The sequence below is a fragment of the Mycena indigotica genome, assembly GCF_014461135.1.
Source record: "Mycena indigotica strain 171206Taipei chromosome Unknown Mind.scaff0013, whole genome shotgun sequence".
Lineage (NCBI taxonomy): Eukaryota > Fungi > Basidiomycota > Agaricomycetes > Agaricales > Mycenaceae > Mycena > Mycena indigotica.
Genome location: NW_023503012.1, coordinates 1,400,580 through 1,541,650, shown reverse-complemented (window position 1 = coordinate 1,541,650; position 141,071 = coordinate 1,400,580). Strand labels below are relative to the sequence as shown.

The following is a 141,071-nucleotide window of genomic DNA, read 5'->3' as shown; positions in this document are numbered from 1 at the left end:
ATAGCCTTTCCATTGAATTAAGTACCTCAGGCGGTGTCGTCCTTGTTTGCGCACGAGGGAGATAGCCTCTACTTTGTAGTGGGGCTTGCCGTCCCGCATCTCGGCTGGGGGCGGCGGTGCGGCCCGCTGGTGATCCGCGACGGGGGCGTTCCAGGGTCGTAATAGCGCGGTGTGGAAAACGGGGCTCACGCGCCAAGTTGGGGGCAGTATCAGTTCGTAGGATGTTTTACCGACTTTGCGCTTGACTTCGAACGGCCCGAATCTCTTGTCGTCTAGTTTTTTTGAGGGCCGATCGCTGGTGAGGTTCGTACCCTGGAGGTATACTTTGTCCCCTTCGGCGTAGTTCGGGTCCGGGGAGTGCTTCCGATCGTAATACTTCTTCATAGTTGCTTGCGCTTCTTTCATGGCTTCGGCCGCGTCGGCCCGAGCTTCCTTCATTCGCTTGGCAAACACTGTGGCGGCTTCAGTCGGGACATCTTGTGGAGCTTCGGACCCCTTTCTCGGGTGAAATCCCAGCGTGAGGAAGAAGGGCGAGAACCCTGTCGAGGAGTTTACTTTATCGTTGAAAGCAAATTCCGCTAGGGAGAGCCAATCAGACCAGTCACTCTGCTGGAAGTTGCAGAATGTTCGGAGGTATTGCTCGACCTCCATATTCGCACGCTCTGTTTGCCCGTCCGTCTGCGGGTGGTAAGCCGATGAAGATCGGACCTTGATACCCAGCAATTTGCTCAAGTCGCTCATGAAATGCCCAATGAATTGTTGTCCCCGGTCGCTAGTCACTTCCTCTGGGAATCCGTAGTCCTTCCAGACATTATCACGATATAGCCGGGCGACTCCTTCCCCGGAGATGTTTCCCGTGCACGGGAGCACGCGGATCCCTTTACCCAGTCTGTCGACGATCACGAGAATTGCGTTATACCCGGAGGACTTGGGTAATTGAACGATCAGATCGATTGATATGCGCTGCCATACCCGAGTCGGCACGCTGTTCGGGACCAGGGTCCCTGCGGGGCGTCTCGGGAATATCTTTGTTCGTTGGCACAACAGACAGGCCCGTACGTAGGCCTGGCAATCGGTCTGAATCGACGGCCACCAATAGTTGCGGGTCGTAAGCTCGAGGGTTCGATGCCATCCCGGATGTCCCACAATAGGAATGTCGTGGTGCTGTCGTAGAACCCGATGCCGCAGTCCCATGGCTGGAGGCACGTACACGAGTCCGTTCCGAGTCTTGAAACCGTCGTGCTGTTCCCAGCCTTCCAGTTCTCCCTCTTCCCAGAGTTTGAGGACCTTTTCTTCCGTGGCCGGTTCGGCCCGCCGGATCGAGTCCATTAACCCGTCGCCCACCGTATGCTCCAATGTGAGCATCACGCGAATCGCGTGTTCCTTGAATAGGCCCGCCGGTAGTAGTACAATGTCCCGGTTATCCTCTTTCCCGTTGTGATAACGCGTCGGCCCGCCCGTTTGTCTTCCCCGGCTTATGTAACAAGGAAAAGTGATACTCGCTCAGTTCGAGCGACCATCGTGCTTGTTGCCGGTTCAGCTTCTTAGCAGTCATGAAGTACTTCAGGTTCTTGTGGTCGGTCCAGATCTCGAACGGCTTTTCTCCCCCGCTTTGGAGATAATGTCGCCATTCGGTGAGGGCCCGCATAATGGCGAGCATTTCTTTATCGTGGATGTCGTAGTTGCGCTCGGTGTCGTTCATGGCCCGAGAGAGAAACGCGATCGGTACCCATTTCCCCTCTTGTTCTTGCGAAAGGACGGCCCCGGTGGCGAAGTCAGAGGAGTCCGCTTCGACCCGCCATGCTCCGTGATCCGTAGGGAAGTGTAGAACTGGTTCGTCAGTGACCCGGTCTATCAACGTCTGAAAAGCCTCCTCCTCTTCCGGTCCCCATTTCCATGGGCTGTCTTTTCGGGTCAGTCTAGTGAGTGGCTTGGCGTAGGCGCCGAAGTCCTTGATGAATCGTCAGTAGAAGTTGAGGAACCCCAGGAAGCTTTGCACCTCCCGCAGGTTACGAGGTCGGGGCCATTCGCACACGCCAGCGACCTTGATTGGGTCCATGCGGAGTTGCCCATTCCCGACGATCACGCCGAGGTATTCGACTTCGTTTCGCTCGAAGTCGCACTTGTCTGGTTTCAGATATAGTTGGTTGTCCTTCAGGATCCGCAGAACCTCTTTCACCGTCGCGCGATGTTCGGAGAGGTCGCTGGAGTATATGAGGATGTCGTCCAGGTACACGATCACGCGACCCTGGGAAATCAAGTTGGAAAACAATTCGTTCATCATGGATTGGAACGTGGCCGGTGAGTTGGTGAGGCCGAAAAACATCACAAGGGGTTCAAATAGGCCCCGGTTGGTAACGAACGCAGCCTTCTCTTTGTCGCCTTCCTTTATGCGTATATTGTTGTACCCCCAACGCATGTCGAGCTTGGTGAACCACCGAGCGTTACGTAACTTATGCATGATGTCTGATATGAGTGGTATCGGGTAACGGTTTTTGATAGTGATCTCGTTCAGCTTCCGGTAGTCCTGCACGGGCTGTAATTTCCCATCCTTCTTCTTGACGAAGAAGAACGGGGATGCGTATGGAGATTTCGAGGGCCGGATCCGCCCGGTTGCCAAGTGTTCCTTAATGAATGCGTCGAGCTCTTTCTGTTCTTCCCCTGATAGGGGAATGCAGCGTCCTTTGACGGGTTCGGCGTCCGGGTGCAGTTCGATGGCATGGTCCCACTTCCTCCGTTCTGGTAGTTTGTCGAAGTCCTGTTTTTCGAAGACTTCCTTGAACTCCTCAAGGTAGGCAGGTACGCTCTCCTCGATGGTTCGGGGCTTCTCGGCGGCGTAGGCGGCGGCGGCCAGCTTGGTGGCCACGCTCTGCATGGCCCGGATGTGAACGGGCATGTTTGACCCCTCCTCGTATATCCGGGTAACGAAGAGGCGATCCCCTTTGCCCAGGGGTTCGTTGTCCTCTTCGTCCCATTGTTCCAACAGTCGGGCCCGCTTGCACTTGGGCGGGCATCGGGTAAAGGCGATCACACCTTCACGGCAATCGATTACGGGGTTGTGCTTCTTGAGCCAATGATGCCCGATGATCACGTCACTGTTCCCGGTGTCCGTGATGGCAAACGTGAGAAGCTCGGAGTGGTCTTGGATGGTGACCCGTAAGCGGGTGACGTGGGTGATCGCCCCGTCGGCGTTGATCGTCCCGTCGCCATTGTATACTGGGACTGGGTGTGGCAGGGCCTCGAGTTCCAGTTGAGAGTCCTCCGCAAACCGCTTGTGCATGAACTCGGAGGTGGCTCCACTGTCAAGGAGGGCGTCGACTGAGTATCCTTGGAGGTCGTTGACCCCTTGGAGGGTGACGGCCACTCGGGTGGCCGTGGTGCCTTCGCTTTTCCGAAAGGGGGGGGCATCTTGTAGCTGTCGCAAAGCTTCAGCTACGTCGGGGGCGTACCCTGTTCGTATGAACTCTTCTACTTTGGGCCCGTTCTCGGCTCGCTGGGCCGGATGTATCCACTGTTGTAGCTTCGAGCAGGCCTTTTCGGGCTGGTCTCGAATCTGCGCGACAAGCCTTTCGGCACTGGCCGCGGCCAATTCTTCCAAGCGGGCCTCGGGGGTATCTCGTACGGCTTTGTACGGGCCCTTCTTGCGGGTGGAAACGGCGGGTTGCGGGGTTCTTTGTTCGGGGTTGGTTTCTACGTCTGGTCCCACGTATCTCTGAGTTGGCAACACGGAATATCGATTATGCGGGTTGTAACTAGAGACACTTGTGGTATACGTTGGCGAGGGCGTAGACTTCACTCGCGACGATCGCCAAAATCCGCCTTATCCGTGTTATCTTTGATAAACTCCGAGAAGATAGCGCTGATCTGGGTGGCCGATGCGGCCCGGTTCAGGCACATCCGGCTGATGTGTCCTTCTTGGCCGCAGTTATAGCAACGAGTGCTGCGGGCCGTAGCGGGGGCCTGGGCCCGGTCGATCTCCATAGGTGCGGGCCCTGTCGCGGGTCCGGCGACCGTGGTTGCCCCGTTTCCTCGGGGTGCGGCCACGGTCGGTCCGGTGGCGCTAATTGCCGCATTTCGGGCCCAACCGTTGAACGGGTTGCGGTTGCTAAACCCGCTCTTGGCCGGGGCAGGCGCCGTCGGGGGCGTTTTGGCCCGCGGGTGGTTGACTTTGTGGCTTTCGTCGAAATTACGATAGCAGCAGAGTGCGCCGTCTTGCTTGATGGCCTCCGCCTTCCAGGCCTCGTAGGTATCGGGGAGTGTATCCTTTCGGTAGACTGCGTTCGTAACTAGGGTGGAGCACGGGTCCGGGTCCGGGTCTCAGAAGGCTGACCCTGACCCTGACCCTGACTAACCCTGACCCTTCCGGGTACGGGTCCAACCGGGTCCGGGTTGACCCACGGGTTGCAAACATGGAAGCAGAAGATGTATTTAGGACAATAATTTTGACATAATATACATTTTGCTATATGATATTGGCTCAGATATAGTATATGTAACCTTTTCCTCAAGATTTTGAGCATATTCAATCTGATTTACTTCTATGTCACATGTCACATGAGTGACATGAGTGACATATGATTTTTTTTGTCTTCCAAAAACTGACAAAAATCATGTTTAGATAGGGAATTGTCCTATCACAACAGCTTATTGGACCCTCCGGGTTGACCCTGAAAGGGTCCGGGTTTGGCCGGGTTCAGAAATAGATGTACCCTGACCCTGACCCTGACAGACCCTACTCTGAAACCCTGCGGGTTGACCTTGACCCGTGCTCTACCCTATTCGTAACGCCCCGCAGCATACAGTTCTTGGCGACGCGAATGAGGTTGACGTCGTCGTAGTGCGCGACTTTGTTGAGGGAGTCGAGTACTGTGAAATAGCTAGTCGCGTCCATGTCTTTGGTCTGGACGAAGGTCTCCATCTTCTGCTGTGCGATTTCAGCGTGGGCCTCCCCTCGGAAGGCCGCGATGAAGGCTTTCTCGAAGCCTTCGTACGTAGTATAGGCTTCGGCGGTGCGGAGTTTCATGGCTTGGAGACGTTCTCCTTCCACGTGACCGCGTTTCCTCCTTTAATGTAGGAGAGAGCGTACAAAATCTTTCGTACATCGTCATTGTAGACCAACCAGCAATCGGCCAGGAAGGCGTCTACTTCGCTGGCGTTCCCCGTGAACTCCTTAGGGGGAGAGACGGTTACTCGTGTATTTCCTCCGTGGGGCCGATGGGCCAAGTCTTCTCTGGCTTGGCGGAGCAGATCGTAGCTCTGCATAACTCCCTGCTGTACAGCTGTGTACTCCCCGTTTACTCGGGACAGCTCGGCCTCGATGACCACTTGTCGATTTGCCAGGGCGGTGTTTTCCGCCTTGAGTTGCTCCATCTCCTGATTCGTTCGGAACAGATGGACGAACAGGAACTCCTGTTGTTCGTTATGGCCCAAGGCCATGAATCGGGCACGCTCGTCCCCTTGGTTCGCGGGGGTGCCCATCGTACTGTCGTGCTCGGTAGACATTTGTCGCGCTTCTTGTGTTCGTGGGGAGGCTAATATTCTGTCAACGTCGGGCTCGGGCCGTATCGGGGCGTCGGGGGGTCCGACTTCGAGAGGGTCTGAGGAGCACAAAAGATGGGTGTTCGCCCGGAGAATAGATGATATTAGCCTAGCGACTACATCTTGTAAGTACGGTTTTTATACACCATGGTATTAGGGATGGATCGGATGGGCGCCAGGTCCCAGGGCGGATTAGATGGGCGCTGCGTAGGGCCACAGGGGTGAAGGGAAGGGGCTGGAAGAATGAGGGAGCGTCGAGGAGTATGGCGGTATGCGGGCCCATGCGGCCTCGTGGCCCGGCGGCCCGTCCCGAACCGTGACACGTCCATGCGCACGTCAGCATCCGAAGCAGCTCCGGTAGACATAGCGGGCATAAGGATAACAAGAGCAGAGGAGGAGGGGTCAAGTGGCAGGGGCGGTGACGAGGGGGGGGTACGGACTCATACTCCAAACCTGAGTCAGCACCGAACCTGGCAATCTTGACCACTTAATCCCGTAGAGAGTTTCTTCTGCTGTAAGGGCAACCCTGGAGACTCCGACGAAAAGCCTAGCAGGGGAGGATCCAAAGCGTGAATAAAAGCTACGGAAATACACAGAGGGACCGACCTAGCAGGGGAGGATCCAAAGAGAAGAAACTCTAAGGGTCCACCTGCTTGGGCGCCAACTATATACTGGTCGTCCGTAACTGCCGACGTAGAGTGCAGAGGGCCTGAACGGCGTCGCAGGCTCTGTCCCAAGGCGATTGTTGGGAGGGTCTTGATGGATCGGTGATTGTGCGGGCAAAGGAGGCCGAGGACAAGGGTCGGGGTAGGTCGGAGCATCCGAGGGGGCGCCAGTCGAATGCACCTTGGATGCACTCGGACGGTCTGAAGGAGGCTGAAGTGGGGGTTCCCCTGACAAGGTGCTGGTGCCAGTGGTCCCCATAAAGCACTATTACTGAGTTTTGAGTCCCCCACCCGCCGTTTGTCCAGAACAGGTTTCATATACAAATCCGCATCATCTAGAGGTGGAAAGTTTGAACTGCCTATGAGTGTAATAAGTGCAATTTGAGCGGTTGCATATGTCAACTTGAGAAGCTCTATCATTACTCCGGTCACTAGTATATAATAGTGCACCTGAGCGGAGGGCTCCTTAGCTTGTTCTCTAAGGATTCCCCCTCTGCTCAGGTGAGTCTGTAGCGTCCCTTCCTGTTGTAGTAGTTTCACTAAGGATTCCCCCCTGCTCAGGACTCTGATTTCAAGCCTTGCGAGGTTGCCCTTACACCTCCCTCCATTAAGATTCTTCATGAGAAATATCATCCAGATCCAATGCAAGAGTCAGAAAGACGATCTAAAGCACTTGTAATATCTGAGGGAATATACAACTCCTCATCCTGCAGCTCCACAGGGGGGGGCAGCAACTGCTTGTGCAGACACAAAAGCTTTAACTGTTGGCATAATTGTAGTCTGAGCTTTCCGCCATGCAGCAATACAGCTAGCCAATAATTTTTACAACCTGTTATTTCTTTTCGACAGGCAGCCAAGTCATGCTCTGTTTGATCAACAATAAGGACAGAGAGTTGACGTCTGCCAAAAGTCAGCCTGATATACAAGAAAACCAATATAACTCACTAAAAATCTTGAATCTTTAATGTTTCATCCATAAAATTAACTATCTTCCCTTTTGAGATTCCGCCGGCCCCAGTTGCACTGCTGGCCCCACTAACACCGCTGCTCCTGCTCCTGTGCCTGTGACCACGACTCCTACGGATCTGGCTCCAGCTCTAGCTCCAGCCCCAGCCCCAGCCCCAGCCCAGCGCTTCCCACTGCACCTACTCATAGGAGCAAGTGTTACACCCGATGAAGACAGGACTCATTGTAAACACCAGAAGGTTGAGGCAAGGTAAGCCATGAATTACTATACATGTTTATGGTCTGATTGCCTTTTAACTTGAACTTGAAGTGCATGCAAGTCCCCATGCCAGAAAAGCCACAAAATTTGGAGGGCCTATCAACAACAACAACAAGTAAGGCTGAGACTGCACCTGCCAAACATGTCTGTCCAGGCTATTACTACGACGAGGTTTCATCTTCAGAGTAGGGGTATGTTTTTTCTTATAATGAACAGATGAACACATATATAGCATGTGTCAAGCAATTTCCCCAAGTAGGTCTTTAGATTATGCTTCAAACAGAATAACTAATCAATGCTTTAGTCTCTTTATCAAATTCTCAGTAAATAGTTTAACCTTTCAAGTGAGTAGTGTTTAATATCCTTGTTAAATTAAATTAATTACTTCTTCAGTTCTGAGTCAGCTATGATATATGTCAGTGTAAGTTAATCTGCTTATCATCCGTTAAACTACTAAATTAATAAATAGGTTTATCGGATGTCCCTAGTAGTGATAGTAGTAGTCAATACATGGTTGTAGAGTTGTTTTAACCAATAAACAAATTAACCATCATCATGACCAGGAGTCAATTAGACCTGGTAGGGTTACTGACAAGAAAGACACCACATACATATTATTTGCAGTAGATGTTTACCTTATGGCTCTGTTTAATTCCTTTTGCAGGGGGGTATCAAACCGGTTTGTGAGTTTTGTGCTGAGAGGGGTGTTTTCAAACTGGTTTGTATGTTTCAAATACCTCCCTAAGACTCTAAGAGTGTCAATGACAGTTAACATTTGTGGACTTAACGTTTCAGCTGACAATGTTTTATAAGGTGTCATAGGTACTCAGAGCAATAGGAACAAGGTGCTTTAAGTATGGTAAGCACAGATGGGTGATGGGTATGAAGAGGAGAATTTTTCTTGCAATAGCAGCTATCAGTTCATGCTAGTGTCACAAAGTTACACATTAGTTATCAAAATCACATGATAAATAACAGGTATAAAACCTATACTTCTGGCCTCAGGGTGTTTAAAAACATGTGTTTAAAACACTGTTTATAGACTTAGTTTATAGCACCCCCGTAAAAAACAGAGCCCTAATCCCCCTCCCCGGGCCGGAAATGTCAGAACCCACTGTTCTGGGTTGTCCACTGCGGCAAGGGTTAGCAATGGCACTGGCATTAGTGTGTGTTCCCACGGAAAAGCTACAACCTTGGTGACCCCAGAATCGACGGCTAGAGAGTGGCACAGATATACCCTTAGGCATGTGGAACTCTATCCGTATCCGAATCCTGGTGGCTGTGTACCCATATCCATGGATACGGATATGGATATGGATATACACATATGCTTAAGGCTAATTATATATACAGGGCAAGCTATGGCAAGCACTGTATGCATAGTGAGCCGTAGTGGTAAGATTTGGGCTATTATAGCCTAGGAGTTGCTTGATAGGATGTACCCTAAAACCCTAGCTGTTCCTAGGCACTAGGAGCTCCTAGGCTGTGCCATCCTAGCTTTTGCTAGCCTAGCATCACATAGTCACACCTGTCACACTTTTTTAAAAATAAGTTTTAATTATTATCTATTGTGGAATGACTGATCTTATATAATATTATTGATGTGAATTTTTTTGATTGCCATCAGTAGTTCTGATAGATATGTGCAGCTACATCATTTTTGTCCTAATTAGGACAAATATTGATACAGGCCTTCCCCACTATATACTGGGTCATCAGCCTGAAGAAAAGGAGTTAGCAGTATATATAGTATTTTCTTCATCACATCAATCAATTTGATGGAGTTATTAATTATTCTGAGAGTATTTCTTGAGTATTTCATAGCCTATCCTGCTAGCAATTCCTAGGTCTAGTAATTCCTTGGTTTTTAGGGTATATACTATCAAGCAATCTCTAGGCCTGTAGGCTAAATGCTACAGCTACGGGTGGCATAGTACTCTTTCATACAGCATAAAATGTATGCAATGCCTAGGCTCTGGTTCAATTCTGGGCAAGGCTTTGAGGTGGCTCGCAGTAATGCATTTCTTTTTTTTATTAAAGCCTATAATTTATTTATCTTGATATTGTATTACCTTTATATGATTAACATCCCATTTGACTTTTATATTGATTCTCCATATTACCTAAAGTTTTATCCCCAACTAAACAAAAAGGGCAAAGAGTGACAGAACTTGTTGTTTTATATAAAGGCTTGAAATGTATTGAATTGATCACATGATAAAAAAGCTAGGATCAGGATTGATTTGATAGGTAGGAGTTATCTAGAGTCAGTCTGACCACTTGAAGTTCTTAACAGGGTATAGCCTCAATAGTAAGTTTGCAATGAGCTACCACATGGCTGTGGTTTCTCTGTACTTGGTTATATAATTACTTGGTTGAAGAGAGATTTATATATAATGCTGAGTAATTACATTAAGTACTTTGGTAAAATTTTCATAAATTCGGATAGAGAAACTATGGAGAGAATGTCAAATTAAAGAGCCATCAGAGCTACCCATCTGTTCTGTTCTGGGCACATGTTCTTAGGCAGAAGCCTTGCACAGCCCAACCCGAAGCCTGACAGTATAAGTGCTGCATAAGGTTCAAACAAGGGTAGTTTTGGTGCAAAAATGTGATTTCACTGCCAAATTTGGGTCAAATCTGGATCTATCATGCATTTAAACTTCGAGAACGAGCCTGGCGTTACATGTTGCATAACGCATGAAGTACAACCAGATGGATGGCCCGTTATGTGTTATGTTGTAGTTATATAGAGTACAGTAGCACTGTACTGGCGAGTCGCGAAAACCGGGTGTTTGTCATGGCGGAATGTGAGACCTCAACAGTCGCCCAGCCTAGCTAGGCCTGGTTGCTCTGAGTCTGAAGTCACCGTGACGAGATTTGTATCGTGACCAATACGTAATCAACGTGACAGTGCTGACACCGCAACGCGCGTAAACGTCACGGTCACACTCGATCCTTACCGTCATCCTTCTTCTTCTTCTTGACGCACCATGGAACTCTTGCGAACTCAGGCTCTCCCGTCCCACTTCATCCCACCGGCACCTCTGCCTGAACCCAAACCCAAGCCTAACTCCCCCATCAACCGCGTCCCCTTTGAAATCCTCGGCGAAATCGTGCGGCTTCTTCCGACTTCGGCGCGTCGCAGGCGGGCTGGAACGAGAATATGGAGCTCGCCAACCTGCGCAAGGCAGATTTGTGCACGATCGATCGCAACAGTTTGCTCTCACTGGCACGCCGTCGTGATGCACACACCCGCGCTCTGGGCCGAAATTGAGATCCACGCGCAGTACGGGCCGCTCCGACCTACAGCCTGTGTAGCGGCGGTCAAGCGTGTGCTGGAGCCGAAGATTATACTCGACCTTAACGCGGCGCAACCTACAGTGTTGACCGTCGTTACGGACCTTCTTCATGATTATTATGGGCAAATAGCCACTCTGGACCTCTCAATCGACAGTAACCGGCTTGTGGCCTTGACGGAGATGCGCGGGAGGCTTACCGCGCTGGCAGCCCTTACGCTCTATGTCCTTACGCTCTATGTCTCCAGACATTCAGGAAAGCGACCACCCAACGTGATCCCGCCCCCATCCGACATCATGATCTTCCGCGATGCGCCAACTTGAAATCCGAGTCTGCAACACGTCACGCTCAGCTCCGTTGCGGAGCAGTTTACCCCGGTCCTCCCGCTGGCGCAGCTCCCATCGCTCGCCATTCTGGACAACGGCACAGTCAGGATGCGGCAGTGGACTCGTCTTCCGGAACACGCTGATGGTTGCACGCACGGACGTGAAGACGACAGGCGCGCGCGAGGAGCTGGCGCGCGCGGCGGTGCGGATGGGCGGCAGAGACAGATGCGGCTTTACTGGTACTGGATCTTGATCCCAGTGCAGTGGGCACTGGACGGAACACTGAACGTCGCGGGGTTCATTTTGCCCGTGGTCAGCCCCGAACTTTGGTTGAAACTGTGGAGATGATCTACCAGGTATACTGTATTTTTCTTGCTGGTAGTCCCAGGTGTTAAATAGGTGCGTCAGCTCCGGGAAAAGATGGAAGCTCATTTATATTGACCTGTTAAATAGGTCTACAATGTATGAGTAAGTATTAAAGTGGAAATGAGGCAACGAGGGGAACGTACGCGTCAGCTCCGGGAAAAGATGGAAGCTGACGTAAGTAGTGACAGTAACGAATGATATCGAGCGCGTCGTCAGGCGTCGTTGGGATAATGGGATGAACAAGAAGGAGAAGAAAAGGAATGTATTATAAGTATGGTAAATATAGCTAACACTCCCCCTCATTCCGTTATCCCAAATGAGTGAGAGAGACGGAATGTCTTGACGGAGTCCAAAGCCTTGGTGAAGACGTCCGCGAGGTTGTCTTCCGAGGGGATCCAGATGAGCAAGACAGTCCCGTCGGCGACATTATACCGAATGAAGTGGTATGGCAGCGCGATGTGCTTGGTGCGAGCATGGAACGAGTCGTTCTTGGCCATTCGGATTGCGGATTGGTTGTCGACACGGAGGATGGTCGGTTGAGTAGGCTTTCCGAATAGTTCGCCGGTGAACTGGCGGATCCAGATTGCCTCCTTGGCGGTGCGCGTGAGGGCGATGTATTCAGCCTCAGCGCTGGACAGTGCGATGGTCGTCTGCTTCTTAGCACTCCAGGAGATTGCTCCCCCATAAAGTGTGAAGACGTAGCCAGACATCGAGCGCCAGTTGAGCACCTCAGAACCCCAGCTAGAGTCTGAGTAACCGACAAGTCCTTCGTTCGTGCCACCGAAAGTCAGCCGGACGTCAACAGTGCCTTTGAGGTACCGTACGATCCGTTTGGCGGCTTCCCAGTGAGCACGACCAGGGTTGGCCAGGAACTGCGAGAGAACGGCAACTGAGTAAGCGATCTCGGGTCGGGTTCCATTCGCAATCCAGAGAAGTAGCCCGATGACTGCACGGTAGGGGTACACGCGCATGGCAGACTTCTCCTCCTCTGTGGTTGGGCACATGTCGTGACCAAGTCGAGCTCCAAGCGCCATCGGATTTGGTGCCGCTTTGGCTGTCTGTTGGCCAGCGAGAGCGACGACGTTGTGAATGTACGCCGCTTGCCCAAGTGAGATGGTACCGGCGGCGCGATCCTGTTGGATAGTCGTACCCAGATAGAGAGTCGCTTCGCCGTTGACCTTGAGTGGGAATTTTGCGTGGAGTCGCTCCTCTAGCTGGAGAAGAGCGTTGAGGTTGTTGCCGATACAGATGGGGTCGTCGACGTGGAGTCCGATGAAGGTGTGTTCGGTATCGGTTTTGCGAAAGAAGACACCGTGGTCAGCTTCGCTACGACGAAAGCCAAGGTCGTTGGTGAGAAAGGTGCTGACAGTGAGATACCAGATGCGTCCAGCTTCTGGCAGTCCGTAGAGAGCTTTGTGCAGCTTCCAGATATGGGAACGACGAGGCGTCTTTTGTGGATCCATGCCTTCAGGTTGTTCGACGTAAATCGGCTTGGGGAGGACACCATTGAGGTAGGCGCCCTTGAAATCGCATTGGCGGACGTGCCAGCGATAGTGAGCAGCGGTGGCGAGGAGGATGTTGCGGGATGTGGATTTGAGGACGGGTGCGAAGGTCTCGACCTGGACACCAAGGGCGTTCTGAAGGTCGCCACGAACACAGATGCGAGCCTTGTATTCACGGATGTTGCCAATGTCGTCGTGTCGGTGTTGCATAACCCACATGAGCGGTAGAATTGGCTCGTTGCCAGCCTCAGTCCGGGGAACGACCGTGAAGGTCTGATGTGCCTCGAGCGTCCCGATTTCCTTCCCAAAAGCAGCTTCCCAGTATGGGGCATTGGGTCCTCGTAGCGCTTGGCTCATTGAGCGTGGGACGACCGACATAGCAAATGCCGTCTTAGCACTGCCTTTTGGTGCGTCCGGAAGTTGAAGTCCAGCCGGATATCGCCCAGTTTTCCCTCGACCTGCTGCTGTCCCTTCTCCAGATACTAGTCGTTGGACGTAGTTCGACGGTTTGCGGTTGCGTTGTCCGCGTCGCTCCCCCACAGTGCTTGCGGTGTCCGACGTAGCTTCGTCAGGGTCACCGGGGGCAATGTCCTTTGCGGAAAACGTGAGGTCATCTCGGGGAGGTGGAGAAGGCGGGCTTGGTGAGGTGGAGCGAGGGGTGGAAGGAGGAGAGGAGAGTGGAGATGAGAAGGCAGAGTTAGGTGCCTTAGGGGTAGGCTGGGCCTTAGGGGTAGGCGACTTCGACTTGGGGTTAGGCTTGGCCTTGGGGGCTGGTTGCGCTTTCGGAACCGGTTTCTGCTCCCCCACAGGTGCAACTAGGACCTGTTCCTCTTCCTCCCTGAAGACGGTGCCATCATCAAAGCGAACATTTCGTTCGACGGTAATACTCTGTGTCTTCGGCCAGTAGACTTTGTGGCCGTCTGGCGTCTCGGTGCTCGGTCCCACCCATTTCGCCTCAACACCTCTTGCGTCTAACTTCGACCCGTCCTTGACCAGAACCCAGACCCTGCAACCGAAAACACGGGCGCGACTGAGGTCGGGTTTGTTGCCAGTCATAACCTCATGAGGTGACTTGGGGGCGGTACGCTTCGTTGGCAAGCGGTTGCGGAGCCAGATAACGTATAGGACGGCAAGACCCCAAAATGATTGTGGAAGTCCCGAGGAGAGGAGAAGGGCGCGCATTTGACCGGCGATAGTGCCGTTGAGTCGCTCTGCTGCGCCGTTGAGTTGGGGCGTATTGTGAGGGGTGAGTTGGCGTTTTGTACCCTTGGACGAAAGGTGCTTGTCGAAGAGGCCGCCGGTGTACTCCTTGCCACGGTCGGTATTCAGGAGCTTGATGTCCACGTCATGTTGCGTTTTTAGAGTCGCCTCGAAGTCACGGTAGTGACCGAGCGTCTCGGATTCGGTTTTCGTCTTTTGGAGGTAGACGAAAGCGCAGTCGGAGTGGTTGTCCAAGAACGTGCCGTAGTAGTTGTAGCCACCGCGTGCGGTAACGCGCGCTGGTCCCCAGAGATCGCCCGAAACGAAATCTCCCGGTTTCTGTGAGCGAGGGTCGCGATGCTTTTTAGAAATGCGAAGACCTTTGAGTTTGGCGCGGATGCATACCTCGCATTGGACGATGGGTGTGGATAGGTCGACGTCAAAACCGAGTGCGGAGCCATTTCGTGCCATAGTCTCGATCGTGCTGTGGGCTATATGACCCAAGCGTTCGTGCGCCTCCTTCCGTGTAAGGGGTTTGCGTGTTGCTGCCCCAGCTGCCCGAGCGTTTGCTGGTCGCCAGGTGAGGAGAGGGTAGACGCCGTCGCGCTCCTGAACACGGAGGATAGTCTTGCCCGTTTTCGAATCGGTTAGGACACCATAACCAGTCTCCGCGTTGCTGAAGACTAGACCGTGTTTGCGCAGACGTGTGAGGGAGATGAGACCGGTCTTACACGACTTGAGGTAGTACGTGTTGGAGAGGGAGAATTGCTTGGTCGAGTCGCCTTGGTGACATTCCCAGAGGGTAGTCCCAATTTGGGTAGCGTACTCGATACCAGAGGCGGTCTCGATGGCGAACGGGGGACATGGTCGGATATCGGAGAAGTTGGCGATGTTGCCGTCGTAGTGCTGAGACGCACCGGTGTCGAGCAAACGGACTGTCTGTTGTGGAGTGGCGCTAAGAGCGCTGTTGGATATAGACGCAGCAATATATGCGTGTGCCTCACTCGCATTGTCGTCATCGTCGGCAGCGGCGGCCTTCGCTTTCCCTTTCCCCTTCTTGTTGCTGCCGCTGGCTCTGGGCGGAAGCGGGACACCCTCCATTTTGCCTCCCGGTTTGCGACACTCGTCCGTCGGGTGAGGAAGACCGCAGTTGTCGCACTTCTGCCTCTTCGGCTTTGCTCCCCCTTTCAGTTTGCTCCCCTCCGCTAGCTTGAACTTGTCAAACTTGGCCGCCATTGCCTTTGCCTCCTCCCGTTTCCGTTTCGCCTGGCCGTTATCGAACTCGATTGCCTCCTTGAGCGAAGCCCGGAGGACTGCGAAGTTGAGCGGAACACCCACCGTGACGGCGGTGGTGACCGTGGTGAGGATGGTGGACCGGTACTGTTCAGGCATGGCGCGGGTGAGGAAGGCGGCGTATACGTCGTCAGAGAGGATGCCACCCGCGGAGATGTACTCGTTGCGCTTCTTGATGAAGCGGTCGATGACAGCCAGAACATCCTCGCCCTCCTCCCCAGTGCATTCGATACGGAGAAGGTCCCCGAGAAGGTCGACCATACCAAGAGTGCTCTTGCCGTCGAATTTTTGACAGAGAGCGGTCCAGAGGAGGTGGACAGGCCGGATGTTGAGCAAGTCCTGGTGGACATCGTCAGGGAAGGAGCTGGTGAGGGTAGAGGCAATGGCGGACTGCTTCTGCAGGTACTCGTCCATCGCGTCTTCGTACTTGTCGACGGCGGCTGCGTAATCGGCCGGAGTGTCGGCGTCCGGATCACCGGGATCGGCCGGTTTAGGCCGGGGAGGCTCCTTTGGCTCTTTTGCTCGCCCTGTGAGGTGTTTGCGGAACCCAGGCTGGGCTATGAGAGCCTCCCACATTTTCTCCTTGTAGGATACCCAGTTGGAGCCACCCTGCAGCAGTTTGGGCGTCGTGAATCGGCCGAGGGACGTGCCAGCAGCGAAGAGGTCGGATGACATGGTGTGGGAGCAGTCAGACTCTTAATCTGTTAAATAGGTGCGTCAGCTCCGGGAAAAGATGGAAGCTCATTTATATTGACCTGTTAAATAGGTCTACAATGTATGAGTAAGTATTAAAGTGGAAATGAGGCAACGAGGGGAACGTACGCGTCAGCTCCGGGAAAAGATGGAAGCTGACGTAAGTAGTGACAGTAACGAATGATATCGAGCGCGTCGTCAGGCGTCGTTGGGATAATGGGATGAACAAGAAGGAGAAGAAAAGGAATGTATTATAAGTATGGTAAATATAGCTAACACCAGGTTAACTACATTGCAGCATTAGCACATAAGCAGTTGGATGCCCAAACACGTGTTGACACAACATCCTCTTGTTTAGAAGCATGGACCTTCGTGAATTCTCGACTCCGAGTCCTTGCCCGCCTGTTGAAATTACTGTTTTAGGACCGTGTGGTACGGCAAACACGATATTATCAAATAGAATCACAACTATTTTCATGGATTTCGGCACTTGCACCGTCCATCCAAGCTTTTCAAGTCGCCACTGTGCTCGTGTTTCGAATTTTCGTCATCGGCGGTAGTAAGACTAGGATTTTTATGAACTCAACAAGGTCCGCTGCCTCGAGTGCGGCCAGCAGGGTCGGTGGGAGTGGCGTCGGCGCTAAGGAAGCCACCTGCAAAGTAACAGCAGCGACACAGGCGTGCCTCGCGCCAGCACCGCCTTCCAACACGCGGCGCGGAGGTGGCGGGGGCACCACGCGCACAGCGCCGAATAAAGCCGACGCCTCCCGGCAATCACGCCACGAGGCGGCGCCATCGGGATCACGGAACACGCCATCCGGACGCCCGTAACCTTCTTGCCTTATCGGGGGCGGCGACCCGCTGGCTTGGTGCAAGCATACTGCATGCGGCCGCCGGCTGTCACAGCGCGGGGTCATGCGCGAGATGAATTGGAGATGGATGTCGTAGCGACATTCAGCGGCTTGCGGAGGTAGATGAATGTGCTCGGGTTCTTTGCTCCCGCGGATGCGGACCCAGGGCGAGGGCGGAAGGGAATCAGCCTCGAGGCCGATATATCAGACAAGCAGCGTCGAGGATACGTTGGCATTGCATCGGATAAGGGCATGGAGGAATCATAATCAAATGGGCGCCAACCCTCTGCCCATGCCGAGCATTAACTGGTGGAGTGTTCATAGCCTGGGCCATATGCATCGACGCTCGGCAGCCGCATCCACAACAACGAGGCGTGCCGCGAGTCATGCGCCGGGGCAAACCGCCACAGCAGGCCGAAATCGACTGCGCATGTGCTCTTGCATGGATGTCCCTATGCCTGGCTTGACGACCAGCAGGAAGTGATCCGCGCTGTTATCTCGCTTAGATGCCGGTGTTCCCACTCCTCCGACTCGGGCCGGCATCCGAGTCCCGGTATGCTTACTTATATGCAACGCCAAGATCCGGCGCAAGTTGCGCAACTCATAAATTACTGTGGCAGCTCGCGCGCAAAGCAATGAGATGGCAATGCCAATTTTGTTGGGCATTTCCCTTTTCACCGGCGGTTCTCTGAGATCCGGAGAACTTGAAGCTTGAAAAGCTGTGAAGCCGGTCCGGGGAACATGCGGGGAACGTCAATGTAGCTTTCGTGGAGTTCCCGGGTGCTGAAAACGTAGATTAGTGTGTCAAAATCACAGCTGGTGTTGAGACAACTGCGCCGGCGATGGTGGATTGCTTGCCGAAATAGCAAGAGAGATGGTCGACAAACTGCAATATTAAAAGTCAAAATCCTAGCTGCGAGGGCGTAGCTCCAAGTGCGCGCCTCAGCGCAAGTACTGCTTTTTCATAACTGGGACTTCATCCTCTACGCACTAGTGGCCCGAGATATGAAATCCCTGTGTTTTATCTCGTCATCAATCAGCCCAATGTCTCATTTGCCAAGTTGCACGCTGCCCAGGGCTCATGTTCGCCGAATGGCCGGATGCATGACGATTCGGGTAGATAGGAAGACCTCGCTTGAGATGTGAGCAAGTCGACTCTCGGATGGAAGCGATAGCCTGGTCCGCAAATCGTTCAGGTTCCGCAATCCTGTCACTTCTGTGACGAAGCGCGTCAATCATCTGTTAGGCGCCGAGATGGGGAGACTTACATATCGTCCTTTCTTCCGCATGGCGCCGCTAAGACGAGGATTGTGGGTATGGCCAGCTGGGATGAATCCCGCCGCTCATCCTTCTTCGGAATGACCCACTGTCCAAATTTGCACTTCCAGCGACCAGGAACGGCAGTTCTTCGGTTGAGAATCGACCAGGCCTGAGGGAACCGCTTAGTCCGTCGTAAAACTCAGGCAATATCCAACTTGAAGTTACCTGGCCTAGAATGTTGCCGTCATTTGCAGCTCATAAAGAGACTGCCGCTTTTGGAAGTTACAAGCATCCGGACGTACAGAAGTAGGTATCCCCGCGTTAAGGCCAGAGTGCCTTGTGGCGCCTTCGTTTAGCTCTTCGCTCGGTGGGAGAAGGTTGCCAGCGATCTTCTGTGGGTGGGAACGGCTTGATGAGTGTGGGTGCGGGCTGACTCAGATGTGACTCACACAGGGAATATCCGGCTCACCGCTAATGCATGCCGTCCGTCGCTGCAGGACTTGGAATTAGAGTTTCACCGGAGGTTCCGATGAGCATGGACCCAGTTAACGTCGTGGATCTGTTAACGACTAGTGTAAACTTCGAACAATGTGCCCTCGACCGAGATATTGACCGGACGCACGATTCGACGAGCAAGAAGGTCGCCAGATGATGCTAGCAGAACGATGACCGAGAATCCGACAGATAGAAGTTGTATGCCTACCCACCCGATACGTCGAACAATGCCAGTTAGTTTGCGCGCAACAGACGCTGATGTAGTCGACCATGATCCCATATTCACACCTCGTAATAGATGGAACGGCGCGGCCGCCAGCGAGGACGCAAATAATCCATGGGAGGTCTGGGTGTAAGTTGCATTATTACAGCCGTGGACACTTGATGATGATGATCACTCGCCCATTTTGGAGAACAATGCGTGATTTGAGCGCGTTGCGTGGAAACTAGGCACGAAGAAGTAGCTCTAGACGGGCCAGTTTGCGAAAGGACGAGCGCCGTGCGAGCCCGTTGATGACAGGACAATGGGGCGGGAGCGCGGGAGAATGCCAAAGCGTGATTGTGAGCAAGGGTGAGCGATATCGACTGGAAGTAGCCTGTAATGTGTATCTTGTGCTTGCCGCGGCTTCCCTGGTTGTCGTGTCTGTCAAATACTAGTCCATTGCTGAGAAGATGACTCCATGAAATGTGAAGTAAACTTCAGTGCGGCGAGTATCAAGTCTTGATGTTACGGTTACATTTAGAAATGGGACATGAGCGCAGCATACACAATAAAAAAGAAGGCTACCCATAATTCGGGTTATACTGACACAGATTCAAATTGTTGCAACGCTAACTCGGAAATGATATCGAGGTCAAGAGGAAATTTCGTTTGAACCGGAAAGCAAGGCTGTGGGTGCGCTTGGGTGGGGGTGGATCGTATTCAAGTTGGAACTGCGATGCAGTAGTCAATGGGCAGTCGCAGAGGCCTGTTGAGCGACGAGCATAAGTACTCACCCAACTGAGCGGATAGATGAGCAGGAAGCGCCTACGCCGTCAGCAGACGGCCTCGTACGGATTACCACGGCCCATCCAGTCCCAGAGCACAGATTCACTAGTCCATGATGAGGAACGAGTCCGAACGGCGGCGCGAGCGCAAGTACACAAGTCATCAGGATTGTAGTCTGTGCCGTCCAGCATCCGGAGGGAAATCGACGGGCCAAATGTCTTCTGAGTTCTCCGGAAAGGGTTCTGGTTCGGCAGCTCCGTGGTTGTGACCTTTTTGCAGTGGTGGAAAGAAAATGAGGTCATAAGCGCGCGTGACTGATGTGACGCACAGCCTCGGCGCCTTGACAACAACAACCATGAAATCAGCCTTCCAGAGACTTTTTTTCCCTTTGATATCCACCCCGAGCGTTGATCATATAAGAGGCGCAATCTTGACTGGGTTCGAATGCGGAATACATCCTATCTTTTGGATTCATGATACCGTCGGTCAACACGAGACGTTTCAAGTTCCTTCCCATGACGAATCTTCAGCGCAGCCACGGAGAGGTACGCTCACAAAGATTACTTTGATGTCTTCTTCACTAATACAGTATCAGTAATCGCAGACTTAACACTGGCACTGAATCTGTTCTCTGTCGAATGGCCAGACTGACGTCCCTCCCTCGGACATCGAAAAGTGTCGCCGGAGGACGTGCAAATTAATATGGTCCCCCTTAATCTTGAACTCTATTTTCTGTCGGCTGACGCTCAAGAAGCTCCGCCGGTCCAGATTCAACAACTGTGCCGGTGGCCCAAGCAAGCGCTTAGCGATGGGTCGATCAGTTGCTTAGTCGGCGTCGGCCGTCGCCTCCTCTTCAGCCACAGGGAAAGCCTCCCCAGGTACGTCCGATCCGTCAGACAGTCTCAGGCTGGCTAATGATTATCCATATGCATAGGTCTTGCTCTCATGCATCACGGTATTGCGGACTCGAACAAAGCAAGCCCCGACCAAATCACCATGAGGCTCGCAACCGCAAGCCCAATATGGAAATTAACAAGAGGAACTCATCCCCTCGGACTCGGATTTTCTCGGCTCAACCAGAAAATGATGTGGATGTGGACAACGTGATAATATGAAGGGGCGACACTGGCGATGGCGCATATCCGACGAGCGCTACCCACAGTGAGTCAGTCAAATCTGTGGAAAAAGCCCAATCTCCTCCTCTTTCATTAATTGCTCCACACCCCAGCGCTAATGCTTCGTAGATTCCCGCTGTCCGTCACTCTTTCGAATCACGGAAAAATTGAGTGTGCGTTTCTCAGATGACTGATTACTGAATGGAACACAACGGCAACGTAGATTTAGCTCTCATACTTTCGGGTGCACCATATGGACACGAGGCTCGCAAGTGCCGAAAAAGGAATTGATCATGGCAGGCTTGATGAAGGTGCGGTATTTCGATCGGCGACCTAGGCCTGAGCCTTGTCTAACTTCCACCTATGGACTACCTCAGACCACGACTCTTTGCTACGAAAACAGGAAAACGTTGGCCAAGCGGCGGGCTCTGGCTGGCCGATAACTTCTGTGCATGCTATTACTCTTGTCTGTCTTCCGAGGCGATCCCCATCAGAAACGCTTTGGCTTCGAGATACCCGAGCTTGCTTTGTGGGTCCCATCACCCTCACTCTCAGTGGCGGCGCCGCATCAGATGCTATTGCCCGTCGGATTCCGGAGATCAAGCGAAGCTGACAGGTCACTCCCATCGACATGTGGACAAGAAGGGGCAGGATGGACCCCAGTTTCCGGTGCGACTCTGAACCTTAACGCAGCCGTCGCCGCCCGTTCGGCGCCTTTTGGTCGACCAGCGGGGATTTGCGAGGTGCAACTGCTAGTCAGGCTTCTGATTCTCTCATCGATGACCGTCGCCGCATAATGAGTTGTTGTATCCGCACCTTTGGTGCTCGAAGGCACCCTAACCCCAAGATGGAAGATCAGGTGCGAGCGTTTGGACCCCTGATCAGATAAGTGATCCTATCAAGTATTCTTCTTGGGGGCCGACACCGCCCATGGCCATAGCTTTGGACACTGCAACGGCCGACTGCGTGCCTGCCCGCTCCTCGAAGCCTCCCTCGAACATCGGTGGCGCGACTTCCACTGGGCAGTATAAGTCGCCGGAATCATTGAACCCTCAAAGGACTTCAGTTCTTACATTCTCGAGATGTCGCGCTAAACTCTGGCCTCCAACTCTAAGAAGTGACCGTCTCCATTCTGGCCCACTAACTCGGTTTAGCACTCGGCATTCGGGCCGGCCGGCAGTTTCCTGTTATGGCAGTCGTTTCGTTGGTTCCATTGAACGACTACGGTGCCGCCTGCCAGCAATACGAGGCACAGCTCGTACACAATATCATTGCGCTGCTGGTAGCTTGGTATCGCATCTCCTATGGGTCCTTACAGTGGCGTCCATGAATGTGGATGAAGACCATGTTTGAAGACGTCGCTGCATTTGATTTTAACTCTTAAAACATGGTCACCCTTCCACTCGCCACACTCCGCCCATGGCGAGTCTGAACCAGATCCATCGATCCTGGAGTTTCATGGCCAACTACTACAAGATATTTCAATATACTAAGCACGTTACTAGTAATTATAAATGCCATTCCGCGTTTTTATTTCCATTTTTTATGTTGACCACTCCGAGTTCTCCGAGCTGCGCAGGATAGCAGCGCCACGGTGGGTCCCAGCGTCTACACTCCTCGAGGCGCCTGCGGGAATAGAAACACGATCGAGCGCTGTGTCGATCGCGATGACAGTTGGGCGTCTGAGGCTTATCTATAATCTAATCGCACCTAGATGGAGGAGGAATTCAAGAGGAATTGGATATTTCTCCACATCGTCCAGGCGACGGTCCGGGATCGTGAGATGTATTTGATTCCGCTGGTTGAGTCGATGTCCTCGTCCGTTGGAATGTGAAATAGGATGCGATATGCGTCCATGGGATGGTATGGAGGGGGCCGAGGTCTGCATGGGAATCCGGCAGCCAGCGACGGAGCCATCGGCCGGGACATGACGCTGGTGAAGGCGCTGCTCGGGCCTTACCCATAACCCGCGCTTGGACCATCGCATGTTGCTGGAGGATTTCCCCCCGCGGTCCTCCGAGATTCATTTACCTGGGGGCTACATACACAAGGTCCGAAAGGCAGAGGGCAAGGCAGATTCGCAAGCTCGCGTAGATGGTAAGCCAGCTGCCAGAAAGGCCTGCCCACTGTCCTGGGTCGGCGGTGCTTAATCGGGAAGGCTGAAGGCGATGAAAAATGATGGCATGATCGATTGGTCCGGACGATTCCACGCTGTCACAGGAATCGAGAGGGAGGAAAAAGACGGCCATGGAGTGAAAGATATAGTGGCGGAGGGGAGGTACTGTAGAGGAGAGGAGAGAATATCGGTAAGAAATGAATATTTGGCGATGCTGTGGCTACAGACTCATATGACCGAATACCCGACGCACGATCGGTCCGAAGTCCCACGGGGGCAAAACGGCAAAAGACAATAAAGCAACTGCTAGATCTAAGATTCGCGATGAGGATCTGGAAAGCTTTTCGAGACAGAACAATGAGCGTGTATAAAACCTAGCGACGTGCTTACCCCGGTGCCCTCTGGCTAATTGTCGTTATTGTCTCGAACGTCGCAGCGCTCCATCGGCCCATCGCAACGGGAAGCTAGCGCGAATCGCAGAAAAGTAGAGGGTCAGACAAGGCGCGCGAAAACTCTCTCTCTTGTCTCCCCTTTTGTTCTACGCTCGCTGCGCCCTCTGTCTTTCACGACCCTGCGATAACTCTCTCTCCCTGCCTTCGTTCACGACGCCCGACGCCGACGCCAGACGCCCAACTCGCCTTCGTTCCACTCGCCCCAAGTTATTACCTCTTCCATCATCATGCCTGCCCTTCGCACCCGCGACACCCGATCCAGTATGTGACACGTCACTCTGCCTATTTTCTCCTCCTGACGGCGATGACGCTCCAGATGCCCTTGAGCTTGTCCTCGACCCATCCTCGTCGACGAGCAAGCCACCACCACTCTCCATTAGCATCATCTCCCCTACACCACGCACACCCGCCTTCTCCTTCCCCGTGACCCACAATCTGTCCGACAGCCCCTTCAGTAGCCCCAGCAACTCGCCATTCGAGCCTGACCTCCGCAGTCTCGACTTGAGCAATCTGGATGGAAGTGGGAGTGATGACGAGCCACCAGCGCCGCCACCTGCGCCAATGGCCACGTTTACTTCCACCTTCTCCGCGCTCCCACCGCCGGCCCCACTTCCTCTCAGCTCTTTCACCCGCACCCTTTCCCCACTCCCTTTGACCATCCCTCCCCCCTCGACCTCCGCATCCAAGCGCAAGGGCTCAGCGTCAGCAGCCTCCCCCGGCGAGCGCAGGCCTAAGAAGGGCGACGACGACTATGTCAAGCGACCAGAGAACGCCTTCATTCTCTTCCGTCGTCAAGCGTGTGCAGAGCGAGATGCAGTCTCTGCTCCAGCCTCGCTAGTCGATGCCCCTTCATCTTCTGCAGCGGGGAAGAAGGCACGACAGGCCGACCTGAGCAAGACCATATCTGCTCAGTGGCGAGCTTTGCCAGCTGAGGAACGGGCCAAGTGGGAGGCGCTTGCGAAGGAGAAGAAGCGGGAGCACGCGGAGAAGTACCCCGGCTACGTCTACCGCCCACAGAGAAAGGGCTCAGCGCCAACTGTACCTCCAGAGGGCACTTTCGTCAATACCATGCCCACCAGTCCTGCTGTCAAGCGACGCAAGATGTCGGCTACCACGACGACAACGACAACAACGACAACGGACATGCCTCAGCCCGTCGAGTTTGTCCTCCCAGCTCCAAGACCGCGGTCCCAAAGCCACGACCCTGGCGCCAGGAGGTCGCCTATGCCGTACCAGAGTGTGCAAATACCCAACGTGTACTCGTCGAACCAGCCTTCTCTTTTCGTCCCGCCAGTTTCGCCAGACGACCAAAACATGTCGTTGCTACCGATGATTGCCCAGTCTTCGCAGTCAAGGTCCGACAGCGGTTTCGACTACCTTCCTTCCTTTGGAAGCGCTTTGGAGTTTGAGGCGAGTTATCAGGTGCGTTCTATGGATTGTAGTCGTGCTCATATCTCACTCAAGGCAAATCAGGCCTCGGATTTCTTAAAAGCCATGTTCCCGCCCTCTTCCGCATCTTTGTCGATGCCGCCTTTGTCGCTATCTTCATCGTCTTCCGGGGAGTCACCTGCAAGCTCGACACCGAGCTCGCCATATACGCCTGCTGCCTCAGTGGTGTCGCATTACGTCTCATCAGCTCAGACCGCCACACCGACCCCAGGAGCTTTGCTTGACGCCGCTTACTCCAACGACATCAACTACTCCAGCGAGTCGTCAGCATTGTCCCAGCCTTGGACTACTTCGGATCCGTGGACCGCCTATGGCGGTTTCTCTGCTTCTGCCAACGCAGGGAACGAGGCGATGGACTTCGACTTTGACTTCGACCTTGCGAACATACCCAGCGTTGGCGGTGCATGGGCGACTGCGGCCCCAGACAACGGTGCTGTGGAAGGTGGCGAACCGTTACCGGTTGCGTCTTTTGGGATGGGAGAAGGAGTAAAGGGGTTCGACATGAGTATGTCGATGGACTTTGGGATGCACTTGCCTTTGGGCGATGATGCGTCGTTCGAGGGATGGAATGGAAGTGGGTGGACGAGCACAACAGAGAACTTATGAGCGAGAACGAGGATGACCCAGCTGCGGCGATTGCGCCTTGGCTGATGACCATTACACGACCTGGACGACGACGAATATGACCACGAGGATATTTCCCCTCCCCGACCACACTTTTTTCACCAACCACGAATCCACATACTGTCCTCGTTGGTCCTCGTCGTCGCTTTATGACCTTACTGCTCGCCGCGACCAGCGATGCAGCTTACCTTCTTGCGCTAGCCGCGCTGTCCTGTCTCTTCTCGCCTAGCGCGTTCTCTGTTCCCTTTCTGCGGACACCCACATTCCCTTTCGTTGCTCGACGCATCGGCATCCACTCCTTTCCCTACTCATATCTTTATCCCCTCATAATACCCCTCCTCAATCGACATGGCCTTATTCCCTGTATATAGACGGACTACGTCCCACTCCTCCATCTTCACTCTTCTCCGCATTGTACTATAAACACCCTCATCCGCATTTCCTGCTGTACTCTCTTGCTACCTGCTACATGCGCGAGCCGCTACCGCTTCGACCCCCACCCTCGATACCTACCTACCTACCCCACCGTTGACGCTTTTCACGTTTCTCTTTCGGATACGATTCACTCGCCACTTATCGTTAACCGTTAAGTAAATTAATGACCCGTGTTGTTTATTTGTTGTCTGTTGTAGGAGTAGCTGTAGTGTAGGACTTGTGAACGGGAGAATCTACGGATTAACTTGCCTTGGCTGGTGCGCGCGCGTGCCCTTCGGGAAACTTCGGGGAGGGAGGGGCCTGAGAGAAAAAGGCATTCAGCCTTCCTTATGCGGATAAGTGCAAAGAGCAGAATGATGGGGAGAAGGACCGTTCATTGCAGAGAAGCAGCGATCCTATGATATGATGTATGATAAGGAGGAGAACAATAAGCTGTGGCCCACGAAGGCGACGATGGTTTTTTCGAAGGAAGGAAGAAGCGGGGGTGCACGAGGGGGCAAAGAAACGTCGGTATACGCAATGCATTACTGTACGATGTTTTTGGGGTCACGTTCGCGTTAGGGTGGGGGAGCGGGAGGCAGGGAAGCGAAACGCGGCCCGGCCCGCGAGGCAGCGGGTCCTTGAGGGTCGCTTCCCCGCCCCCCGCTAGCCGTTGTGGACGGAGGCAAATGCAATGGAAGGAATATAGAGGGACATGATGTATAATGGCCATGGAAAATAAAGCGACAATAATACCGTCCGCGATCGGCGGCCGTCGGGAGAGCGGGAGAGCAGGCGCGTGATGCAGCTCGGGATCAGTGCCCTGGGAACGTTTTCATTTTACGCTGGTCATACGATTAGATGGACCCTCTGCGAAGATGGAAAGATAAGTTGCGGCCATGGCGATTTCAAGGATTACCTGCAGGGACCATCGACGCCGTACCGTGACCACGCCCGCGGCCAGAGTTAAGAACGCCGATGTGCGCCGAGGCCGGCCGCTGGTGCGCAGTGTGGTCATGGTCGGCAAGAGCTTCGAGATGGAGTGTTTGTGGCGCTGGGCTGGACTTCGGTGGCCGGGATAAAATGAACCCAATCATGGAAGGGAGGCTCGGAGTGAATGATTTATTCGCCGAGCTGTCGTGCACTAGGTACAGCGCGAAAGTATAGTCAAAGTCAAAGCGGGATCCGTCAAGAGCTAATTGTTCTGCGATCGTGTCGGTGCGTGAGCGACATGGACACAGACACGCACCGAAGGAGGTGCGGGCTTCCCCCAGCGAGTCAAGCGCGTCGATCCTCCCACAGATGTCGCGTATGGGACTCGAGACGTCACTGGTCGGAGAGGTATCATTTTTTTCTCGCTTCGCCGCGTCCGCTTTTCTCCGGCGGCTGACTGTCCAGTCGGAGCGAGGCGACAAAGAACTGCGGAAGAGGAACACGGGCCACACGGAGGTAAGGCAAGCGAAATGAGCAGTCTGTTCCAGAAGTAACGACTCAAGTAAGCATGCGATTGTGTAGAATCAGATGGTGGAAATGAAATCATACGCGCGTACTGGGAATCTAAGCGAGGAAATTAACTGTATTGTGGGCATGTGTATTCGTCCACTGTCGGGTATGTCGGATGAATGTCGGCCGAGATGCGATAAGATTGGTCGCGGCCCCGTCAGGCACTCAGGCTGTCCCATGTCCGGCGGAAATAAAGAAACTCGAAGCTGCGAGTGGCCGAATTGCTTCATGACTGAGCTCCGTGACTGAACGTACTGAACGCGAGCAAAATTAACAACAGGTCCGAGTGATGTTTCTGATTTCATTAAAATATTGCTGTCAGCGCTGGTTACGATTATAATTTTCATATATGCCAGTGAACATACCATTTCCATGTTCATTTGGAGATGGACCTACTGGCCCACAAGCTGACGGGGCAGGACTCTTGGCGCAGAACCTGGAATCAATATAGTCAGAAATGAATTCGAACAGACTTCTCGAGACTTACGGTGTACTGTACCGTATAATTTGCAACCTTCCAAGTGTCCTAGTGTGCCAGGTTCCTCAGGCCACGCAGGACCATTTGCCTGGCCCTCGTAGTTTATGTCCTATCCCGCCAACGACGGAGAAAACCGGGATGCGATGAATGACGGTATGTGAGAGTTACCGCATATGGCGTGTGGACGAGCAAAGTATTCTCCGGTCGAGTCATTCCGGGACACAGATTTCCACGAGCAGTTCCCACTAGCGATCGTTATTCCCACCCGCCGAAGCCTTGACGGGAGTTAAAAACTAGGCACCGTGTCGCAGAACGGTGATAAGGCGGCGATGCTGTGTATTGCGTATTGTCTGCCGGTACCAAAAGAGGATGCGCCCTTATGAGCATGTCGGGGCGCGAAGTCTTTGAAGATTCCGCTTTTGGCTGAGCCAGAGAGCTCAATATGAGTTCCCTGGCACTGTCGGCCTGAGTCACAGAAGCTGGAGCGGTATGAGCGCAGACCTTGGGATAGTCTTACGAGCAAATCAGCGTGGGTGCGTATGCGGCCACTAAGGCATTCGGCCATGAATGCTGACGTGGAGGTGCATGTCACAGGTGCATGTCACCACAGTCACAGGTGACAAGTGACAGTCACCACAGTCACAGGTGACAAGTGACAGTCACCGCTCCGCTAAGCGCTTCATTAGCTATTTCTTAAATGATTTAAGGCGGGCCAACAAGCAGATAGTGTTGACTAGGGCCAGGCCCAAGCCCTGAAGCCCGGCCCGGCCAAGCCCTCGGAAGCCCGGCCCAGGCCTTGCCAGGCCCTTGAAGCAGCGTAGCACAAACTGACGAATAATACATCAGGAAAACTAGACACAGCTGGGGCTACACCCCAGCTGTGAAAAAATCCCACTAAATACAGAATAGCACACAGGTGGTCTACTATTGTCTCCATAGATTGCAACCCAAGGAAGGGAATTTTATGTACTTATTTAACAATTTGCCAGAAAATTAAAATACTCAGTACACACTTAGATATTAGCATAGTAAATAACCCATACTGTACTATTTCAATCAATTTGGCATGTCACTGTCACACCCAATTTTCGGAAACAGAATGATTTTTTTTTCTTGATTTTCAGATTTTTTGCATGGCTTTTTGATTCATCAAAAAGCAGTGATCCGGCCGAATTGAACGAAATAGTACAGTATGATGTGTCCATGCTACTGGGGGCAGGATCATAATGTCATGTACAGCTTTATATCCCAAGGAGGATTGGTCACATTTTACAGCTTTTCTTACCAATTCAGGGCTTTAACAGCAGTGATCCCAAAAATAGAAGTGTGGAGCAAATAAATTGCTAATGCCAGTGCCAAACATGTGCATACATTCACACAACATCTGCTTAATATAAGAGTAACATCAGTTGAATATTGAGCCTTCAATACATGGTGACCAGTGACTATTGAAGCTGAATCAGTAAGAGTGACTTGAAATACAGTATACTGATACTTACACTGATTATTGCAAACAAGTAGCAATTGGACCTGAATGTGCTCATTTTCAGATCTGAAACTACCCTGAAATGGGGCTCATGGCGATCTTGTTATTTCATTCAAGAGGAATATTATTTCATTTTAAAGCATTAAATCATGGTGTTTATCATTGATAAGATATCATCTTAAAGTAAATGTAGCTTTAGGTCTATTATCATTTGTAGCAAGTCTGAAGCAACTATTATTGATGCTTAATTTATCCTCAGAAACAATATTTTCTGCGGGATTCAGACTTGAAATTTCAGAGTCTAGTCAGTCTGAATGACATGAGAAAATGTGACACGGCATGCACTGATGCGGTGGTGGTGACAATCACCGCCATTCTCAGAGGTGTATTAGCACAAACTAAATGTAAGGGGAGCATGTGATGTGACAACTGTGACTGATCACGTGACTTGTCCGTGCGCAGATAGCCCTGTACTTAAGTAGTTGGCCGTGGGGCTGTTCCCCCGGCTTTGGTATCAACTAGGCACCTGGACCCTCATCCCCTGATACTAAAGTCAGTTTGTGAATCTATTCCACTGTGATGATTCAAAAAATATCAGCATAGTAACATTTGTGGTAAAACTCATAGTTTTTTGGAAATAATTTTTTTGTTTTCCAAAGAATCTTCAAGTTTTTTAGCCCAGAAAATGACAAATTGAAATTTTTATATATAATCAAGATTATCAGCACTTGGTTTCATTTGAGGGAGATTAATTTGATGAGACAAATTTGAGAACAGGTTCAAATATTTTACAGTGAGAATGAATGGTTTTCACCAACCAGTTATAGCTGTACAGCTGGAAACCCACAATTTTTCAAAGAAAAGCCTTGGTATCCTCAAAAAATTATTTCTGAAATTCAGAGGCTAGTTCAAAATTTCTGAAGACCATTTTTTTGCGGCTGCTGAATCTGACTATAGTCAGAAATTGACACTTTGAGATAAATTTTTGGAGTCAGATTTCGATCATGAGGTAACATCACAGAGCAACCTCAGACCTCAGAGCTGACAGCTCAAACCTCAATCTTGCACTGCAACCTCAATACACAAAGCACACCCCTCAAATACAAGCATCACAAACCTCAAAACCTCATGAATATGCCTCATTCCTTAGCTCAAGTAGCACTGAATGCAAGCTCATATTTTCCAATGAAAAAAAATATAACATCATTTTTCATTGTTTAATAGTGAAATGAGGTTTTCTGCCATTCATGAGGTTGTTGGTAGGTGGTTTGTACCAGTTTTGAGATTACTGGACTGTCTTTTTCCTAAAAATGAGACTTGTGTTGTAATGTTTTATAGCTTAGTGTTTGTAGATATAAGGATGAAATTAGTGCTGTGTTGCCTATGGATTGAGGTTTGACCTAGGTGGGTTAGGGTTGGTGATTGGTGGTCTCTGAGTGGGATATAGATGATCTGTGGTTTGAGGTTGGAGTGTTTTGACAGGGATTATCATCAGACAATAATATATCATGATCTGACAACAGTCTGTTCAACATCTGATCAATGACATTTATACATAGAAGAGCGCCTATTTTAGCTAGTTTTAGTGATAATTACCTTTAGAAACTAAACAGAGCCTATATTAACTAAGCAATTATTTTCAGCATTGGCAGTTGATACTTGTAAATTGATGTAATAGTATGTTTGAAGAGGACAATACTACTATATGACTGCTAAATTGATTAAAATGCTATGCTATAGCATAGTGAAATAAGGACACATTTCTTGACTGATTATTTGAAGATTTGCATAGTAAAACTAATTTGATTGGAATAACAGATATGATATATGTTGTATTTTGATATATTCAAAAAGTATGAGGGTAAAGAACTTGTACATATGCTAGTGCATATAACCAAAGAGCAACAACATCATCAAGGACAGCAGAACCCATATAAGGAGAGAGTAGTTCCACAAGATGGTCAAGCTCATCTTCAGAAAATACTCCTTCAGGAGGATCAACAATTACCCTGAAAATACTGAGCCTTGTCAATGGCACCCCGGCGGGTTACCACTGATAACTCACAGTGTTTTGTGGGCTAAACAGGTGCAATTACCTCACTGAGGTTAGGCAGGGGCCCAACTTCTCCAACCCAAGAGGAATCCTGTTCTGTGGCAGAGTTGTTAGCTTGTCTGGACTGTAATATATTCTCCTGGGTAAGCCCATCCCAGTCAATTCCATGAACTTCCAGCTCTTCCTGAGTTAAGTTCTCTTCTGCTTCTGGCAAGGTACCACCTCGAACACCATTCACAAACATGTCAAAGACAAACATATCTGTTGGCGAACGATTTGGCCCCCCGAATTTGGATGCCGTGTTGATTCCAACTTTCAGCAAAGAAGGCCAGTTGTGAGTTGATGGTGCCCAGAAATAGAAATTGGAGAAGCCAGAGATGGACAACATTGTTGATATCCAAGCCATGGTGTAGCTCCAACTCAGTGAAGTTGTTTGCCCAGGTAGATGTAACCTGAACAGTAACATCCACCCAGAGCCTTTCAATCCAGATATTGTGCACACTTCTGAAAAGGGAATTAGTGGATTATATTAAAAGAATAGGGCCTATTCTTTACCTTGCCCAGATATATGACCCTCGTCGGAGACCTCGTTGTTGCTCCATGTAAGCAGCAACATAGATATTTTCAGTTCCATGATCACCCCACAATCTTGAGGGTAGACCATATAGGCCAATTGCTTCCAGGAATAGATTCAGAACTGTCAGTGCCCTGTTATTATTGCTTGCACGAAGGGCTGTGACCAGCTGTGAATATCCATCAATGAAGCCATGAATAACAATTCTCCATCTGATAAGGCCTTGATAATATGTAAGTGCTTAGATATAGGCTCTAAATATGTTGCCCATCATGATGCCATAATGAGTTTGGACCCAGAACATGATATACTCGTCAGCGTATCCAAATTCTCTCAAAAATCCGTCGAATGGGATCAATGCGAGAAGTAGAGCATGCCAAACATGCTCTGTAGGAACCTGGTGACCCAGACGGCGGAGCATCCCATTCAACATGCTTAACCCTGCCCGCTGAAAATGTGAGCACAGGCGGAGCAAGAGCTCATCAAGCTCATTATCCGCAAGTGTTGAGACTGGACCGGTATATGATAAAGTGGGAAGGGGAACATCTGACATGTCAGGAAGAGGAAGATCAGGATCGAGGATGTTGTCATCTTGATGTGATGCTGGGAAGGGATCCTGTTGAGGCTCTGCAATTCCATAGTCCAAGAGAGCATTCTGAACAGTTGTGCGGCTGACCCCAAGAAAGTGACTGATTCCAGTGGTTGATCTATGTCCATAGGCCCATCGTAAAAAGTCGGGATCGATAACAATATGAGGCCGTCCTCTGCCCTCAGACACATGCTGCACAAGGACTGGATGCCCTTGATAAGATGTGTCCACAGCAATTTGATATTGATGTCGAATATGTTGTTGCATGGAGGCAAGACTGGTCTGTAGTATTGACCACTCTTCCTCTGGAAAAATATATGAATGCTGAATATATGATACAAACCACATTTAAACATCAAGTGTGAAACTAACCTCATGGGCTATTTGGCGGAATTCATCCAAATCATTGCCAAGCCGTTCAATGACAACTCCATCCGTGTGTTCCCCGTTTAATCGCCCAATTTCCTCTGAAAAACGATGATAGTGTGTTCGAAAGGCATTTAAAAGAGAACTCTGCGTGAAGAAGGACTGGGGTGGATCGTCCTTGTCGCCGTTCATGGCAGGAGGAAGCTGTCACGTCACATCCACGTGTTACATGACACCATTCTTTTCTTTTTTGTGAAGTGGCGTCATATTTTACCCTACCCACATCCTGGGCGGTGATAAGCCGCAGTCTGGGACAGACCAGGAAACGACTATTTTTGTCGATTTTGTTGCTCAGCGCACGTCTCAGAGTTGACATGAGTCCCGAATGGTCAACTAGGGAGTTACCTGCACAAGAACCTATCAAAATCCAGTCGAATCCTATCGAATCGCTCATGGTGATTCCAAAATCTTGACTAGGAAAAGTTCGCAGAGCCCGTTTCTCGCTAGAATCCATCCAATTCTATGCAAAATACCCAAAGGGAGTGTATTCTAAAAGGCATATTCGGTTTGGCGCTCAGTGGAGACTTGAGATCGACAACTCCTAGACTAGGGCCACCCCTATCTCTGTTGGTATCGATGACTGACATCATTGGAACGTGGTTTCGGATCATGCTGGAGGATCGGGAGTGCCAAGGGACGGTTGAACGGCGAAAACCTACTCAATTGATTGGGGCCTGGACCTGTGATCAACGGCGACTCTAAAACACTGTCGAGGAACTGATCATCTGAACATTGGAAATGCGCCAGGAGAGTTGGGACAACTACCGCTGAGGCCATACGCACAAGATACGAGTTATGGGTGTCAATCGAAAGCTGGGAAGCAGAGCTATCCACTTATCCTACTCAAGATCGAGGGATTCTTCACAAGCAAAACTAGATGGTCGCGAACACGGAAGATTTACACAGGTCATTGACTCCAATACACGCGATACCAGTCATCTGGACCTGGATTTTCGACTCTAGGCCGTATGGCGAAACGATACCTATACAATTATGCACATGGACGACTTTTCTTACTCGAGATTTTCCTTGATTCTATCAATTTCGTTTTAGTATTTATATCACTGTCTTGTATTTGGGGGATTCACGGATTGCCCCGCTCTACTAGGTGCATCTGGGGATCTAGCTCGTCAAATCTATCTTGCTAGCTCTTTCAAATAGTATTATCGCGTCGGAAGGATTATTGGTTGAGGGTTTCGGTTGCTGAATACAAGAGTTCCGGTTGCTGTTTATTGGGTTTCGGTTGCTGGTCGAGAGTTTAAGGCAGTTAGTTCCTGACTCGAGACAACTCAGAGGGTTTAAGGCAGTTAGTCCTGATCCAACGAGTATAAACTCTCCGGGCATCGTATTGGCGCTTCTCTATTGCTGAGTTTCGTCGATAGTACGCTTTGGGGCACAACAAATCAACGTTTTTCGCAAGAAACTCGTATCAACCCTACAACCTTACACATTTGTGCCAAGGCTCTGTTCACAGGGGTCTGTTCTCGCACAAGGAGTCGACGATATTTTGGGTTTTGTGACTTTTCCTACTCGACATTATACAACTTTCTCTCTATCTCAAGTGGAGTTTTGGTTGTTTTTGTTGGTTTGGTTAGTTAGAGGCTCATTTGCTTTGTCCCCACTCCGCACTCATCAGCGGCTCATAAGATGGGGCCTCAATGCGGCTCTAGATGCCAGAGACAGCCTCACTTTGCGGTCGCTCGTCCGCGATGACACTGATGCTGAAGCAAAAAGTCGTGGATGAGCTGGCAAGGATGGCCTGGCTCGCGCCTTTGACGCGACCACCAATGTCTATCGGGGCACGAACAACGCCCAAACATCACTCTATCCCCTCGCTCTGGGTCCCCAGCCGCTCTCAGTGTTGTCCCTTGCTGCTATTACGGTGGCATATTGGGCGATTATCCTACACTTTGGGCCTCTCAATCTTATGGTTGGGGTTACTCTTATCTATGCTCTCGCTCGCTCATCTTCTCTTAGATCCAACTCCTCACGCACACATCCGCAAACTGGTACACAAGAGAAGTTTGGGAGCAGTCTATCATGAAGATCAACCGACATGTGCATTCCCCTCGTGGAATCTATTCAATCTAATCATCTCCCAGACACAGGGGCTCAAAGTCGGGCTTGGCTTGGTGTTTTCCAACCGCGTATTGGCTTTCCTAAGCCACGACAACGTATTTCAGGTATGGATTTTGCAATTTCACAGCATTGATTCGGACATTCACCAACTTTTCTAGCCAAACTGGATGCTGGCAACTGTTGAAATCAAACTACCCCCCAGTATTCTCAGTTCGCCAATGCCATTCCTTCAAAACCTTGCGAATTGGATCCATGACACATTTCTGCAGGCCGGAGCCAGAACGGGTGGGAAGCTGGCAAGTGACGCAATTCGCGATGCGCAGGACATCTTCTCTGGCATCGGCGCTTATACTATCCAGGAGCTGCTTTTCTTGGCCGGTGAGTTGTCAGCTACTCACATACAATCGCATAATTGACATGATTGTTTAGGGATTCCGCCCTTCCTTTCTGCTCAAGAGGTGTTCACATGTCCGTCACGTATAGCACGCCTGGTCGCGGCGTTTTGGACCTTCTTAGAGAATGGCGAGACTCACATTGAGTATGTTTTTATGATTTATCTTGTCATCAACTTAATATATCTAGTAAACTGCTTCGAGCGGCAATGCTTGAGGGTGTCTTGGCTCCAACGCGAGAACAGCGACTTGAGTATGCGTTCTGGCTCTATGTCTGGGCAAAGAATACTGTTCAGATGTCTCGCCGAATGAAAGAGGCAATTCCGCAGTATCATGTACGCTCTCTATCTCTCAGTTAGCAGTTAGCGATCCCTCACATGCTCAACCGCAGGAAGTGCTCAAGCGCTATGATGATTGTGGCCCCACTCAATGCAGTGCCATCGTCGACCTTCTAGATCCATTCGAGCCTTCACTCATCCAGGCCGCGCTCGAGCAGCTCAACCTCAGGCAACTAGTGTTTGGCCCATCTGTATGGTGAAATAAGGGCTACAAATGCCTAGCACCGAGCGAAGATGATCCCCTCACAGCAATGTTTCGCGTTCATGGCTTGTCTTCAGCCACACTCACCTGCCTTGAACTGACAAGCAGGACTAGGTCTTCTTAATGCGGTAACACGGCTTCAAGATTTTGAGCCGCTCTTCATTGAGTCCAAGGCTCTCAAAGCTGCAATGGTTCCGAATCAGGCCTACTCGACTGGAAAAAGCGGCAAAATCTGGACCCTCTCAACGTGTTCCCTCCAGCACTCCAGTGTGTTATCTTCCTAAACTTGTATATTCTTCTAAATAGGCCCTTAGAACGCACAAGGTCTACCAGCTCAGTGACGCAGAGCGGTCGAATGACTTGTTTGCGACACGTGTTTCAGAGACACGGCAGGTAGCTATTAGGCCATTGGAGTATTGTGGCAATGGCCATCGCGTTCATATTGGTGGAGGGAAATTCCGGTAGGCTGGCTTCTAGTGAGAGTGATAATGTCCCTGATATTATCATAGACTTGCGGTATGCTGGCGCGATCCACGTATTTCAGCATACTGTTGCCGCAATACATAGTGCCCGAGATCGAAACCCTGGTTCGTCGACATTGATGATATCGACGATTGGATCATCATTCGAGACAGAAGCATGATTAAAGAGTGTTGGACAAATAGTGAAGCCTCCGTTGACATGTGTGACCACTGTGCCGGAAGATGATCCAAGCGTACTTACCGGTCCAAGTGGTAAGAGAGAGATGGGAGAATCAAAGGAGTGTGCTCAAACGCGTAAGGAATGTGGGGGGGGCAGGAAAGGCATCTCATAGATGCAGCACTGGTATTTAAGCCAGCCAGCGCCTGGCCCTGGACAATTGTCTGACTGCTGTCGGACAAGCGTTGACCATGGTCTGCGGGGCCTGTCACCGCCAATCAATTTTGCCAAATGTTCGTCCAAAGTTGGGTATTTCGGTCGAAAATATTTTAGGACCAATCTGATTGTGAGGTAATATCACAGTCAACACCACAAACCTCAAAGCTCACCAGTGTGACACTCTGCGCTCAATCTACCAGATTCTATTCTCACAAATATACATCACTAAACACTACCAAGAGTTGGGCATAGCACCATTCTTACACGTTGGACCACCAAATGCAAACACATATTTTACAATGAAAAAAAAGGTCATAAAAAAAGGTCATATGAAAAGGTGCCCAACAAAATTGGCGTAGTTTGCGCGCGAGCTGTCGACACTGATTCCCGCGTTGCGCCGGATCTTGGCGTTGCATGTTGTCTGTTCATATCATAAACAGACCGGGACGCGGATGCCGGCCCGAGTCGGAGGGGTGGGAAGACCGAGGAAGGTCACGGGCGTCCGGATGGCGCGTTCCGTGATCCCGATGGCGCCGCCGCGTGGCGTGATTGCCGGGCGGCGTCGGCTTTCTTCGGTGCCGTGCGCGTGGTGCCCCCGCCACCTCCGCGCCGCGTGTTGGAAGGCGGTGCTGGCGCGAGGCACGCCTGTGTCGCTGCTGTTACTTTGCAGGTGGCTTCCTTAGCGCCGACGCCGCTCCCACCGACCCTGCGGGCGACACTCGAGGCAGCGGAGCTACCGTGACTGTTCTCACGACCGCCGATGGCGAAAACACGCCTCCAGTCACAATTAGAAGAGCATGAAGGGAGATCTAGCGGCGATTCCATTTGAATATGTGCTTTGCCGTGCACCACACTGACACTGGACAAAAACGGTAATTTCAAGAGGCGGCCAACGATTCACGAATCGACAGTCGACGAAGGCAGCATGGCCTGGCGGCGGCTACGCTTCCAAACAAGAGGACGTGGTATGAACACATGTTGCGCATCTCAACAGCACTGCGCCTCTGCACATTCTCGTGCGCAGATGTATCTCTAGCAAGGCTCTGTCGACTCCGACGCAGACAAGCCCCCCGCGGGCCCGGGCGCACTGCTGATAATGCGCCCCGCAATCGCTATCGTCGGTGTTCCACCCCCCCGGGCCACGCAGAAGCGACTGGGCGCCAACGCCACCGCGGCGACGCCCTCCGTCTCGTGCATGCGCATCAGCGCCGGCTGTGGCAGGCCTGGACGGCTGTTCGTCTGCTGGTTCGAAAAGTGCGCGACCCAGTCAAAAGCGGGCGCTCGGGCGGGGATGACGTGCTCTTCGGGCTCGGATTTTATGGCGACCGGGGCGGGTGCGCTGGACGAGGCCGGGGTGGGGCAGTCGCCCGCTGCGGGGTCGACCGAGGCCGCATTTGTCGCTGGGAAGGGGGACCAAGAAGCGTTGCTGGGATACGAGTTTGTGCTGGAGGTATACGAGCCTGTCGCAGGTGGCAAGAAATAGCTTGACTGATTGGCAGGCGGGAGCTCCAGAGATGGGCCACTCGATGGATACAACTCAGCACCCTGTCCCTGCAATGTGGATTCTAGTCCAAGTCAGCGACAACAGCGTGAAAAAGAGATGAAACCGTAAACACACCGTCGGCAACCGACTCAGGGCCGAAAGACCACAGCGCCAGCCCTTCCTCCTCCTCCTCGACAGAGTCGACACCACTCTCCGAGGCCTCCATCCCCGGCATGGTAATCGGGATACCGCTGAACGTCATCAGCGCGCGGCACCCCGGCGCCATGCACTGCAGCAGCCAGCGCCGGTGCGGCGCCGGGAACCATACGCGCAGGAGGAATTGACATCTGCCTGGCAGACACGGCGCGCGGTGTGGCGCACGCGGGAGCGACAGCGGCTTGTGTGCGTAGGGATGGTAATATGGCGGCTTTTGTTTGCGGCGGCGGCGGCTCTTTGGCACGTCTTCAATCGCAAGTCCCCGACGCGGCGCACTGTCGTTGACCAGCTGGTGATAAGGCGTGTATGGCAAAGGCGGCGGGACGAAGCCACTCAACCACGCATAGGCCAGCGGGCGGACGGCGGACATGAGCGCAGGAAGCAAGAAGCGCCGTGCAGCCCTCGTCGTCATCCACCCGCGAAAAAAAAAACGTGAAAGGCAAGACGCGGAGCGCTTCCGGCCCAGAAGCCAGTCCATGACACATACATATCTGCGCGCATCTGATCCCAGACGCTGATGGACGTCCTTTTCGGTGGGCGGCCTGCTATATACGTAGGCCGCTTCTGGCCGCCCGTGGTGAACTCGGGCGCCATGATGATGGTGAGACGGAGAAAAGATCGTCAAGGCGATGCGTGACGTCACCTTGACGACGTCACGCGCTGCCAAATTTTGAAGCTTCGTAAGAATCACCCCGAGGAATGGGAACAAAACTGGAGGATTTTTTTAAATTTTAATTAAGGTAATAATGACCCCAAAAAGGGACACCTTTATTTGTTGGGGAAAATGGATTTAAAAAGACCCAATAAGTAGAACAGCAATCTTATCAGAAAAAAAGAATCAACATTGTTATACAAAAAAGCCTCTTATGCCCAGATATCTTCCATTTTTCCCACATATGCACCCTTTTTCTCCTACAATCTGAGAAACATTTTTCTGGTCAGATTTCCTTCCTATCTAGTTGACATTATTTAAACCTTTTTTTCTAATCAATAAAGGTCACCATTTTTTCAACCATTATTACCTTCATTAAAATTTAAAAAAAATCCTCCCGTTTTCTTCTCAGTTGTCAGGGTGAATTTGTCCTGGCATGAGCTGTGCGTCTGTGGGTGAAAATAGGTGTGCCCGGCGCTGAGTATCGTGTGTGCTGCATTCCCGCCTGGATTTATGATAAGTATTTTGGAAATGCCTCAGCTACTTATCTATCTTCAAAGACTAAGATTCTTCTTAGTACTATAGCCTTCTGTCCTGGTGAAACATAACACATAACGCGAGACCTGTTTCAGGTGTTGCTACTACCTAACAAGGGTCCCGACGCAGACACCTGCGGCTGCCGTTACACATTCAGGTCCGATTGCCATCAAATCCCGGCCTGAAAAGGCGATTTTTCGTTCTGGCTGACACCGGACTTGCCTTTTACCGCGGACGATTAATCAAAATAGTACAGTATGCACCAAACTGAATAGTACTAGTGCATAGCAACAGATATACTCCACATATACTCAATATACAGTGGACTGTGGTGTGATCATGATGTGTGATTACTTGAATCACATTCATAATTCAAGTTTACATGGATGACTAGTAACTACAGTACTACTTAGTACTACAAAATGGTGCTTTGGCAGGTTGCTCGGGTTCAAGCATTCTTAAAGGCATTCAACCAAACTTGAATATCCAGATTCCAATATAGTACCACAACAATATAGAATACGCCTTGGAAATGATTCAAAGACCTTGGAAAAATTGCTTTATGATGTCCGGGCCTGCACCCAGGGCACAAGGTTAGCTTGTTCATTTTTGACAGATATTACTTTACATAATTCTGAGGGGAGCTGTCAGGGTAGACAAGATCTCTGTATAAAATAGTATTCTTATGGCATCCTATAGTATGATAAATTCCCATGATATAATACACACCAATATCTATTATATCTCTTTATATCTCTAAGCTTCAGACTATGGGGTGATGGATGTGGTAAGTGGAAGCAGCTTCGGCGGTGGACATGATGGTGACATAGTGGTTAGCAGCAAGTAGTGGGTGTGTAGCAGGCAGTGTGCAAGGTCGGCAAGTTGGGCAGCCTGTAGTTTAGCCTGACAAACTCCCCTGCGACGTTCCAAACAATGATGAATGACATTTTTTCAGGACCTTATTCTTTCCTGAGACATCATAATCTACCTTGACAGCATCATGATTGCCCATTCCGACCTCTGGAAACACTAGCAGATTGTTCAGGAGGTCTTCTGGCAACTTCAAGAAAACAAGTTGTACCCTTGGGCAGTGTTGTTGATAAGGGGGTTAATAAGGGTATCCTCACAAGCTAAGGGGTTAATAACAGAATGGGGGTTAATAAGGGGTATGAAATTAAGGGTCTTAATAAGAGTATTTCCTTTTTGAGAAGTAGTTGATATTAGTGTTTTAAGTGCTATATAACAGTATTAAACCTATGCTAGGGCTATATAATCCTCTTATCATAAGACCAATAAGCATTGGTGAGTATTTCCTCTACGATTGCATATCTATCTCAGACTGGAGGTTAATTATAACCCCTATTGCTGGGACAAAGACAATTGTCAGTCTCTCTAATAGGACCAAAAATATGAATAAAATAAGTATAGACTATATAGTAGAAATTTAATAGATTTTTAATCAAAGTGTTAAGGTTATTAAGGGTCTTATCATGATTCACCTTCATGATAAGGGCTTATCATTATCATATCACAAAGGGTTAATATCAATAACCCTTAACACTTATCAACAACACTGTCCTTGGGCAGAGAAGTGTGACTTTATAAAAAATTATCAATCAAGTACCTCAAAGTCATCATATTTGAGAATCACGTCAAAATAGACCCTGTCAAGGTTACAGGTGTTTTTGCTTGGCCAACTCCGGAAACCAAGAAGGATATCCAGCAGTTCCTTGGGTTCGCTAATTTCTACTATAGGTTCATTTGGGACTTCTCAGTCCTTGCACAACCAATTCCAGACAATACAGGGCCTTTCTGACTTAAAGCGAACAGCTCTTGAAACTCGGGCAAGTGATTATGTAACAATTTCCAATTGCAGACATGTGTCACACATTTCATGTAGTCATATGTCACGTAGCACTATCACTGTGCAAGTTTCTTGTTCCCAGAATTATTACCAATTATCCACAGCATGTAGTGACTGAGAACTTACACCTGATATAACTTGTGTGCTGCACAAGGTCCTTAAGACCTACAAGGCAATAATTAGGCTGTATCAAAATAGTACTTCTTTGCAGAACCTTACTAATTATCTGGCATAGTGTCCAACTTGCTCTTTTTCTTTTTAGGGCTGTGCTTCAAGAGCGGGTGCCTATAGACAGAAGTATAGGCCTAGTAATAGGAGAACATGTGGGACAGATAAATCCGCTTCATACTTATTATTGTTCTTAATTAGTGCTAACCAGCCGTTTTTTGACCTATCTTCGATGACAAATGTGTGCTTGGTGGTTGTTATCCTCTGCCCTCTTAGAGCTCTGACAATAGTGTGCCACACCTGTAGTTTGTGCTGCCACCCTCTATACCCAAGATTTTACATAGAATATAGCTATACCAAAAAAGAAGTTAAAAACCTCAAATATGATAGACATAATAATATATTAATCAAGATAAAAATATTTTTCTTCAGGCCGATGATTTAGTATGTAGTTAGGGTGACTGTGTCCCACTACAAAGAGAGATTAATGTTATTTTCTTCAGATTGATCTAAACCTATAGCCTCATTATAACTACTGATAGCAATAAGAAATCGTTCTATATTAATCAATTTCCTAGAATGCAGTCAACCCTGACTTGATATCATTATATTTTATCATACGGAAATAATTTCTGGGATACTATATCCTATGTAAAAGAACCTTGGACTCCAGCCTATATTCTATGCTAGATTCTAGGTATACTAACTGGTGCCGCCCTCAGTGCCTTAGTGCAGAGGCCTGTCGTCAACTTGATATATTAAGGGTGATACATATCACATGAGATGCTTGCATCCACCTTAAAACCTCTAAGTATAATACCTGGTCCGGTCTTACATTGGATGCTATGGGAGAAGGTATAGTAAAATCAACTCTGTCAAAGTATCCATAACTTTTACTGAAGTCAAGTAAAGTTCAGGAACTGCCCAGCAGAGGGTTAATTAGCGCCTCAGTCAGCGCTAAGGATTAGTTTGGCTTGACGCTCAGGGGGCTACCTTCAGACCTTGAATTAATTAGAAAGTTGCCTACTCCAATTTAGATTAATATTGATAACTAGGCAGTACTATTAACATTCTATCAACTTATTTTTAAGTTTTGCACTAGGCAAAAAGAGATGTTTAGTGGGACTGAATCTCCCTCTCGCTGAGGTGAGTGAGTAGAAGGAAACCCTTAGATATAAAGCTCACACCAGTTACAATATTATATTCCCCTTTCGCTTGTATTCTGATACCAATATGCAGCTACACTTTCAGTCTGCCTGCTAGGCGGCCCCCACCTGTTTAACCTCCTTCGCTTATTTGGCCACCTTTGCTTGTTTAGCCTCTACTGCTTATTTAGGCTCTGCTACTTATTTAACCTCTGTTACTTGTTAGGCCACTATTGTTTGTTGGGCCATTACTACTTTTAAATATTATATCTATTTAAAGTGGGCAGTAGGTAATAAGTAATGGAGTTAGCTAGAGGCTTAGTAGGGCGATTAGAGGTGTAGGGGCAGCTGTAGGTGCAAGTAAAGGGTGGTAGCTTGAGTTGGGGGGTACAATTATACCCAGAGTGTTTGCTAGTAATAAGGATTGAGAATAGCCTGCAGACATAATAGAAAATTAAGAAATAGAGAGATGAAGTACTAGTAATAGTTAAAGCAGGTACCATTGAAGTATATGGAATATTTGGGGATTGCATTACCTCCTTCGATCTGTCTTTGATCTGATCCATTATACATCATCTGAATCTAAGTAACCGTGCTTAAAAAAGCTTAGTTAGAAGCTATGCCACCTCCTGTTTAGCATAACGTAAGCATACCACACTTTGTTCTGGTTACCTAGAGCAGAGCACATCTTGACTATTTAATCTATGGTAAGTGATGCAAAGTTGCAAACCCAAACTAATATATTTTACTCAGACCCGTTTGCTAGTGGCTGAAATAGCTATATCCATCTTCCTCCTTATTGGACCAGAATAGGAAACTTCACTCCTGGCTGGGAATTTAAGTTTACTAAGTTTATAATGCACAACTCACCTATGGTAGATACTGACCCATTTCGATCAATTCAGCGGGCCTGTGACCCGTGACTGTTTGGCTGAAATGTCCAATTCCGGCCGCAGGCCGAATTTCGCGTGACCTACTACCCGATTAGGAAGTCCGGCGCGCCGCAGGCGCCGAAAATTTAAAAATCCTCCCGATTGGGACAGTTTGGGACCAAAAGATTTGGCTGTGACCTGTGACCCGCCGAAATATTTCGGCCAAAAAATCTGATGTGACCGTGACCCGCCTAATTGAATGAAATAGGTCAGTAGTAGGCTGCTCTATTTAGGCTTTTTGCACTTGAGTAGGGTGGAGCACGGGTCCGGGTCCGGGTCTCAGAAGGCTGACCCTGACCCTGACCCTGACTAACCCTGACCCTTCCGGGTACGGGTCCAACCGGGTCCGGGTTGACCCACGGGTTGCAGACATGGAAGCAGAAGATGTATTTAGGACAATAATTTTGACATAATATACATTTTGCTATATGATATTGACTCAGATATAGTATATGTAACCTTTTCCTCAAGATTTTGAGCATATTCAATCTGATTTACTTCTATGTCACATGTCACATGAGTGACATATGATTTTTTTTGTCTCCCAAAAACTAACAAAAATCATGTTTAGATAGGGAATTGTCCCATCACAACAGCTTATTGGACCCTCCGGGTTGACCCTGAAAGGGTCCGGGTTTGGCCGGGTTCAGAAATAGATGTACCCTGACCCTGACCCTGACAGACCCTACCCTGAAACCCTGCGGGTTGACCCTGACCCGTGCTCTACCCTACACTTGAGCAGGTTTAATTTCCCCACCTTCTACTAGTGCTCTTAAGGCCTTTAATCAAGCTTATGCTATTATCTAATGGTTTAGTCTTAGTCTTTCAGTAGGGTAGGTTGGGTAATTTTCCCATAGACCCTGTACTGATTATGTGTGTTAGTTATCAACTTTGGCAGAGTTATAGAAGTCAGCCTGAGGCCTCCTGGACAATTACTATTTAAGACCTCTGAATGCTTTACAGTGCTCATCTATAAAGGGGTTAAGCAGGAATTTTGTGCAATTCTAGGTTTAGAGGTAAAAGGGCTATCCTTTGCAATTTGCATTTTTTAAGTTCAAGGGACAGGTATTGTATTTGGTCTAGTTTGAAAAACTCTTGCCTACAAATTTTAGGTGGAAGCTTGTTTATCCTATGCCTTAATTACTATTTGCAGATATCATCTCATCTCTAGTCCTCTGTGGAATCCTGTATGCTGAAGGTTATCTGATACATCCAGACCCCATGCTGTAAGTTCATTCTTTTCTTTGACTTGGTCAATGGTTGATCCACCATACAGTTTCAAACTTAAATCGCTGTATTGTACTGTGCATTATCTTACATAGCAGATATTATAATTTGTGGCAGACTTTAGCCCGTGGCTTAATCAACATGTTGATCAGTAACAGTCAATACCAAGTTATAGGGAATCTATGCTAGCTACTATAAATCATGATCTCATTGTTGTGTCTTTCTTATTATTACTGTCAGGCTAGGCTCAGACTATACTTGAGCCCTAGCTGATTCTACCTAGTTAAGTTAGGCTTAGATTGGAACAGTCTAAACATATTATCACTCAATTAGTTATTAGTAGTTGATACTAATAATAATAATAATAATGTAAAACAAATAAAGTGTTGAGGGCAAGCCTGGAGGCCTAGAAATCAGGGGTCTAGCAGGGGAGTCCAAGAATCCAAAGAGAAGAAACTCTCAGGGTTCATATGCTAGGTAGGTCTAGAGGTGGAGCCACCTCTAACAGAAAGCAAAGTGAGCCTGGCCCTGTAAGTGAATAAAGTGGGCAATAAAAGGTGAATAAAAGTGCCCAAAACAAGTCCACTGCTACTTAGCAAAGGTAAATAAATGCCCCTAGAGGTGTGACTGATTCAAGACCCTCTGTGAGTGAATAAAGGCGAAAAAATTATAAACTTGGAGAGTATATCAGTAGCATAACCTATAGAAGTAAATAAAGGTGAACTGAATTTGGACTTGGAAGTATCTTAAATTTAATCAATTTCATATAGGACCCTATAGCCTGATTGATATACTATATAGTATTATAGGATTGTTACTTATAGGGTTCTGTAGAGTGTCAATAAGGCTAGTAGGGTTACATACAAGTCTTTGTTGCTGTCCTTCTCTGCTGTTTTAACTATTTTTCTTCGGGCATTTGACTCATCGTTACACAGTTTCGAGAGTGGTGGAATAAAGAAGGCGGTGGATGGTAACATTCGTTTGGTAGCAGTTAATGGCCATAGCGAGGTGTGTTCCATCTTTTTTCCTGTCTTTTTGATCTGATTTTGCGTGCCTGCAGTCCAACCTTTCTGTTAGATTCCGTTACCTCAACCAACACTGTCCTTTGCGTTGTATTTACAGCGCGTTGTATTTACGGCGCGCAGAACGTTTCCCTCACCTTTAGCCTCTCCTTGTCAACTTCCACCAGCCTCGTCTCTCGTCTCAGTCCTGTGGTAAAGCCACCCTTCTAGCACAATAACAAGACACCTCCACATGGATATGAGTGTTGAAATAGTTCACTGCGCGTCACTTACATATTTCTAGCTAGATATTTTTTATCATCAGAAATGTTTCTATTGCAAGTGTTGTTTGTACCTTGTTGAAGTTAAAGCAGGCTTAACATGATAACTCGAAATATTAAGGCTGATACTGATTCTTATACAAACTATTAAAAGGTGCATGTATCTGTATTTAAACACCTGAGAAACATGTCTCTATGTACTGCATCTATTAAATAATAGGCCTTTAGTTTTCTTGAGGGCATTAGTCTGGCTGGGGCAAGTAATAGGGCGCTCGTAGTACGCATGCAAAACTCTAAGGCCTTGTCTTCTTATGTGAGTATGCAAGCTAAACAGAGCCCTGGCACAAATGAGTCAGGTTGTAGGGTAGATAAAAGTCTTCTTCTAAAAACAATTTTGCGTACCTCAAAGTATAATATTAATAAAAGTCTGCCACAGAAAATACCAATATGATGTCTGGAGAGTTTAAATTATATTTAGCATGTTCTTTAGTCAACAGGCGCAGAAACCTTCCTTATTATGTTTTACAATTTTTTCAATACGAAAATTATCTAATGGTAGCTTGTATTAACTCAATAATGAAGATATTTCACCTCTGCACCTCTAGTTACCTTGGATTGCCTTTAGCTACCTCCATTCAACTGGATCCACCTTTTGGGGGTAGGTAAAGTAAGCTAAATGCTCTAGGGAGGTTTTTCCAAGTAGACCTGTAATTTAGAGAGATTGTGTCAGGGGAACCCCTGCTTCGGCCTCCTTCGGACCGTCCGAGGGCATCCGAGGCACATCCGACCGGCACCCCCTCGGACGCTCCGACCCACCCCGACCATTGTCCATGGCCTCCTTTGCCCGCACAATCACCGATCCGTCAAGACCCTCCCAACGACCACCTTGGGACAGAGCCTGCGACGCCGCTCAGGCCTTCTGCGCTCTATGTCGGCAGTTACGGACGACCAGTATATAGTTGGCGCCCTAGCAGGCGGACCCTTAGAGTTTCTTCTCTTTGAATCCTCCCCTGCTAGGCTTTCGTCGGAGTCTCCAGGGTTGCCCTTACAGATTGTGTCCAAGTGTTACCAAAGTTTAGCAATAGGTCAAGTTGAACTATACTGTTGATGTAGATTTCAGTCTGTTTGAAGTGGAAACTATTGGAAAAATTATATTTATTTGACTTTTCATTTGTCCTTGGATAAGTATAAAAATAAAATAGCTGTTGAAATGTTTGTACCATCTATATTTACAAATGGAAAGAGTTGGAGCCCTAGTATTGCTCTGGGCTGATCTCAAGTAGATTCCAACAGGTTACAAGATCATTGAGACGTAAATTACTATACCAATAAGTATCCAATACCTTAACTAGATAAACTAATCTTATATAAGCGGTCTTTGGAGTCGTAGCGTCCTGTCTGCATCAGGATGACGGTTCCCGGTAGGCTTGGAGGTAGAGGCAGATCAATCCAACAAGATTTCCATCTCTTTCGTCGATTGCCATCATAATTGTTATTGACCCCATCTTGGGGCAATCTTCTGGTGTTCGCGGTGTTCACTATATGTGCCCGTGGTTGGTCATGACGCGTAGCCGTGCGTGTAGCTCGGGCTGTAGCTCGACGTCGGGTACTGGGCCGCGTTCGCGTACATCGGTGCGGGTGCGTACGAGGACGGCGCGTACATCAGCGGGGTCGCGGCGCCGGCGCCGGAGAGTGAGAGGTCGGGGTACGCCCCGCCGGAGTAGCGCGGGCGCATGTTGGACGGCAGCGGGCCGGTGTGCGGGAGGGTGGTCGGGGTTGATGAGCGTGATGGCGCGTAGGTCGGGGCCGGGGCCGGCGCGGATGCTGCCGGGACGTACTGGCACATCGTGCCCTTGCGCGTGCACCGCGCGCAGGCGACGGACGGCGCGTGCGGCGAGGGCTCGCAGCGGATGTTGTTCTGCCGGCACGAGAGGCAGACGAGCTTGCAATTGGCAGCGCGGGGGGCGGCGTAGGACATTGTTGTTGTTGTTATTCGAGTGGGGGCGGGGGGTGGAAGTGGTAAGAACTGTAGATCTGCAGAAGAGGCGACGACGATCCCAGCCTTATACGCACGACAACTAAGCGCCGGACCGAGTTCGCCCGAGTCATCGTGACGTCGCTGGCGGGGAGTCACGGCAGCACCGCAGCCGAGTGCACTCGTCCTCGGAGAGCAGTGCGCAGGCTCTCTTGTCCTGTGCGCTTCCCAAACGGCACGGCCACGTGGCGTGATGGTGAAACCAACCTGATTCGGCACGCGTGACGCGGCCGTCATGATGAGTCATCGTGATGCCGTCGTACGCGTATGTATTCGGAGTGATTCGACGCGGCCGGGCCCGAGTCGAGGCGCGATCTGCACAGCGGTGATAGACGGATGATACAGCTCGTCTGCCCTTTCAATCTTGACGCAGCTTCGAGTTGTCACTGATAGGCACTGACCCAGCGTAAGTTGGCGTTTTGGCGTTTTGGCATTCTGGCAAATTGGCATTGGCAGCGCGTCGACGTCCGCTCGTCGATCGGACATCCCGCAGCAGTGGCCCCACACGGCGGACACGCCGGCGGGTATTCGAATAGGCTGGTCAGAAGATAACGCAAAAAAAAACCACTTCACCTATGTGTCAGCAAGGCTTCGAGCCATGTCGAACGCAAGCGACATAAAGCGGGCCGTAGAAACTTGAAGGTCCTGAGGAGAGAGAGGTCGTTGGGCGCATTGAATGCGCGAGGCAGAAAGATATTGCATTGGGCGATTGATAGCGCACACCCACATGGAACGCAAATAGGTCCACACGGTTCAGTGAAACGGACACGGGGAAACGGAGGTGTGGCCTTTCGTTTGGAACAGGAAGAACAACGGCTGTTCTCGAATAATAGAGGCTGCGACTCGTGTCCAGCGAGAATGACGACAGAAAACCGGAAGCAGACTGAGTTGTGGGGAAAGGGTATGTATTGCTTTAGAGTGGTAGGAAAAACGGGTCTAAAATAACGGGAAATGGCAAGAAAAGTGGTAAGCTATAACACGTATCGTTGATTTTGTGCCACGAATCAGCTTCTACTTCCAACTACTGTCGTCGTCGGCGGGTCGTGGGCTCAGAATGTCTCCTCCTCGTCAGCCGCTGCGTCCTGTTCGGGGACCTCGAAGCCGTCCTCGGTGGCGTAAAGCACCTTCTGGATCTCGCGCAGCGTGTCATCGTCCTGGCCCTCCTGCTCGAGCGCCTCCACACGCTGCTGCACCATAATCTCGATTTCTCGCAGCTGGATTGAGAAATGAGTCGCTATACGTCACTAGATAGCACTGGCCACGCACCTTCTCGAAGTAAAAGTCGCGCTCCTTCTCGAGCCCCTCAATGTGGGTCGTGAGCTCGCTGACCTGGTTATTGAGCGCGATGATCGTCGCATTGTTCGGTGTCCCCGAGCGATGTCCGCTAACCGGCGTCCGCGCATTGGCCCGCGACGCGCCCGCCCCAGCCGTGCTCTTCCCCGTGCCCATGCTCTTCGGTGCCACCGGCGCCAACGTCGCCGGTTCTGCCGCCGCGCCCTTCCGTCTGCCCACCGCATCGTACTCCCCCGCCCGGGTAGTTCGCCTCCCAAAAGCGCTTGATCCACTGCAGGAACTCGAGGTTGTCCTGCATCTTGCACTTGACGAGCTTCTCCACGGGTATCGGCTTATCGATCTTCTTCGCCTTGAAGACGCCCTGCATGATCTTGTAGTTCGCGAGCGACTCGTACTCCTGGCGCGCGGCCATCTTCACGCGCGCCATCGGCACGTCGAGGTAGATGCTGTCGAGGATCTGGAGGTACGCCCCGCCCGTCCCGCACTGCTCCACCTTCGTGTAGTTCAGCCCGAGCAGGTCGTTCACCCACTGGATCAGCTCTGTTCGCGAGGCTCCGGCCATCGGGCGCTTGTCTGTCTTCTCTTTTCGCGGCGGGGAGGGAGGGAGAAAGACGGTGGGTGGTGGCAAAAGAAGAAAAGCGAATGATCCGTCATGACTCAGCTCACGCGTGTCACATTCGCGCTGTCACGGCATGCCGTCATCACGCCTTGCCAGCGGGTCAACCGCCGCGCTCTTCCGAGACCGACATGCTTAGACTTGAACGGATATTGGATGCCAAACCCAGCTGGTGAGGGCTTGTCACCTCATATTAACTACTACTGTAAGTACCATTTTGGTCAATTTGCAATGTCACATCTTTAAACAAATTGAAATTTTCATTTTTTCATTGCATGGAGACTATATTCATTTGCTCCACATTTCCATTTTTGGGACCACTGCTGTTAAGGCCCCAAATTGGTAACAAAAGCTGTAAAATGTGACCAATCCTAATTGGGATACAAAGCTGTACATGATATGTTGAACCCAGTACCATAAAACATTATATCTAGAGTAATTTACTATGGTAACATACTAAGTACTCTCAATTGGCCCACAAATCAACAAATAAATATATAAAATTTACTGACTTGAGTTGCAATCTACGTAGATAGTAGTTGACTAGACATTTAAGAGGGTTATTATGCACCTGTGTGCTATTCTGTAATTAGTGGGATATTTCTTTAATTTAAAAATTCAATTTATCAATCACTGGTGACCATTCTTAGGTCAGGCATGACTTATCCATAGAGTTAAAGAGCTGAAAGTGAGTCTATAAACAGATATATATATATATATATACTAGACAGGACTGGGGCTACGCCCCAGCTTTGAATATTACTTGAATAAATTGAATTTTTAAATTAAAGAAATATCCCACTAATTACAGAATAGCACACAGGTGCATAATAACCCTCTTAAATGTCTAGTCAACTACTATCTACGTAGATTGCAACTCAAGTCAGTAAATTTTATATATTTATTTGTTGATTTGTGGGCCAATTGAGAGTACTTAGTATGTTACCATAGTAAATTACTCTAGATATAATGTTTTATGGTACTGGGTTCAACATATCATGTACAGCTTTGTATCCCAATTAGGATTGGTCACATTTTACAGCTTTTGTTACCAATTTGGGGCCTTAACAGCAGTGGTCCCAAAAATGGAAATGTGGAGCAAATGAATTGCTAAGGCCAGTGCCAAACATGTGCATATATTCACACGACATCTGCTTAATATAAGAGTAATGTATTTATGCAAAGTTTGTCCAAAATGCCAATTTCTGTACTGCTTTTGATCCCATCATTGGTCACAAAACCCCCGTTGCGTCCTCCCTGGCGCCGGCACCCCCAAACCAGTCAGCAGGGCAGTTTAACAGCAACAGCAATGAGAAGGACTATAACATGCAATACCAGCGCAAGCTCGTTGTGAAAGGAAAAGCAAAAGCTAAGGAGGGTAGTGATAAGGACGGAGGAGATCAGGAAGATAATAAGGAAGAAGATACAGGGTTTGAGTATCAAGTTATGGAGGAGCAGGAGAAGAAACGGGCGGCAACCATGCGCAAAATGCGCAAGGGCAAGGGGAAGGTAACATTGCTTATAATAGCATAGGGCATTTGCTAATACGGCAATAGTAGCACAAGGGCCTGGAGGAGAAGGCAAAAGACATAAAAAAGGCTAAGGCTCAGTAGAAAGAGAAGGTGGTATGTGTCTTGTCTGTCTCTCTAGGTTGCAATCTAAACTATGATAGGAAGGTGTTCATTTTAAGGATAGCGCATTAGCGCCCGAGGATGAGTTCCTTCTTGAAGGTGCCAAGGTCAATCCTCTCTACTGGGTGCTAAAGTTAGGCGGGTTGAGACAGATAAAGGGTCATTCGTCCAAACGCGACTGCTTAGAATCTACTATTAAGGACTTGGTTATGATGACAGGAGAGCATGGCAAAAACTTCTATCGCTGGCGTAAGCAGTTTGTCTTAGCATATATGGTGCTGAAGCATCTTGTCAACCCAAGACACAGATGAGTATATATGATTAGGAGTTGAATAGGCAGTAAAAGACGGTGCTGTGGGTATTGAAAACTTGTTAAATAAAATATATATATTATAAGTAGCCTTAAACCCAGCAGAGTTAGAGACTGAAGTTGCAGCAACATCGAGGGTGTGATAGCAGGCCAAGTAATTAAAAGATAGCCTTAGGAAGAGGTAGGATATATAACTACTTTAATTACAGGTAGGCAAAATTTATCTATCTGGATTATTTTTTAAGATGCTATATTACAAGTTGGTGTTTTATTAGGATGATAAAATCTGGGTTTAATATTAATGTAAAAAGGTCTGCATAGCAGTTTAACCACACATAGCTTATTAGAGTTACTTAGTTACCGATAATATAAGTGTTAGAATGAAAGTCCCTCTGCGTCAGAAAAGAATTAGTATAAATTTGTTCTACTATAAGTAATTTAGATCACTAGTCAGATTAAAGGGCTTTTAAATTACTTGTAGATAAACATATTAGAGTAAGCAGAGGCAAATAATAAGAAGGTTTGATTAATAACCACTCCTTATGTGCCTAGTAACATCATGTCACAGCTTTGTTGATCCGCTAAGACATGTATATAAACAAAATCATATTATGATAAGATAATATTGGCGATGAGAAGTGATAAGCAGGGTTAAAAGAGGGTCCTCGACCTTTCTGATGCTAGTTAAATAATAATTAAAGGGCAATTCTTTAAAGTCTGCAAAAAAAAATACTTACAAGCCAGACAACTATTCCTATTCTAAAAGAAAGGTGTATTTAACTAGAGATACTAGATTATGATAACATAAGTTTTAGACAAGAAAGCTTTAAAACAGAAAGTTGCAATCTAACAGTGTGTTTTACATTTTATTTTAAGTACTAGAAAAGAATTGTTAAAAGAATATCCCTTTGGGCCCCTTAGAGACAATTCCGATTCTAGTCTTGATTCTGGTCTAGCCCTCCATCTTGCCTGCACAATTACCAATTTGTTAACGCTCTCTCAATGGTCACCCTAAGACCTTATCTATAATACCACCTAGGTCTTCTATGTCTGACAGCGGCAGCTACAGATAAGTAGTATATAGTCGCTATCTAGCAGGCAGACCCTTAGAGTTTCTTCTCTATTAGATCCTTCCCTGCTAGGACCTTATAAAAATTGGTAAGAACTCTTAGTCATATAATCTATTCTGCTGTAATTAAGATCACTAGTCAGATGAGGTAGTTTCTAAAAACAAAATTACTTATAAATAAATATTTTTAAATGTAGGCCGTAAGGTATATAGAGGTGAACTTAGGCAATAGGCTTTTCCTCCAGAGACTAATTACTGAGCCCTACATTATGGTGTTCTACTATATGTGTAACAGTATTACCTTAGGATAACTCTTTCCCTTTCTCTCTCTGCAGAGCAACTTCCCTTACTCCCTCTTTCTCTTGTCTTATATCTCTTTACTCCTTATTCATTAAGGATCATGCTGTCCTGCTACCTTACTCACGTCCATTAGGAGCATGACATTGTTAAGTATCTTTTTAGAAAGTCTTAGCTTGTGTACTACTAAAAGAAATAGAAATAAATAAAAATAAATAAATTTGGTCAGGTGTGACCTAGCATCTAGTGTTCCCATTTTTTGCTAATACCCTTTTTAGCTAAGCTAATGAGAAATAACTCTGCCAATGCCCTCTAGCTTGAATTCTAATTACTAAAGATCTACTTCTTGCAGGCATTATTAAGAAATTAAAACAAATGAGCTATTAAGTGCTGTGCAGACTAGAGGACTAGAGACAAAGGTGAAGTTAAAAATAAAAGTAAAGTTATAAACCAGATCACTATAAAAGAATATTTAGGTGACTGTCAGGGGATGAGGGTCCAGGTGCCTAGTTGATACCAAAGCCGGGGGGGACAGCAGCCAACTACTTAAGTACAGGGCTATCTGCGCACGGATCAGTCACGTGATCGGTCACAGCCGTCACATCACATGCTCCCCTTACAGTGACTAGGGCTTTTAGTCAAGTTTTAACTATAAGAGAAGATAAGGGCAAAGTTGAGATAATGCTGAGAGATGAAAACCAGCAATAGTAATTTATAAATTAAAGTACATAGTAATATATCAAAGTATTTATAGTAGGAGAAGTAACTGAAAGGAAATAAGAGATATTAATATTAGAATAAGGATAAGTTTAGTAGTACAGTTGCGGACAATCAAAGTTGATAAGTGAATAAACTTTTAATTGTGAGCCAACCATTACTGCTATGGGAATTCTAAGCTCAGATTCAGGGGGTCTGAAAACCCCTATATAGTATTTTCACCTAATTTTCCCACGTCATATAAGGGTCGCAAAATTTTTAAGCCATAAACAAAAAACATTTATTCAACCATAAGAGTGTAAAAAGAAAATTAAGCTATGCTTGCCTTCTCTAGTTCTGCTAGAATATTACTATTACATGACCTGTACGCTGTCAGGGGAAACCCTGATGCCGTCACTTGATCCCATCAAGCGCCGCGTCTCCGCTCGCGTCTCCGCGTCTCCGCTCGTGTCTCCGCGTCTCCGCACCCTGACGCTCTCCCTCCACTGCCCGCACCACATCCCACATCCAGTGATCCCCAGTCTTCGACTTCCCTGGCCACCCCTTTCCGGGAGTCTCTCCGCCAGCAGAGTCACCATCAGGGATCACTAATGCCATCGGAGACCCCTCCGGATGTGGACGCACCACTTCCCTCCGAGACCTTGAGCCTATGGCCTTCTAGCCTCTCTGGGCTGTCACTTATCAAGGTCTCCCTACGATCTCTACCTGCTGGACCTCTTGGGTGTCCCCAACCCATGTCAGCGTTCGGGCTTATGTTCGGATGGCTGAGCCTTGCCATGGCTCCGCTCTCCACTCCGCCACCACGGCCCCCGTCATCGGGCCTTCCCCTGGGTGAGGCCTACTGCCGTTAAGGCTCGTGCCTACTGCAGCGCCCCAGGCTGCACGCCCTCACACCTCCACCTCTCTGGAGACGTCCGGGGACGTCTCCGAGTGACCCCCTGTCGCTACCCTCCAGTGGTCATGGCTGGCCGCCATTCCCATTGGTCCTCTTCGACACTCCCGGCCCTTGGGCTAGACCAGACTCCTTCCCTTTCCGCTCCACGCCTTCCCTCTCCGTTTCCGGCCGTCACGTCACGGTCACACACCCGGAGTCGATTCCGATTCCGATTCCGATTCCGGTTGTCACGGTCACGGTCACAAGCGGAGACGCCCAGAGGCAGCCTGGACCTCCCGAAGCCCTTCTTAGGCCTTCTAGGGATGCCTGGGCCCCTCCCTTGGCATCACGGTCCCAAACCTGCCTCTCCGGAGCTTCAAGGGCTACTCGACACTCACCTAGGGTCCATTAGCGATGCCTGACTTCTCCCATCCGTCATCCGTCACTATGCAGTCACTCTATCATTACTCCGGTCACTGGTATATAGTAGTGCACCTGGGCAGAGGGCTCCTTGGCTTGTTCTCTAAGGATTCCCCCTCTGCTCAGGTGAGTCTGTAGCGTCCCTTCCTGTTGTAGTAGTTCACTAAGGATTCCCCCTCTGCTCAGGACTCTGATTTCGAGCCTCACGAGGTTGCCCTTACATTCATGTTCAGCTACAAACACATGATTAGCATGAATGGGATAACAACTTTGTCATGACTTTACAAAAACTTCCTAATAAATGTTACCAGCTCACTTGTATGGAGAAGTCGACCTTATCTAGTGAAGTCAGGTTTAAGTAGGGTCTGAGTCAGGGTCAGGGTCTGAGTCAAGTTAAGCAGACCCAGATGGAAGGTATAATTAGGAAGTTCTTAAACAATAGTATGCTGAACAGGATCATTCCGCAGCTTTGGAACTTCCCTCCTGCAGCCGAAAATAGCAGATCAGCCAGGGCAATTTAGTGTCTGGCCTGTTAGGTCAGTGATTGCCTAAGGGCCTTAGGTTTTGATGAGAAATAGGCCCTCAGGGCACTATCCAGAGGCGAGCTCGAGCTTGATGATGGGGGAAGACCGGGTGCAGCTTCGAGTAGCACGGAGCGAGGTTGAGCTTGTAGACACCTTTGCTGATCTCCGCGACTATCTTGAACGGTCCAAAGCGGCGGTGGGAGAACTTTTCCGAGGGGCGAGTCGTCCTGATGTCAGAGGTGTCCAGCCAAACATGGTCGCCAACCTTAAACTCCGGAGACGGAGTGCGTCTGCGGTCGTAGTAGCGTTTGTACTCCTCTTTGGCCTTTGTGAGCGCAGCCTTGGCTTCGGCAACACCAGTGGGGATCCGGTCGTGGAACTCGTTCACTGACTCCATGGCAGAGCGGACTCCGGGTTCGAAGCCCATGCGCGGGAGTCCATCATGAACAGGACTTGTTGCGTGGAGGAGTGAACATGGTTGTTGTAGGCGAACTCCGCGGCCGGAAGAAGCTCGTCCCAGTCGTCCTGCTGATAGTTGGTGAAGATCCGCAAGTATTGCTCCAACTCCTGGTTGACGCGCTCTGTCTGACCGTCTGTCTGCGGGTGGTACGCGGTGGACGTGGCAGGCTTGATGCCGATTAGGCGCCAGAGTTCTCGGGTGAAGTCCGCGATGAACTGCGAGCCGCGGTCGGAGATGTACTTCTCCGGAGTCCCATGGTGTCGCCAGACGTCCCTGGTAGTAGAGGCGGGCTGCCCCCACTGCATCGACCGTCGTATGACACTCCGAGAACTGGGCGCACTTTCTGAGGGTGTCAACGACGACCACGATCGCATCGTACCCATGGGCTTTGGGGAGCTCTACAATGAAGTCAACGGAAACGGTATGCCAGCGTTCTGGGGGCGTTTCCGTGGGGTGCAGCTCTCCGTGGGGCAGTCTCCGGAGTGCCTTGGTGCGACAGCACAAGTCACAGGTTGCAACATACCGGCTGATATGGCAAGACATTTGGGGCCACCAGTAGTTCCGGGAGACCAACTCCAAGGTCTTGAAGTGACCTGCGTGTCCAGCGACTCGAGTGTCATGGCAGAGCTCGATGATGCGTCTCCGGAGGTCCTTGTCCTTTGGTACAACAATCTTCCCTCGGAAATGGAGAAGACCGCCGGAGATGGCCCACTCATCAGAACGTGAGGAGCATGTCAGCGGATGAGGGTCCAGGTGCCTAGTTGATATCAAAGCCGGGGGAACAGCCCCACAGCCAACTACTTAAGTACAGGGCTATCTGCGCACGGACCAGTCACGTGATAAGTCACAGCTGTCACATCACATGCTCCCCTTACAGTTTTGTGGTAAAAAAACTTCATTCGACTGACCCCCCCGGCTAAAATGAATTGAGTTATTTTGTTGCAGTTGCGGTACCTGCCGTTGGATCTCAAGGCAACAATATCTGTGACAACGGTGAGCTTGTACCACTTTAAATACGACTTACATTTCAGAAGCTCGTGACAAACGATGGCCACGACACGTTCAACGTTGGTGGAACCACAATCCCCGTCTCCAGCAGCGTGAGTTTGGCAACGACGACAAATTCTGGCCATCATGCCCTTCAGCGCGAAGGACAGCGAGAACAATATCCAGCCACTCACCAGTGCTGTCTCAGACAACCGTCGAATTTCAGGTGTGTTCCGCCAGAGTGGGTAATATTGTTGTTGCCCCGCTCAATGGCCCGCTTGGTGTTGGCCAGGTCAGTCTCGTCGCTGTGTTGATCGTCAAGTTTTCGTTATGATGCCTCCTCCAGTGAATTGGACAATGAGGCCTAAGTTGCGCTGGGGCGGAGATAGCACATCGCCGGTTGGTGTTGTGGAGACAGCGTTGTTGCACGAGTTTTTGGCTGCCACTGCCAGTGACAGTGACTCGGAGAGTTGTAGCGCTCAGCGTTGGCTGGGCCGAGCTCGCTGCTGGTGTGGGGATTCTGGTGCTTGATCACTGGCATAAAGCTGTTCTGGAGAGAATTGAGCAGCAAGGCCGGCGAGAAACTCAGAATTGGTTCCAGGACCGCTGTGGCACGTAGTTGGCAAGCCGAGTTTCGGGCTTTTGGGGGCTTGTGAACGGAGGTAGACGCTGAGACGCAGCAAAAACGCGACATGTGCCCGGCCGTGGCAAGGGCCGCGGCCCAGGATAAAGGCCACTGGGTTTGTGTGCCAATGCGTGGAGTCAAAAGGCACAAACACGCAACTCTTCATCCTATGTCAAGTTGAGCGTTGATCAGAGTGGCCATACTATGGCGAGCTTCCACCGAATGTGGGCCTGGGGACTTAACGCGGAGTGGAGATGGGAGAAGTGGTGAAGTGATGTGTGTGGTCATGTGAGGACCGGCTTGGCAGTCGGCAACCCTTGCCGCATGTCAAAATCTGACATGACCACCTTCTGTTGCAATCACCCCGACAACTGAGAAGAAAACGGGAGGATTTTTTTAAATTTTAATGAAGGTAATAATGGTTGCAAAAATAGTGACCTTTATTGATTAGAAAAAATAATGTCAACTAGATAGGAAGGAAATCTGACCAGAAAAATGTTTCTCAGATTGTAGGAGAAAAAGGGTGCATATGTGGGAAAAATGGAAGATATCTGGGCATAAGAGGCTTTTTTGTATAACAATGTTGATTCCTTTTTTTCTGATAAGATTGCTGTTCTACTTATTGGGTCTTTTTAAATCCATTTTCCCCAACAAATAAAGGTGTCCCTTTTTGGGGTCATTATTACCTTAATTAAAATTTAAAAAAATCCTCCAGTTTTGTTCCCATTCCTCGGGGTGAATAACGTTGATATCGCGCGATTGCGATCTCGATAGCCGACGGATCAGCACTGACTGCACGCGTTCACCGTGCCATCACTCCATATCGCCGTCACCGTGACGACACCGGGCCACCGGGCGTGACGTTCTTGCCTCCTCCTGCTCTTGCCCCACGTCCACCTTCATCCCTCGCGGACGATCCGAAGTGAAGCGGAACGAAATCAGCTAGACAAAATCCTCGAATGGCCGCCCGCGCTGGCCCCACTACCACCGCTGGCGCGACGCCGCCCGACCCGCCCTTCCCCGCGCTCTACCTCCTCCCGCTTGACGGCTCCTTCTACCCGCCAAAGCGCATCTTTCTCCCGCCCCCCGCGGACGGCGGTGCCATCAGCAAGGCGGGTCCGCCAGAGAAGGACAGGGTGGTCAGAATCGGGCGGCAGCTGAACGCAAAGGCCCAACCCACAGCGGCGAACGGTGTGTTTGAGAGTCGGGTGCTGAGTCGGGTGCATGCAGAGGTGTGGGTCGAATTTGTTTATGGCGAGGGGGACAAAGAAAATGCCGGGAGCCAAAGGGAGGGAGGGCTGAGGGTGCTCATTCGCGACGTGAAATCGTCTAATGGGACGTTTGTCAATGGCGAGCGGTTGGCTCCGGAGGGCGTCGAGAGCGCTCCTTGCGAGGTGCGAAGCGACGATATCCTGGTGCGCCATAACCTCTTCATTTTCCAATATTCCATTCATATGACGGTAGGAATTCGGAATCGACATCATCGGGGAGCATGGCGAGGTGGTGCATCGCAAGGTGTCTGCGCGAGCTACATGTGCATTGACCGAGGCAGAGGCCAGTCGTGCGGTGAGAACAGAGCAGCGAGTTTACCCGCCTGCCTCGCCGCCTTCACCATCTTCCCCTTCTCCGGCCCCAACGCCACCGCCCAGCACAGGCCCGGTCGTCACGTTTGCAGAACCCGCCAATCGCCGGCCACAGCACCAGTCAACGAACTCCTTTGGCAGTCCGGGCAGCAGCGGCGCTAATGCCAGCGGGATAGCAGGCATGGGCGGGATGGGCACCGAGCGCATTCGGCCCAAGTCGGGCGACTTTGAAAGCATATTAGCGAGGTTGCGGGATGGGCCGAGGGCTGCGGTGGCTGCCCATGCTACCCTGGACAACGAGAATGCGAAGGCGAACGATAAACTTGCAGACAAGGAGAACGTCAGCGAGGTGGTTGCAGAGTCGATACTCGCGCTAAAGCCGATGCCGGCGACGACAACGACAACAGCAATTGACGCCTTGACATCAGAGGTGGCGGATACACGGCTGCAGCTGGACGGCGCGCTTGTTTCGGCGTCACTGTTCATGACACCCCCACCGTCAGCAACAGAACCACGGATTCTCGCCAATGCATCCTTTCTTGCGGCGGAGCTGACAAAGCTTAGAGAGGAGGCTGGCGCACTGCAGCGGGCAAAGACCGGTGCCAGAAGCCGGCGGAGGAGGAGGCGGGAGGAGGAAAGGATGGCTGTGGCTGCTGAGAGTCCTATAGAAGACGATGGGTGGGAGGACCTAGGGTTCGACATGCCCGCTATGGAGCTCGCGAGTCCGAGCGGGACGGTGCCAGACTCGCCGCTCGCGTTCGAGCATCAGGTCCCGGGAAGGAAAAAGGAGGAGGAGGAAAAAGAAGCGGTGGGGAATGCGAAGCGGCAGCTGGACGCGTTGGAAGCGCAGTTGCATCTGCTCCAGGACGGGCTCAGAGCGATGCAAACCGGACATGCGCAGGAAACGGCTGTTGTCGAGCCCGAGTTGGATGGGCTGGTGAAGAGGGTGGACAGGCTGGAGGAGGCACTCGCTTCTCCCCAGGTACTAGTGCCGTCCCGGACCCAAACTGATGTGCAGAGGATCGAGATGGAGACGACACTGCGACATGACATGAACGCGCTACAGGCAGAGTGGGCTGCGTTTCGCGTCGAGGTCAACGATACCACCACGGAATGGCAAGACCAAGACATGCTTGGGCGCTGGCTCGCGGCCGGGGAGGCTCGGTCTGAAGACGACGATACCAGCGATGTCGAGGGGCATTCGCGCGGTGTTTCGGGGTCGTCCAGCGCCAGCGACATCGCTATACCAGGGCGATGGCGAACAGGAGGCGCATGGGGACTACTAACGCCGGCAGGAAGTGTGCGGAACGGCCATGTGGGGATTTCTTTTAAAAAACATGCGTTGTTTCTTTGCTGACTATTTTCAAGAGGGCTGCTGCGGCACTACCAGAACTAGCTCCCGCCCCGACGCCTGCAACAGAGCCTCGGCCTGTGCCGAATGGCCCTATAATCGACCACACAAATCGTAGAGGCATAGCACGTGGAGATGTGCTCCTACTGCTAGGCGCGGTTGGGGCTGGGGCGGCGATCGTTGGGGCGGCGTGGTGTGGCGCGTAGCCGCGGACACTCCTTTTTCATTTCTTCTTTGCTTTGGCATGCTTTCGTTCTTTTCATTTTTTGCATCACGACGACACGACTTACAAGTACTTTATTCAATGGATCGATACCATAATTTAGATGGAGCAGAGCTTGCAGTATACTTGCAGAGTGAATCCTTAGCTACGCCGAGGCCTCAGTATTAAACTTGCAACTTCGCAAACTTCGGAGTTGTGGACTGCTTATCTAAGATTGCACTAGTGTACTATTAAAAACAGTGTTTTCTTGTATAAAAAGGAGTGTTATAACACTTTGGTCAAACATGAGTAGAAGAGCTGAGAGTTCAGGACCGCTTGTCCAGCCTACTAGTAATCCAAGTCCTCGACCTTCCACAGTCTGTTCATGCCCATTTTAGTGCCGCCAGATTGTTGCATTTAAGTTAATGAATTGTGTTTGCACTGGAGGGCAATCATCAACGAGGTGGATGCGCTCAAGTCGGGACCACGTACCCAAACGAAAGTCGTCTGGGATCATCGTCAAATTCGCGCCGTTCAGTTGCATTATTGCCTCGAGAGTCGAAATCATCAATGAACACAACTTGGATCAGAAGACAAGACATACTTGAGTATCCGCCCTCCACAGAGTCCAGGCCGGCCGTGCATCCCCGCGCCCATCGTTCGGGGTGAGACTAGTCGCAAACGACAACCAGTAGTCCATCATCGTCCGGCTGAGCTCAGCGCCTTGGACGCTGCCGACGTGTCCGACGGCGTGCCGAATACCCAGTCGATTTCGGAGCCATGCGGGACTGCCTGCGAATTAGCCTCTCAGCTCTGATAAAAGCGAGTCACGGACCACCGAGGACTGGCGGGCTCTGCGGCTGCGGCTGGGTGAAAAGATACACATACGTAGGCACGCGAACCGCTGCCGCCGCCGCTACCCAAGCGCGTAGGAGGGCGAGGAAGTTGAGGTCTCCGACTGCAATTTACAAGTCAAAGACGATTTTTTATCGTTGGAGGAGCGGAGCAACTGACCCATAGCAGCAGCGTGCTTGAACTCGGGACTGAGCCCGAAGGTATTATTACCTGTCCCAAACGGCGAGCCTGCAGGTGTTTATAGAGTTAGGATGGAATAAGAGATGCGGAAATGGGCCAACCAAGCGCGGGGTCGTCAGGGTAGAGAACTAACAACTCAGCAATCGCGGACTGCAACGACGCGGGTGACAGCGATGGGGAGAACGCGGCATCGAACAAGACCTGGATCCGCCGCCGTACCTGGACAAACTGTCAGAGAAACCGATTCACTTTGGATCATAAGTTACCCACGTCCACAACATCTGCAGGGATTATGATCTCAGCCTCACGCAATGTCCTTGTCGAATATACGCACGATAGGCACACGGGCATCAGCAGGCATATTGGCTGGGCGGAAAACATTGACGGTGAGGCAGTCTTCCGACATAGGCCCGTGGGTCGCGGCCTGTGAGGGGCTCTCAGAAAAGAAAGCTATGTATGCGTGCCACGCACTAGCTGAAGACACGCGGGCCCAAACTTGGTCGCGTCAAAAGTCCTGCTTCTCAGGACGGTCTTGACTTTTGGGGGGCGAAAGCGTCTCTCTGCGAGAGGCGGCTCTGCATACGGGATGCCTGAAATCGAGCCTGCTCGACACACGCGGATGGAATGGGATACTTCGACACGCACCTGCATATAGCTCTTGTCCGAAGCTTGGGATGCCCAGCCCGCTAAGCATCGTCTGACCCAGGCGAACAGAGGCACAGCTTGCGCTCGAAACGAGCATTGCCAAATGGGCAGCAGTAGAGAGAAAGAAGAGCGCCATAACCCATCCTACGTAATGAGTTGTCGTCTTTTAAGCTGACTTCCGAGACGCCTGTCCGAGTCGGTGCTCACTGATTAAGACGTGGCTGCCTCGCTGCCAATCGACAGGGAGAACCAGCGACCATGGAGCCTCCGAGCGCGGGAGTTTCGACAACGCGCGCTGTGAGATGGAGCGGCACTGCCAATGTCGTGACAGTGAAGCCGTCGCCGCGGGACATTTGAGTCAGCGTCTTGACGAGCGGACAGTGAACGCCAAAAACGAGAAGAGGAAAAAATGATCCGAGCCGGATAACGATCCGTGTGACGTCAATTACGGGAATTCTGGCCCTTAAATAATTAAGAATGGTTTAGTTTACTGCTCCGTAGTCTCCATCGGGCGTTGCTTGTCCCGCTTCCTCCAAGATCGGTCATCAAGTTCATGGGTATTATCACCCAGCATATCGACTGGGAACGTCGTGTCTGTCGCAGCGCTGCCCGTCGCGTCTACCGGCATCCTCGGTCCGCCCAGCCGAATTGTCGATATTTCCCCCACGTGTTTGCTGGCACGGGTCCTCGAAACAGCGGTGCCGTCATCAATCACACCGTGCCGGGAATGTGCGAGGAGCACGATAACGGTTGGATAGATGCCCTACGACGCGATTCAGTAAAGCCCGAAAAATCTGGTGAGATTGGACCAACCACAAAAGTACTCGAAGAGTAGTCGAACATCATCATCAGAATCGTCAGAGTCGTGCTGGAGTTGATGAGCGCCTCGACCTGTGTGATGTCGCCGATGACTTGGATGAGCTAGTTGCCAGCCGTCAGTAGGCATGCTTTGGAATGAAAGTCGACACGCACAAAGAACAGGAAGTAAAAAAATCCTGACTCGACGAGGAGCATAAGAAGTCGCTCCGCCTGCGACCTGCGTCGTTTGCCAGTCCCACCAGCGCTGCCGTCGCTATACACTGGCGCGACCACATTGCGGTGTCGCCTATACAATGAGCATTCGCGTTTTTGTGCAGAAAAAGTGAAGACTCACCAGGCCGCATGCCCTATCATCACCGTCGTCACCGCTGTCGTGGCCATCGGCATGATGTAGGTTACTTGCTGCACATTATGGCAGAACGCAGGCTTTTCGAAACTCCCAAGCACAATCTCGTCGCCGGCGACAGCGACACAGTAAGTCAGCATGAGGGTTGCAACTGGCCGGAAATTAGCATTGACAAGAGTTGGATATACTGAATACCAGTGGATCCCAGAAGCAGCGCGCATGGGATGAGGAACACGTATCGGTGGAAGTACTGCCCCACCGCGCGTACTCGGTGGATTATTATAGCGTCCCCGAGTAATGACTGCAGAGGACAAATGTGAGGAGTTTCAGTCAGAGCCAGCCAATGCAAGACACACCATGTACGCATACAAGGCATCCAGTGCCGAAATGATCTTGAATATCCGCTTATTTGCCACATCCAACCGATCCCCGACTGCATCGCCTGGTTGGAGCTGCATAAGCGTGATCTTCCCTTCAAGGATGAATGTTGTGAAGTCCAGCGCAAGCAACACGAGAGCTATGGCGAACATCGTGAATATGGCGAGGGAGAAGAAGATATAAGTGCGCAAAGTCCGTCTGTCTTTCCGTCTGTCAGGCAAAGTTAGGACTGGTCAAGCACCCGGAGCGCCGAGCAAACTGACAGCAAGAGAAAGCTAGCTTTGAGGACAAGGGCAGCATAGACGGCTGTTGGTCCGTTTAGTGTGTCAACGTGCAATGAGAAGTTACACATACTCATCCAAAACGTATGGTGTACAATGGCAATAAAGCCATGGACCCAATCTCTTCCTATACCCTGGAGCACAACGACTTCATCGGGCGTCATCGCTAGCGGAAAGCGAAGGAGGGCAGAATGCAGACTCGATGTGGAACGCAGCAGCCTTCAGTATTTATCAGTGACGATAAACACCGAGCTAAAAGTAGAAGCGATGAGCTGTAGATCACCGTTCTTCGTGCTTTGATGTAGCCATAGCCAGCATTTCTGCTCTGAATCCTGCGCAACAACCAACAACTGTCCCTTCAAAACTTGAATTGGATCCATACACAAACGAAGAGTTTTAATCTGAAGGGCTCACCTTAGCATTACGGACTTAAAATAGGAAAGAACAGAAGGGCCAGGCGCCGAGTGGAGTATCAACCAGGCGATAATCAGAATCACCATTTCACCCTTAAATCTGTGATTGGGTAGGGACACGCTCCGTGGGTAAGACGGCAAGGCCAGCGCGTCCAATGTTAGGCTTCGGCTGCCTCGCTGCGGAAACACAGTGATGAGTCTTCATATTTTTGGACGACAGCACACACGCACGCCTCGAGGCAGACATTCAGGTCTGCTCTTGCACAATGACACAGGCTGCAATCAGCCCCAAGGTCCTCATTCTGAGTATGGTCTGTGGGGGTGACTCGGAGTTGCTAGTCGGAGTGCCTGACACAACAAACAGTTTAGCCGTGAGGCGAATGTGTGGTTCGACATACCAGAATTCGACCTTCGCGCACGAAAGCTTCCCATCCCCGGCCTCTCTCCACACGCTCCGGCTCTTTATTCCACCAGCGATGGCTCGATATGCCAGCTCACAATCGGAGAAGGCATGGTCAATGCCGCCATAACCCTCACCGCCGTCGCGTTCTCTCGGCTGATAGATCTGCGCAAGACCTATGTCCTCGTTGCAGGTGTTGCGGGCGTAAACCCTCACTTCGCAAGTCTCGGCTCCGTGACATTTGCGCGCTTCGCAGTCCATGGTGGACTCCAGTACGAGATTGACGCCCGGGAGGTGCCGAGTGGATGGGAGACGGGGTTGTTTGCACAGGGCACAAGCGAGCCAGGAAGATTCCCGACGACATTGTACGGGACCGAGGTGTTTGAGGTCAACGACGCCTTGCGCCACCTGGCGCTGAAAGCAGCTAGCAGCATTCAGTTGACCGACACAAAAGACTGCGAGGAGTTACGCACCAAATACCCCTTCCCCGCTGCCCAGTCTCCGCCTTCCGTCCTGCTTGGCGACACCGTCTCATCTGACACCTTCTGGAGCGGGACCCTCCTTGCCAGAGCTATGGAGAAAACTATGCAGACAATAACCCATGGCCAGGGCGAGTACTGCACCTCCCAGCAGGAAGACAACGCCATCCTCGGCGCATTACACCGTGCAGCGCTTAGCGGCCGCGCCGACTTTGCCCGCATCATCATCATGCGCTCTGGCTCCAATTTCGACCGTCAGTTTGAGGGCCAAAACGCGCTCGACACGCTCCGCGGGCCGACCCCCGGGTTCTTGCCCGCATTGAAAAACTTGTATGTGGCGGGAGTAAAGGTCGTGGAGATGATTTCGGAGGGCTGGGTGGACACGTTTGAACGTGGGGTCGAGCCAGGGAACTTGATTGGTGATGTATACAGAGAGACAAAGCGAAGTCGGAGTGAGGAAGAAAACAAGTCATAAGTCGCAGGTGGCGGTGAGATTACGAAATTTTTGGATCAAACAGTAGACCTATATAACAGTAAGAAGTCTTTCAGATCTTTGAGCTTTGCTGGTTAATTTCTGTTCTTTAAATCCTATTTTCTAAATTATATCAGTAAGTCTAAGAAAAGAAGTGAAGGATGAAAATTGATATCCACTAAGTATTCTGCCATTCACAGTTGATTTTAATGTAAATTCAGGCTGCAAACGTTAGTTGAAAATTTTCTTCTGTCAAACTCAAGTTTTTTTAAAAAGAAAGGTTTGCAGGAAAAAGAGATTTTATGATTGACTTTCCAGAAAGGGAAATTGCTGCTTTTGGAAGAGGTTTTCACTGATAAAAGAATAAATGATTTTCTTTCAAGTTTTCACACAAGGAAAATAATTTGTTCATGTATGTTCCTCTTTGATTTTTAAACAAAGAATTTCTTTGGTTTCTGCCAGAGTAAAAGTCTTTGATAAGGGAACTTGTATTCTTTATTCAAAACCTTGAAAGAAAACCATAAGTATTTGAATTGCAAAAGGTATTCCAAAACCAGTCATTTCCTGATTCAGAGAGTTTCTTTAAAAACATCTGTTGTTTCTTTTGTCTTGCAAAAATTATTTGTTTATGGCACTGAGAAGAAAATTTATTCAGAAACTAGTATTTTTCAAATTATTATCAACTTTTGCATGCAGATTTTAATTACACTGGGGGCAATCAATACATGACTATCGAGAAAGCATCTAAAGGAGGTCCAGAGACTGTGCTTCAAGTTGGGGAAGAGCTTGTCACATAGGTTGACGAGTTCCGTCACTTTCACAGTCTCACACCTAGTGGTTTCATCGCCCCTCCTCAATTTTAGTACCTCGATTTCCGGGTTCCCTCACTTTACAACTTGAATTTGCTCGAAATGTTTTTCATGACGTCGGTTCTATCGACGACAACAACGTTTACAGCCCTTTCTCCACAATCGCCACCTCAGTGACGGACTCTGACTCGGGATACGCCGGCGGCGGTGCCGATGGGGGCAGCGCAAGACTTGTCTGGCCACGCTCGGGGCTGCCTTGAGACTCCCGCACATCTTGTCCTCTCTTACCTCGCCGCGGGACTCCGAAAGTGAGCACGAAGGGCTCCGGAATAGAATCATCATGATCCGCCCGGTCGACTGCCCGACGGCGGAAGGTCAGCCGACAACGGAGATAATAGCACAGGGAGATGAATGCGAGCAGAGGGATCCCCACTCCGAGGCCGACACCGAGAGCAAGTGCACGAGTATGGAGACGGGCGTGCCCGGAAGGCAGTGGCGATGGGTTTGCGGACTCGGATGGCGTCTGGTCGTGACGGTTAGCAGATGTCAGTCGCAGGCCGAAGGAGAGCCGGGCACACCAGGGTCAAAATTGAGGATTCTATGGCGGTGACAGTTGCCGGCGTCGATACAACAGTGTTGCTAGATGCCCGACCCACGGTAGCGGAAGTGTGTAGTTGGGACGTAGACACGACAGGAGGACGGGTGGCAGTGGTTGAGGACGCAGTCCGTAAGGTAGAGCTGCGAGCAATCATGATGCCAGTTGTGCTAATGGAAGCCGTCGCTATCGACACACTGCATAACATGGAAGTGAGTGCAAAAGATGAGGGTGTGATAGACGGTTTCCATACCGGACCGCCTCGTTCGGGCAGGCGTTTGCAGGACCGTGCGCCAGGAGTAGCGAAGCCTAGTGCGGTATGAAATGGATAGGCACACCGGCATATAGCCATATGATTTACCTCGTCGTAAACGCAAAGCGCTAAATCACCTTTAAAATTGCAAATAATTTGGAGTTGTGAGTGCTGAGAGACGGTATTCTGCCCCTTGAGAAGATTGCCTAGTCGGTCTTTTAGCGGGCAGGAAGCCAATCCGGTTGAGTTTGGGCCTGTGTCCATTGAGTATGGCGTTCTATGAATCGTTGCAGCTGCTGCCACGAGGGGCTTGGAGATATAAGTACTTTTCGCGAGCACATCTCCCTCTGCTCGACAGCCACTGGCAGGTCTTGATGAATGTTCGTATCCAGCGTCAAGTCTTCGATTCCAAAGTTATTTTGCTTCTGTCGTTTTGTGATGATGATGATGGTTGTCGTCAAAGTTGGTTAAGGGCACGTGCAACGTGATGATGTGATGTGATCGTGTCGCGTCATGGCTACGTCATCCTTTCCTCAGCTCCAGCCGTCATGGAGGTACAAAACGCGCCACGCTCCATTCCAGCGTGCATTCTACATCCTTAACCTAAACCATGACGACCACCACCATGCCCAACCTCGTGCCGACCCTTGGGTCTTCGATTTTGCCAGCGACGCCAGCACATGAGTGGGCAGAGAAGATGGAGGGAGAACTGGCAGACGGGGCGAAGAGGGCGGATAGTTTGGCGCCAAAGGACGCGGTTGACCTTGTGCCGGGGTCGTTTCCTGGGGGGCATGAAGAGAGTGAAGGGGTACCAGTGGTGGAGAAGGCAGCGACAATGCTGCCAGCGGAGGAGGACGTGCAGAGCACCATCACGACTGTTGGCCAGCGGGTGAAGGAGATGTTGCCAGAGGTCCTGAAGGCATATCTGCGTACGCGTTTTCTTTTCTCTGAGGGGATTCCAACTGAATGTGCTTACAGCGTCGACGAACATGACCACTGCGAAAGAGATGGAGTCTGACGCGCCGACCTTTCTGAAAGAAACCCCGCCTGCCGACTCATTGCTCAGCACCTCGACCAATCTCAGTACTCAGGCCCAAGCAGGATCCATTTTCCCACCCACACTCGAATCTGAATCAGTTCCCGTCGCAACACCCGCTGAAGCCGACCCCGACCCTCTCATGACACCCATTGCCGCGCCAGTCCCCATTTCCGGCCTCTCCGCTCCCCCAGTCGATGACACTGCTTCATCCAACCTCAGCACTCGTGTACATACCGGCACTTCCGCTTCCCCCAACCCTGTGTTCCCCTCGCTCCCCGCCGATATCCCTCACTCGACGCCGACCCCGCCAAACGGCTCCCGCTTCCTGGAGCGCCTTGAGTCATCGCAGTCTGCAGACATTGACCTCGGCTTGACGCACACGACATCGCCGAAGCCCTTGTCGGTTGCGGAGGAGGAGGACGTTCATGAAGGGGCACGTGCGCCGAACAACACGATGGCTGCACCTCCAACGGAGAAAGCCATCTTGGTCGAGCGGGGAGCGCCAGATGCACTACCCACGCCGCAAGCAGGGGTGCTGCCCGCGGAGCTTGGAACCGATGAAGTTTCCGATGGGCCGTCGGACGATGGTGATGAGAAGGACGGCGATGGAGAGAAGAAGGAGCGGAAGCGCGACAAGCTGGTGCGCAAGCTCAAGGAGAAGATGCACGTCGGCGGGGCGCATTGATTGAGGGGGTGGGGGTTTTGTATCATCTGGCCTTGACGCATATTTTCTTCTAACTCCAATGTATCATGATTCATTGCACATTTTGATTCAATTAGTTTCAAGTTGACTGGTGAACCTGATTTATTTGGTTGTGTTTATCATGAGGTATAGTACCAGTATTGCACTACTCACCCACATTTAGTATTTAGTGAAAATTGATACTCTGATGGTCGATCAATCCCATCAAACTTATAGCGGATTTTGAGGCATCTAACTACTATATACATAGATTCTTCTGGTCTTACCCAGTTGCTGGAGACACAGAAATGTAAGCTGCATGATGTCTTTCAAGTCCAATAAGTTCAAGTTCTGCAAGCCAGGCCATTTACTACAAGCTATGAACAAACAATTTTTTGTGATAGCTGACCTTATAACGAAAATGAGGTGAACAACTGAGGTGCACTCGTGTGTAACTGTGATATATGTAGTGGATTGGAATAAGTAATCAGTATCATAGGGGAGTTGTTAGTATACATCTTATGGAGAGATATGCCAGATGGCCAGCCATGCCTTACTCCAACATTAATGAGTTTTCAATAAGCCACCTAGTGGCTTCAGTGGCTTAGCAATTTTCTATTTTCTTACACCAAGTATTGTCATTACAAAGGGGTATACAACCTATGAATATGGTTGGAGTTGATTGACTGTTTGCTGAGAAACCACAGCCACCTGGTGGCTATGGTGGCTTATTACAAACTGTCTATTAAATACCAATATAGACATATATGATACTGCTGGCATTGTCATCTTGCTAAGTGCTGTGTCAACTAGAGAACCGGAGTCGAAGTCAGAATTGGAAACAGAATCAAAGTCGGAGAGCACTTGGGGGGCGGAACATCTGTAAGGGCAACCCCGGAGGCCTGAGATCAAGGTCTAGCAGGGGAGGATCCAAAGGCGTGAACATTGGTAAGCGAATACAAATGAAGCTGACCTAGCAGGGGAGGATCCAAAGAGAAGAAACTCTAAGGGTCCGCCTGCTAGGTAGCTGACTATATACTGCTTGTCCGTAGCTGCCGCTGTCGGGCACAGAAGGCTTGGGCGGCGTCGCAGGCGAGGTCCCAGGGCGACCGTCGGGAGGGCGTTGACGGATCGGTGATTGTGCGGGCGAGATGGAGGGCCGGACCGGAGATGGAACCGAGTCGGACCGGAATCGGAGGCGTCTCCGAGGGGCCGAAAGGGAGGTTCCCCTGACATCACCCCCCTTTGAATGCGGCGTCCCGACGCATAGACCGGAACGGAATCGAGTCGAAGGTCGCGGAGGCGATGTGTCGTGGCTTGCCAGGGTACTTACGATAGAACTCCGCAATTTTCTCCGGGCGAAGACGCGGTCGAGCGGACCCATTGGTCGTGCGATGCGTCGTAGCCTTTCCATCTGACGAAGTAGTTCAGCCGTTTATACCTCACCCTTGCGTCCAGGATTTCCTCTACTTCCCACTCCGGGACTCCGTCCTCGAGGTCCGGAGGGGGCTGGTCGTAGCCGGGGCGTCCGTCGAAGGGGGTCGTCCTGAGCGAGCTCGAGCTTGACGACGGGGAAGACCGGGTGGAGCTTCGAGTAGCGGAGGGAGGTCGAGCTTGTAGGCACCTTTGCTGATCTCCGCGACTATCTTGAACGGTCCAAGGCGGCGATGGGAGAACTTTTCCGAGGGGCGAGTCGTCCTGATGTCAGAGGCATCCAGCCAAACACGGTCGCCAACCTTAAACTCCGGAGACGGAGTCCGTCTCCGGTCGTAGTAGCGCTTGTACTCCTCTTTGGCCTTAGTGAGCGCGGCCTTGGCTTCAGCAACACCAGTGGCGATCCGGTCGCGGAACTCGTTCACTGACTCCATGGCAGAACGGACTCCAGGTTCGAAGCCCATGCGCGGGAGCCGTCCCGTGTCCGTCATGAAGGGGACCTGCTGCGTAGAGGAGTGAACGTGGTTGTTGTAGGCGAACTCCGCGGCCGGAATCAGCTCATCCCAGTCGTCCTGCTGGTAGTTGGTGAAGATCCGCAAGTACTGCTCCAGCTCCTGGTTGACGCGCTCTGTCTGACCGTCTGTCTGCGGGTGGTACGCGGTGGACGTGGCGGGCTTGATGCCGATTAGACGCCAAAGTTCTCGGGTGAAGTCCGCGATGAACTGCGAGCCGCGGTCGGAGACGTACTTCTCCGGAGTCCCGTGGTGCCGCCAGACATTCCGGTAGTAGAGGCGGGCTGCCCCTACTGCATCGACCGTCGTATGACACGCTGAGAAGTGGGCGCGCTTTCCGAGGGTGTCAATGACGACCATGATCGCGTCGTACCCATGGGCCTCCGGAAGCTCGACGATGAAGTCGACGGAGACGGTATGCCAACGCTCTGGGGGCGTTTCCGTCGGGTGCAGCTCTCCGTGGGGCAGTCTCCGGAGTGCTTTGGTGAGACAGCACAAGTCACAGGTCGCGACGTACCGGCCAATATGGCGAGACATCTGAGGCCACCAGTAGTTCCGGGAGACCAACTCCAAGGTCTTGAAGCGACCGCGTGTCCGGCAACTCAGTGTCGTGGCAGAGCTCGATGATGCGTCTCCGGAGGTCCTTATCCTTAGGTACGACAATCTTCCCACGAAAGTGAAGAAGACCACCGGAGACAGCCCACTCGTCGGAGCGCGAGGAGGGGGGCCTCGAGCTTGACCTTGGACCTTTAGGAGTTGCCGGGCCGCTAGTGCGACGGGCTCCTCCAGGTCAGGCTCACCGGAGAGGGCATCGCGGATGTCGCGAAGGAGTTCAGAACCAGGGCCGGAAACGGAAACGCCTTGAGAGCGCGGACATGGAAGAGTTCGGGCCGCAGAAGGACGACGTCGGAGTTGTCGGAATCGATTCCGTGGTCTGGTCTCCGAGAGAGGGCGTCAGGTCGGCCCATGTCGCGGCCGGGCTTGTGGTGCAGCGTGAAGTCGAACCGGGAGAGGTAGAGGGACCAGCGGGCCTGTCTCCGGTTGAGGTGCTGCGTCTTCCTGAAGTACTCCAGATTCTTATGGTCAGTCCAAATCTCGACGGGATGCGCGGCGCCCTCGAGGAAGTGTCTATACTCCTCGAGTGCGTGGATGATCGCGAGCATCTCCTTGTCGTGGATTTCGTAGTTGCGCTGGACATCATTTAAGCTTTTGGAATAGAATGCTACAGGGTGCCACTTCCCGTCCGGGGCGGATTGTGAAAGAACCGCCCCGTCGCATAATGAGAGCTGTCCGCCTCAAGTCGGAAAGGCCGTGCGTCGTCCGGAATCGCCAGGACCGGTTCCGAGGTGACCGCGTCCTTGATCGCTTGGAACGCGGAGGCCTCCGCGTCGCCCCAAGTCCATTGCTGGTCCTTCTTGGTGAGCACGAAAAGAGGGCGCGCAAGGGTCGAGAAGTCCCGAATGAACCTGCGGTAGAAGTTAGCGAACCCAAGGAACTGCTGAATGTCCTTCTTGTTTTCCGGAGTCGGCCAAGCGGAGACGCCTGCGACCTTGACGGGGTCCATTTCGACGTGGTTGTGGGAGATGATGACTCCGAGGTACTCGATTGACGATTTTTCAAAGTCGCACTTCTCCGCTCGAAGGTACAACTTGTGCTCCCGGAGTCGCCGTAAGACCTCCTAGACAATCTGCCGGTGTTTCCGGAGGTCGGAATGGGCGATCAAGATGTCGTCAAGGTAGATCATGACGTCTCCGGAGAGGATGAGGTCCTGAAAAATGTCATTCATCATCGTTTGGAACGTCGCGGGAGAGTTTGTCAGGCCGAAATACATCACCAAGGGCTCGAACAGGCCTCGGTTAGTCCGGAAAGCCGCTTTCCACTCGTCACCTTCCTTGATCCGGACGTTGTTGAAGCCCCAACGGACGTCAAGTTTGGTGAAGTAACGAGCGCCTTTGAGCCGGTTGATGAGGTCGTTGATCAGCGGAAGGGGGTACCGGTTTTTGACAGTCATCGCGTTGAGAGCACGGTAGTCCTGGACGAAGCGGAGTCCGCCGTCCTTCTTCTTGACGAAGAAGACCGGAGACGCCATCGGAGACTTGGAGGGGCGAATCCGGCCCGTCGAAAGCCCTTCCTCGATGAACGCGTCGAGCTCGCGTTGCTCGAGGGGCGAGATGGGGTACACCTTGCAGTTGGTGGGCTTAGCGTCGGGGACGAGTTCAATGGCGTGGTCCCAGGCTCTCCGCTCCGGTAGCGTGTCGAAGGACTCCTTGTTGAAGACGTCCTGGAACTCCTTAGCTAAGTCCGGGATCTCGGAGGGCGGAGGGGCGGAGTTCCTGGCCAAGGCTTCGGCCAGGCGTTGCGAGACAGTACTGCCAGCGCGTATCTCCTCCGAGGGGCGGAACGAGGTGTAGAAGATGCGGTCACCATCTTCAAGCTGACCATCGTCATCGTCGTTGTCGGAGTCCGGCGTCAGATCAGGCAGGCCGGAGTCGTCATCGGAGACGGAATCGTCTCCGTCATCAGACCCAGAAAGGTCCATGGCGCAGACCGAGGGGAACGGGCCGGAGCGGAGACGCTTCTGAAGCGACCGGAGTCGCCGCAACTCGGTCCGTTCGACTCGCTCTTCCTCACGGCAGGTCGAGCAATTGCGGGGGGCACCGTGTCATCTTGACCTCCTTGGTTTCCCAATTGATCTCTGGGTTATGTTTCCGCAACCAGGAATACCCCAGGATGAGGTCTTGCTTGCCAAGATGGGTGACGGCCAGCTGAACTCATTCGGCATGGCCCTTGTAGCGCAGGACCAAGTCCGCGATCTGTTTGATGGAGCCAGCGTCATTGGGGGTGCCATCGACATTGAAAACCGGAATCGGCTGATCGAGGGTGCGGACCGGAATGCCATTCCGAGCAACATAGTTCGTGTCAATGAAGTCGGAGGTGGCACCACAGTCGACAAGCCCAGAGAGTGAGAGCTTCAGCGCGCTGGTGGTGGACTCGAGCTCTAACGGGAGGTGGAGGGAGTTCGCCCCAGGGGCAGCGGCAATGGTGTACTGCTTGGGCAGTTTCTTTTCCCAGGCAGTGAGGCGGCGGAGGACGATGACCGGAGTCGCGGGCGGAGTTGGAGACGGAGTCGAGGCGGGGGCAGGAGAGGGTGTGTCTTTCGTTTCGGGCTCATTGTAGGGCAAGGAACTGCATTCATCATACAAAGAGGCAAAACGATTTATAGACGCGAACGAGGGCACACCAGTCACTCGTCGCGGGGACAAAATCCTCTCCGGCCATCGACTCCGCTGCCGTCTCCGGCAGGGCAGCTGTGTCCGTGTAGCGGGCGATCAACTCCGCTAACATCTCGTCACCGAGTTGTTGGATCACCTCGTCGAGGATGTCCATTGAGCGGACATCGGGGGGGAGGGGGCAATCCCGGCGAGATGGTTTGGGTCGCCGCACCTGAAGCAGGCGCGACGAGGGGCACCCCGAGCCCTGGTGCGATCCAACTCCATAGGGACGGGAGCTGGAGGCGCCGGAGCGGGGCGCGGGCCGCGGGTGGCACGACCGGAGCCACCGGGCGGAAAGGGGCCGGAGCCGGGATGCGGTTGACCGGAAACGGAGTCCGAATCAAACCACCAGGCGTCTTGGGGGCGGCTGACTTGATCAGCTTGGCCCGGACCAGGGCCTCGTATTGACGGAAGGCCCGGGTGCGCCAGCTAAGGTAGTCCCGGAGGTCCGGGGGGTCGTTCGAGGACGTGATTCCGTTGTTGATCAAGGGGTCAAGTCCGTGGCGGAACTTGGTCACCTTGACCAGCGCGTCTTCGAATCCGGCGAGGTCCATCAGGTCCTCGAAGTCGTCCGGTGTACTGGTAGACATCCTTTGTACCCATGTGATAGGCGGAAGTCTCCAGCTTGGAGAGAGCGTGATCTTGCTCATTCTCCTCGACGAACCGGAGTCGAAACTCGGAAACGAACGAGCCCCAGGACGGAAACGGAAACGGGGCTTTGCTTCCGTGGCGCTCTACACCAAGTATTGTCATTACAAAGGGGTATACAACCTATGAATATGGTTGGAGTTGATTGACTGTTTGCTGAGAAACCACAGCCACCTGGTGGCTATGGTGGCTTATTACAAACTGTCTATTAAATACCAATATAGACATATATGATACTGCTGGCATTGTCATCTTGTTAAGTGCTGTGTCAACTAGAGAACCGGAGTCGAAGTCAGAATTGGAAACAGAATCAAAGTCGGAGAGCACTTGGGGGGCGGAACATCTGTATGTGGCAACCCCGGAGGCCTGAGATCAAGGTCTAGCAGGGGAGGATCCAAAGGCGTGAACATTGGTAAGCGAATACAAATGAAGCTGACCTAGCAGGGGAGGATCCAAAGAGAAGAAACTCTAAGGGTCCGCCTGCTAGGTAGCTGACTATATACTGCTTGTCCGTAGCTGCCGCTGTCGGGCACAGAAGGCTTGGGCGGCGTCGCAGGCGAGGTCCCAGGGCGACCGTCGGGAGGGCGTTGACGGATCGGTGATTGTGCGGGCGAGATGGAGGGCCGGACCGGAGACGGAACCGGAGTCGGACCGGAATCGGAGGCGTCTCCGAGGGGCCGAAAGGGAGGTTCCCCTGACATCATAGAAGGATGTTTGGGTGACCGGGGCTTCCAGTTGATCAAGACAAGACAAGAGAGAAGAGCGGAGTCAAGACGACGCTGGGAGATAGAGACCAGCAATGTTAATTCATAAACTGAAGTACATAGTAATACATCAAAGTATTTACAGTACAAGAAGTAACGGAAACGGAATAAGGGATAGTAACAAGATTAGAACAAGGTCAAGTAAAGTACAGTTGGGGACAAACAAAGGCAGCAAAAAAATTATAAGTGATAGGAATATTATTGAAAATTTGTGAGAATGTAGCCCTCATAGGTAGGAACCCACCCACAAATACTCAGCCAATTTCATTGTGCCGTTTGGTCACAGTGACATGATCTTTGATTGAGCCGATCAAATCTTGGCCACAAGTGCTTAAAACCTATAGATTTAGATCAAATACGGTACCCTTGGAATCGTCTCGATGAGTAGAGTCTGAATCTGCAAGAATTTAAGGAAATTCAATGTCACACTGGCTCACAATAGGGTCATCAATATCTGGGTCACATAAGTAACACTTCTTGACATATCGTGAGTGCCTGCCAGAGAACATGAGGCTGCCACATGTTTGAGCAGTGCAGACAAGCTCTCTCTTCCTCCCCTCATGCCTCCAAAGAAGCAACTCAAGAGAAACCTACAGGAGACCTGGCACTCCAGACAGTGATGATGATATGCCTATGTAGGGTGGAGCACGGGTCCGGGTCCGGGTCTCAGAAGGCTGACCCTGACCCTGACCCTGACTAACCCTGACCCTTCCGCTGGGGAGCACGAGGGATGGGTATTCGCCCGGAGAATAGACGATATTAGCCTAGCGACTACATCTTGTAAGTACGGTTTTTATATGCTACGATATTAGGGATGGATCGGATGGGCACCAGGTCCCAGGGCGGATCGGATGGGCGCTGCGTAGGGCCGCAGGGGTGACGGGAAGGGGTTGGAAGAATGGGGGATTGTCGAAGAGGACGGCGGTATGCGGGCCCATGCGGGCCCGTTCGGGCCTGTGCGGCCTTATGGCCCGGGCGGCCCGACCCGAACCGTGACAACTTGGTAGTCAATAGCTAGTTTATCGAATTTATTTTTATTAGTTAAAATTCTATCCCATTGAAGTATCAAATTTATCATCATTAACCATTGATTATGTACTTCATGAACTTGGAATATTTTACCAGGACTTTTTTAGACATCTTTCATTTCTCATATTCCAAATCATATACCATGCAGCTGAAACTAAAGTGCTGAACAGCCGATCTTTGTGAGGTTGGGGAGTACCTTTATTAGTATGAAATTTGGTTAGATTGCATCCCAGTACCAACCCCCACTCAATATTTGGCCATTTATTGAATTTCTTACTCCACAATAGTTCAGTGAGTTTCCAAATATATATTCTCTCTATGGCTATGCATTCTAAAGGCCTTTTCATATTTGATAATTCCTCTGCTCATAGATCACTTGGTCCTGATTCACTCAAAGCATTTGAAATGAATAAGTGTGATGGAGGAAAACTGTAAGGGCAACCCTGGAGACTCCGACGAAAGCCTAGCAGGGGATGATCCAAAGCGTGAATAAAAGCTACGGAGATACACGGAGGGACCGACCTAGCAGGGGAGGATCCAAAGAGAAGAAACTCTAAGGGTCTGCCTGCTATGGCGCCAACTATATACTGGTCGTCCGTAACTGCCGACGTAGAGCGCAGAAGGCCTGAGCGGCGTCGCAGGCTCTGTCCCAGGGTGATCGTTGGGAGGGTCTTGACGGATCGGTGATTGTGTGGGCGAAGGAGGCTGTGGACGATGGTCGGGGTGGGTCGGAGCGTCCGAGGGGGCGCCGGTCGGATGTGCCTCGGATGCGCTCGGACGGTCCGAAGGAGGCCAAAGCAGGGGTTCCCCTGACAAAAACAATGAGTACAGCATGACACAATTATTCCTCAGTCTAATCCTACAGCAGTTATGCGTGGAAAACAACAAAAGATGAGAATCTCAAATGGAGAGCCTAAGGGACTCAAAAATGTCTTAGAAGAACGCGGCTTTAATGTTTCTGGCATGTAAGCAAAATGCAAACCAGTTTGTCCACTGGAAAATCAAGACTGCTGCATGGCCAGACTTCTCAGTAATCAGGATGACTTCAAAAATCAAATTTCCATGTTGGAAGAACTGATTAAGAGATGCAACCATGAGATTATCTTCTTGCCTAAATTCCATTGTGAACTCAATCCAATTGAAATGGTAAGTGCTCTTTGTAGGTAAAAAAAAATTAACCAAATATTTCAAGTATTGGGGCTGGTTCAAATATGGATACAGAGAGCATGATAAACCAAACTTTCAAGCCACAAAAGATGCTGCCCTATTGTACTTGGATGCATGCCCATTAGATGTCATTTAACGTTTTATCAATCGGTCATAACAGGACAAGCAGCAGAATGGGCTGTGAGAAAGCAGAAACAGCACAGAGGTGTCTCCCAGAGTGCAGCAGCGGCTTTGGATCAGGCAGCAACACATACTGGGTCCACTTAATGTTGCCAGGTAGAGACAGAGGTACACTTGATTATGTTCAACCAGTCCAAAATTTTGGTCAAACGCAATGGTACATTGGAATATTATGTAAGCTATGTACATAGGGGTTTTTTTGGGTCCCTGAATCTGAATCTGAAGTCAGCTAAGCTCTCTATACACTCCTTGTGCCTGAAATTGAGTTGGCTGCCTTTGTTTGTCCCCAACTGTACCACTTCTCTCTGTGCAAAGAGATACCGCTAACCCATCCTGACACCGACTTCGACAAGAGACCGCATTAACGGGCCCTGTTAGTTTGATTCTACCCGCTTGGTTTGCTTGCAGGACCAACAACCTATCTGTTCTGTTCCGGGTACGCGTTCATAGGAGAAGTGTCATAGATAAGACCCGGCCCGTCCTCTCCAGCGCTGGTGTCGGCCCACCGCGTGCCCGTAACAGGCAGCATGTGATGATGGGGAACATGCGCCCCAGTAGGAGGAAACGCACACGTGGGAAGCACGTGACCAAGAATGACGCGTCGAGCCGTTGCCAAGCCCAACTCAACGCCAGGGGACTGGGGAGGAGTGCTAGGAGGTTAGGAGTAGCGCCTGGCCCACAAGGAATGTACGATCATCCCCTCTGCGGCCAGGAACGGGAGCGAGGAGGAGCAGGAGAGGCCAGGGTGTCCGATCACCCCCCTTTGTGGCAGCTGGAACACCTGGTGCAATGCACAACATCTTGGTTATAACCCAAAAGTGCAATGCACAACATATGGGATATAACTCAGTCTCCTTCAACGCAAGGATTACTTTAATCCATTTTTATCTTTTTTGACTGTTTTAGTGTCTTATATCATGCATATAGTGATGGGATCAATGTTCCTTGTATAATCTATTGTGTGTGGAACCATTTTTGCAAGAGATCACTGATTTTGATCACTGTGTGATCTTGGATCACTCCCACTCAATTTAATATTGATATTCTCTTTCTGCTCTATCAAGTCCATAATATTACATATCAAATTATCGGCCTGAAGAAAAGGTGATTTACCTTCTTATATGTGATCTTATATTAGTCATATCATCTTCCCCTCATATAATATATCAAGATATAAGAATAGCCCACATGTTGTGCATTGCACTAGCTGTGAGAGGTGTTTGCGGGCCCGTGTATATAATGTGTGGGATTTGATTGCCATCAGAGCTTTTGATGGCTGTATCTTGCTACATCAACCTTACTTAATCGATTATTAATTTTTTTGGTCCCTGGGCTTATAAGTCCCAAATATAATATTACGAATATTCGGCCCAAAGAAAAGGTGATTTCTCTTCCTATATATATTTTTATATTAGTCATATCTCTTGATTCCACTGAGAAATTCATAAAATACATCTGTCACAACATCTTTTGCATTACCCCCTTGGGATGGTACCCACATCTTTTGCATAGATGCAGCTATATGTACTGATGTGCTCTATTGCTTAGATCATCTGAAGAACTACCTTTCTCCGTGCAAAGAGGTGCCAACGACTCAGCGGGCCCGATACGACCCGATTCGAACCTTCGACCACCGACAGCAACAAGGGACTGAGTTAACGGGCCCTTTCGGTTTCCATCTACCCCGCTCGCCGTACTCGCGGGCCTGACGATCCGTCTGTTCTGTTCCGGGTGCGCGTTCTTAGGAGAGGTCCTTGCACGGCCCGACCCGCAGTCTGACAAGAAGCCTTGCACAGCCCGACCCAAAGCTTCACACTTGCTACTGGTATAGCACCACATTACAGTAAGCTGCATCATAGTGCAAGTCTAAATCTCATTGTAAAGCAGCATCAATCAAGAAGCACAAATCTGTAAGGGCAACCTCGCGAGGCTCGAAATCAGAGTCCTGAGCAGAGTGTAAGGGCAACCCCGGAGGCCTGAGATCAAGGTCCTAGCAGGGGAGGATCCAAAGAGTGAATAGAAGTAAGCAAATACAAGTGAGGCTGACCTAGCAGGGGAGGATCCAAAGAGAAGAAACTCTAAGGGTCCGCCTGCTAGGTAGCGGAACTATATACTGCGCTCTTGACGCGCCAAGGTTGATCGTTGCTCCGTGCAGTATGCCTGCGCCATGTCGCAGGCCAGGTCCCAGGGGATCGCCAGGCGGGGCGGCGATGCGCCTGACGGAGGCGGTGATGCGATCACCGGAGTCGGAGCCGGAGTCGGACCGGATCGGAATCGTCTCCGAGGGGCCGAAGGGGAGGTTCCCCTGACATCACCCCCCCTTTGAATGCGGCGTCCCAACGCATAGACCGGAATGGAATCGAGTCGAAGGTTGCAGAGGCGATGTGCCGTGGTTTGCCAGGGTACTTACGATAGAACTCCGCGATTTTCTCCGGGCGAAGACGGGTCGAAGCGGACCCACTGGTCATGCGACGCGTCGTAGCCTTTCCATCTGACGAAGTAGTTCAGCCGTTTATACCTCACCCTTGCGTCCAGGATTTCCTCTACTTCCCACTCCGGGACTCCGTCCTCGAGGTCCGGAGGGGGCTGGTCGTAGCCGGGGCGTCCCGTCGAAGGGGGTCGTCTTGGGCGAGCTCGAGTTTGACGACGGGGAAGACCGGGTGGAGCTTCGAGTAGCGCGGAGGGAGGTCGAGCTTGTAGGCACCTTTGCTGATCTCCGCGACTATCTTGAATGGTCCGAGGCGGCGGTGGGAGAACTTCTCCGAGGGGCGAGTCGTCCTGATGTCAGAGGCATCCAGCCAAACACGGTCGCCAACCTTAAACTCCGGAGACGGAGTGCGTCTCCGGTCGTAGTATCGCTTGTACTCCTCTTTGGCCTTAGTGAGCGCGGCCTTGGCTTCGGCAACACCAGTGGCAATCCGGTCGCGGAACTCGTTCACGGACTCCATAGCGGAACGGACTCCGGGTTCAAGCCCATGCGCGGGAGTCGTCCCGTGTCCGTCATGAAGGGGACTTGTTGCGTGGAGGAGTGAACGTGGTTGTTGTAGGCGAACTCCGCGGCCGGAATCAGCTCATCCCAGTCGTCCTGCTGATAGTTGGTAAAGATCCGCAGGTACTGCTCCAGCTCCTGGTTGACGCGCTCTGTTTGACCGTCTGTCTGCGGGTGGTACGCGGTGGACGTGGCAGGCTTGATGCCAATTAGACGCCAGAGTTCTCGGGTGAAGTCCGCGATGAACTGCGAGCCGCGGTCGGAGACGTACTTCTCCGGAGTCCCGTGATGGCGCCAGACATTCCGGTAGTAGAGGCGAGCCGCACCTACTGCGTCGACCGTGGTGTGACACTCCGAGAAGTGGGCACGCTTCCCAAGGGTGTCGACGACGACCATGATCGCGTCGTACCCATGGGCCTCCGGAAGCTCGACGATGAAGTCGACGGAGACGGTATGCCAACGCTCTGGGGGCGTTTCCGTCGGGTGCAGCTCTCCGTGGGGCAGTCTCCGGAGTGCTTTGGTGCGACAGCACAAGTCACAGGTCGTGACGTACCGGCCAATATGGCGAGACATCTGAGGCCACCAGTAGTTCCGGGAGACCAACTCCAAGGTCTTGAAGCGACCCGCGTGTCCGGCAACTCGAGTGTCGTGGCAGAGCTCGATGATGCGTCTCCGGAGGTCCTTATCCTTAGGTACGACAATCTTCCCACGAAAGTGAAGAAGACCACCGGAGACAGCCCACTCGTCGGGAGCGCGAGGAGCGGGGGCCTCGAGCTTGACCTTGGACCTTTAGGAGTTGCCGGGCCGCTAGTGCGACGGGCTCCTCCAGGTCAGGCTCACCGGAGAGGGCATCGCGGATGTCGCGAAGGAGTTCAGAACCAGGGCCGGAAACGGAAACGCCTTCGAGAGCGCGGACATGGAAGAGTTCGGGCCGCAGAAGGACGACGTCGGAGTTGTCGGAATCGATTCCGTGGTCTGGTCTCCGAGAGAGGGCGTCAGGTCGGCCCATGTCGCGGCCGGGCTTGTGGTGCAGCGTGAAGTCGAACCGGGAGAGGTAGAGGGACCAGCGGGCCTGTCTCCGGTTGAGGTGCTGCGTCTTCCTGAAGTACTCCAGATTCTTATGGTCAGTCCAAATCTCGACGGGATGCGCGGCGCCCTCGAGGAAGTGTCTATACTCCTCGAGTGCGCGGATGATCGCGAGCATCTCCTTGTCGTGGATTTCGTAGTTGCGCTGGACATCATTTAAGCTTTTGGAATAGAATGCTACAGGGTGCCACTTCCCGTCCGGGGCGGATTGTGAAAGAACCGCCCCCGTCGCATAATCAGAGCTGTCCGCCTCAAGTCGGAAAGGCCGTGCGTCGTCTGGAATTGCCAGGACCGGTTCCGAGGTGACTGCGTCCTTGATCGCTTGGAACGCGGAGGCCTCCGCGTCGCCCCAAGTCCACTGCTGGTCCTTCTTGGTGAGCACGAAGAGAGGGCGCGCGAGGGTCGAGAAGTCCCGAATGAACCTGCAGTAGAAATTAGCGAACCCAAGGAACTGCTGAATGTCCTTCTTGTTTTCCGGAGTCGGCCAAGCGGAGACGCCTGCGACTTTGACGGGGTCCATTTCGACGTGGTTGTGGGAGATGATGACTCCGAGGTACTCGATTGACGATTTTTCAAAGTCGCACTTCTCCGCTCGGAGGTACAACTTGTGCTCTCGGAGTCGCCGCAAGACCTCCTGAACGATCTGCCGGTGTTTCCGGAGGTCGGAATGGGCGATCAGGATGTCGTCAAGGTAGATCATGACGTCTCCGGAGAGGATGAGGTCCTGGAAAATGTCATTCATCATCGTTTGGAACGTCGCGGGAGAGTTTGTCAGGCCGAAATACATCACCAAGGGCTCGAACAGGCCTCGGTTAGTCCGGAAAGCCGCTTTCCACTCGTCACCTTCCTTGATCCGGACGTTGTTGAAGCCCCAACGGACGTCGAGTTTGGTGAAGTAACGAGCGCCTTTGAGCCGGTTGATGAGGTCGTTGATCAGCGGAAGGGGGTACCGGTTTTTGACAGTCATCGCATTGAGAGCACGGTAGTCCTGGACGAAGCGGAGTCCGCCGTCCTTCTTCTTGACGAAGAAGACCGGAGACGCCATCGGAGACTTGGAGGGGCGAATCCGGCCCGTCGAAAGCCCTTCCTCGATGAACGCGTCGAGCTCGCGTTGCTCGAGGGGCGAGATGGGGTACACCTTGCAGTTGGTGGGCTTAGCGTCGGGGACGAGTTCAATGGCGTGGTCCCAGGCTCTCCGCTCCGGTAGCGTGTCGAAGGACTCCTTGTTGAAGACGTCCTGAAACTCCTTAGCCCAGTCCGGGATCTCGGAGGGCGCAGGGGCGGAGTTCCTGGCGAAGGCTTCGGCCAGGCGCTGTGAGACAGTACTGCCAGCGTGTATCTCCTCCGAGGGGCGGAACGAGGTGTAGAAGATGCGGTCACCATCTTCAAGCTGACCATCGTCTTCATCATCGTCGGAGTCCGGCATCAGATCAGGCAGGGCGGAGTCGTCACCGGAGACGGAATCGTCTCCGTCATCAGACCCAGAAAGGTCCATGGCGCAGACCGAGGGGAACGGGCCGGAGCGGAGACGCTTCTGAAGCGACCGGAGTCGCCGCAACTCGGTCCGTTCGACTCGCTCTTCCTCACGGCAGGTCGAGCAATTGCGGGGGCACCGTGTCATCTTGACCTCCTTGGTTTCCCAATTGATCTCTGGGTTATGTTTCCGCAACCAGGAATACCCCAGGATGAGGTCTTGCTTGCCAAGATGGGTGACGGCCAGCTGAACTCGTTCGGCATGGCCCTTGTAGCGCAGGACCAAGTCCGCGATCTGGTTGATGGAGCCGGCGTCGTTCGGAGTGCCATCAACGTTAAAGACCGGAATCGGTTGCGCCAGGGTGCGGACCGGAATGCCATTCCGAGCGACATAGTTCGTGTCGATAAAGTCGGAGGTGGCACCACAGTCAACCAGGCCAGAGAGCGAGAGCTTAAGCGCTGGTAGTGGACTCTAGCTCCAACGGGAGGTGGAGGGAGTTCACTCCAGGGGAAGCAGCGACAGTGTACTGCTTGGGCAGTTTCTTTTCCCAGGCGGTGAGGCGGCGGAGGACGATGACCGGAGTCGCGGGCGAAGTCGGAGACGGAGTCGAAACGGGGCGGGGAGGGGTGTCTTTCGTTTCAGGCTCGTTGTAGGGCAAAGGAATTGATTTGTCATACAAACAAGCGAAACGATTTACGGACGCGAACGAGGGCACACCAGTCACTCGTCGGGGGACAAAATCCTCTCCGGCCATCGACTCCGACTGTTTCCGGCAGCGCAGCTGTGTCCGAGTAGCGGGCGATCAACTCCGCTAACATCTCGTCACCGAGTTGTTGGATCACCTCGTCGAGGATGTCCATTGAGCGGACGTCCGCGGGGAGGGGGCAATCCCGGGCGAGATGGTTTGGGTCGCCGCACCTGAAGCAGGCGCGACGAGGGGCACCCCGAGCCCTAGTGCGATCCAACTCCATGGGGACGGGAGCTGGAGGCGCCGGAGCGGGGGCGCGGGCCACGGGTGGCACGACCGGAGCCACCGGGCGGAAAGGGGCCGGAGCCGGGATGCGGTTGACCGGAAACGGAGTCCGAATCAAACCGCCAGGCATCTTGGGGGCGGCTGACTTGATCAGCTTGGCCCGGACCAGGGCCTCGTATTGACGGAAGGCCCGGGTGCGCCAGCTAAGGTAGTCCCGGAGGTCCGGGGGGTCGTTCGAGGACGTGATTCCGTTGTTGATCAGGGGGTCAAGTCCGTGGCGGAACTTGGTCACCTTGACCAACGCGTCTTCGAATCCGGCGAGGTCCATCAGGTCCTCGAAGTCGTCGGTGTACTGGTAGACATCCTTTGTGCCCATGTGATAGGCGGAAGTCTCCAGTTTGGAGAGAGCATGATCTTGCTCATTCTCCTCGACGAACCGGAGTCGGAACTCGGAAACGAACGAGCCCCAGGATGGAAACGGAAACGGGGCTTTGCTTCCGTGGCGCTCCGCCCATTGCTGAGCGGGTCCTTCTGCCATAAACGACATGGCATAGCGGACGGCCTTTTCCTCGCTCGCCTCTCCGTTGACCACGAAGGCCTCAGGGGCAAGGCGGGCGTAGGTGCGGACCGCATAGAGAAACGCGCGGCCGCGTTTCCGATCGCCGTTGAAGGTGAACGGAGGGTTTGGTCGCAAGACCAATTTTGAGGCGAGGTTGATGTCGCCAAAGAGGGCCTCGGAATCGCCCTGAACCGGAGTCGGAGTCGGAATCGACGTCTCCGGGGGTGGTGTTGTTTGGGGTCCGCCAGCAGTATTAGCGGCGGCAGCGGCAGCGGAAGCCTGGGTGGTGAGAAGAGTAAGGGCCTCAGTTAGGCAGTCGATTTTCGCCTCGAGTGCATCCAGCCGAGTGTCAGCGTCAGGAGTAGCTCCGGAAGGCATGACAGGTGCGGGGATGACAGGAGTGACAGAGGAGGAGGGGACAAGTGGTAGGGGGGGTGACGAGGGCGGAACGGACTCGTATTCCGAGCCTGAGTCAGCGCCGAACCTAGCAATCTTGTCCGGTTGATCCCGTAGAGAGTTTCTTCTGCTGTAAGGGCAACCCTGGAGGCCTGAGATCAAGGTCCTAGCAGGGGAGGATCCAAAGAGTGAATAGAAGTAAGCAAATACAAGTGAGGCTGACCTAGCAGGGGAGGATCCAAAGAGAAGAAACTCTAAGGGTCCGCCTGCTAGGTAGCGGAACTATATACTGCGCTCTTGACGCGCCAAGGTTGATCGTTGCTCCGTGCAGTATGCCTGCGCCATGTCGCAGGCCAGGTCCCAGGGGGATCGCCAGGCGGGGGCGGCGATGCGCCTGACGGAGGCAGTGATGCGATCACCGGAGTCGGAGCCGGAGTCGGACCGGAATCGGAATCGTCTCCGAGGGGCCGAAAGGGAGGTTCCCCTGACACAGAGGGGGAATCCTTAGTGAAACTACTACAACAGGAAGGGACGCTACAGACTCACCTGAGCAGAGGGGGAATCCTTAGAGAACAAGCCAAGGAGCCCTCTGCTCAGGTGCACTACTATATACTAGTGACCGGAGTAATGATAGAGTGACTGCATAGCGACGAACAACGCATGGGAGAAGTCAGGTGTCGCCAATGGACCCTAGGTGAGTGTCGAGTAGCCCTCGAAGCTCCGGAGAGGCAGGTTTGGGACCATGATGCCAAGGGAAGAGCCCAGGCATCCTTAGAAGGCCCAGGAAGGGCTTCGGGGGGTCCAGACTGCCTCTGGGCGTCTCCGCTTGTGACCGTGACCGTGACAACCGGAATCGGAATCGGAATCGATTCCGGGTGTGACCGTGACGTGACGGCCGGAAACGGAGAGGGGGGGGGCATGGAGCGGAGAGGGAAGGAATGGCGGCCAGCCATGACCACTGGAGGGTAGCGACAGGAGGGTCACTCGGAGACGTCCCCGGACGTCTCCAGAGAGGTGGAGGTGTGAGGGCGTGCAGCCTGGGGCGCTGCAGTAGGCACGAGCCTTAACGGCAGTAGGCCTCACCCAAAGGAAGACCCGATGACGGGGGCCGTGGTGGCGGAGTGGGGGGCGGAGCCATGGCGGGGCTCAGCCATCCGAACGTAAGCCCGAACGCTGACATAGGTTGGGGACACCCAAGAGGTCCAACGGGTAGAGGTTGCAGGGAGACCTTGATGAGCGACAGCCCAGAGAGGCTATAAGGCCATAGGCTCGAGGTCTCAGAGGAAAGTGGTGCGGCCACATCCGGAGAGGTCTCCGATGGCATTAGTGATCCCTGATGGTGACTCCGGAGAGACTCCCAGAAAGGGGTGGCCATGGGAGTTGGAGGTTGGGGACCACTGGATGCGGGATGTGGTGGGAGAAGTGGAGGAGGAGCGTCAGGGTGCAGGAATACGGAATACAGAGACTCGGGTGGAGACACAGAGACGCAAGTGGAGACGCGGAGACGTGAGCGGAGACGTGGCGCTTGATGGGATCAAGTGACGGCATCAGGGTTTCCCCTGACAAAATCATATAACCATATACCACGACTTACCTGTACTATATGCAAAACCTCTTCAATGGACAGAGCATAAATTCAAACAACTAAACTTTTTGTGAAAACTGCTCTTATATTTTTGTGCCACAACTAAGGTGGGAACTAGAGGTATATGCAATGATCAGTCATTCACTGTTGTGCCCTGACTGAGTTCTGCTTCTATATATAACTACCACCTGGAGGATAGGTACCAAAGTATAATGTTATCAAAAATGGTGGGGACAACATTAGTATATTTGTACTGACTGCCTGTGTATGTAATGTGTCAGTGTCGGGCTTGTTTCGACTTGTCAAGGCTTCCAACAGCGGGCAGTCTGAGGCAGTTTTCCTTTCAAGATTATGGCCCAAGGAGAATACCAACACAGTGTTTCCTGATATTCTCCGAATTACACCGTGTCCTATATGCTCCAAAAGCACTCGGTGATTGGAAAGGTGACAAGGCCAGTGGCACCATATAGTGAATTCTTAACTTGGGGACTTTAATCTTTATTCCATACTTTAGTAGGGAAAGCAGTTTGACTATAGTATTTCAATAAACTGTCTACTGATTTTAAATTTTTTTTCCAAAGGGTTTTGTTTTTGTTGGTGATATAATAGGTAACACAGACACTTGATTGAAATACCACAGCATACTGCACATCATCTATCAATATAGCAATAGCAATGTTGAGATCAATAGACATGCATCAGTAAAATAGCATAAAAGTCTTTCCGGTCTTTGGTCTTTGGGGAGGGTCTTTGGTCTTTGAAAGTAGGTCTTTCTGGTCCTTGGTCTTTGGTGCCTAATCCTTGGTCTTTTTCCAGAGTCTTTGATCTTTCTTGAGATTAGTCTTTTTTGAGATTGGTCTTTTTGTGAGATTGGTCTTTTTCCAAGAATGGTCTTTTTGTGAAAGTACTTTATATCTGCATATGTATAGGTATAGACATGATCTGAATCATCTGATATCATCTATTCTATAGTATGAGAGGCAAGGAAGTTGGTGAGAGATAGAAATCAGAACATATGTAGGCTTAGGACTTGCTACAGACTACAGTAAATAAATGAAGGCCCATTGTTTACAACTTTACTACTCTATTCCACTTCAAAAGCCATAGAGACAAATCCAAGGACAAGTCCAAGCAATTTCCTAGCACATTGTCATTATAATCATAAATAACCAAATACATACTACATTCAATCATAAGCATGCACATGAACATTCCATAACTTCCATTCAGCAATCACCTGGGCTGTTTACTCGATGAAATGTGCTAAGTCCGAGCCGAGAGTGATGACGAAGCTGCGATGACAAACCGGCCGGGTATGGTCCGTAGCATCACGGACCACGTCAATCGCTCCGCAGTCACAGTCACATATCTGCTTTTTTCTTCCTTCCCTCCCCAATCCTCTGCCCAACCTCCGCCTTTCTGAACGGTGCCCCGAAATACAGAAGCCGACACGGACCAGTGTAAGGTGCATACCGTTCATGAAAGAAGACCCTCTGCTAATCTTTGTCGTATACCTGGTCGCCTGAGCTGGCAAGGGTTACAGGCTGCCTGCCCCCCTTCCCTCGCCGTTTTCGGCCACAGTGGGTGAGCCTGCAACACTTCCCCAATACTAGTACTTATTCACATCATCATAGCATCATGGCCCTCGCATCTGCCTCAGACTGGCCCTGCATAGCGCGACCACTTTTGTTTTGTGGACAGTGGCATTCCAGCCCGTGTGCTGTGCGTTCTCCGCAGGAACGCGCGCGCGAGTAGAGGCCACATGTGCACCCCCCTCGACAAAGCTTTGAGCGAGACAACGCCGTCGTTGTCCCGCAATCCCCATCTTATTCCGGTGAGTGTCACCTTGTTTTGCAATTCAATTCGCTCAGTGTCTGTGTTTTCAGGTATGACATATCACCTCGCCACCGCCGCGTCTCTCCTCCACCACCGCGTCTCTCCTCCTCCCGACGGGGCACGACTTCCTGTCTGGCCCCGCGGGTCAAATCTAGGGCCGAGGTGTGGCCTGTTCGGCAAGATCAGGCCTATTGGTGGGGAGGAGGTGGCGGGTGGGCGGGCGGTGGGAGCCAACCGCTTGCCCGTTAGCGCTGGAACTTTCGCCGTCGGGAGCGACGCATTGTTCGCGCTCGACGCTGAGGTTTGGTGTGAATCAGTGTGGAACTGAGCTCTGGGTGGCCGGGGAAGTCAATGTGTTGTAGTATGTAGTACGCTATGTATATAGTCATTTATGAATTCAATTTCTTTCATTCTTTCATTTATTGCATCCTGAACACAACTAGAGCATCTTTCATAGTTTTCTATCAAGTCTTTATGGTAGTCTTTTCAAGGTCTTTCCAAAGACTGCAAGGTCTTTCCAAAGACCAGGACGCTGTCTTGCAAAGACCTAGTGTCTTTTGAGTCTTTTGGATCTTTCAGGTCTTTTTGGTCTTCACCAAAGACCTGAAAGACCTAAAAGACTTTTGTGTTATTTTACTGATGTGGCCCTCAATTACAACTCTGACTGCATCACTATGTAGGATAAATATCTAGTATAACAATTCACATTTTCAAGCAACAAATGCTAGACAAGCAGTGGAAGAGAAACATCTGCCACTTGATCGATGAGATGGTAGGTCTCTGATGTGTGATTTCAACTTGATGTACTGACAAATGTGCAAGTCCCATATAAAAGGACGAGGAGTTGTGCCTGGAGTGGATAAGACATATCATTGTCTCCTCTACAGCCAGGGACAGGGATGAGGGAAGGAGCAGAGGTTAGGGTCTGTGATCATCCCTTAGCAGGGCCCACCTGTGTCGCCCATATACTACTATAGACTATCAGGTCTATCCCAGCGGGTGTCTGGACAGCCATCCGTACCCTTACCCCTGTGGCTGTGTACCCTTACCCGCAGGTACGGGTATGGGTTTACCCGCGGATGCAGTAGCCACTAAAGGAGGCGGGTGAGAGATATTACCAGGTTAGTGGCCATAAAAGTGTGGTAAAAATGGAGCACTTAGCGAGAATCGAACACAGACCATCAGTAGCAGCAATCGAGAGGCAATCGAGCTGAGTCAGCAAGCTCCGGGTAAGGCAGCCACTGCCCCGTGTACCCGCGCGGGTTGGCCCTATCCGTGTAATTCCCTAGACCTGACAAGCTACATAGAATTGTGGCAGGGCCATGTATATAAGGTGTGATAGTATACCAGGTACTCTACACTGCCAACGGGGTTCCAGCTATGTCACAGCCGGAAAATCCCCAGTGGATACATGTGATACCGGGCTGGTTCCTGGATCAGCGCCACATGGCTTCCATGTTTGGGAGCAAATGGATCTACTCTGGGTCCAGAGTGTCTGGAAACCAGCAGGATCTGCGGGTCACCACCATATACTATATTTGGTAGAGACTATGGTACTGACTTGTCCAACTAGATGCAGAATAACGAAACTATTTATTGCAGCTACTACAAACATATACAAAGCATACTCAGATATTGATACGACACTTGTCCTCACTGCTGCTGTCCCCAGCCGGCCCAGCCATAGACAAGTGCTACCATCCCAATGGCCGGCAGCCCCATCGCCTCTCGGTCGTCTTCGCATTGAGGCCCAAGACAAGCGGTACTGAGGAGTTGAGTCAGCAGAGCACCAAACAATGAGCATGCTGACCTATGGGTGGCCGCTGGTATCCGCTGCTTCCATGCAGCGGGTTCGTGTTCGCGGAGCCACTGGGACATGTGGCACTAATGAGTAAGTCAGCAGAGCACCATATAAGATCAGCAGACTGACATACGGGTTTCCGCTCCTTCGGTGCAGCACATTCGGGTTTGGGTTTGGGTTTGGGTTTAGGTTTGGGTTTGGGTTCGCGGGGGGCTGAGTGTGCGCGTTTGCGGTGCTCAGTGTTGCCGTTATTTGGCACCGGGTGCAGGTGACTAGCTATGAGTCAATATTATACTCACAGGAATTTCGCAGCTTACAACTGAGATGCCTTGTGGATGAGGGTGGCAGGGTGGCAAGGTGGCAGGTGGCAGGTGGCAGGGGGTGGCCAAGGGGGGCGGAAGGCCCACTGGTCATGGGGTGGCTCTGCTGATAAGCCTCTTCAGACAGGTGTATACCGCTCCGATTTCATTATTCACACCTTTGCAGTACACTGTCATCAATCCCGCCACTTGACAACATCTTACGGCCAGCCTATTGGCGCGCTCTCACTTGCTGCAGCTGCGGTAAGTCTTACATTGCAATATATGTCCTATTCATCAGTGTCAGGCGGAGCGGGCTCTCCTCTTGTGGTCGACAGGCAGTCTCGAGAAAACCCAAAGGGATTACCGGTCATGGCAAGCCCAAGGTCGCAAGTTTTGTTGAGGATCCTTGGGCTGACCATGCGCGGTTGTACCTCCGCGGCATTGAAGGGCTATCTGATCAACTTTATATGCCGAGCCATAGGTGTTATATTTTTACAAATGCAACTAGCTGCAGCTAGCATAACAGTTGTCAAATACACTGAGCAGGGCTTTTTGTCACATATGTCACATTCATTTAAAGGCTTATTTTATTTATTTAAGACTACTATTATGGTAATTGATGATGGAACTGATAGCATCTAGATAATGTCATCAATGTGGAAACATTTTTGATTGCCATCAAAAGTTTTGATGATTGTAACCAGCTACATCATTTCTGTCCAAATTGGGATTATTAAGTATTTTCTATATATATAGTCTTCCAAATTATATAACGGGTCTTCGGCCTAAAAGAAAAGGAACTTAACATTCATTTATTAAGTATAATAATTATCAATACTGATGTTATATCAAAGTTTGATCAGTCTTATAGGGGAACAGAAGACAAATGCACTAACTGCACTCAGGCCTCAGTGGAGCTAGTGGATTTGACACCAGGTTGACTCAGTGCACTCAGTGCAGTTGTCAAATGTGCACAACTACAGGTGGAGCTGTCAAATGTGCACAACTACAGGTGATATAAATGCCTTCGGCACACACCAGTGGCTCAGCAGTCCGACATGAGTGGGTCCGAAATAGATAATCGTAGTGATATCATCATTTCCGACAATGATGATGATACTCCACAGGCACCTGTTGTCGAGGCTGTAGTGAGTGGCGCAGGAGGAGTCAACAAATTGGATAGCCAATAGAACCATATATACAGAATACATTGCTTTTTCTTTCCAATTTTGAGTGCTGTCCCAATCCTGGTGGCTTCTGTGAATATTCTGTACAGATTCTGGCAGAAGTCTGGCGACAGAATAGATCTTGTTGATGGCTATATCATAATGACGCCAATCAGATTCTGATAGCTTGGGTTGCCTATCACTCACCTGTCAGGCCTGTTGCCAAGGCGCACAAGCTGATTGAGTTTTGCTGATGTGCGCAAGACCTGCAATAACTTAGCCACTCAGTAATGACAATGTTACACAAAGTGAATTTTCTTTCTAAGATTATGGCCCAAGAAGAATGTCAGCACAGTGTTTTCTGATGTTTTCCAAATCAACCCGGTTGCACCAAGTCATAATGGATAACACTGGGAGAGGGTTCAAAGGTTTACTTTAGAGACATATACACTTTTGTAAGAAGATTGATTCAGACTAATCAGGGGTCATCAAGAGTATATAAGCCATAGTGGATAACACTGGGAGGGGGCCTGAAAGTTTACTTTAGAGACATATATGCTTTTTTAAAAAAGATTGATTCAGACTAGTAATCAGGGGTCATGAAGGGTATATTACCGTATATATTGATGTATGATGTCTAAGATGCTAAAAGCTTGACTATAATGTTACACAAACAGGGCAATAGAGTCAGCTTTTTTTTTCTCTGCTGAAACAGATTTCAAGATATTAGCACAGTGTTTTCTGATGTTTTCTGACCCAACCCGGGTCCAATGAGCTCTAAAAGCAACTTGAAAAATGTTACATGGCCGAGCGGTCTAAGGCGTTGGATTTAAGAAAGGTTCTTGCGAGCTTTTGAATCCCAATGGGGCAACCCGCGCGAGTTCGAACCTCGCTGTAACCAGTTTTGCTTCCGCTCGCCACGCGCCAGCTTCGGTTCCCCTGCTCTGTTGCCCCAGGCTCACAAGTAGTTGTTGTCGCGCCTTCTAATCGCTGAACTCCGTTTGACCCTTTCAATAGCGTCCATCAGTGGACCTGTTGGTCGGTCAGTCTGGACCTGTCACAAATCAATATCAGTCACCGCTCTTACGTGTGACTTCGAGGGTTGTCTTCTCCCTCCGTGCATGCCCTCAATCAACCTGGTCTCGGGCAGCCGAATACCTGCCGGACTCCATCTCGTTCTCTGATCTCTATCATGGCTCTACCTGTTTCCATCCGCCGCAACCTCAATGGTCTCTGATTGGGCAGCGGCACCGCCCATGTGCGGCTTACGGCGCTCATCAGCCATGGCCAGGAACAGGCCTGCCAACACAGGTGTCTCCGACGTCGCAGGAGCGTCGTATATGGCTTCTGCAGCTTCTGTCCGGGTGTGTAAGCGTCTTCCGCTCCATTATAAGAGCTTCCTTCGCTGGCGTGCCCGGTCAAGCTATCGACACACGGCGGTGACACACACGATGTTCAAGCTTATCCTCCTGCAAATGCTGTCTCTTCTCCCCGTCCTCGTTTCGACGTCATTAGCGGGTGCAACTCCCGTCACGACCGCGGCCCAGCACACATATGCCAAGCGGGACATCCTGGCATTCTACGCGACGCAGAATTGGTTGCAGTTCATGGCCAATCTCTTCGCGCAGAACGCGTTCTACGGCGTCGGCGACGGCGTCCCGCAGCTGCAGAACATCGCGAACCACCTGAAAAACTGCAGTGACGCTTTTGACTCGGCCAATTTTGCCATCGCTGTCCGTTATCCCTTCTCTCCGAGTCATCACGCTGATCCATCGCGCTGACTGTCATCCACGTAGTCCATGGTCCCTGCCGGCGCGCTGACCGCGCCTGTATTCGCGGCGGCCGACCTTGTGTCGACGGATCAGCTGTTCTTGCCCTCGACGCAGACGACGATAAGTAATCGGCCACCTGGGCACGCTGCTTGCGGGCAAGGCGTTCTTCGAGGCGGTGAAGGCCAACGGGCAAATGACGCGCGTGCTGTGCCACTGGGTCGGCGACCTCGCGCGGGAGAACGACATCTTCCTCGCCAGCATGATTGGCGCGGCTAGTTCAGTCAGTCTGGTTACCTTTCCTGAACTTGATAAGTATGGGCTTATAAAGAGACATAGAACCAGACGATCGTCACGAGCTGGACACAGTCGCGCAGTTTGAGCACACAGAAGTACAATGAATTTCTGAGTCCGCTCACTGGTTTTGGCTGTGGTGGGCTGTAGCTTCCAGGTTCCAACACCCAAGAAATTACAATAAAAAAAGTGAATACAGGCTGAATGGAACCACTACCGAGATAAATATCCTTGAATCACGGATAAGGTTAAAGTGTCCGGTTGCCCCACCGTTTTGATTCGCAATCTGGGCGGCATCCGGCAGCGATCCGTTCGGCAGAAGTGATGTCGCAGCCGGCAATACCGAGCCGGTGTACGGATGCAGTCCTGCGGTTGAGCCTGGCGGGGTGGTGCCAGGATTAGACTGGATAGCACCGTTCTTGTTGCCGTCTCCGATCGATGTCGGAGCCGGTCCGGGACCGGGATTCGCTGCAAATAGCATCAATCGAGTGGTCTCAGTGGTGGTGGATTCTCCTTACAGGTCGGTCCTGGCGCAGGCTGCGTTCCAGCGTCCGGCTTTGTCGTTGATGGCCCTGGTGCCGGTGCTGGGTTTGCTGTCTTCGCAACCGTGACGGGGTCTGTAGCGTCCTTCGGATAGACATATCCGGCAATCAGCTGGTATGTGTACCCGATAGCGATGGCCCGGTCGCGCTCGGCGGCGTCGGCGGTGTAGAAGTGGTCCTTGACGTCGCCGTCTTGGTAGAGGCGATACAGCGGCACGGTGTCGCACTGGGCTGACGGGTAGACGAAGATAGGTGTCGGGTTGTCTTCGTAAGAGTAGACGCCCTGGGCGGTGAAGCTCGCAGCCTCACCGCTGTCCGCAGTGTAGAAGTGGTCAACTATTTGTGAGGCATTTCAGATATCGCGGCGATTGCGCGTGAGCAAGATGACATACGGGCACCCCAGCTCCATAAGCGGCGCAGCCTGACGCTGCCCTCCACCTGCGACGTAAACACAAGTGCGCGGATGCCTTCCTGTGCCCAGCCGCCGCCCGGGACGCTGTTATATTCGTTTGCATCGACCTGTGGTGGGGGGTTGACTCGAACTCAATGGCAGTGCAAGATGCGCACAGTGTAGAGGTGGTCTGTGCCCGCTCGGAAGTTTCGGTACAGTGGCTTTGCTTGTGACGGGGGCGTGCAGACACCATGCGCCTGAATGGAATACAAACTTGGGGAAGGGTGATATGAATGCAACGCACCCCCAAAGATGTGAAAAGAATGGTGCAGATGGCCAATAACTGGTGGATGGGATTAGTGGAGTGGATCCAGAGCATTAGGGGCGTAAAGAGAGTAGAAGAGGTCAGTTGAAGGCAGCGGTAGGATGCAGCATGGGCGTGCCGCAACCAACACCCAAACAATATCGCCCGCAAACGGCGCCGATGTCCATCGTGAAACCGCGTATCAGAGAGTGTCTGCGAATCTTCCGTCAGCAATACAGTGTCTGTTTCAATGTTGAGAACATGTTCGGCGTTTGCGCCGCTGAGGCTGAGATGTGAACTCAGGCTTCGAATTGGTCTGCTCTGGGTCCGAGTCTGCAATGATCCAAACCAAGATGGCCGAGGATGGCATGAATATACGGAATGGATGACTCGGATACACAGAGGCGCAGAGGGCACAGCCTGAGCCAATACACTTAATCCCTTTGCGCCTGCCTCGGAGTCACAACACATTCAAACGGCTCCGGATGACTAGAGAGGAGTACATCAGGGATGCACCGCCAAACCTCAAACCGATCGACCTACCTGACGAATGCAGAGGCCTGTGCGTGTGGTCTAATGCTTTTTACTTCGTTACCGTCGGGAGCCGTGATTTCGAACGATGCAAGGATGGTGGTGCACGCCAGGAACACGGTCGAGTCGCCCAGCAACCGCCCAGGACATATCCTGCAGCATCGAAATTAGGATTCGGAGTACCACGGAGGGAGCGACACCACCCACCGCCGGCCGAATCCGAAGACGATTTTCCGCGGGTCTGGCTGCGGCTGCGGCCCGAGAAAGCGCTCGGGGTTGAAGACGAACGGATCGGGATAGATGTCCGCATCGTGCGCCATTTTCCTATACCGCGCCGATTTTGTGAACAGAAAAGAAGATGGAGAGAGCATGAGACGGACCAGATGTTCGGCATAATGACTGTCCCCTTTGGAATAAACAGCTGCGCGTGTGTAGTGCGATGCGTGTACACGAAGGCCTCTTTCGCACAATGCGGGACAGCTATGAACTTAAATATGGGTGGTATACGAATAGTAATCGGTGTGACTAACCGATTGGTGCCGCAACATGCCAGCGGAGCAGCTCCTTGCAAAATGCGTCCATATAGGGCAGAAGGCCCTCCTCGCGGTCGCGGGTAGTAGCAAGTCGTAGATCGCCATTATCGTCGTCACGCAGAACTCGATCGATTTCAGCGTGTGCACGTCGCTGCACTGCGGGATAGAGCGACATGGCGAGAAAGAACGCTGACAACTGCGCCGCAGTCTATAAGTGCAGTGTAAGTGCGATTTCTAAAGAGACAAAAATTCCTGTTACCGTGTCGCTCCCCGCAACCTGGACGGCCGCCGCTGCTTGTTTTAGCAACTGAGTATCTGACTCGTGGGAGACCTTCTCAAGAAACGTTCTTGCGAATGACGGCTCGGCTGTTCCCCTTGACTGAAGAAGGATAAGGTTGCGATTGGATACGATAACCCACGACAAACCAGTTGATCAGTAACGAATTGGAGGCCCGTGTGTATCGTGTGCTGGAAATCTTGGCGGATCCTCCTAGCTAGTGTATGGAAACCTCCGCCAGGTAATGACTCCGGCCAATATTTCACTGTGAGATGTCGACTATTGAGTAGACAAGAAAATTGAGTGCAACACACGGAATGGAAAGATATCAACCATGTACGCCGCCGGGCGAGTGGTATCCATGAAGTCCCGAGTAGCAGCGAGAAACATTTCGTGCAGAGCATCCTTGTGGCCAGCGGGCGGCGCCATTCGATACCCATAAGCGAGTCGTAGACCGATTGCACTTGTGATGCTGGAAAATGACATGTCAAGAAGGAAATGTCGAAGGAATCAGGAACACACCGTTCGAGGTGTTCAAACAGCCCTTTGCCCTCACTTTCATGCAAGATATTGACGAGATTTTGTAGTTCTTCGGTCACGACGCCCTCGAATGCTCGCGCGGCGTCCTTCGTTCCAAACACACGATGGAGCATTCTTCGCTCCTTCTTGAAGCGGTCGGTATACAAGCAGAGCGGAATCACGGTATCAAATCCCGCAAGCTCGCCGGCCATAGGGAGCACCGGTCTGTCAGAGCATAATGCACCATGCGCATCGAGTATGTCCTCCGCGACTTCGACGGAGTTGATGACAACGATGCGTTGGGAGAGGATGCGGAGGAAGAAAATGTCGCCTTCAGATACGATTAGTGCGGGAAACATCTGACGACAAAGACGCACCGAATTCCTTGCCAATCTCAGCAAAGGCAAGCCACGGACGCTCCAGAGGGACGTCGAAGACGTTGCCCAGGATAGGGATCCCGCGGGGGGCCGGGTGGGTATTGGGGCCGTTTTGAGTTCCAGCGGGAATGAGCGACGCAGGCGAGGGCCCAAGAGACAAGTAGCCCACAGAGTACAGCGGCGGCGGGGGTGTCGAGGACGGTAGGCAGCATGGGGAAACGCAGCGAAGACGGAGATGACAGCGTGTCGCTCTTTCGATAGTTCGGGCGTTGCTAAAACCAACCTAGACCGTGTCTAAGTCCTAAGTAGGGAAGCGCGGCTCTTACCGATCAATCACCGCAAATTGGGGAATCGCCCGGGAGCAGATGCAAACCGTCTCCGGGCTGCTGGATAGCATACACCTTTCAGCTGCCCATGCGTCGAGAGAAATGAGGTATGTGCATGTGGTTGGGCAGGCCGTCAAAGTCAAAGTAGCTTGACGACAAGCAACGGCGTGACTTAGATGTGACCTGGCACGTGGATCGCTTCCGCATTCAGCACTTCCGTCAACAAACCTCTACTACGCGCCTTGAAATCCCTCGGCTTACGACGCAACCTATTTCGAGTTGTTGAGCTCTCGACCGCATTGTGTCTTCCCGCCTACTCCTCGCCACAGACCGTCCCGCTCTCGTGGGCAATGCTCATGACTCGCAAAACGTTCAAGTTATCGTCCTCAGGCTGGGCTACTGGAGAGTGCTAAAAGGCTAGCCCGGGTTTTGTAACGGTAAGTCTTACTGCATCCTTTGCCTCCAGCCCCTTTCTCACTACGCCAGCTCCTCTAGCCCGGATACCTTTCAAACTCTTCCTGCGACCAGAAGATGTTAGTACATGTACCACCGCCTGGAGTCTTACTACTCGACTTAGGTAAAGCAGGGCCCAAAGAATATGGTCTGAACGTGGCTTCTCCGCTCATTTGGGCGTGGACATGGGCTCTGGCCCTCTGGGTGCCGTCTATCATGAGTGTTATGGTAGATCATTGCGGCCGCGGTATGCTTTCGGGAATCGACTCATCCTTCCGCTGACATCGTCGAGGTTATCTTCATCGTTGGTCTTCCAGCCCCGTGCCACATCTAGACTCATTTCCCTCCTCTCTCCATTCGCCGCATCAGCATCATTTATCTGGACTGCTTTCCTATCACGAACTTGAAGGAGGACTCTGCTGCTCGTAGCTCCACCGGCTAGCGACCTACTTTGTCATGATGACTTCCCGCATTGCTCTACGATACGGTGTATCGCCGCTGCTACAAGCTCCGGCTGGTGCCCGGGCCATCTATCACTACCATTTGCACCCTAGCCTCTTCGCTCCCCGCTCGACATGTGTTCACGATTTCGACACACGGACCTCTGCCCCAACACATTTACTCTGCCCCACTCCACATTCCCTTCTCGTTCTCGCGCAACTCGCATTGCCCACGTTTTAGGGTCCGTGCGCTTCTCAAATCCACTTCGGAGATGGCCATTTGACGGTCGGATGTGCATCCGTTGGCGTTGGCATGAGAAGCCAAGCGAGGCGACGACTCACGCCTCGATGCTCCGTCTTCCACCCTGTCGTCCATCTGTCACTCTACGGACCTTTCCATGCCACGTTCAGATTTCCCTATTGCTCGCTACTCTTACTTATCGATACCCAGTGGCATCTTCAGGTTGCTCTGTTGCTCTCAATTTGCATTTCACTTCCTCCGGGAATACTAGTCCTGCATCTCATCTAAGGTCTTCTCGTACCTCGCTGGTCTCCAGGGTTCTCACATGTCCATTATCTTTACCCATGCTCATCTCCGCCACTTCTTGTCCTCTTGGTGCCACATCTTCGAGGCGCGCGAACTATTCCGCCCCACTGGCACATGCTGTCTGTCGCTTGAACGTAAACCACATCTAAAAGCCATCCCCATACGTTCTCATCGCGTTTTGAGCGCTGTCTGGAAACTGCTTGACGGCCAGACACACCTCCTTTGCCGGCGCGCGGATGAATGCAATTCTTGCAAACGCACATTGCGGGGTCACTCAATAAATTATTCCTCGGTCTCTTAGGGAGCCCATTCAATTGCGAGCTCGATCAAGATCGAGAGTTGGCGCCTGACCCGAGAAGCCCTCGCGACGGAATAAAGCACAGCCGCCTCATTAGGAAGGCTTTTCGACTCCGCGAAGGCGAAGGACTTGAATGGCAACGTAAAGAAGATGGGCGGTGTTTCTGACCGGGACAACAACTGCAAAGACCCCCACCCCTGGAAGCAGACACCGAGCGCGCCTTCTTGGGACAAGGGCCCAGACCATGGCCAGGGTTAACTCCCGCGAAGAGCTCCTGCTAAATCGATTACAGGACGATCTGCCGGTCGGTCACGATCGGTGGCGGCTTAACGTTGTATTCGAATGCTCAGGCTTTCTCGCCTGCCAGTGTCACCAGGCCCGAGTTTGGAGCGCAAAGTGCGACGAGTCCTCGTTCCTGTTTGACTGGCGAAATGCAGGCCTGTTCCTTCCCGACGGCAGTGGCGGATAAGACCTCGCTGTAGCGACTCGTTCAAGTCAACTCCGGGTTACGCCCCGTCGCGCAGTCAGCGAACAGCTTTTGCTTGTCGGTATTTCGCTTTGGGTTAACACGCCGTGTATCTGATCATATGCCTGAGGGTTTGATTGCCTAGTGGTTTACCTTGGAATGCCGACCGGCGACAGCGACCGTGGCTATTTATTGCGAAGAAGGCGACCGTAAGACGTCGCGCGACGGGGGAGGGGATTTCGCACTGGCATATGTCAGCTGTGCGGCCTGTGCGGCCACCTGCATTCTGCCTGCGCGAGTCTCTCTCATGGTCGTGGGTGGCGGACAGCAATGGGTTCGATGAAAACGGAAGTGCGACATATCGGTGGTCCAGACAGGGAGGTGGGCCCTGGCGCGTACGTGATTGTTCTCGATTGGCATGGCAGTGTTGATGCGTGATCCTCTCAGACCTGCTGTAAAGCTCGGGCTGCCCCCGATGCAGCCTGGATATCCAGCTTGCAAATAGTTTTTACCAGCGGCTGGTTTCTTGATCCTGGGGAAAACTATCACTTGAGCCGGGGACCGACCTATCGCCTAAGCGGAAGCTCCGATGGTACCACTGCTCTTCACACTGGCACGTGGTCTGTGAATTGCAGAAACTAATGCTTCATCGGACATTCAGCTTGAATCTCCTCCTTCCAGATGTTTCCCACTGTCGAAAACCTTGAATCTTTTGAATGGCCGAGCGACGCCCAGGCTGTCGCATGTCCCACTAACTCGTTCCGTTATCGGCGGCTAATCAGCGTCGCGGATGAGATTGAGGGCTTCTGACCTGTTTGGTCGGTCCGAAAGATGGGTACGGGTATAGGGCAGAGGTTATAAAAGAGGTGGAGCACGGCAGAGGCAGCCAGCAACCGACCAGAAATCGTCTGCATCATGTACTCAACCACCACTTCCTCGAACCCTTCGCTTCTCGCTCTGTCTGGCACTCCCGCACATTCCTCTACGACGGTCTCGAGTGTTGCGGCTGGTACGACGGCCCTCCAAGGCGTGCCCGCAAACGCCAGTCGCGGCCCACAATGCTGCCACTGTGGCTGGCGAGGAGACCATGCGTAAGTTCTGCGCGTTTCTCGCCGGTTGAGCTCGCGAACTGATGCTTTTGCGCAGTAACAACTGCCCCTTCAGTACGCGCGCTACCCTTTAGCTGTATAGTTGATCTCAGATATATCTAGAATCGTGAGCCTTGGACCCGAGGACCAGGGCTCTACAAAATAGCCCTCGTCAAAAACTGGCATTCAAAATTTGCATTTTTCCCCTTTTTTGAGCTCGTTTGTGTTCAGGATGACGGACCCATATGCACCAATATATATATCCTCATGCAGGTTTTTGAGACTCGCTCATATCGTACTTGTATTATATAAAACTTCTCTCTGCATCTACCTCACCCTTGAAGACAGTTGAAGCACGAGCACAAAGAAGATTCGATTGGCTCCCGCCGGACTCGAACCGCCGGTGTCGGATCAGCCGCCCATATTTTGATCCGCAGTGTGATTGAGTATCACGACACGTCCCCACTTGCCCCTGCCGTCCATCTCTCCGCTGGAAGCTGGATTCTGCTGGAACCAGCCGCTGCACAACAGTTGATGCGCAGTGCTGTACATATCAGGTTCGCATCACAGCAGGTGAAACGCGATCCCCCCCGACGTGAAGCGGTCACCCTCAGAATGACGAACTGGTCGTCAAGATGACTCGCTACGACGTGTGCAAACTCCCGACGATGCTGAGCAAAGCTATAAGATGCATTCTCCGCACCTCTACAATATCCACACCTCTACGCGTACAACAATCATGTCTTACGCGCCTTCACGACCAGCCAAGCTCGTCTGCCTTTCGTGCAGGCAGAACAACATCCGCTGTGAGCCTTCGCCACATGCGCCATCAGTGGCGTGTGCACGCTGCACGCGAAAGGGCATGATGTGTCAATATGTCCCTGCAGCAACTCCAACGACACCTTCTACTTCTGGCCACAAACAATATTCCCCTTCGACGCCTATCACGCTTCCTCACACAAGCGCTCCTCCATCTAATATGCGTCCTCGGTACTCGGGTGGTGCATACCCGGACCTCTCCTTATCGGGACAGGGTGCCGCAACCCCGCTGATGTACGCACCGTCGTCGTATGCCCCTGGGCAATCATCCTCAACGGCATATCCACCGTCGTCCACGTACTATAATGCGGGGAACTACAACGGAACCCATCCAGCTTAGCGCCATATCTGTATTTCTCCCCATGAAGACCAACAAATTGTATCCATACTATTCCATAGGAAAACTCGGACTGCTTTCAACTTATTTAGAATGCCACGTACTTATGTAGCGCAATTGCACTGTTCCTATACTATTAATTGAATGACACTTCAAAATGTTGTTGAAACCTGAACTTGAAGGCTGAGAGTGTCCCACTAATCTTTTAATTTTAATTCGCAATTTACACTGTTGCACTGGCGGTGTCATGCCTACTCCTCACTCCGGACCAGGTAGAAGGTCGCACCGACGATCGTCAGCCCCGCGCGCTGGGCGAACTCGACGGGGTCCCAGCGGCGGCGAGCCTCGATGCTCGGATCGAGCTCGGATGCGTCCGGGGGAAGGGAAAACCCGGGCGGCTCGCGGAAAAGCACGAAGGCTAGTGGAGTGTGAGAAGCACGTGCAGCACATGACCACGACATACTGTATCGATGTAGGCCGCTGCCCGGCGGCGGCCCGGGCGGGCGATAGGCATTCACGCTGGCGGAATGCATCAGTAAAACTACATGTCCGTCTTGGACATCTTAGGTCTTTGAAACCGATCTTTGGTCTTGAGAAGTCATCTTAGGGCATCTTGGGCTTGGGAAACAGCATCTTTGGTCTTTGACGGCCCATCTTTGATCTTTGGATCGCCGTCTTGGCATGGATTGAGTGATAAATGGAATTTTCACCACACAAACCCTAATTAAGCATTAATGAAAGCCCTGTATTCAAATCATCAGTCCTTGTTAGCAAGCATAAGTCCCCCCAACCTAAATACAAGGTGCTAGTATAGTGCCCTTGGAAATCTGCCAAGAGGTATGCATCTCTGAAACTCCCGACATCAGGTCGGAAAAGTGGATTAGCAACTGCTGGACACCCCCCTCCCTGTGTGACATCATGCCACGTGATCGCACGTGATGTCCCAGAAAGGGAACTCCTTGATGGGCGCCAGAAACTGGTGAGAATCTCATGCAGTACTACTGATTGGCTCTATATATGGTGTCCCTGGACCCTTCTTGTGCCTCCACCAACATTCACCCTGCAGGCATCATCGCAAGACCAATTTTGGCCACGGGCAGGTGCGACTTGGGTGTGAGGTGGCTGAGTCATCACCACCCAAATAGGAAATTCTCATCAAAATAATTGTACATGTCTCAGAACAACCCCAAAATCTGCTTTCATATACATTCTAAGACCATTGATAGCATTCCCAGCCACCTGTACCATACAAAAGAAAAGTGAATTAAGGCCACCAGACCACCCCCCTCCCCTCCCCCCTGACGTCTCGGCTTGCGCCGGCGCATACCCCTTGAAATCTGCTAAGTCCATTGCCGATGCACGTGCATCAGTGATTGTCACATATCATGACATGCCACGTCGGAAAAAATGATGGGCATTCGTTCTCTTTCCTTCCTTTCCCTCACCACCCACTTTCGTCTCCGGCCTGTTTCTCAACACCATGCCCCCAGTGCAGGTAAGCACTGTCCACTTCGTTGGTGCAGAGTGCTTAGCTACTGTTTCCGAAAAGCTTTTAGCGCTCTCCACTGGTCTGCAGCATATGCGCAAGCTACGGTCTGACACCGGTGCGTCCCGCCGTCCCAACTCTTTTCCGACTAACACATTGGCAGTTCAATGGCGCCTCCACATTCCCCAGCGAATGACAGCAGTGCAGGGGAGATGAGGTATAGGTGTGTTTTGCGTGGGGCTGGGGTGCGCCATTTGGTGCGTCGTTACTCGCTTTTTTGCTTGAAAAGTGTGCTGAGAGGTTATAGCGAACACCCACTGGGCATTGAACAAATCTTCTGCGCAACGCACAACGGCCCGCGCAGCGTCCTGCGTCTTTCTAGGCAGCGGGGATATATCCCCAGATGTGGTATGAACCCGTTCAGCACAACTAACAGCTGACCGTTTTGCAGATACGATGCCCACCTCTGTGACGTGCCACGAGCATTGGTGTCGACTGTCAACCTCACCAATCTCAATGTTCCTGTCGGCCTCTGCTACTTGCCCGACACTGTCGGCGGCACCAACTGGTGAGTTTATAACCTTGCATATGTGTCGTATAGTGTCCTGATGAGGCTTCTAGCGGTGGCGAGAGCATTCGGACGGCGGCGCGGGATGTGCGATGGTATGACCGCCGCCGCCCTTGTGTAGGTGCTGGCCGTGGCTCGTTGTTGGTGAAATGGCGTACTCAAGCGCGGGGGCATATATATCTTGTTTATTGTTGTATATATATAGTCTGCAATACATGAGTTTCTTCATCTATTTTGGGTCTATATCTCCAAGAGCGTCTTCGGAATGATGACAGGTCTTTTGATAAAGACTAAAAGGATCTTGAGCAAGACCATTTTGGTCTTGGGAAAGATCCCCAAGACAAATGAATCTGCTTAGCCCAAGACCATGGTCTTAGGCATCTTAGGCATCTTAGGCATCTTTGAGATCTTGCCCAAGATCTCAAAGATGCCTAAGACCAACTTGTAGTTTTACTGATGTGGGTGCTCGCTGTCGCTGGCGCCCCAGCTTCCGGTGAAGGCACAAGCCCAGTTATCTGTGCATTCATAGGTAGCTATCAATGGGGTGAACAACGAAAAACACACCACCCAGTGCCGGAAGTGCCTGCTTGTGGGCTGCGCTGCGCTGGGGGCGTCCGGGTCAAGCATTGCGACTGTGTAGGTGAAACTGTGTTGCGAGAGGCCGTCTGCGGTGATGGCCTCGGAAGGTGCGGCGACGACGGATAATTGCGGCTGCCCAGTCGTATGTGCAAGTGGGACCTCCTCGCCAAGCTTAAGCTCGACGGAAGTACCGTGGAGTGCGACGCCGACGAGCCCAGAGGGCGTGAAAGACTCGGGGAGGACGTCAGGAACAATACCTGCTGTGCGCAAGGCGTTGCTGACGGCGCTGAGTGGCTCGACGAGGGGCATGACGAGGGTAAGACGCAAGATGCGGTACCCGGCCCGGGACCGCCGCCAGGTTTTTTTCTTCTTGATTGAAGTTGATTCCGCGTCGTGATTTCTGGTCGATGACTCAGTACTAAGCTGTCCACAAGGCATAGAGGCTTCTCATGTCGAGAAAAGTATTTCCCCACCACACCTTACCAGCACCTTACATTTAGGTGCACTTTGTGACAATAGAGATATTTTCCACACAATTGTGACCTATTTTCGCTCTCGTGCTAAACTGTTCCGTTTCTGGATGCCACGTAAGCCACGCTGTCATACGTACACTTGCTCCTCCCTACCCGCCAGCTGGAAACGCGCTGAGAAGGCGAGAAACAACGTTGGAGCTTCCGTAAAAGCCCGAAGTCCTTTGATGCTCGGCTCCAGGCTCGTGTTTCGCTGCTTCAAAGCCTGCGAGCGGCTAGGAGATCGAATAACAGGCGCCGCGGGCCCATTCTTCGTCGCCTTCGCGGTCATACTGACCGGCCTCGGGTCGGCCTGCTTCTGTGAGCTTTCCTTCTGCTAGTTTTGCGTTATTTTGTTATTTTATTCGCTTCAGTCACAATCCTCCTCCCCACCCTCTCGTATCCGTTCCTCACGACCCCAATATGCATCCTCATTGCCCTCAACATGCACGGACACTACTTCCTTGTCACCCGCGTACCCCCGGGCTTCGTTAACCCCGACCACCGTTCAACTCCACCGCCGCAAGGTCGAGGAGGCAGCAGCAAGGAGGCGCGAGTAACACGGGCCACGATGACAAAATGCAGGAGATGTGGTGTAATTCGGCCAGAAGTACGTCCTTCATCTGCTAAGTACTTGTCGCATGCTAACGAGAACCAGCGCGCGCACCATTGTCGGATATGCAACCGCTGCGTCCTCAAATACGACCACCATTGTCCTGTCAGTGTCCTCCCCGCCTCTTCCCCATAACCCTGACACCAACTTTCAGTGTTCGTCTCGCATTCTGCCACTTCCACCTCTCTCACAGCTACCCAGGGATAAACCAATGCGTGGGGCTGCACAATGAGCGGCATTTCGTCCTTTTCATGGCCTACCTCGTCATTGGATGTGTGGCCTTCTGCTATGCTGGTTGGGAGACGGTTCTTAGGGCATTAGGCTTTGGAGACCGGGACTGGATGGTGCGTTATCTCATTTCTCTAACTTTTCTGACAAGTACTAAAGCACTGGGACCACACCATTCCCTCCACGATCTTCCTTCTCATCTACATCCTCGCCGCCGTCATGTCGCTCGCAGTGGGTATTATGGTCGGCTTCCATCTCCGTACTGTCGCCAACGGGGAGACCACCGTGGAGAGCCAGGACAACGACGTCTACCGCAAAATGGCGAAGAGCCGCGCAGAGGCTTTCGTCAACTCGTACGACCTAGGGAGTGGGCTGAGGAACATCGCGCTGTTCTTCAATGTCGCCATCGGTGTGTCGCTTCTCTCCTTCAGGTACCAATCTGACTCTGCGGCACTAGGCAAGCATTCCCCGTCTCCTGCCCCATATCCGCTCTACTCTCTTTTCCTCCCAATGCGGATACAGCCGTATACTGATGGTTGGTCCTGGGCACGACGAGATGGATACGAGCAGGGCCATGCTGGTGTCAGGAGGGGAGAAGAGCTCACAGACGATGATGAAGAGTTTCCTGGATCCGAGCCCTAGTTTTGTGAGTTGTGTCGTTGTCTTTTGTCCTGGGAATGAAGAAACCTGCCGGGGCCATTTGACGCTCGCGAGTGTCTATGTGCTACTGTCCTTCTGGGGCATGTATGTCGCGCTCGGGGAGTTACCTTTGGATGAAAGAACATCCGGCTTTTGTTACTATTCGTGTCTGACCCCAATTGTGACGTTGCCCTTGCCCCCTCGGACTGACGGCTTTGCAGGTTAGAAATTGTAATAGCGCCTCTGTAGATAAATTCTCTCGCTGCAATTGACTCGATGCTGTGATATCTTTCTGAATCAGAAGTGTACCTTTGCGCGGTAGAAGGTGAAGTGTCCCTTGGGATGTAGGGAACGTAATCCGCTTTTCAGACTGGAACATTTTGTGCCTGTCCGTGGAGACGAAACGAGTCCAAGTCCACCGACACGTGTGACGTGAATATCCGCACACAAGTCGTCACTGCTTACTCTACACTTCCATCGTGATCGTCATAGCCCAAGCTTGAAGCTTAAGGTCTTCCTTTTCGCCCCATGATGCAATCTGCACCCCATAGAACAGAGGAGTTGGAGTTGCTGGTACTCGTGCGTGCGTCCTCCGAGTCCTCTCGAAAATCTTTGGATTTCTTGAATATCTGAACACAGCCCGCGCCGGCGGACCCGGCATTCGTCTTGTCCCTCGTCATCAGCTGAAGGTAGATGCTTTACGTCGATCCGAAACAACGTTCCCATTTGTGCCACGCTAGGGCTTGGTTTATATAGGGGTGTTTGTAAACCGGTTTATAAACACCCCTGTTTTATATGTTTATAAACAGCCTGGCTGGAAACCCCCTGTTTTATGGTTTTATATTAGTAAGCACCCAGAAAGGAAAGAAGCTAGCAAACCAGACTTACTTTACACTAATATTGCTTCTATATACTGCTAGTAGGTTTGATCATATCTTATAGGTCTATTATAATATATTGTTTCTTATCAAGTAGGATCTCAACCCACTTTCGGCTAATATTGCCATATTGATCATGATTAATCCAGTAAGTATTGGGAGCTTGGGTGTGTGACTATACTATACTAACCATACAGATTAATTATTATCAAGGTTATCATGATTTTTAACTGTTCTAAAGGATTCATGACAGGGGTTCTCAAATCTGCTGATAAGTAAATTATACATGTTATATATAACTAATTCATGTTATGCAAACTTACAAGTGATAGTTGATATAACCTTGCTGTTTCAACCCCTAATGTCTATGAATCTCAAAGTCATGAAGTTAAAACACTAAAATTTGCTGCAAAAAAATTCCTAAAAAGGCAATTTTGATCTCTCCGGTCATATCGGCTCAGTTGGTTTATAAAACCTAAAAACCGGTTTATAAACTGGGTTTCAGAGGCTATTTTTATCAAACCGTTTGATAATCTCCAAATTTTTTTACAAACCAAGCCCTATGCCACGCTGGTCTCCTTGATCTATGCGGACAAGAAGCGCGCGCCGGAGGTGCAGGCGTCATGGTGTTTTCTCCTGATGCGGTTCTTGTACGGTTCTGTAGCGAAGTAAGCTGAGTGATCTTTCATTGAAGTCCTTATGCACTCATGTCCTCGACGAATCTATTCAGCCTAGAGCGAAGAGAGGTTCTCTTCGTCCTACGCTCAGGCTGAGAGGGGGGCTCATACAAACAAGAAGAATATTCTCGTTCGGATGGCTGGAGTGCTACTAGTACTCCACAAGGCAAAACTCGTCATGCATGACCAGGAATACTGTGGTCCGAGCTTCAAATTTGTGCCTACTCGTGGGATTCAGTTTCTAAACGCATCATAGGTGGGTCATATCTCTCGTCAACCTTCTTGGGCAACTCCATTTAAACCAGCAATCTTTGCCAATCGGCGCGCTGAACAAACATGCAGCTTGCCTTCACCTTCACCTTCACCCTTGCCCTCCTTCATTCCTCGGCTAACGTTCATGCTGCACCTGGAATCAGCAGCAATGCCGCATCCACTGTATCGGTAACTTCGGCAGCTCCGACGACAACCATCGCTCCGTTCACTCCAGCGGGTGGAATCGGAACCAACTCGACCCCGCCAGTGTACACTTATCTCAGCGACTTCGACTTCCAATCCATGGTTCGTCCCAACAAGCGCTCCTCGAGAACTGCGCTCATATAGCCACCGTGTTTCAGAATCTTGCACTTAATCAAGAATGGATAGAACTCGATCTATTTCACCGAGGATTGGCACAATTCACGGACGAAGAGTTCGCTTCCGCTGGTTTGACTGCAGCAGACCGGTATCTGATCGAATTCATGGCGGATCAGGAGGTCGGGCATGCCACCATGTTAACAAACATCTTGGGGTGTAAGCAAACATTGTGTGTATGGACTATTGATGCTGACTGGCAGTAGCTGCGGCCGCGAAGCCTTGCAACTATACATATCCCTTTACAACGGTCCGGGAATTCATTGATTTTTGCCAGAAGGTGTGTGTCTGTATGCTAGATGTGGGCGCCCTTGTCATTGACGTTCGTGGCAGCTGACCCGCTTTGGCGAATCGGGTGTTTATGGATTTCTCGAACATCTTGATTCCAGGCCCGCTGCAGAGCTGCTCCTCCAATCGATCCGATCACCACCGAGGCTCGACAGCAGATGATTTTTCAGCAATTCGAAGGTCTCTTTCCGATGCCAACCTGGTTTATTCCCGGGATTACCCAGGCCATGGCGTGGACACTCCTTTCGCCCTATATATTACAGCATGCCCCAGTGAAAACCCTCACATTGTGTTCCAGATTTTCCCGACACTGAACATTACTGTATGTGTTATCCTCTTGCGTAAAGCTGAGTCTCAAGTTGATAGCACTCTAGAACAATCCATCCGCCATGCTGTTGATCAACTCGACAGACCCGCAGAAGTCAACACTCCCTGCAATAACACATAATCGCAGTCTCCCGCTTTCGGCGCCGGATTTCCAGGTGGATTTATCATGGGAGAAACCCGGCCAGGTCACTGGCTATGATAGATTATACACGACCAATTCTACTGCTGGGCCTGCAAAGGTATGTCCACTATGGTGCTGGGTCAAATAATTTCAACAGTTGGTGCTGTCATTTAGTTTGTGGCGTGGATTTCTCAACTTAACACAACCTATACGCCATTGTTCAATATGAGCGATGATGGAACATGCGGGTCAACGCGCCAGCCTGGTGGACTTATCTATGGTAACAACAGCTCACCATTGATCAACGGAACAATGTATGTGTTAGGGCAGTATCGAGATAGATGCTCAGCAGTTTGCCAGCTTCATTGCAGTGACGGACAGCGATGTGTCTGTCACGCCATTCAATATGACAATGATCAATCGGCATATTGTGGCAGGACCAGCCATGTACCAGTCTGGGTAGAGGGGTCCCACAGGCATGGAAGTGTTGGGATTTTTGTGGCCACAATATCTATTATATCTGAGCCTTGGAAATACAGATAGATGATTAGTACTTAGTGTTTTGATCAATTTGGCACAACTTAAAAGAATGTTTAACATGAATCTAGCTCATGAAGGTTCAAAAAAGTAGTAGTTTGCAACTCAGATTTTTTTGCCAAAAACACATATTCCAGCAAAAGTAACTTAGATTGGTCAAAAAAGAGATACCTTCATTTGTTAAGGAAAAAGATTCAAAAAGATCCAATGAATAGAATAGCAATCTTGACAGAAAAAAAAGTAATTAATATTATACTGACCAGTTCTGTAAGAGTGAAACACTTAGAGGACTGTTACTAGCCTGAAACACTGAAACTGTCCGGGGAATCATCTGACTGGCACTCCCTCAGACACTCCAACCCATCCTGACCATCATCTACAGCCTCCTCACCTGTTTAGCCCCAAACCCACTGTATATTATCAGTGGCAACCTGCACACTTGCCACTGATAAGCCCCAGCATTATCACAAATCTACTGAGGGGTGAACAATTGGTGGTGAAGGGGGGTGAATAAGTAGGGTGTTTCACGACCTGATTTTCGGGTGATAAGCTATGGATATGTGTCAGCAGGAGGTGAAGGGGAAAGGGAAGAAGAGGGGAGCGGGTCGAGGAGACTCGCTCGCCTAGCTGACACAAACATGTCTGCTAGTGGGGGGAAGAGTCGGCAGGCCAGGCAGGCAGGCCGACAGGCCCGCGCTAATGCCTGGGCCACGCGGTCCAGGAGAGTGGCCGGTGGGCTTGGGAGAAAAGCCCAAACAACGGCCGGCCTCACGGAGGAAGGCCCCTAGGAGGCCTGGCCACCGACTCTGAGTGCAAGAAAGCCGTGCAAGTTGTTCCTGTCAAGTTGCTGCAGAGAGTGATAGTTGTCAGCAATAAGTTATATATAAAAAGCTGCAAGTTGTACACAAAAACAACCAGTTGTATCATTAAGTTTTGGGGAAAATCAAAGTTGTACCTAAATTTTCTCTGTTTTTGCGAGAAGTTGTACAAAAACTTGTGATACAGTATACTGCCCATACGGGGGTTCCCCTGATAGTTTTACAACAACCTTTCCCCAAAACAGTCAAAATTTAGGTACAACTTTATGATTTTACCCCAAATTTAATGATACAACTTGTTCTTTTCATACAACTTGCAACTTTTTATGTACAACTTCATGGATGATAACTATGGGCGGTATATTGTATCATAAGTTTTGGTACAACTTCAGCCAAAATCGGTCAAATTTTAGGTACAACTTTTGTTTTACCCAGATTTTATTGATACAACTTGTTTGTCCATGCACAACTTGCAACTTTCAGTGCACAACTTGATGACTGGCAACTATTGGTCTCTTCAGCAACCTGACTGGAACAAGTTGCAACTTTGAAGTCCCCTGTTGCAACTTTTGACATGCAACTTACAACTTTAAACATGCATGTGTAACTTTCAACTCAGCATGCGCAACTTTCAACTCAACATCTGCAACTTGCAACATTCTTTGGGCAATGTCAGGGGAACCTCCCTTTCGGCCCGGAGACGCGCCCCGATTCCGGTCCGACTCCGGTTCCGACTCCGGTCCGGCCCTCCATCTCACCCGCACAATCACCGATCCGTCAACGCCCTCCCGACGGTCGCCCTGGGACCTCGCCTGCGACGCCGCCCAAGCCTTCTGTGCCCGACAGCGGCAGCTACAGACAAGCAGTATATAGTCAGCTACCTAGCAGGCGGACCTTTAGAGTTTCTTCTCTTTGGATCCTCCCCTGCTAGGTCAGCTTCATTTGTATTCGCTTACCAATGTTCACGCTTTGGATCCTCCCCTGCTAGGACCTTGATCTCAGGCCTCCGGGGTTGCCCTTATAGCAGAAGAAACTCTCTACGGGATCAACCGGACAAGATTGCCAGGTTCGGCGCTGACTCAGGCTCGGAGTACGAGTCTGTTCCGCCCTCGTCACCGCCCCTGCCACTTGTCCCCTCCTCCTCTACTCCTGTGGTCCCCGCACCCGTCATGCCGTCCGGAGTCACTCCTACCGCAGACGCCCGGCTGGACTCACTCGAGGCGAAAATCGATAGCCTAACTGAGGCCCTTGCTTTACTCACCAACCAGGCTTCCACTGCCGCTGCCGCCGCTAATAATGCTGGCGGACCCCAAACACCTTTGCCGGAGACGTCGATTCCGACTCCGACTCCGGTTCAGGGCGATTCCGAGGCCCTCTTTGGCGACATCAACCTCGCCTCAAAATTGGTCTTGCGACCAAACCCTCCGTTCACCTTCAACGGCGATCGGAAACGCGGCCGCGCGTTTCTCTATGCGGTCCGCACCTACGCCCGCCTTGCCCCTGAGGCCTTTGTGGTCAACGGAGAGGCGAGCGAGGAAAAGGCCGTCCGCTATGCCATGTCGTTTATGGCAGAAGGACCCGCTCAGCAATGGGCGGAGCGCCACGCAAGCAAAGCCCCGTTTCCGTTTCCGTCCTGGGGCTCGTTCGTTTCTGAGTTTCGACTCTGGTTCGTCGAGGAGAACGAGCAAGATCACGCTCTCTCCAAGCTGGAGACTTCCGCCTATCACATGGGTACAAAGGATGTCTACCAGTACACCAACGACTTCGAGGACCTGATGGACCTCGCCGGATTCGAAGACGCGCTGGTCAAGGTGACCAAGTTCCGCCACGGACTTGACCCCTTGATCAACAACGGAATCACGTCCTCGAACGACCCCCCGGACCTCCGGGATTACCTTAGCTGGCGCACCCGGGCCTTCCGTCAATATGAGGCCCTGGTCCGGGCCAAGCTGATCAAGTCAGCCGCCCCCAAGATGCCTGGCGGTTTGATTCGGACTCCGTTTCCGGTCAAACGCATCCCGGCTCCGGCCCCCTTCCGCCCGGTGGCTCCGGTCGTGCCACCCGCGGCTCGCGCCCCCGCTCCGGCGCCTCCAGCTCCCGTCCCTATGGAGTTGGACCGCACCAGGGCTCGGGGTGCCCCTCGCCGCGCCTGCTTCAGGTGCGGCAACCCAAACCATCTCGCCCGGGATTGCCCCCTCCCCGCCGATGTCCGCTCGATGGACGTCCTCGACGAGGTGATCCAACAACTCGGTGACGAGATGTTAGCGGAGTTGATCGCCCGCTACACGGACACAGCTGCTCCACCCATAGCTGTAAGAATTAGCCTCCTGGCTTAGGTGCACCTAGGGAATGCATTGCCTAGGATACTAAATGTACCTAGCCTAGGTGTACCCAGTGATCTAGGCTAGAATCATCTCAGGGTGTCTGGATCAATATAGCATCAATGATGGAATAAATGGTTATATAATACCTATAATATTAATATTAATACATATATAATACTTTAAACTCCTTTTCTTCAGGCCGATGACCCGGTATATAGTTGGGAAGGCCTGTGTCAATGATAATCCTAATTTGGACAAAAATGATGTATTGTAATATAGCCATCAAAAGTACTGATGGCAATCAAAAATGGTCCCACATTAAAAACATTATATAAATGGGTGCACTAGCTTAGGTAATAGAATACCAGATAAAGAGTAATAATATATATTCCTATTAAAATAATGCTTTGGCCTAGGGAGAATTACTAGGCTAAAGAAGCCCATGGGTATGATGCGATCATGGTCGTCGTTGACACCCTCGGAAAGCGCGCCCACTTCTCGGAGTGTCATACGACGGTCGATGCAGTAGGGGCAGCCCGCCTCTACTACCGGAACGTCTGGCGGCACCATGGGACTCCGGGGACCCTTAGAGTTTCTTCTCTTTGGATCCTCCCCTGCTAGGACCTTGATCTCAGGCCTCCGGGGTTGCCCTTACACCATCCTGACGATGTCTGTTAGCGATGGTTATGAAGCTCGGAATTTAGCGGACCCAGTTATACGTGCACCACACCGAGTTTCCGAACAGGCTTGTACTTCCGTAGTTACATTGCATTGCGCTGTTTCCCATCACCATCTCGGAACCTGACAGCTGTAGACCGCCAGAGGTTGTTTCCGGAGGGCACGCATAGTTTAAGGCTCGACGATATGTGGCCATGGGCATGGGTACGGGGAGCAGTCGGCGACAAGTACATTGAGCTCCTTATAATAACTTGAATATGGCATTCCCTTCGGCGTACAGATACACATTGAGCTGAGGTGTTTGGGGCAGATTTGTTTGTATCCCTTGATTGTAGCGCATGACGGTCGTGTAGCTGTTGACGCGCCAAGAAGGATGGGCAAGGATATTCAGAAGACGACCAAATTCCACCTAAGGCTTCCAGACTCAACAGTGAGCATACTGGTAGAAATAACTTGATGAACTGAGAGCATCAAGTGCGGTGTAACAAGGAGGAAGTTACGTCGGGGGGGAAACCATCGTTGTCGTTATGCCTTCAAGTTTTCGCGTTGGACGCGAGAGGCAGTGGTTGGTCGTCGTTGGGTCGTCGAATCGCTCGATGCCCAAACTTGGAGCTGTCACGACGCCGCACTCCTTGACCACCATCTCATTCCCTCCAATGCGTCCATTCAATCCACTCCAGCGTACCGACCCGTCGCGCGCTGTCCACCTGCATTGGCATGTGGTGCTTTATACAGATACTAATCTTGGCCACATCGTTTTCGCTGGTTTTTTCGCTGGGGGGTACTTGACTCGCTGGAGCTGACCGGAGGTCTTGCATAGTGCGCCACGTTTCATAACAATATGCAATATACTCACCCCCCATCAAGCTCGCCCGAGCTCGCTTTTAGCTGGAGAGCTCCATTGGTCGGCTGTTCGGGGGTGTTTGGAAAACGCCCTTCTCTTTCTCCTGGACTCTGGACATACTCTCCTCAACGTGCCCGCCCTTCAAGCCCATTTTTGAACTCTGAGTCTGAGGGGAGGAAGTTGCTTCGGAGGACTGCTTCGTATGTGGACTTTTTTATCTTGCAGTTTTACCCCGATGCTAACGGCGTGTGCTTTGGAAGCCTATATATATATAATAATATATATATACTCTCTCGAGGGAAGGAACGGCTGGGGCCTGACAGAGACAAAGAGCGAAACTGTGTCCGAGAAATGATAACACAGTATGTCGTCGTCTCCCTCTTCATTGGCATGCTAATCTCGCGACAGTGCCTTGAAACGTTCTCCATCCATATACCTCGTCCGTCTCGAGCATCTGGTCCCGAAAGCACAGTCAATGGTCATATATTCCTGGCCGTGATGCCCTTCTTGCGGACCAACGAGCCCACATCCTTCCTCGCTATGTCTGTCTCATCTTCAAATCCGCCAAAAATCTGCGGACTGAAGTACTAGATCATCATCGCGGAAGGCCTACCATTGCCTGCAGGATGCTTCCGACACCATAACCTTGGGCTTCCTACGCCTTTCACCAAAACGACAACTTCCAGAGCGATAATATTCCTCCTCTTGCGCTTCATTTTGAGGAAAAGGACCACATACCCTCACCCCGCCATAGCCAAAAAAAAGCCGCCTACAGCCTACATTCCCGACATGCCGAAATTTCATCGATTTTAGGCCACTGCCATCTTTTCGCGGACGACGGCTTCGCTAAGGAAGTCGTTTGATACACCCGCCACGCGCTTTCTATGCTGGTTCCTCATTCGGTCAACGATATGCTCAAAAGTGTACAACACGGCAGTTACCAACAACGATCCTCCCATTCACTGCCCCGTACTCATTTCCTTCGGTTAAACTTCGACCTTTTCAATTGACGAGGAACGGACTCGTTTCCGTGCTTTTCCGGTCAGGGCGTCATGCTTTCGCAATACCAATATGAAAAATGGCTTTCGGATGCGGCTTCCTACTCGTCCTGTTTCCATGTCCGACTCCAAATGCCAAATAACCCGGTTTCGCCGACCCACACGATTATCGGGAGCATCAACTCGCAGGCGAAAAAATGCTTCATCGCCCACCACCAGCTTTGTAGTCTCGATTGCGACTTCCTGTCATGTGGCTGTGCTGCAGGTCCCATGCGCAAAAACATTGGTATCGGTCGCATAGCTGGTGACACCATACTCGGTCGGCCTCATTCGTATTGCCGGAGTAAGGCTACACGATGAGCCAATGTACAACAGAGCTATTGTCTTGTTCATGACCTCCCGAGGACGCTAGTGGTTCACCGTTTTGGTCATGGTCGCTTGAAGGTGGACGGGAAGTCGTCGTCGGGGACTGAAAAAAACTCGACACGAAGACGGACTCCCTGCTTCCCTTGTCGTTCCTGCGTTTCATTTTGCTTGTTAATCGCATCCAAAATGTGCTTAACTGCAAACACACTCTTTTGGATATATTCGACGACCCTGGGCTTTGGGGGATTGCATGTATAGCTCGGCTCCTTGGACATGGTGTCCAACGTCTTTCATCTTGGCGCCGAAGGCTTCATCTCGATCTCAGACTTGCGTCAAAAACCTTGCAACCAGTACTGTCGCCGGATGTCGTGGTGAAGCGAGCCTGCATACATTGCAAGTATAAAAGCTTGCCCATGGCCGATGGAATTCTCCCGTCAACGACTAACAACACACGCTCGAGCTCAAAACAACCACCTGCGCTCCATCATCTCCTCCGTCTCCACCCGTTCCGTCGTGCCGACACACCCATTTGGCGGACGTCGTGCAAAGCATATTGTGCTTCACCTGCGGACCACACATTACTGCTTAGCGAGGAGCGCTGCATCGGCGCTGCTGCTGGTCTGCGAGGCCAACGCAGCCTGTGTTTACTCCGACCGCCGACCTAGGTGGAACAATTACAATCTCTGCGTATACTTATCCATCCTCCGTTTCATATGGCCCTGTTAAGTTCCGGAAATGTCATTCTCGTGTCTATCGTCATGGTGTCCAAGCAGTCTCATTATATCCACTGGCTGAGAATATGCTGGGGCATGACACGTCGAATGCTGGTCCCGTTGTCCATGCATAACGCGACCGGCGACGATCTTGTCACGAGTTGGATCCGTATGGCAAACCACTATGAGCTTCCCGGCGCATGATTGCTCCGCCTCCCGGAAACACTCCCCTTCAACCCGCCGCGGCTGCGGGTGTTTACGCGGGTAACAACGCTCGATACGGGCCTGTATGGTCAAATGTATTTGGCGACAGGAAGGGCAAGATGTTCAGCGACCTTGAGGCATGCAAGCCATCGGTCCACAACTATCAAGGTGTGTTCAATGGTGGCGGCGGGAAAGCCGGCGATAGATCCGGGACATGCGGTGAAGGAGATAACACTTGTTCATGGCGATGCGGTATGTGTTTTCGGTACATTTCCCAGATTGACAGTATTCAAGTGACGTATGCGATGAGCCAGGGCGAGTATTCGGCGGGGACGTTGTATCACGGGACGGCGAGCGAAAGGAAAGACCGGGGGATGAAGCGGTCCACGTTCGAGATGAGTGGTAAGCAGCGTCTTACTTGACGCTCAGACTATCAATAACGAATGAAATCATGCGCTAGCCTCTTAAGTGATTGTGGCGGATTTCCGGCAAGGCAGGCGACACACACCGGGGAAATCGAGTCACCCAGCTCAATTTCGCGACATATAACCAGAAGTCGGGAACATGCGTGTTGCGGGGGTGCGTGCCAGCGGTTCTCTCGTCAAATATGTGATTACTGAAATGTGACTTATTAGCCATTTGACGGGTCGGATGGAAACGGCTTCCGCTTCACAGCCAGTGGGGACTTCGTTGCCTTTGTCGAGGTCGCTCGAGGGCTTTGTAGAGAATCAGACCGAAACGCTCAATGACTGGCGGCTTGAAGTCAAGTCTAAAGTTCAAATGATGTATGCCACAACGGACTCACAAGACTGTGCTGGGTATTTAATGCCCACACTAGCACAGGTATGATCTTGCGAGATTCCCATTGTGACCCTGAACGCTCACTGTGCGATAGATGACCTCCTGTCCGCGGGTGGATATTGACAGCAACGACCTGACACTTCAGAAAGCTGTCTCTCTGACTGGACAACTTATCTGCTCATACGCCAGCGTTTTGGTGCCCTGTGCATACGACGAGGCAAGCAATTGAGACCTGACTGACTGGTGTGGCACTAGATTTCGAGCGCGTTGATTTTAGGCGGTGATAACTGTCCAGTCAGTGCAAATGTTGTGCGGTATGGAAACTGTCTCGTATACTTGGAAACTTGATGGCCATTGAATACAGAAGTGCAACCGACGGCACTGCTCGCACTTCGGCTACCCCTCCACCAACCAGCATAAGCATAAGTACAACAAACCTGCAGAGTATTCATGTCACAAAAGGGTGGACTGGGTCGAGCAGCGTGAGACTACTCATAGTCCCTCAAACCTTCTTATGAGCACCCACTAAGAGATCATTGTCAGGTGCCCTCTGCGGTCGGCAGTGCTCTCTCCTGCACATGCTTCTACTCATTCCATACCCATCGCTCTCGGCATCAGCATTCCAATCTTTCTGGTCACCACATCTGTGCTTGTGTGTTGCTATTGCAGGCAGTGGCGACGGCGGCAGCTCTGGGACCCGAAGACGACCATTCCCCGGCTTGTACCATTCACGTTGATGCTCCCCGTGTCTTGGCGACAGCCAGACAAGTTGTTAAAGAGCAGACCTGCTTATGCTAGGCCTGGGCCGAACAGCCTGAGTCAAGATGTGATGCCATTGACGCCACGTCTCACAGGCCCGCCTGCGTATTCCGACTCCATGACCGAGGTCGGAGGTGGGGACAACAGATTACAGTCAGGAGTGAACTGATAGACTCCACATGTTTCAATCAACCCATTCAACTTATTTTTCCTATCATGATGTATACTTGCTACAATCCCATGGCAGAGAAAGGTCACCCCTCAGACCAGACATAATAATCTTGTACATAACTACCTAGATACACTGGCAGGTACATGGTGCCAATAAGATTTAAGCATCGCGTGAAATTGAAATTCACGCTGCAATCATACCCTCCAGAGGGGAAGGCACCTGAACCGCCACACGCAGACGAGGCGCCCGCGCAGGATCACCCCACCATCCTGCAGCCTCAGCGGCAACAGAAAGTGCTGCCTGAAGGCGCTCCCGCTCAGCAAGCACAGCATCATTGGGCAATGTCGGCGAGAGACAGGCCACAATAAAGGTCGCCTGTGTAAGTGCAGGGAGGCGCACAACCCACGGCAGCAGGCGCTTTGCCGTCACAAGCGTGGGGACGGTAAGTGTGGCCTGGCCGACACAGAAGAGCCCTGTAGCGACGGCGAGGAAAGGCTGGGTGCTTGCCCATAGGGCTGGCCCATGACCGTGACCCGTACGTGGGGCAGCTTTGCCAGCTGGCACCGTTAACGTGAGGTGGAGCGTGAGTGCCGGTGCTGTAGCAGGGCGGCCGGTGAGTGCCTCGAGGTCACGGAGGAATGCTGCTGTATTGGAGGCGGTTTCGTTGAATGTGAGGGACACAATACTGAGGCTGGGCGACTGCGCGAGCCAGGAAAGAACTCCGCCGGGCACGGTATCGGAGCTCGGATCGGCACGCATGGAGATCTCGGCGATCGCCGGGTGCGGCGCCGGTGCCGTGCCGGGCGGTACATGTAGGGCACCCGTAGTAGACACCTTGGCCAGCTGGGGGTGGTTCTGTAGGAATCTACGAAGCGCGCCGGCGGTCTGAAGGTTGCGCAGCGCGATATCAATGGTTCGGAGTGCGGGCAGACGGGCATGGCGAAGGAATTCGGCAAGGTACGGCCGGACCGACGGGGAGAGGTCGTCGATCACATCAAATGACTCGAGTTCGTCGCTGTTGAATACCAGCATGCTGCACGCGGACGGGCCGAGAACGGTAAGTTCCACGCTTTTGAGCCGCGTGAGCTGCGCGACACGGCGCCTGCTGCCGTCATGGCACGTGGTCGTCGTCGTACCGGGACTGTCCGTGTCTGTTACGAGGCGCGCGCGTGCCGGCGGGTTGAGCCGTCCACCGGGGAGGTACCAGCGGGCGATGTTCCCCGGAAGACACGTGAAGAACGCGCCGGCGTAGTTCACGATCACCGGCCCGCCCACGTGCCGCGGGCCGTATGCGTGGGCGAGCGCGCGGCAGAGCACAAGGACGCCGCTGCCGCCGGCGCCGTTTGTGCGGAACCCCTGTGGCGACCCGAACGTCAGCGCCACGTGCGTGATATTCGGGGCACGCGCCAGCATGTGCGCAAGCAAGTCCATCGCGGGGGTGCGGTGCGGCCCGTAGACAATTGCGACGCGCCGGAGCAGCCTGGAGTGTGCCAACGTGTGCATAGTCTCCGCGTCGGGCTTGTGTAATGTCACAGTGTCGTCCTCCCTCCGCGCGAGGTACTCTCGAATGCAAAGCTCGTTCAGGAGCTGTGCGACGCCCGCAACCAATAGCAGGTCCTTGTCGTTGTCCAAGTGCTCCACAACGAGCTCCCAGAGCTCAGCGGGAAGAACGTCCAATGCAGGATGGCGAGACATGATAGGAGGAAAGTGAGGATACAAAATCCGAAGAACGGTATAATTATACCAGTTCCCACTCCAGCTGTCAATCTGTCGAGTTTGACTTTGACAAAACACAGACTGCAGTGCCAGTGAGTCAGTGACAGACACCGCAGATGCAATCACTATGTATCTATAACTCTAGATTGTAGACCAAAGTCAGACTACTGAGAGGTTCTGGAGAACAAGCTTAAAGCCTACTTGTTCACTGATTTGCCAAGATTCAAGAAATTTAAAAATTTCTATAGTTTGTAATCAGGCTTGGACTGCCTAGAGACTCTGAATAAGATAAACTTAGATAGTTTTTAACTCTGACTGCAAGTCAGACTATATATATTTTATCCACCTAGCATACTGCTAGTAGCCTACACATACATCTGAAAAATTGTTATGTCTGTAATGTGGCCCAATCCTGCCATTCTGACATGGGCAAATGTGACGTTTGATGGATGAGTAATCAGTGCCATTCTCGACGGTACATTTTGTTGAAATAAATGTTGATCCGAGGTGCGATGGGATCAAAAAGAGCGATAAGGGTTTGCAATCACACTCCGATAAAGGATCTGTGCGTTAGGGCAAACGATGCCCTACGCTAACTATCTAATATGGACCCGCGAGCGACAGAAGCTCGCTTCAAATCACGTGCATAGTAGGGTGGCATAGGCCATTGTTCTCTATCTCAATCAATGTTGAGTATTTTCGCCTGAATTTTTTTCAGCATATTCCTGGCTACTCAGAGATTCATTATACCAAGTTTCAGGGCAATAGACGGATAATTGACCATGTCACTGTGGGAGTTCCGGAATAAACGGGGCCCCTTTCGATCGATTATATGCCTAAAATCAATGTACCAAAAAAAGAAATTTTTTGGGTACCTCTATTTGTGCCCCCAAAAATTGTCACAAATTCACCTACTTATATGAGGAATATGTGCTATAAACAGACTTGGTTTTTGTCACCTGATTTTGGGGGTATATCAAATGGCCTTTTTGGGACCTTTTTTGCCATCCAAATGGGGACCAAAAAAATCTTCACTTATATTGACTTATATGCACTTATATGACATATATCAGGGCCCTGGATCATATAAGTGAATATTTTTTGGTTCCCATTTTGATGCAAAAACTAGTCCAAAAAAGGGTGTTCAATCTGCCCCAGAACTGGGTGACAAAAATAAGGTCTATTTATAGCACGTATTTCTCATATAAGCAGGTAAATTTGGGACGGTTTTTTTGCATGCAAATAGAGGTATTAAAAAAACTACTTTTTTTGGTACATTGATTAGAGGTGTATAATCGATCGAAAGGGGCCCCGTTTATTCCGGAACTCCTGCAGTGTGTTTGAGGACATTCTGTTTCCCATCAAAAATTGATTGTACCGTTGGAAAACGGCATTGGGTTCCTCACGTGCTTTACTGGATATGCCCGCTTCGCTCGCAATTAACTTTAGATACTATTTGTACATTGTTCTAGTATATTCTGAGTGAATCAGTCAGCAGGAAAGAGAATGTGCTAGAACATTCCGGCAAGTCACACATGTGACCATCAAAACTTCAACATACATTACTGTCCTATTTCGATCAAGTGTCTGGCACTTTTTCGAAATTTGGGACCACAAAAATTTCTTTCGATTTATAGCGATTTTTAACAAGGACTTTTTTAGTCAACGTAACGCATAACACAGACACTTGATCCAAATAGGACAGTAGTTACCTTGCTTTACAAGGTCCCATCCAGTTGAAATTCCATCAGCCAAACAAGTGTAAATGCCAGGGACAAACATGAACAAACAAGTCACACTAATGTGATAGCCTGCGTCCTCCCGGCCCGCTTCTCCGAGAATCTTTTGAATTAGTTTATGGTGCTTTTCTGGCTTCTTGTAAGGGCAACCCCGGAGGCCTGAGATCAAGGTCCTAGCAGGGGAGGATCCAAAGAGAAGAAACTCTAAGGGTCCGCCTGCTAGGTAGCTGACTATATACTGCTTGTCCGTAGCTGCCGCTGTCGGGCACAGAAGGCTTGGGCGGCGTCGCAGGCGAGGTCCCAGGGCGACCGTCGGGAGGGCGTTGACGGATCGGTGATTGTGCGGGCGAGATGGAGGGCCGGACCGGAGACGGAACCGGAGTCGGACCGAATCGGAGGCGTCTCCGAGGGGCCGAAAGGGAGGTTCCCCTGACATCACCCCCCTTTGAATGCGGCGTCCCGACGCATAGACCGGAACGGAATCGAGTCGAAGGTCGCGGAGGCGATGTGTCGTGGCTTGCCAGGGTACTTACGATAGAACTCCGCAATTTTCTCCGGGCGAAGACGCGGTCGAAGGGACCCATTGGTCGTGCGATGCGTCGTAGCCTTTCCATCTGACGAAGTAGTTCAGCCGCTTATACCTCACCCTTGCGTCCAGGATTTCCTCTACTTCCCACTCCGGGACTCCGTCCTCGAGGTCCGGAGGGGGCTGGTCGTAGCCGGGGGTCCGTCGAAGGGGTTGTCCTGAGCGAGCTCGAGCTTGACGACGGGGAAGACCGGGTGGAGCTTCGAGTAGCGCGGAGGGAGGTCGAGCTTGTAGGCACCTTTGCTGATCTCCGCGACTATCTTGAACGGCCCAAGGCGGCGATGGGAGAACTTTTCCGAGGGGCGAGTCGTCCTGATGTCAGAGGCATCCAGCCAAACACGGTCGCCAACCTTAAACTCCGGAGACGGAGTCCGTCTCCCGGTCGTAGTAGCGCTTGTACTCCTCTTTGGCCTTAGTGAGCGCGGCCTTGGCTTCAGCAACACCAGTGGCGATCCGGTCGCGGAACTCGTTCACTGACTCCATGGCGGAACGGACTCCGGGTTCGAAGCCCATGCGCAGGAGCCGTCCCGTGTCCGTCATGAAGGGGACCTGCTGCGTGGAGGAGTGAACGTGGTTGTTGTAGGCGAACTCCGCGGCCGGAATCAGCTCATCCCAGTCGTCCTGCTGGTAGTTGGTGAAGATCCGCAAGTACTGCTCCAGCTCCTGGTTGACGCGCTCTGTCTGACCGTCTGTCTGCGGGTGGTACGCGGTGGACGTGGCGGGCTTGATGCCGATTAGACGCCAAAGTTCTCGGGTGAAGTCCGCGATGAACTGCGAGCCGCGGTCGGAGACGTACTTCTCCGGAGTCCCATGGTGCCGCCAGACATTCCGGTAGTAGAGGCGGGCTGCCCCTACTGCATCGACCGTCGTATGACACTCTGAGAAGTGGGCGCGCTTTCCGAGGGTGTCAACGACGACCATGATCGCGTCGTACCCATGGGCTTCGGGAAGCTCTACGATGAAGTCGACGGAGACGGTATGCCAGCGTTCCGGAGGCGTTTCCGTGGGGTGCAGTTCTCCGTGGGGCAGTCTCCGGAGTGCCTTGGTGCGACAGCACAAGTCACAGGTCGCAACATACCGGCCGATATGGCGAGACATCTGAGGCCACCAGTAGTTCCGGGAGACCAACTCCAGGGTCTTGAAACGACCTGCGTGTCCGGCGACTCGGGTGTCATGGCAGAGCTCGATGATGCGTCTCCGGAGGTCCTTGTCCTTTGGTACGACGATCTTTCCTCGGAAATGGAGAAGACCGCCGGAGACGGCCCACTCGTCAGAACGTGAGGAGCGGGGGCCTCGAGCTTGACCTTGAACCTTAAGAAGTTGCCGGGCCGCTAGTGCGACGGGCTCCTCCAGGTCAGGCTCACCGGAGAGGGCATCACGGATATCACGGAGGAGTTCAGAGCCGGGACCGGAACGGAAACGCCCTCGAGTGCGCGGACGTGGAAGAGTTCAGGCCGCAGAAGGACGACGTCGGAGTTGTCGGAATCGACTCCGTGGTCGGGTCTCCGGAGAGGGGCGTCAGGCCGACCCATATCGCGGCCAGGTTTGTGGTGCAGCGTGAAGTCGAACCGGGAGAGGTACAGAGACCACCGGGCCTGTCTCCGGTTGAGGTGTTGTGTCTTCCTGAAGTACTCCAAATTCTTATGGTCAGTCCAAATCTCGACAGGGTGCGGCGCCCTCGAGGAAGTGTCTATATTCCTCGAGTGCGCGGATGATCGCGAGCATCTCCTTGTCGTGGATTTCGTAGTTGCGCTGGACATCATTTAAGCTTTTGGAATAGAATGCTACAGGGTGCCACTTCCCGTCCGGGGCGGATTGTGAAAGAACCGCCCCGTCGCATAATCAGAGCTGTCCGCCTCGAGTCGGAAAGGCCGTGTGTGTCCCGGAATCGCCAGGACCGGTTCCGAGGTGACCGCGTCCTTGATCGCTTGGAACGCGGGAGGCCTCCGCGTCGCCCCAAGTCCATTGCTGGTCCTTCTTGGTGAGCACGAAAAGAGGGCGCGCAAGGGTCGAGAAGTCCCGAATGAACCTGCGGTAGAAGTTAGCGAACCCGAGGAACTGCTGAATGTCCTTCTTGTTTTCCGGAGTCGGCCAAGCGGAGACGCCTGCGACCTTGACGGGGTCCATTTCGACGTGGTTGTGGGAGATGATGACTCCGAGGTACTCGATTGACGATTTTTCAAGTCGCACTTCTCCGCTCGGAGGTACAACTTGTGCTCTCGGAGTCGCCGCAAGACCTCCTGAACAATCTGCCGGTGTTTCCGGAGGTCGGAATGGGCGATCAAGATGTCGTCAAGGTAGATCATGACGTCTCCGGAAAGGATGAGGTCCTGAAAAATGTCATTCATCCTCGTTTGGAACGTCGCAGGAGAGTTTGTCAGGCCGAAATACATCACCAAGGGCTCGAACAGGCCTCGGTTAGTCCGGAAAGCCGCTTTCCACTCGTCACCTTCCTTGATCCGGACGTTGTTGAAGCCCCAACGGACGTCGAGTTTGGTGAAGTAACGAGCGCCTTTGAGCCGGTTGATGAGGTCGTTGATCAGCGGAAGGGGGTACCGGTTTTTGACAGTCATCGCATTGAGAGCACGGTAGTCCTGGACGAAGCGGAGTCCGCCGTCCTTCTTCTTGACGAAGAAGACCGGAGACGCCATCGAAGACTTGGAGGGGCGAATCCGGCCCGTCGAAAGCCCTTCCTCGATGAACGCGTCGAGCTCGCGTTGCTCGAGGGGCGAGATGGGGTACACCTTGCAGTTGGTGGGCTTAGCGTCGGGGACGAGTTCAATGGCGTGGTCCCAGGCTCTCCGCTCCGGTAGCGTGTCGAAGGACTCCTTGTTGAAGACGTCCTGGAACTCCTTAGCCCAGTCCGGGATCTCGGAGGGCGGAGGGGCGGAGTTCCTGGCGAAGGCTTCGGCCAGGCGTTGCGAGACAGTACTGCCAGCGCGTATCTCCTCCGAGGGGCGGAACGAGGTGTAGAAGATGCGGTCACCATCTTCAAGCTGACCATCGTCATCGTCGTCGTCCGGAGTCCGGCGTCAGATCAGGCAGGCCGGAGTCGTCACCGGAGACGGAGTCGTCTCCGTCATCAGACCCAGAAAGGTCCATGGCACAGACCGAGGGGAACGGGCCGGAGCGGAGACGCTTCTGAAGCGACCGGAGTCGCCGCAACTCGGTCCGTTCGACCCGCTCTTCCTCACGGCAGGTCGAGCAATTGCGGGGGCACCGTGTCATCTTGACCTCCTTGGTTTCCCAATTGATCTCTGGGTTATGTTTCCGCAACCAGGAATACCCTAGGATGAGGTCTTGCTTGCCAAGATGGGTGACGGCCAGCTGAACTCGTTCGGCATGGCCCTTGTAGCGCAGGACCAAGTCCGCGATCTGTTTGATGGAGCCAGCGTCATTGGGGGTGCCATCGACATTGAAAACCGGAATCGGCTGATCGAGGGTGCGGACCGGAATGCCATTCCGAGCAACATAGTTCGTGTCAATGAAGTCGGAGGTGGCACCACAGTCGACAAGCCCAGAGAGTGAGAGCTTCAGCGCCTGGTGGTGGACTCGAGCTCTAACGGGAGGTGGAGGGAGTTCGCCCCAGGGGCAGCGGCAACGGTGTACTGCTTGGGCAGTTTCTTTTCCCAGGCAGTGAGGCGGCGGAGGAGACGATAACCGGAGTCGCGGGCGGAGTCGGAGACGGAGTCGAGGCGGGGGCAGGAGAGGGTGTGTCTTTCATTTCGGGCTCATTGTAGGGCAAGGAACTGCATTCATCATACAAAGAGGCAAAACGATTTATAGACGCGAACGAGGGCACACCAGTCACTCGTCGCGGGGACAAAATCCTCTCCGGCCATCGACTCCACTGCCGTCTCCGGCAGGGCAGCTGTGTCCGTGTAGCGGGCGATCAACTCCGCTAACATCTCGTCACCGAGTTGTTGGATCACCTCGTCGAGGATGTCCATTGAGCGGACATCGGCGGGAGGGGGCAATCCCGGGCGAGATGGTTTGGGTCGCCGCACCTGAAGCAGGCGCGACGAGGGGCACCCCGAGCCCTGGTGCGATCCAACTCCATAGGGACGGGAGCTGGAGGCGCCGGAGCGGGGCGCGGGGCCGCGGGTGGCACGACCGGAGCCACCGGGCGGAAAGGGGCCGGAGCCGGGATGCGGTTGACCGGAAACGGAGTCCGAATCAAACCGCCAGGCGTCTTGGGGGCGGCTGACTTGATCAGCTTGGCCCGGACCAGGGCCTCGTATTGACGGAAGGCCCGGGTGCGCCAGCTAAGGTAATCCCGGAGGTCCGGGGGGTCGTTCGAGGACGTGATTCCGTTGTTGATCAGGGGGTCAAGTCCGTGGCGGAACTTGGTCACCTTGACCAACGCGTCTTGAATCCGGCGAGGTCCATCAGGTCCTCGAAGTCGTCCGGTGTACTGGTAGACATCCTTTGTGCCCATGTGATAGGCGGAAGTCTCCAGCTTGGAGAGAGCGTGATCTTGCTCGTTCTCCTCGACGAACCAGAGTCGAAACTCGGAAACGAACGAGCCCCAGGACGGAAACGGAAACGGGGCTTTGCTTCCGTGGCGCTCCGCCCATTGCTGAGCGGGTCCTTCTGCCATAAACGACATGGCATAGCGGACGGCCTTTTCCTCACTCGCCTCTCCGTTGACCACGAAGGCCTCAGGGGCAAGGCGGGCGTAGGTGCGGACCGCGTAGAGGAACGCGCGGCCGCTTTCCGGTCGCCGTTGAAGGTGAACGGGGGGTTTGGTCGCAAGACCAATTTTGAGGCGAGGTTGATGTCGCCAAAAAGGGGCTTCGGAGTCGCCCTGGACCGGAGTCGGAGTCGGAATCGACGTCTCCGGCGATGGTGTTTGGGGTCCGCCAGCATTATTAGCGGCGGCAGCGGCAGCGGAAGCCTGGTTGGTGAGTAAAGCAAGGGCCTCAGTTAGGCTATCAATTTTCGCCTCGAGTGAGTCCAGCCGGGCGTCTGCGGTAGGAGTGACTCCGGACGGCATGACGGGTGCGGGGACCACAGGAGTAGAGGAGGAGGGGACAAGTGGCAGGGGCGGTGACGAGGGCGGAACGGACTCGTACTCCGAGCCTGAGTCAGCGCCCGAACCTGGCAATCTTGTCCGGTTGATCCCGTAGAGAGTTTCTTCTGCTGTAAGGGCAACCCCGGAGGCCTGAGATCAAGGTCCTAGCAGGGGAGGATCCAAAGCGTGAACATTGGTAAGCGAATACAAATGAAGCTGACCTAGCAGGGGAGGATCCAAAGAGAAGAAACTCTAAGGGTCCGCCTGCTAGGTAGCTGACTATATACTGCTTGTCCGTAGCTGCCGCTGTGGGGCACAGAAGGCTTGGGCGGCGTCGCAGGCGAGGTCCCAGGGCGACCGTCGGGAGGGCGTTGACGGATCGGGTGATTGTGCGGGCGAGATGGAGGGCCGGACCGGAGACGGAACCGGAGTCGGACCGGAATCGGAGGCGTCTCCGAGGGGCCGAAAGGGAGGTTCCCCTGACACTTCTGGCTAATATTCACGTCTGGTGCCAGTGAAGCTCTAGCTCATGCCAAGCCTCAGCTGGGCCCCAGCCTTTACACAGAATTTGATAATGGAAATTCAAAGGGAAGCAAGGTCTCACCTGCGGCTGTTTGCACCGAAGGTTGCTAGTGCACAGTTGTGATTTAAAAATGTTTAGGTGGAAAAAGTTACTGGGAATATATAAAGTTTTTCTTGGCCTGAAACCTCATTGAAAGGGATTAAATATTTTGGTCATGAAAATCCTTTTTGCCCTAGCATTGTTTTTTGAAAATTTTTTTGGACAATAAAAAATTAATTCTAAAACTTTATATATTCCCACATGAAACCTAAACCTAAAGTTATATCTGCCATCATGATGGCAAATGATGACATTGATGATTCCTGACTCAACTCATTTATCCATAGTGTCCACTGGCCTATTACTTAGCTATTAAGGTAGGCAACATCATAGTAGGCACTATTTGATTTTATTGAGTGGTGACATCAAAGGCCTCACTATGAGAGAATAAAGTTTTAAAACCTAAAAAATAAGGCATTCAATAGCCTGAGCAGATTGTAGGTTTTAGATTTGCTATATCTGTCCCAAGGATCAGGTTATACCTTCCCGTTTAGGAAGCTATTCTTTTTTTTTTTTTTTGTCCAGCTGCTATTTGGCTTTCTAAAGAAACAACCTCAAAAATATCTCTATATTACATATCAGGTCATATGACTGATTGCTACATATATATAAGCACATCCAAGGTGTCACGGATAAGACCCGGCCCGTCCGCTCCGGGCGCTGGTGTCGGGCCATCGCGGGCCCCGTAGCACGCAGCACGTGATGACGGGGAACATGCGCCCCAGTAGGAGGAACGCACACATGGGAAGCACGTGACCGAGAACGACGCGTCGAGCCGTTGCCGAGCCCAACTCAACACAAGGGGACTGGGGAGGAGTGCTAGGAGGTTAGGAGTAGCGCCTGGCCCGCAAGGGATGTACAATCATCCCCTCTGCGGCCAGGAACGGGAGCGAGGAGGAGGAGGAGAGGCCAGGGTGTCTGATCACCCCCTTTGCGGGCCCGCGTATATAAGGCGCGATAGTGTACCCTGTACCCTATCGCTTAGATCGTCTGAAGAACTACCTTACTCCGTGCAAGGAGACATTATCGACTCATCGGGCTTGACACGACCCAATTCGAACCTTTGACCACCGACCACGGCAAGGGACCGAGTTCACGGGCCCTTTCGGTTTCAATCTACCCCGCCCGCTGTACCTGCGGGCCCGACTATCCGTCTGTTCTGTTCCGGGCGCGCGTTCTTAGGAGAGGTCCTTGCACGGCCCGACCCGCAGTCTGACACAAGGTAACCATTCCTGTCAATGTACTATAGGCCTGAGAAAAAAAAAATTGACTTGTACAATTTATGGATAAGCATTGGAGACTAGTATAAGCCCTTACCTAAGCAGCTTAGCTTGTACATGAGCTCTCAGCCATAATTGTTGCTAAAAAAGTTCAACTATTTATTGCATGGTATCTGGGAGCCCCAGCAACCTATTCCTCTGGTCAAGGAGATATGTCACCACTAGGACTCAGGATATGCATCCAGTTTTACTAGTAAAAATCATGGCTACTGGTGAAGGGCCTTCCTCATAAAACCTGGGGGAGCTCATGCCAGAGGGTACTGTGACAAGAAATGTGACATTCAATCTGAATATTACAATGAGTGTGACAGCTATTACCAGATATGGAAAGGCAAATCACCATTTCTTCAGGCCGAAGACCCGGATAAACATCTAGGTAGGCCTGTGATCCAGGGAAAAGGTATACATCCTCATTAGGCTAAAATTGATGTATCCTGAATTGATCAATTTATCTCAATCACATTAATTTCATCATCAATCCTATAATCTCACACATAAATATGTATAAAATGGTTTTTTAAAAAGTGTGACATTTGTGACCCTTGAGCCCTTCCCCAGGTTTTATGAGGAAGGCCCTTCACCAGTAGCCATGTTTTTACTAGTAATCCTGTGTGGTGGAGAGCAGAAGTGCTTGTTCTGACACACAGGTTGGGATGCAAGATGGTCAGTCTTGCAAGGGGAATGAATAAGATAACTGTAGAATTGACCAAAGACCCAAATTAGTAGAGGAATTTCTGACAGCCTTCCATCGTAATCAAGACAGGTTACTGAGTATAAGGGAATAATCAAGGAATAATAATGGGCAATATACATAATATGTACCGGTACATTGGGTCAAATTGGGTGCAACTTTGAGAATCTATCAGCGCGAGTGCGTGTATAGGCGGACGAGAGGGATAAATGTTTAGAGAGCGTAGAGTATCGTACGGAGATAGCAGGGACAAGTAGCAAGCAAGAAAAGGAGGTAAAGAGAGTGGGTCGTAAGCATATGTACGGGGGTCGTGAGCAGAAAAAGGAAAGTGAGTCTACAGTAAGCAAAAAAGAATCAGAAAACAGGAGAGTCGTTCATGGGTACGGCATCGTATGCGCATGCATCGCCTGCGGCCGTTTTCCCATATACTTTTGTGGTTGATTCTGGCTCTGGAGCGGATAACGCGGCCGGCCAACGCTGCCCGGCAGCATAGTCGCATGCTCGCGCCAAATCGGGAGCCTCTTCCCCTCTTCACGCGCCACCGCTGCATCCCACGCCGTGGTAGCGGCTGACATCTCCTCCGGCTCCTCGCTCAGCTCGCCCATATGTGCCGCTTTCGCCTTGTCCTTGTCCTTGACGTCGATCCAGACCCACCCCGGCCCGGGCTGCTCCGCGCCGGCGCTGCGGCTGCCGGCCCCACCATCGGCCGAGGGGACACGACGCTTGAGCGAGAGGCGGAGCTTTGGCAGGCTCGGGAGTGAGCGGGACGAGAGTTTACGGGCACGCGTCGCGGGGCTTAACGGAGAAGCGGGGCGCTGTGTTGGCGTCTTGGCGCGTTGGACGGGGGAAGAATTCGGGGAGGGGAAGGGGAATGGCTTAGAGTTGGTAGCGGGTGAGGGGCTGGCGCTGGTGTGGTTGTACTGCGGCCGCTTGAGGACATCTGCGGGGGATGCGGGCCCGCGGAGTTTATGCAGCCTGCTGCGTGAATTGGAGTCTGCTGGGGGTGTGGAGAACATGAGGTCTGGGGAATAGAGTTCAATGAGGACGGAGATAAGATGGGAAAGCAGAAGGTGACGCACGCGAGTAGCCGGGGGTATTTGGGGCCTCGAGCGCAGACCAGGTGGACGTGGACGTCTCAAAGTCTTTGTCCTTTTCGACGGTGACAAAGTTGGATGTGGAGGTGGTCGTGCGGGAGAACCGCGAGGGCTGAATAGCATGTGCAATCTGCTAGGGAGACAAGAAAAAGGACATACCAAGTTATCCACGTTGTCTACGTCCATGCCCTGATACATCTCGCTTTCAAAGAAGCCCTCGTCTGTAATGTCACTCTTGACATTATAACGTTGGTGGATTCCCTCTACACCGCGCATCCATGCGCGAACCGGGCCTTGATCCTTGCCATACATTGTCTGCAGGTCGAACTCGTCGTCCAAGCCAGCAAAGCACGATGCATATCGAGTAGTGTCGTGCGCTTGGCCAAGAAGAGAGCCGCGGAGGTAGACATCGAGCCCATCCATCGTCGACGACGTCTGCGTTTTGCCCGCGGTCGGTCTGTCTTTGGGAGCGGGGAAGAAAGCGGAGGCCTCGAAGGGGAAGTTGTCGCGGAAGAATTGCATCGTGGCGGGTGTGGTTGCGGCGGCACCGAGCCCAAACATGGAAGTGCCGGCGGTGAGTACTTGTGAACGGTCATAGGCAGAAGAAGGCGCGTCATGGCGTTGTCGACGGGGACGGGGGGAGGGGGAAAGGAGCAAATCTGGACTTGTATCGAAGCTCATCGCGTCGCTGTCGGTGTCCCGCGAGCTCGTGACCGCGAAAGTCAGCCCTGCATCGGGCGGGACGATGTCAGACCATCTCTGTCCGCCGCCGTCATCGTCGTAGTCGCGGAAGCCAGGCGGTGGGGAGCACGGTTCGAAGCCTGCGCTGCTGGGGCTCGTTGCCCGCAGTGTGTCGTTACTCTGCAAAGGAAGGGTAAACAAGGGCACAAAGAGACAAGCACACTTGGCGCACCAAAACGGACGCCCGATCTCGGTACTTCATCTCTTCAGTTTGCGTTTCTCTTCTCTTCGCGTTTCCTTTCTGTTTTGTTTGTGAAATGGTGGTGGCAGGGGCGGACAATGGGGAGCAGGCTGGCTGGCTGGAAGTAGGGGGAGAAAGAAAGAAAGAAGCGCGTGTTAAGTACAAAGAAAGAACGGGCCTCAAAGAAAGAAAGGAAGGAACGCGTTACTTTGAGTGACGCGTCACCCGTAGGCAACCCGTGGGAATGCCTCGCGGTTCCGTGTCGTGGATCTCGAAGACGACCCGCGTCGTTATTCACCAGTCTACATATCTTGCCCCCTGGTCCTGGACCGTCAGCCCGCCCAGCAAACAGCCCAGCGAGCGGCAAGTGGTGCTAGTCTGAAATTTGACACCGATCTTTCATTGAGCCATGCGAACGCCCTCCCCTATTCGATGGCTGACGTGGGTATCGTTGCTACCCCTGCACGCGGTCGCCATCGCAGCGATGGGAAAAGTACCGCTCCTTGAGCTCCAAGTCGAAAGAGCAGGACAAAGCCATGGGCGAGGACAAGGACAAGGACATTCGGTGCGCGCTAAACGCGGAAAATTCGTCCTTATCCTCGCTGGCCAGCAGAGTCATGACCCTCGGATGCGAATGACACAGATTTGAATGACGCCGTGAATGTGATGGCCTAGACCCGGCCTCTAGAAATAGAGGATGACATCATCTCATCAATTTATGTAAGTGGAACGAAACGAAGCTTGCGCAGGGTACTTACATACCAGTCGCGGGAGCTTTTAATCGACATATATCTTGCCGTGCTGGTTGCAGTAAGAGAGTGACACTGGGTGTATGCCTGCCCAAGGATCATAAGAGACAGCTTTGGTGAGAAGGGGAGGAAAATCGGGATGGTCCATGGTTGTGCCAAATAGGGCTTGGTTTGTAAAAATTTTGGAGGTTATCAAACGGTTTGATAAAAATAGCCTCTGAAACCCTGTTTATAAACCGGTTTTTAGGTTTTATAAACCAACTGAGCCGATATGACCGGAGAGATCAAAATTGCCTTTTTAGGAAATTTTTTGCAACAAATTTTAGTGTTTTAACTTCATGACTTTGAGATTCATAGACATTAGGGGTTGAAACAGCAAGGTTATATCAACTATCACTTGTAAGTTTGCATAACATGAATTAGTTATATATAACATGTATAATTTACTTATCAGCAGATTTTAGAACCCCTGTCATGAATCCTTTAGAACACTTAAAAATCATGATAACCTTGATAATAATTAATCTGTATGGTTAGTATAGTATAGTCACACACCCAAGCTCCCAATACTTACTAGGATTAATCATGATCAGTATGGCAATATTAGCCGAAAGTGGGTTGAGATCCTACTTGATAAGAAACAATATATTATAATAGACCTATAAGATATGATCAATCCTACTAGCAGTATATAGAAGCAATATTAGTGTAAAGTAAGTCTGGTTTGCTAGCTTCTTTCCTTTCTGGGTGCTTACTAATATAAAACCATAAAACAGGGGGTTTCCAGCCAGGCTGTTTATAAACATATAAAACAGGGGTGTTTATAAACCGGTTTACAAACACCCCTATATAAACCAAGCCCTAGTGCCAAATGAGAAGCTGGCAACTCCCTTACTGCACAAAAATGAAACACAGCACAAATCACAGCATACATTTGTCAAGTTAATAACTAACTCTGTTACATATACCAGCCTCCAGCTGTAAATTGTGTAGTATAGTAAATATACTAGATTATTACTCCTAGGTACCTCAGACGCATAGTTCATTCACATATTCCAAATCAATACCTACTGCTAGTGTCTGTGATGGAATCGCGATACGACGGCGGAAGCGGCGAGGACGGCCTGTGGAGACATGTACAACGCATGCCCGCGCATTGCACGTGTACCGGTTTGCCAGTGCTGGGCCGGCGCACTGGCACCGTCGATGGCGGGGTGAACGGGAAGGGTTCCAGCTCAGATTCAGTGCTCCCGGTTTCTTCGTCTGCGCGACGGCGCGACCGTCGGAGACACCAGAAAAGCACCACAATGGGAGCGAGCAGGAGCGGGACGCCGATGCCGAGGGCTATGCCGAGGGAAGGAGAAGTACGACTCAGAGGTGCTGAAGGCAGCGTTGGACTTCCGGAGGGCGCCTACAGACAGTTAACGGCTTACAATACCTTGAAACGCGACAAGACCCTTACGCGTAAGGTCGAGGAATCTGCTACAAGGACCGGGATCGTCGCTGAAGGACCGGTCGATGTCGCCCTGCTCCATGACGTCAGGCCCGGCCGATAAAACCCCGCTTGCATAGCGTTCGCACTCTTAGTTGTTTGCACTGATGATTGCACGACGGTTGCGACGACTGTACTAGTAGTAATCGTGGTCGAAATTGATGAGCTGCGAGCTATCGGCGGATCGCTTGCCACCGGGGCACTACTAGTAGTAGGGTTCTGCGTTGCCAAAATCCTTCAATACCGTTAAGCACAGGACTGACTCAGAGAGGAAATTGGAGTTTCCGCACTGTAAAACATCCCTCGTTTTAGGACAGTTGCTTTCGCCCAAGACTAGCTCCGAGTCAGTCTAAAAGTGGCAGATGTCAGCACCGAATCATTTGCCGGATGGAAGAGCTTACTTACCTCGTCATATACACAGGGGACTAAACTGTCGTAGAAACAGAGGATGCGTGAAATCAGGGGCGGGATAGTCTGAAGCGAAAGGGGAGTCCCCCCGTTGTCCGCCGGCGGACAGGCACCCAGACCTTGGGTAGCTCGACCAGCGATATTAAGAGTATGCATGGGAACGTGCTATACTTACTTTTTTGCGGTGTTTGTTAAGTACTGCCAGGATATCACTCAGGCTAGCGATTTCGTGTATCATTTGATGATGCTTTCAAGTTCAAGCCGCCAGCCAGTGGCACAAGCGCAGAGAGCGGGTCTCGGATTGAGATATGCAGTTGCAATACGTCGCCCAAGTGGTTACACTCGTCAACTGTGATTTTACCTGGTGATTTTGGTCGAGTGGTTGATCGGATGACTGTAAGCGCAAACTTTTCGAGTCGATGGCCTGGGTATGATTCATCTCATCTGCATGCACGTACTCATTAACATTCTGTATGATCACCAAGGTTACTTACTTGTGTCATCACAGGTTGATACGTCGAGGCAAGGACACCACTTGCTTTACCTTCTCTGAGCCGGTCCCTCTCGGCGGAGATGAATTACCTTCGCAACAGTCCCCTCCGCATTGGAGCCCCAGTGCGCCACTTTATTTTAGGGTTCGACAGCTGCCGATGTTTGAGTGGTACACCCTCGCTTTCCGTTAATGCATAGATACAATAACATTGGTCTGTCACGGTCTTGAGGGGACAAGTACAGAGTCTTCCCAATGTAATGCGTAAAAACGACTCTTCTCGCGGAGGGAAACGCTTCTAGAACGGGGTCCCGGTTGGAAACACCATTGGTGCTTGAACCTCGGCTCGCGTCTGCTCCCCACAGAGGATTGAGACGAGCGTGAGGGCGAAGGGGAAAGTTGTGCCTGGCAATAGCGATCGCGGCTGTTGTTGTATTGAACGATTGGCAGGCAATGAGAAAAGTACCTGGGCCGCGTCTGCGTGTACTTCATGTTAACGTGTGATTAACAATCTCGCAAGATGAGAGCGTACGAGGTAACCAGCTTTCCAGAAATAACGACGGGGTCCTCGGAGTAGTCAAAGTCTACCGGAAACCGATGAGCACGGTGAACAAAGTGAAGGATTGCCTCGCACCGTTCTCGAGTGCGGTCTTGACGCTGGGATGTGACGTAAGGGGTTGACGGGGGAGTTGGGCAGTGAGCGCGGTCAGGCTTCCTGGCGCGAAACGATTTGTGAAGTAAGCGAATCTGCACGGACAGGGAAGAGGTATATAGCACACCGGCGCAAATCATTCCGACGAGCTTCCCCTCCTCAAGATATTCCCGTACCAACCGCTGTACCGTAAGCGTTTTCGAAAGCGTTTCTGCACCCTTGGCCCCGCCGGGAATGATAAGCGCGTCGAAGTCGGTGTGTGCCTATATTCACAGCTCTTGTCAAGTAGATTTAAAAACCTGAGGGGCAGCGGACCTCGATGTCGAGCGTGGCATCATACACGACCCTCAGTCCCCGCGAGCACGTCGCATAGAGCGGCACTGGGGCATCTGCCGTCACGCTTGCAGGGTCAGGCACGAAGAGCGAGCGACAGGCGACGCCGGCGCGAACGAGTGTGTCGAACGCGATTGTGCTGTGTGAAAGCTTATCGGTAGCATTTGGCAAGTGAAGGAGACCTACAATTCCATCTCCTCCGTTCCATCCGCTATGAGAATTGCTGCAGAGGGCATCGGTGGTGAGAGGCGGAAAAGTGATGACGATGGAGGTTTGGAGTAAGCGATGACAGCTTGTGTACATTCACGTGCGGTAACGTGCCTCCTCTTCTTCATTGACCACGCACCGGTCTGGACAACAGCGAGGGTCGGACCCTTTTCATACACCCTTGCGACGATGGTGGAACGCTGCTTTCAGGCAGGAACGCAAAAGTCCGGTGAGATTTTCTCAGGCTTGTCTTCTTTTATTAAGCTTGCTGCTTGCTGAAAAGATACTAGTAGTAGTACAGTATTGATACAGAACCGCAGAGTTACGAAGAATATTGGTTTCTCTTCTTCTTCTCCTCTTGTTTGGCTTGTCCCTCCACGTTTGCCCGTTTTGGTTGGCACCCCTACAAACCTCAGGCGGACGACTCCTTCAGCTGACTTACTGCCTGCGTATCTCCTCCTCGCGATGCTGAAAGGACGTATAACCCCATGGCCTCACAACGGTACTTTAACACTGGCATCCCAAAATAATCGACCGCTCGTTGTCCTCGCCTGTCATCCTCGCCTGTCAATGCCTGCATCACATGAAACCCTGCCACATACGCTGCGTACTAGTACTACCACGCTAGATTTTGGCGTTTTAGTATGCTCAAACCGTAAAAGGTACCGCCGGTGTCAGCTCTGGTTTCATTCAAAGGCGCTCAGCAATTGGATAAGGACTACGCGGCTACAGTCCCTTTCCCCCATGCTCAACCTCGCTTCTTTGCTGCCCTTCCTCCTCCTATGCTCGTTTCCCTACATAGCCCCCATCACTGCCAGCGAACTTCACACATATGAGAAGCGCGACATCTTTGCCTTCTATCGGACCCAAAATTGGCTTCAGTTCATGGCCAACTTGTTTGCACAGGATGCAGTATACAGCGTTGGCGACGGTATCCCGCAGTTGCAGGTCAGTGTGCTGCTAATATTGACTGAGTTCGTTGCTGACTGCCGCAGAACATTGCTAACCACATCAAGAACTGCAGTGATGCCTTTGACTCGGCCAATATTGCAATCGCCGTGAGTATCGCTCTATGATCATGACCATCTGTAACTCCAAATCCAGTCGATGGTCATTCCTACCCCTGGCGGCGCATCGATCACGCCCCAATTCGACCCCGCGGACCTAATTTCGACGGACCAACTGTTCTTGCCTTCAACGCAGACGACAATCACCGGCCACCTCAGCACGCTCCTCGCGGGCAAGGCATTCTTCGAGGCTGTCAAAGCCAGCGGGCAGATGACCCGTGTCCTGTGCCACTGGGTCGGGGATTTGGCCAGGGAGAATGACATCTTCCTCGCCAGCATGATTGGCGCCGCAAGCTCGGTCAGTTTTGGTAGCAAGGAAACGGATAGTGGTATGGCTAACTTGAATAATGTCATAGAACCAAACAATTGTTGCCAGCTGGACGCAATCACGCACCCTCAGTACACAAAGGTACAATGAATTCTTGAGTCCTATCACTGGCTTTGGGTGTGGCGGGCTGTGATTAGTCAAATTATGGAAACTTGGGCTCAAGAAATTAGCACACTCAGAGGGAATGTGATTTTTTTTTTGTGATCACTGATTATGAATGTTGTCCTTGCTAATGAAAGTTTTTGTTTGTGTTTCTGTTAGTGAACACTAAGCACTGTCCTATTTTGATTAAGTGTCTACAACTTTTGGAAACTTAGGACCAAAAATATTCTTTAAATCTAAGATAATTTTTTTTTTTTTTGCCAATATAACATGTAATGTGAACACTTGGTAAACACTTGATCAAAATATTGAAAATAGTACAGTAGAGATCTGAGGCAGGTTAGTAGTGCTGGTCTATACTGATATCATGAGCTTATAGTGATATGATCAACAATATCACAATATAATAATATCATTGTTAGCATATATATATATATATATATATATATCCATCTTTAATATAATGATAAAATGGTAGAATAAGCTTTTATCATTTTTCAACCTGTTACTTATTATATAATTTTAGTAAGTTTTTTTTTTACCTAAATCTATTTGAGAGTAATTGGGGAGCTTGCTCCCCAATTCAGCAGCCGACAAAAAACCTAAGAAAAATCTCCCATGCGACGTCAGGTGTGGGAGGTTTTCGAGGCATTGCCGAGAAAACCCGAAAGCCGAATGATTTTCGCAAGCTCCCCATCAGTAAGCTGAGCATCAGCTTACAAGACTCATGTTAACTTAAGACACTAGCATGAGCTAATTTTCAAGGCTACCATAGTAATACAGTATACCATAAATTCATGAATATCCTCCCACCTCCTAGTCACAAATATCTATCAGACTCATGTTCCAATATTCTCAAAACCTCGAACTTCAAATAGGGAAGCAATCATAGCATCAATGTTCAATCATGGCAGTACTATGTCTATTTCCACTGTTTAGGATAATATCACTCATGCTTTTACAAAATTTCTCTGTCCTTGTATTGAAAAATTTCATGATTTTCATCAAGAACAGAAATCAACATATGAACTCAATATGAACTACTCAAAAAGAGAAAGAGAGAGAAACAAGATCGCTAAACAAGATAGCTAAACAGGATAGCTAGCAATGTTTCAACCATTCTAAACTATAGTTGTTATTTTTGATATTTGCTTACTTGCATATGTGGAGGTGCAATGATCCTACTCCGAGTCCGAGTCGTTCCCCGGCGCTCGCAGGAAGGTATGCCAGTCGTGGTAATTGCTATGTGCAGGGGGCAGCTTCTTCTCCCATGTCTTCAGCGGGCCGACATGCGGGGCGCAGGTCCTGCGCGGACCATGAGAGGCGCACGGTGCCTGCGTTG

At 51.4% G+C, this 141,071-nt stretch overlaps 16 protein-coding genes across 16 annotated transcripts; 8 read left to right on the top strand and 8 right to left on the bottom strand.

Annotated features, from left to right (window-relative positions):
- Positions 1–23,612: 23,612 nt before the first annotated feature.
- Positions 23,613–25,440, top strand: MIND_01278200 (Repressor ROX1; the record flags this gene model as incomplete). The annotated part of the gene is made up of 3 exons (XM_037369253.1): positions 23,613–23,646; positions 23,702–24,807; positions 24,859–25,440. The coding sequence occupies 3 exons, from the start codon at positions 23,613–23,615 to the stop codon at positions 25,438–25,440; spliced, it is 1,722 nt and encodes a 573-aa protein (XP_037214459.1).
- Positions 25,441–37,882: 12,442 nt separating this feature from the next.
- On the bottom strand, positions 37,883–38,919 carry MIND_01278100 (uncharacterized protein; the record flags this gene model as incomplete). The annotated part of the gene is made up of 2 exons (XM_037369252.1): positions 37,883–38,415; positions 38,469–38,919. 2 exons carry the CDS (start codon positions 38,917–38,919, stop codon positions 37,883–37,885), a joined length of 984 nt encoding a protein of 327 aa, XP_037214458.1.
- A 10,521-nt stretch (positions 38,920–49,440) lies between these two features.
- Positions 49,441–50,246, bottom strand: MIND_01278000 (uncharacterized protein; the record flags this gene model as incomplete). The annotated part of the gene is made up of 3 exons (XM_037369251.1): positions 49,441–49,605; positions 49,658–49,895; positions 49,957–50,246. 3 exons carry the CDS (start codon positions 50,244–50,246, stop codon positions 49,441–49,443), a joined length of 693 nt encoding a protein of 230 aa, XP_037214457.1.
- An 8,927-nt stretch (positions 50,247–59,173) lies between these two features.
- On the top strand, positions 59,174–61,354 carry MIND_01277900 (Monocarboxylate transporter; the record flags this gene model as incomplete). The annotated part of the gene is made up of 3 exons (XM_037369250.1): positions 59,174–59,629; positions 59,679–61,112; positions 61,166–61,354. The coding sequence occupies 3 exons, from the start codon at positions 59,174–59,176 to the stop codon at positions 61,352–61,354; spliced, it is 2,079 nt and encodes a 692-aa protein (XP_037214456.1).
- A 2,163-nt stretch (positions 61,355–63,517) lies between these two features.
- MIND_01277800 (uncharacterized protein) lies at positions 63,518–65,172 on the bottom strand (the record flags this gene model as incomplete). The annotated part of the gene is made up of 9 exons (XM_037369249.1): positions 63,518–63,793; positions 63,844–63,951; positions 64,003–64,135; positions 64,184–64,346; positions 64,391–64,496; positions 64,552–64,783; positions 64,837–64,879; positions 64,928–65,073; positions 65,138–65,172. 9 exons carry the CDS (start codon positions 65,170–65,172, stop codon positions 63,518–63,520), a joined length of 1,242 nt encoding a protein of 413 aa, XP_037214455.1.
- Positions 65,173–65,527: 355 nt separating this feature from the next.
- Positions 65,528–66,621, top strand: MIND_01277700 (Purine nucleoside; the record flags this gene model as incomplete). Its single annotated transcript, XM_037369248.1, has 2 exons — positions 65,528–65,578; positions 65,632–66,621. The coding sequence occupies exons 1-2, from the start codon at positions 65,534–65,536 to the stop codon at positions 66,619–66,621; spliced, it is 1,035 nt and encodes a 344-aa protein (XP_037214454.1). The 5' UTR covers positions 65,528–65,533.
- Positions 66,622–68,885: 2,264 nt separating this feature from the next.
- MIND_01277600 (uncharacterized protein) lies at positions 68,886–69,999 on the top strand (the record flags this gene model as incomplete). The annotated part of the gene is made up of 2 exons (XM_037369247.1): positions 68,886–69,204; positions 69,254–69,999. 2 exons carry the CDS (start codon positions 68,886–68,888, stop codon positions 69,997–69,999), a joined length of 1,065 nt encoding a protein of 354 aa, XP_037214453.1.
- Positions 70,000–94,587: 24,588 nt separating this feature from the next.
- Positions 94,588–95,217, top strand: MIND_01277500 (uncharacterized protein; the record flags this gene model as incomplete). The annotated part of the gene is made up of 2 exons (XM_037369246.1): positions 94,588–94,902; positions 94,966–95,217. Exons 1-2 carry the CDS (start codon positions 94,621–94,623, stop codon positions 95,215–95,217), a joined length of 534 nt encoding a protein of 177 aa, XP_037214452.1. The 5' UTR covers positions 94,588–94,620.
- A 190-nt stretch (positions 95,218–95,407) lies between these two features.
- Positions 95,408–99,181, bottom strand: MIND_01277400 (Cytochrome P450; the record flags this gene model as incomplete). Its single annotated transcript, XM_037369245.1, has 15 exons — positions 99,033–99,181; positions 98,707–98,978; positions 98,333–98,660; positions 98,125–98,282; positions 97,960–98,075; positions 97,793–97,912; positions 97,531–97,741; positions 97,381–97,480; positions 97,208–97,324; positions 97,013–97,153; positions 96,470–96,755; positions 96,342–96,422; positions 96,167–96,293; positions 95,751–96,110; positions 95,408–95,700 (listed from the first exon to the last, which is right to left on the bottom strand). Exons 1-15 carry the CDS (start codon positions 99,101–99,103, stop codon positions 95,408–95,410), a joined length of 2,781 nt encoding a protein of 926 aa, XP_037214451.1. The 5' UTR covers positions 99,104–99,181.
- A 2,953-nt stretch (positions 99,182–102,134) lies between these two features.
- Positions 102,135–102,636, top strand: MIND_01277300 (uncharacterized protein). The gene is made up of 3 exons (XM_037369244.1): positions 102,135–102,327; positions 102,383–102,399; positions 102,448–102,636. Exons 1-3 carry the CDS (start codon positions 102,152–102,154, stop codon positions 102,453–102,455), a joined length of 201 nt encoding a protein of 66 aa, XP_037214450.1. The 5' UTR covers positions 102,135–102,151; the 3' UTR covers positions 102,456–102,636.
- Positions 102,637–103,731: 1,095 nt separating this feature from the next.
- MIND_01277200 (uncharacterized protein) lies at positions 103,732–104,013 on the bottom strand (the record flags this gene model as incomplete). Its single annotated transcript, XM_037369243.1, has 2 exons — positions 103,732–103,898; positions 103,944–104,013. 2 exons carry the CDS (start codon positions 104,011–104,013, stop codon positions 103,732–103,734), a joined length of 237 nt encoding a protein of 78 aa, XP_037214449.1.
- A 1,971-nt stretch (positions 104,014–105,984) lies between these two features.
- MIND_01277100 (uncharacterized protein) lies at positions 105,985–106,422 on the bottom strand (the record flags this gene model as incomplete). The annotated part of the gene is made up of 1 exon (XM_037369242.1): positions 105,985–106,422. The coding sequence occupies one exon, from the start codon at positions 106,420–106,422 to the stop codon at positions 105,985–105,987; it is 438 nt and encodes a 145-aa protein (XP_037214448.1).
- Positions 106,423–106,810: 388 nt separating this feature from the next.
- MIND_01277000 (Palmitoyltransferase) lies at positions 106,811–108,105 on the top strand (the record flags this gene model as incomplete). Its single annotated transcript, XM_037369241.1, has 6 exons — positions 106,811–106,943; positions 106,997–107,178; positions 107,231–107,340; positions 107,390–107,579; positions 107,623–107,872; positions 107,921–108,105. 6 exons carry the CDS (start codon positions 106,811–106,813, stop codon positions 108,103–108,105), a joined length of 1,050 nt encoding a protein of 349 aa, XP_037214447.1.
- Positions 108,106–118,501: 10,396 nt separating this feature from the next.
- MIND_01276900 (uncharacterized protein) lies at positions 118,502–120,104 on the top strand (the record flags this gene model as incomplete). Its single annotated transcript, XM_037369240.1, has 3 exons — positions 118,502–118,757; positions 118,800–118,907; positions 118,966–118,973. The coding sequence occupies 3 exons, from the start codon at positions 118,502–118,504 to the stop codon at positions 118,971–118,973; spliced, it is 372 nt and encodes a 123-aa protein (XP_037214446.1).
- A 12,155-nt stretch (positions 120,105–132,259) lies between these two features.
- On the bottom strand, positions 132,260–134,066 carry MIND_01276800 (DJ-1 protein-PfpI domain-containing protein; the record flags this gene model as incomplete). The annotated part of the gene is made up of 4 exons (XM_037369239.1): positions 133,893–134,066; positions 133,139–133,840; positions 132,965–133,091; positions 132,260–132,906 (listed from the first exon to the last, which is right to left on the bottom strand). The coding sequence occupies exons 1-4, from the start codon at positions 133,920–133,922 to the stop codon at positions 132,260–132,262; spliced, it is 1,506 nt and encodes a 501-aa protein (XP_037214445.1). The 5' UTR covers positions 133,923–134,066.
- A 3,272-nt stretch (positions 134,067–137,338) lies between these two features.
- Positions 137,339–138,261, bottom strand: MIND_01276700 (DJ-1 protein; the record flags this gene model as incomplete). Its single annotated transcript, XM_037369238.1, has 7 exons — positions 137,339–137,445; positions 137,507–137,517; positions 137,573–137,624; positions 137,675–137,755; positions 137,820–137,955; positions 138,008–138,164; positions 138,212–138,261. 7 exons carry the CDS (start codon positions 138,259–138,261, stop codon positions 137,339–137,341), a joined length of 594 nt encoding a protein of 197 aa, XP_037214444.1.
- Positions 138,262–141,071: the final 2,810 nt, after the last annotated feature.

Excerpts from the sequence above, each read along its gene's own strand:
- MIND_01277300 (XM_037369244.1), top strand. The coding sequence starts at position 102,152 with ATGTACTCAACCACCACTTCCTCGAACCCTTCGCTTCTCGCTCTGTCT.